The 126,714-nt window shown below is 38.8% G+C and overlaps 4 protein-coding genes and 1 long non-coding RNA gene across 9 annotated transcripts; 1 reads left to right on the top strand and 4 right to left on the bottom strand.

The window, feature by feature from the left end:
- Positions 1-7,751: 7,751 nt before the first annotated feature.
- On the bottom strand, positions 7,752-89,623 carry plekhg5b (pleckstrin homology domain containing, family G (with RhoGef domain) member 5b). Of its 3 annotated transcripts, none has more exons than XM_008414543.3 (21): positions 88,781-89,623; positions 66,288-66,364; positions 35,777-35,918; positions 33,715-33,814; positions 33,453-33,513; positions 33,165-33,256; positions 32,943-33,079; positions 32,417-32,580; positions 17,920-18,111; positions 16,099-16,266; positions 13,642-13,737; positions 13,245-13,445; positions 12,525-12,635; positions 12,272-12,421; positions 12,047-12,184; positions 11,818-11,937; positions 11,598-11,730; positions 11,260-11,375; positions 10,987-11,141; positions 9,128-10,147; positions 7,752-9,033 (listed from the first exon to the last, which is right to left on the bottom strand). In XM_008414543.3, the coding sequence occupies exons 1-21, from the start codon at positions 88,860-88,862 to the stop codon at positions 9,024-9,026; spliced, it is 3,465 nt and encodes a 1,154-aa protein (XP_008412765.2). In that variant the 5' UTR covers positions 88,863-89,623; the 3' UTR covers positions 7,752-9,023. The 3 variants fall into 3 exon arrangements, with proteins under 3 accessions (XP_008412765.2, XP_008412764.2, XP_008412766.2); XM_008414542.3 differs by lacking the exon at positions 88,781-89,623 and adding an exon at positions 76,411-77,202; XM_008414544.3 differs by lacking the exons at positions 66,288-66,364; positions 88,781-89,623 and adding an exon at positions 52,770-53,047.
- A 1,692-nt stretch (positions 89,624-91,315) lies between these two features.
- nol9 (nucleolar protein 9) lies at positions 91,316-98,251 on the bottom strand. The gene is made up of 13 exons (XM_008414541.3): positions 97,808-98,251; positions 96,326-96,842; positions 96,036-96,246; positions 95,302-95,432; positions 95,057-95,192; positions 94,534-94,630; positions 94,325-94,422; positions 93,015-93,182; positions 92,682-92,934; positions 92,487-92,601; positions 92,104-92,278; positions 91,853-91,986; positions 91,316-91,764 (listed from the first exon to the last, which is right to left on the bottom strand). The coding sequence occupies exons 2-13, from the start codon at positions 96,785-96,787 to the stop codon at positions 91,645-91,647; spliced, it is 2,100 nt and encodes a 699-aa protein (XP_008412763.2). The 5' UTR covers positions 96,788-96,842; positions 97,808-98,251; the 3' UTR covers positions 91,316-91,644.
- Positions 98,252-98,300: 49 nt separating this feature from the next.
- zbtb48 (zinc finger and BTB domain containing 48) lies at positions 98,301-105,129 on the top strand. The gene is made up of 11 exons (XM_008414540.3): positions 98,301-98,439; positions 99,856-100,549; positions 101,513-101,832; positions 101,905-102,010; positions 102,085-102,177; positions 102,249-102,335; positions 102,615-102,769; positions 102,861-102,997; positions 103,302-103,466; positions 103,563-103,651; positions 104,440-105,129. Exons 2-11 carry the CDS (start codon positions 99,869-99,871, stop codon positions 104,791-104,793), a joined length of 2,187 nt encoding a protein of 728 aa, XP_008412762.1. The 5' UTR covers positions 98,301-98,439; positions 99,856-99,868; the 3' UTR covers positions 104,794-105,129.
- A 456-nt stretch (positions 105,130-105,585) lies between these two features.
- On the bottom strand, positions 105,586-119,018 carry klhl21 (kelch-like family member 21). 2 transcript variants are annotated; one of them, XM_008414539.3, is made up of 5 exons: positions 118,860-119,018; positions 112,568-113,646; positions 109,484-109,889; positions 108,555-108,627; positions 105,586-108,292 (listed from the first exon to the last, which is right to left on the bottom strand). In XM_008414539.3, exons 2-5 carry the CDS (start codon positions 113,592-113,594, stop codon positions 107,963-107,965), a joined length of 1,836 nt encoding a protein of 611 aa, XP_008412761.1. In that variant the 5' UTR covers positions 113,595-113,646; positions 118,860-119,018; the 3' UTR covers positions 105,586-107,962. The 2 variants fall into 2 exon arrangements, with proteins under 2 accessions (XP_008412761.1, XP_008412760.1); XM_008414538.3 differs by lacking the exon at positions 118,860-119,018 and adding an exon at positions 114,615-115,013.
- A 4,503-nt stretch (positions 119,019-123,521) lies between these two features.
- Positions 123,522-125,138, bottom strand: LOC145552287 (uncharacterized). Of its 2 annotated transcripts, none has more exons than XR_014088288.1 (3): positions 124,441-125,138; positions 123,834-123,948; positions 123,522-123,736 (listed from the first exon to the last, which is right to left on the bottom strand). It is a non-coding gene; the product is annotated as an uncharacterized LOC145552287 (long non-coding RNA). The 2 variants fall into 2 exon arrangements; XR_014088287.1 differs by having other exon boundaries at positions 123,522-123,739; positions 124,441-125,137.
- Positions 125,139-126,714: the final 1,576 nt, after the last annotated feature.

Below are 126,714 nucleotides of genomic sequence, written 5' to 3'. Positions count from 1 at the left end.
ATTTCTAAAAAAAAAAAAAAAAACATTTCTGACTCTTGAAATAGAATTTAGTCTGTCATATGTTTTATGTGAGTTGTGTTTTGACTATAATAGATATTTTAAATTACTTTTATATTGTACTTATTTTACCTATGAGCTACCACATGAGGTCAATAGCCCAGAATAAAAGCGTATTTTTAGCTGTCATCACAAATAATACCCTTGGTTCATATTGATTAATGATGTCTCTCACCTTTCTCATAGCTATGACTTAATGGTTCTCCTTTAGATTTAGATCAGAAAGGTCACTGGCCATTAAATCAGTGATCTTGTGGAAGCTGCCACAATATGATTATTAAACAATCTGTCAGTACATATGGAAGTTTATGAGGGTCTGGTGGAAAATTAAATCAACATCTCCATAAACTTTGTGAAGGGTTTTGCTAGTGCCCCTTTTTCCCTACCAAATTTTTCTTTCCACTCAACTTTCTTTTAACATGCTTGAATGGAACACACTGTGAATAATCACTTTCTTTTTGTGTTTTAACTTCCTTGTCAAAAATCTTTAATAATAATAAACACATTTTCCTAAATTTTAGTCTAAATATTCTTTATCAAATGCAAAGACAGTCCAGCCTCTAACATACCCTGTGCTTTCACAGTCAGGTCTTCGAAATACTTAAAGGAAATGATTTTGTATTGGCTTATTTAAAAAAACTACATGTATATGTTCAGCCATTTTGCATGTGTTTGATTTAATTTCCTGTATTTTGATCCCCTCTGGCCCTTCATTGAAGTCGACCATCCTTCCAGGTTTGCGCACACTGGAATTCACTTCCTTTTAAAAAGGAAATAATTTTGTTGCTGAGATGACTGGGAGCTGAATAGAAGGGAAAATGAAGATGGACTCAGATGATAAAATGTGCATGACTAAATTTGAATAATTTTTTAAATATAATTTACTGGTACTGTTCAGCACCAAGTCTTGCACCTTTTTCACATTTTGTCTCGTTACAACCACAAATTTTCATGTATTCATTTCGGATTAGGGGTGTAAAGTAGTTCAATGTTGTTAAGTTGAGAGGAAATTAATTAATACACGCACATTCCCACTTTTTATATTTGGTTACTTCAGATACAACTGGTGGCATCTGGATTTTCATCGATGGGTATCAGAGAAAAGAGAAACAATAAATAAGCATACCACATTTATTTTAATAAAACTAAACCCAAACCATTGTTTTCTCTGATTATACTGCAGGTATGTTGCATTTGGGTCACTGTTTTGAAACCACTGGCTACCCCCTCCACTGTGCACACCACTGATAAATCAGGACATCCACTCAACTCAGGTATTAAGCACAGAACACATTGTCAGATTAATTGAGCGATTGCAGTGTAAATATTAAATGTACCGGACTTACACGTTAATCCCTCTGTCCTCCTCTTGTATTACTCCTCTTCCAATGAGGCTCCATTTAATTTAGAAAAGACAGATTTATGTTTCATGTTCCAGACTGCTGCCCTAAAAATACAATATTGTAATTACAGTAAGCTTCTTATACACTAATACAATTACTGAGGTGAGGAGTTTACACTGTTGTGTGAAGGTAAGGCCTTATGCTCTTTTGATTTTCAGAAACACAAGTTTTCTAGGGATAAAGACAATTGATCCTCAAGCATATGTCACATCTTTGAGGGATGAATTCATGTTTCCAGCAGCAGCTGGTAATACATTCATCAGCTTGGTGCTGTTGGGGGACTGTGGGGTCAACACTGAAGCACTGAAAATCCTTTATTTTAACAACACCCTAATGTAAAATATTGATCAAAAGTAAAACTCTTGCACTGTTAAACAGAAACTACACCCAAAGCATCAAAAAGGAAGTTGCTGCTTTCGCAAATGTAGGAATTTAATTTTGAAATGACTAAACTACATACAAAAACGACATAATTAAAGCATCTTGATAGATTGAAATTGAATTGTAGACCCAATTGGGCTTGATGTTCAGCTTTAATGTGCAGTGTTTAATGTACAATAGTAAAAGAAAAAAAAACTAAGCCTCACAATAACAAGCATCCCTTTAACAAGGCTGCAGACAAACTGGGTTTGCCTTATTTAGACAGTTAGATGAGCTGCCATGTTTAGTTAAACCCAAAACACTTTCATATTGAATACATTTGAATATTTGTTGCAATAAGGCTTGTTTGTCAGATTACAAGTACATTTTTAGGATAACAGCCTTCAAGAAGGCATTCAAATTCTGTTTATCAAGTCTCTACACTTATGTATGTTTTTTCATTGGTCTGATGCAATATTCTAGTCTTAAAAGTCATATTTTCATCATCTGAAAGCAGAAAATCATTATAATTAAGAGAAATAAATGCTTCAGTTTGTATGCTACTTAGCTGTTTTACTGAGTGAATAGATTTACTTTTAAATGAACAACTCATTCATATTCTAAGCTAGTGGAGATAAAACAGGTGGTGGTGGAGAATTGACCTCACTCAGCGTTCTTTACCTCTGCAACTTGTACGGACAGAAAAGCATCTATGTACTCTAAATGCCTTTTCTTCCCTCATCTCTCTCCAGCTTCATCTTTACCCAGCAGGGCCAGACATGGTACTGAGGAAGAAGCTTTGGCTGCAGCCACGAGCTGCAGTCAGAGTTGCATTAAAAAAGGATGTTTCAGCAGTGTTATCAGACTTGGTCATTAACAAAATCCTAAATCAAACTTTATTATCCAAATAGCCATTTTTTGCACTCAATCCAACTAATTAAAACCTAAAGCTACAAATGTAGCATAATTTTCTGAAGTAAGACTGTTTATTATTTTTGACTATCTGCTAAAGAACATTTGTCAGAATGTTTAAAGAACCACAATTTTATTTCTATGTTTAGGCTTTAAAATAAGTAAGTAATACTAATTATTATTTTTATTACTGGTACTCTTAATGCCATTATAATGTAGAAATTCATTGACTAAAAAATAGTGATAGTAATATGTAATACATGCAAAACAAATGTAGGTTCTAGAAGATTTTCAGGGATTTTTTTTCAAAGAATTTCTACAACAGAAGTAATAATTTCTAGCTCATTTTCAGTTTTATATCATTTTAATTTAGGGAGATCTTTATTATTATTATTTTTTATGTTGTAGATGGTCGAAGGAGCAACTTGTACCTCAGGTTGCAGATCCCTGGCCTGGAATAAAACTTTGAAAATATGGTCTCAACAGTAAAACTCGGTTACCACAACACTACCTGCTAGTGTAGGTAGGAGAATCTGTTGACAGGGAAACTGTAAGTTATGCACTGAAAATCTGGTTTTTAAGGTACAGAGCAAAAAAGGGCATTTATTGGAAAAAAAAACACCCATATTTAAACTTTTTGGTTAACATAAAATGCTATCAGAGACAGGAAAAAAAGTGCACAGTATACCTTAAGCAGACTTTCCCTACACCGAAACATGGTGGTGGCAGCAACATGCTGTGGGAATCCTTTATCTCCAAGTACAACAGGAAGCTGGTCTTAACTGCAAAAACCTCTAAATTATGTTCCAAAGAAAAACCGACACAAGTCTAATTTTCTATATGTGCAAAGCTGTTGCTGTTGCATCACAAAAGATTAGAAGTTGTAACTACAGCAAAATATGGTTCCACGAAATCTTCAAACATTCGCACAAAAGGTTTTTGTTTGTGTAAAGAACTTAAAAATTGAAAACTGTGACTGTAATGAGAAAACTCTGCATGGGGAAATTAAACACAACCATACAAGTTCTGTGGTGCAGGTGATAAATGAGTTCCAAAAATAATCAGACTTGATTACATCAATCAGTGTTGTCCCACTGCTTCCTTGCAACGTGTTTAAAGACTTCATCCTGACATCACTGTTGCCATTTGCCTGCTTAATGTGGTCTATGAGAAGGAAAGGAGCCAGATGTTCCCATGGTCCATGTGAAGGTCACCAGTCTGATGGTTGTGATCGACGGCAGATGTTCCCAGAGTTAGCCACACCATATGGCTTCCACTCATCCACAGGCCTTTTCACAGCACAGCCCTTGTAAACACGATTCAGTGTGCTCTTCCCTTTTTTTTTTTGCCCCTGTAGAACATGTCCTAAATCCAATCATATAGTCCCTTTAAAGGGGATGAGGTTGATGAATGGGAATGTGTAGTGGTAGTAGTGACCCATAAGCCTCTGCTGAGATTACAGGCAGCCAGTCAGCCTGGCCTCGTCGAGCACCAGGAAACAGCTACAGCTTAAAGAGGGATTGTTTAGAAAGACAATAGTGTCTACCTGGTTTTAATCCCTTGCTCTAAAACAGTCCAGGGGATTGACAGAGTTTAATAAATGAAAGTGCTCCTTTAATCAGGATTTGACAAAGTGCCCCTTTGTGTTAATCGGACATTTTTTACAGCATGGTTTTTGACATCTGCCGCAGTGAGTGGTGTTAACCCTCCGCTGCCCTGGCTGCACTGAGCAAACATTTCCACCGTCTCATGCAGCAATAAAAGGGAAGAAACATGGATTGCAAACCCTTGTTGCTCGCAACAATATCTCTCGTTGGGTTGAATCATCAGCGTAATCTGAAATATAGGTGTTATTACTGAAAAACATAAAGGTAGCATCAACAGCCTGTTTTAGAGTTAACTAAATAATAAGACACATTGTCATCTGCAGAAAAGTGCACTTTAGATGGCTTTCACAATGTCATTCAAAACCAAATGAAAAATAAACAATAAAATGAAGCCTTGAGGGACTCCTTTTAAAACCTGCATGAAACTGGACTTACACAACCATCTGCAGAAACATTTCTCCAGCCAAAAGTTTCTAAAGCAGACTTTAATTGCTCAAAATGAACACAAATAAAAGTATGTGATGACTATCATAACCGCAAAGGACTGCTTGGATGCAATATTGGGTAAGATTAATTTACAGTAGAATGAATGCAAATTCTGCATGAGAGTAAGACGTTTGCCCTGTTGGACAGACTTGTCCTTCCTGTGTATTTTCAGTGGACAAGATGCTTAAGAACAGAGTAGTGGGGACACTTTGAAAAAAAAAATCTAAAATAGTCAAAATGTAGGTTGATGCTGAGTGAAACATGCTTTCATGTTTTCCTGCTATCTTGCAGCTCATATTTTAAGCATCAATCCAAGATTTGTTTTTCAGCAATAAAGGAATGAAAGCTATCACTTTTAACAGTTTTGAGGGGTTTAATATATAGTTCAAAAGTCTAAAGATAAACCTAAGAAATTTATTTTTTTGTTTCCTGCATGCAAAGCAGCTGACTGTCATTACATCTGGCAGCATTTATCTGCAACTAATCTATAGAGGCAGCTGGCCCAGGGCCATATTGGGGGGACAACCTCATTACTTACTTAGCAGAAGCTAATCGAACAAGAATGTGTAATTACATCAAAACTAAAATGAAAATCTGCATTTTAATAATTAAAGTCCAGCGTATCAGCAGTGAAGCATGATAAAATAGTTTCAAAAACCATGGATTACAACTGTAAATCCAAGCAGGCCAGATGTGAGAGCAGGAGGGGCCACATGCTTTCCGAGGCCAGATTAAGGCAAAAATCCCACAGCAGCGCTCCGTCTTTTTTCCACCCCAGCTTAGAGGCTTGTGTCGACTCAACATGCTGTAATCCACCGATTAGCTGATATAATCACCTGTAAATACACCTTGGCGTTGACGTTATCAGGGGCCAGCAAGCTCGGCTCCGACAACCTGAATGCGTGCTGAAAGCAGAGATGAGTCGGATGAACTTTGTGGGGAGCAGACGGCGGTCCCAGACAGACAGCTGTACTCGATATGTGATCCCTGATTTCCCAGAAACTCAGATGAATTATCTCCAGCTCTAAAATGCTCCCAATGAATTGACTAAGTGCTTTGACAGAGCTAAAGTAATGTTTTACCTCTTCTCCCACAGATCAGCTTTTAATAAAGATTTAGAACACATTACATTGTTGTTTTAGCAGATGTGTGGACACAACAATGAATACATTCACAATGCTTAGCAAGATTAACTAGACCCTTTAAACATTTTCACATTTTTCCAGTAATAGCATAAAATAAGACAACTTACAAGTAACTTTTCAGCAAGAAATAGGAACTTAAGTCAAAAAAGGGCTAAAAAGTATTTGTGCCACTGCCAGATTATTTAACTTATACAAGGCATTTTTCCTAAGTGAAATAATCTGCAAATGGATTTAATACTTTATCAATATTAAGGAATAATTGACTCAAAACAAGCATATTATTTCAAGTTACTTGCAAGTTAGTTTTGTTTTATTTCTAGTGTGCTGATATATGACCAGTATCTGGAAAGATTGTATGCTTTTGCAGTGTGCATCTTGCTGGTATCAGTGAAAACACGTTTTTGGCTACCATGTAACAAATTGTGGAAAAAAAAACTGCACAGAGCCGAAACCAGAAGTTTACATACACTGAATAAAAATACAAATGTTCCTGACTGAAGTGGCATCAGACCCAAACTCTTGTCTTTAAGGCAGAAATACCTAAATTATTTCCATTGCTATATTCCACAACAATGAACATGTCAGATTTAATTATTAATGTCTTTGAATTCAGAAGTTTAGCATATTTTTCACAATGAAGAAAAGCCCAAATGATGTTATGGCTTTGGAAACATCTGACAGGTTAACAGACACATCTGAATTAATTGGAGTCTCACATGTGGATGTATTTTAAAGGAACACCTGGAACATTCTGCTTTGTTTGATACAATTAGGAAATCTGAAAAAAAAAAAAAAAATCACCCAAGAAATCAGGAAGAGAATTTGGAGCTGCACCAGTCTAGTTTATCCATGGGAACAATTTCTACTTGCTTGGAGGCACTGCTTTCCATCTGTTCAAATAATTATACCAGTATAGATAAGATGGAAATGTCCAGTCATCAAGTGCTCAGGAAGGAGACAGTTCTGCATCCCAGAGATGAAAGGGTTTGGTCCAAAATGTGCAAATAGACTCCATTAAAAAAAGCGGAGGAAGTTGTTCCTTCAAAACAAACATTAAAAATGCCAGAACACAGTTTGCAAGCGAACACAGGAACAAAGATCTTCATTTTTGGAGACGTGTCTTATGGTCTGATGAAAGTAAAGTCCAACTGTTTTGCCAATACAACTATATCTACTTTTGAAGGAAAAACCAAAAGTAGCAAACTGCTCCCAACTGTGAATTTTGGTGGTGGCAGTATTATGTCGTGGGGCTGTTTATGCTGCAGTAGTAACTGGTACACGTTATGAAAGAAATTCCATCAGAGAAAAGAACATTTTGTGGAAATATTCATCAGTCAGGAAGTTGAAGTTTGGGTGCAAATTGATCTTCCACATGGAGGACAACACTTTGGCTTTATGTCAAAGTGTTTACAAAATGGCTTGAGGACAAGAAAGTTCTCATGGAAGAAACGACCAGAACTTCAGCAAACATATGAAGATTTTGAAGGGTAATCAAATCTGGCATTCTCTCATTACTGTGGCATTTAGTAAATATAAATTACTTTGGTAATTACAATTAAAAAGGAAGGTTTGGACTGATTTAACTGCAAATAGTGAAAAAAGAGGTGTGTGTGTGTGTGTGTATTTAAACTTCTGGTTTCTACTGCATCTCTTCTACCCCAGAACATGTTAGTTTCCCCACTTACAACCGGTCTACGGTAAGCAATCCAAAACAGACGTGTGGATTGATACAATTCTGTCTATGTCAATATAAACACAATGACTGTATTGAAAACAAACAGTTTAAGGTATTTTGTAGGTTTTTTTTATTATTTCATAAGACACTTTGTAGTCATTCCTGAAAGAAAAGACATGATTTTGGTTCTTAGCATGTTAATGCCTGACATGACAAAAAAACCAAAATATCAACAAAAAAACATTTACAAATCATGAAAGCAAACATAAACAAAATCTTATATATAAAACATAGCAGGGGTAATAAATATTACACACAGACAAAAAAACAGAAGTAAACAATTTCATTTACCTATTTGGTTTGGGCATATAAAAAAGTTACTGATCTGAAAAGCTTTTTTTTTTTAATCTCCTGGAGAAAGTTGTTCAGCTAAAGCTCTGCAGAATAATCACCATAAACCTCTTTCTTCAACCTGCTAACATTACTAAGAAAGAAGCACGCGCTAGTGAGACTTTCCTTTCTTCTTGTGAATCCATTTTCATTTTTTGTGTGCGCCTCAAGTCGGAACATGTATAGTGCAGAAAAAAAAATACCAAAATGGCTTCAGTCACCCATTTTTAGTCATTAGTTCAGCAAAAAACGCGAACAGTAAACACTAAGTTGAAATTAAGCTGAAATGCAATTGGCTTATTTGGACTGTTTTTTTTTGTGGTTGTTTTTGTTAGTAGTTTTTACACAGGCCTCCCATCTTTGGGTGGGTTTGCATAATCAAAGGAGACTGATCAGTTTCGGTTCAGTCAAGAAACGTAAACGCATCATACGCAAGCGACTCATTACATGGCTGAAAATTTCACTCCTTTGTTTTGTACTTAAAACTGTGCAATAATTTCCTTTGTTGAAGCAAATCAGGAGCAATAACAAGTGTCCAGGCAATTTTTTTTTTTGTCGTTTTTGTTTTTTCTTGCCAACACACAAGCGTATTCAAGATTTGGTGTCTCTTTCTTCAACTCGTGAGTGAGAGGAAGGGAAGAGTTCCACGTCTCCTGTGTGGAGTGCAGGGACGAGGCTGTCGGACCTCCGCCTGGACGTCTCCTCGCTGCAGGTTCCAACCCTCCAGTGCTACTTCTCTTGCAAAGTGCAGGCAGTTGATGTCCCCTCCCTTTTTGTTTGAGGAATCCAAAAACCAATGAAACATAATAAAAAAAACTTTAAAAAACTAAGTGATTGTTGATGTATAAATAAAAATGTCCAGAATACCAACTGCAAGGGAGAGGGCAGTGTGACAAAGAGTGCATCTGTGTCTATAGAAAATCAGTCCATCCAAACAAAACAAGCGCAAACCCTTGTGATGTTGATGCCGCTCTGCCGTTTGAAAAAGTTATACCTCCCTGGAAAGAGAGAAATAAAGATCAATAGGAATGTTGCTACAGATGTAAAATTATCTAAAATCTGCAGTTTGAAATTTCAAAAGCAGGAACTTACGATGCCGTCAGTGTGGAGTTTAGAACAAGAGTGGTGCGTATCTTGTAAAGCTGAGCTAACGTTAGCTTCTTGTGCTGGGCTGGAGATTTCCTCTTTTTGTTTTTGGGTGTATCCGTGTCCTCTGTCGTCGTCGTTGTCGTCGACGTCGTCTCGCATTTCCTATCTGCTCTGCTAGACGGCGCCGTCTCCCCATCCGGCTCTTCTTGCGTCTTACGGCTGAGCATGGCCTCGGCCCGGCTCAGACTGGCCTGCAGCTTGTCGGAGGGCATGCTGGAGCTCAGGCAGTCTTCGGAGCGGTTGAAGCCATTCCGCCGCAGCTCCGACAGGCTCTGGCTGTGAGCCAGAGAGGACGGGTCTATGTCCGTGCAGTCCAGTTCCTGGGACTCAGAGTTGAAAGAGTGCGTGTGGGACACGGGGTTTTCCTCGCCGTGGACTCGCTGCAGGAGGTTGTCCTCCGAGCGGGAGAAGGTCAGAGAGGTCAGCCTCTGCATGCATTGAACCTTGGACTGCACAGGAGGCCGCCGGCGAGGTTTGGTTGACTGCACCACAGACAGCTGGGACCCTACAGATGCATTCTCTTCCTCCTCCTCCTCCTCTTCTTCTTCTCCTTCTTCTTCCTCCACCTCCTCTTGTTCTTCCACTTTCCCATTTTTGCCAAACTCGACCTCCTGGTCTTGCACTTCCTCCGCCTCCTCTCCCTCATTTTGGATGGGCTGCGGCCTCAGCTCCTGCTGAAACGACTCAGGAGAGAGGGTACCATACGCACTGTCCATAGAGAGCGACCGCCGCTGCGGGTCCAGCTCCTCGTTCTCCTCCTGAATCTGTCCGATGTAAATGATGGGATGCACTCGGTAGGTGGGCTGCTGGAGCTCGGACCTGTCTGACAGGAGAACCAGGTCGGGCTCCGAGTCTCTGCCGGAGCATTCCTCGAAGTTTGTGCTGGAGGCAGGGGATTGTTGGTGCTCAGTCGGCTCATCCACATCCATCACAGACAGGGTCTCGGTCGAACCGTCTGATTGGCTGAAAAGACAGGATTTTGATCTTTAATAAAAGTGATAAAAAAACAGTGAAATATATATTTTTTAAATATATATTTTTTATATTTCTTTTCTTTGCAGACTGTAGCAGGGCATCCACCTGAAATGTTCTTGAATAGTATAGTAAAAGAGCTGAAAATAAACTATAATAAAATTATATTCATGTTGTTCTTTAAACCTGCTGTAGTTCTTAACATTGGCTGAAAATGTTAAAGAAATTTAACAATGTTTAAGAAAAGTAAAGGCAATTAAAAAGTACCAGTTTAAGAAGTTTTTCTTAGTTTTATTAATAAAATATATGCATAATTATTGCACAAAGGAAAATCCTTTTTCACCAAGTAATTTTTTTTGGTTGTGCACTAAGTGCTTTGTGGTGTGATTTTCTGTACAAAATGATTTAAAATGCATTAGACCTAAAAGCAAAACTAAGTTTATTGTTCTTTAAAAAACACTAAACTAATTTCCTATAGGTATTTAAAAAAAATAAAAAAATATTTTGTTTTGAAGAGTCATGTTCCAGTTTAAAAAGAAAAGTGCTCAGCTGAACCGAAGGCAAAAAGGCTTTTAGGGTTGTAAAAGTTATCAATCCCTGACTTGGGCAGAAAACTTTTTTCATAAATTGTCATAATAAGCTGATCGCAGTACTTATCAAGTAGGGTTAAATTTGAAAGGATGCAACTGACTTTGAATCTGCAAGCATTATTACATTGAACTGACTCTGTATTTAAGTGCATTGAGACAAAATAGTTAAATTAAACTAACTAAACTGTGCTGAACAGAATTGGTTGAAGAATGAGGCCAATAAGCGGAACATCACAGTACCTGGAGTTCTGCTCTTCCTTGTGCCGAAGGATCGGGGAGCTGGTAGCGGAGTTGCTGCTCTCATCTTCCTCTTCCTCCTCATCCTCGGCTGTGCATTTCTTCTGAATGTCCTGCTGCCGGAGGACTTCCTGACTGCGGAGCCTCTGCAGCTGGTTCTAAAAGAAATCGCATAACGTTTAAAATAATAATAATAATAATAATAATAATAATAATCACACCATCATATAAGGACTGCAAATCTGTCAGCTGAAATGGGAGAACCATTTTACCAACCTGGACATTGCAAATTGCATCAATCCAGCTTCGCCCCTGGGAGGCGCTGTTGGCTTGGAAAGTGTAAGCTGCTACTGCACTCTTGAACTCATTGAGGTAGATAAGGGTAAAAGAACCTAAGAACACAAAGAAATGCATAATGTCAGTGCCACAGAGAGAAAAAGATAAACACTTAATATTTTTATTTTACTGCTCATATTTTGGCATTTTATGCAGAACATTGTTACAGTTCCACCATGTTGCGGATTTCCTTCTTTCCTCCAATTCACATTTCCAGACAAAACAAAACATTTGCATTCTAAATACTAGAATCTGGCCAAAAAAAACCTAGCGCTCACCAGGATCTTTGAGCTCCTTACAAACGACGTTGTGAATGAGGAGAGGCTGTCTGATAATTTTAACCTTTTCAACTCGTTTCACCGGTTTGGTAACTAGCAGCAGGTCGGTGAACAGGAAACAGTAGACCTCCATCTGCGGGGCAAAAGCCAGAAACCAGGTGTGACTTCAAAGGGCAGAGCGTGTCGTGCGTTTACAAGCGGTCGTGTGACTCAGTCTTACCCTGCTGTCCTTGCCCTCTTTCATCCTCAGAGCTCCCTCCAGGTGCAGCTGTCGAGTCTCCTCCGGTGACGTTTCTCTCATCGGAGACATTAGATCGAAGCGGTTGTACTCTTTGAGGATCTGAAGAGGAGAAGACCCAAAAAAAAAAAAAAAAGAGAAAGCGTGAAGCAAGAGCTTACATAAAGCCTCATCACTGACAGCTCTGTGGTGTCATAAATTAGCTTCTTGCCTTCTCCACTTCTTCACTGCTGCCCTCCACGGCCTCGTAGGTCTCTATGCGGGCGGAGATGGTGGCCAGCTTCTGCTGCTCCTGACGCTGTCGCATCTGCGAGTCCACGCTGTTGATGAAGCTCTCCACTGTGACCAACTGAAACACACAAAAATACTCATGTTCAAACCCGATGCAGGGTGAATAAATCCCAGTAGGAACAGTAACGGTTACCGGGATCCTCACCATGCTGTTAACGATGTCGCGGGCCGACGGCTCGTCAGTTTTCTTCAGTATGCTCTTCAGCAGGAGGGGATACTTGGTCAGTCTCTGATGAGGCTTTGCCAACATGTCAGCCAGCTTCAGACGGTTACACTGCTTATGGGTCTCTGCCCACTAAAGACAAAGGCAGGAAGTCAAGCGTCAAAAAGGATGAGCGTGTCCGATCAGGGCATGCTGAGGGGATGGAGAATCAGGTTTATGGGTGAGGAGTACTAACCGTAACGTATGTCCTGAAGGGCTCGTTGTCCCTGAGAAGCGTGCGCATGTACTCCATGCAGCTCTCCTCCTCCATGCAGTAATGAATGTATGGCTGAAACCTGGACCCAAACTGAAAACATAAAGGCATAAAACAGATATTACTACATCGGCAAGGGGGGACTCCTTATTGCTTCTTTAGAGCACATCTTCCAGCTCCGTTTTGTCGCTTGTTGTAGCCATAGGATGAGTCGGGTGCAAATCATCTGGGATGTGTGATTGATGGGAGCAGAGTAGGGCAGAGCTGCCTGCGCATTTAGCTGTGGAGGACACTGCACTAGTTACAGGCTAAACTTATGCACCTTACTTTGTTTCTTTGCTCAACAAGGTAAACTACGTACTCCCCTATTTAGATTATACATAGATAAACACAAAGGCCTCCTTCTTTGTTTTCTCTGTTCTGTATGTACTAACTATACTCTTGCTAAATGCGCCACTTCAATGTTTTGAATGCAAATTTGATGCTTAATGCTGGATTAGCTTCAGGTATATGAAACACCTGAAATGACGCCGCCGTCATGTTTTTCCGTAACTGTATGTGATAAACCTGGTAAATTCTCAAAAACTGAACTCATTTGTATTGTTTTTTTTTTTGTTTTTTTTTTTTTTACTTTCTCTGTCTTTTGGCCATTTGTTGCAAATAGAATACACACTTTCCCAGTATAGTTTAACCACTACTGACCGTCCTGAAGCCATCATGGAGGTGAGTCGGGTCGAGCAGGGCCCGGGCCTCCCTGGCCTTCTTCAGAACGGGCAGCATGACCTGGTTCCACAGTGAGATGTGGAGCCGGACTATCTCCTGGATGTTGCTGAACAGTTTGGTGGGTTCCACATCCGTCAGCAGGCCGCTCTCCTGCAGGTTCAGCAGCCCACACTGGAACAGCTGGAGAAAATGGCATTCAAGTTTAAGGTTTACTGTAGAGACGGAAGTACATTTTATTACTTCAAAATCCCAACGAGGAAGTGTTTGTGTAACTCATCTACCAAAATACAGACGCGTCTTGTTGCACAACACCCTGTAGCACTATGTGGACTTTACATGTGCGGCGGCAGATTACAAAAGCTTCCTTTGTACTTACATCAGTGATGACTCTGAGTTTCTTTATGTAGGTGGCTTCAGTATTCAGCAGCTCCCATATCGCCTCCTGCTGGTGGAACTGTCGCTTCGTCAGCGTCTACATGAAAACACAGGTTTTCTTGATGAGTATGACACATTGGCCCACACCTTTGTCTCCGGAGTACAAGTGACTAGTGAAATGAGTTTCAGCTAAGTTCCAATGAATTTCACGGTAAAAGAAAAGAAAATAAGTAGAATAAACATGTTAAGTATTAAGCAAAGATTAAGGAATCATTTTATTTTTCATTCTTATAAAGAGATGAGAAAATGTTTGAGCATTTAGATGATGTTTTCTAGGTCCGTGTTAAAAATTGTCAGCAACTTCTCCATTTAAAAGTTAATTAAAGATTAGAATAAAGGATAGAATTCTAATTTAATAGCTTTACATTTGACTTGTTCGTAAAGACCAACTTCTCTTGCTTTAAAGGATATACAACAGAAAAATAAAGAATTTATTTTGCGTCTGAGAAAAGCTCAGTGACAATACTAGATATGCATGAAAACTGTGTTAAGTTTTTCCACACGTGAATTATCCAGTGGCTTTATTTTCATCTCCATTAAGCTTTAATTTAAAATCTTGCTGCCTTCCATGTAACACGGAAGCAGGATGTCAATACTCACTTCTTCTGGCTTGCAGGTGAAAAGCCATTACTCAGTGGTTATGTATGCAGAGTATTCATAATTAAACGCTAACATGATTCTCTGTACCAAGCTAAAGTAAAATTCTAAACAAAAACATCTTCATTTTTATCCCAGCAGTGAAGTGGAAACATTAAATTCCAAATGTTTCCACCTTTATAAGCAAAACTGCAAACAGCAATTGAATTCAGCCTATAGAGGTGTGGTCCGGTGGCCATCTGGAGCCCTTTGAATGATTTTTCAAAATCTTTCCATCATCCCATATTGGAGTTGACCTGAATTCTATGTCCAAATAAATGCAAGGTGTAGAACATGATGGCAGACGCTGGGTGCGCTGACATCACTCTGAACTACGGAAACCCAAAGAGCGCATAGATATTCCAAAAATTAAATCTTCTTAAACAGAAAGTTTGATTTATTGTCCAACTTTACTGATGGTTGATTCATCCTTTGACCTACAGACCGCACCAGGATGGCAACTACTTTCTTGCCCCCGAAAAATGCAAGTCTTAAATGCATCTTCCACTGTCCCCCCCCCCCCCAAAAAAAAACATTTTTTCCCCCCCTTTCTGAATGAATCATCTAAAAGTGATGTCCTGTTGCGATTTGGAGCTGATTTTATTTTATTTTTTTAACCCAAAACATTAAATAGGGTAAATCTTCTCTGCAACATGACAGGGGGGCTAAAAAGGCACAACCAAAGAAAGTAAAGCTAAAAGTAAAAGTGTATCACTCAATCCGATAAGCCAAAATAATATTCTATTTTCCAGTGTTTTCACTGAGCAGCACTATGACTATGACTGAGTTATGCAGCTTATATAACCAGGCGTCAGCAGTAAATCTCCCATAGGAGGGAAAATACAGCAGCCTGGCAACAATCTGATTAGCCATATACACATTAACAGGTGAAAGCAAATGACAGAGTAAGATGGATGTTATCGTTTCCAAAGGCATTTACAGCTCTAACTGCAATATGCTTTGTAAGCTTTATTGCTGGAATACAGGTAAGAGGGGAACAGACAAGGATGGATGATAAGGAGGACACCATTTGATCAGCACCATTGTTTGGTTGAACCACACGATGGAAAATGTTGCTCAGAGGTAGAGGTCGACATTTATTATATCTTTTATCACTTAGGGAACGTTTTCTTATAGGAATTTTGATTTGTTGTTGTACATTTCAGTTAGTGATGGTAAATAAAAGAAACTGACAGAATCATCAGTAATTTTATTTTTGCCGTTTTGAAACTGAAAAGCAAAAAACTATCAGTAAATTCAAAAATATGATTAAATCTAGCTATTGTGTGCAGCGTAGTGATATAAATCACACTTTGTAAGTGAAACAGTGTGAAGAAGCCTGTTTTAAATGGGATTTATTTCAGGAAAGGTATTTAGGTTTGCGGCGTTATGCAGCCTGTCAGACATACAATTACATAAAAAATAAATAAAATGTAGTTTTTAAATCATAGTTACAATAGCATAATTGAGTATAAAATAAAATTACGAGATTGTATGAGAAAAAAAGTCACATTATATAAAGTTATAACGCTACAACTTTATTCTCGCGTTATTTCAACTTTATTTTCGTAATTTTATGACCATTTTTTATTGGTATGGCTCCAATACTCAGTCTTACAATAGAAGTTTATCTTAATATTTTATGGTACTAAGTCCATATTGCCCACCCCCACACAGAGGGAGTATATCACCACACATGGGAACAAATAAGGAGAAAATATTTTGCTTACAGTTATTCTAGACCTGAACAAAGTGTTCGTACCTCAGGATCGTCCAGCAGCGTCTTCCAGCTGTCCTCCATGACCAGGTTGGCCTCCTCCTCTCCCTCCCAGGAGTCGTGGTGGAAGGAGAGCTGCCGCGGCACCTTGGGGAGTCCAAATAACGAGTAGGAGTGGAGTTTGCTCTGGAGCTGCTCGAGACGGTCCAACTCCTGCAGCAGGAAAAGCTTCAGATCAGGGCCAAGATTGCATGCTAAACTCAGTGTTTTTATGCGCCTTTAATGGCGCCTTGATATTTAAATCCAAACGTAGCTGCCGCTCAGCTCTTTGTTCAAGCTGGCAGCCTTTACACAGTTATGAAAATGAGCTCTGTGCATTGAGACCACTTTAACAATAGACGACAAGGGAGTGGGGGGTGAAGGCTACAGTTGGGCAAAGAAGCTAATTATAAAAGAGTCTGCAGTGAATTTAGAGAGAACATGATTAGATCTGAGCTTATTTGTCTGGTTTTGAGACAGAATGACTGACAGCTGCTGAACCCTGCAGGACAGAGGATGACAGAGGTCCAGGTTCTGGTCCTGAGAGAGCTGAAGGGGGCAAATCAGCTAAAACAGAGATGAGTCTGGAACTGACAAATGACTGATTGTGTCTCTGAATGACGTCTGCAGATGTGCCGGATGCGACCGCAGGGTTGGGTTGGACATTTTTAGACGTTGGCACAATGCTCTTCATTTGAGTCAAAGTGGATTAGAAATGTAGATAAAATGAGACAGAGGTCTGAGCAACCATTGAGCTTTAAACCAGAATTTATCCTCAATGGTTTCATTTAGATAAAAAATAAAAATAAAAATATGACCTGGATAACTGCAAATAATTTTAAGTTTGATTTAGGGCTGAAACGATTCATTAGATTAATTGTAATGAATCAATTATTGAAATAATTGTCAATTATTGACTGTGTGTTCTATGACTTTGTATTTTTGTTTTTTTTTCTGGAAAGCACATTGAACAGTATTGTTGCTGAAATGTGCTATGCAAATAGACTTAATTGATTAAACCAATAATCGATTAATCAAAAAGACAAAAGAGGCCATTTGCTGAAAGAACAGTGATTAAGCCAAAACTCTGAAATATTTACATTTGGCATAGTTTTAGCTTCACTGGGGTCAAAACCTGTAAAATAATCTATTAAGCACCTTTGGCTTTTTAATCATCAATAAGTTAATCAACAAATAAATAGTATACTGATGTTAAGCAGAGCAGACAGGGTTCACATTAGAAAAACCTTTTAACTGTAGATGTATCGTTTGCTACAAATAAAGCTTTCACTAAAGAAATGCTTTTATTGCATTTTAGGCAATAAAATGTTTATTTTCATTAGTGAAAAAGGAACCTATAAAATAAGCTTAAGTGCTTAAATAAAAAATCTACAGCAAGTGCAATTTTTTTTATCTGATTAATAGTCAGAAAAATCTGTTACCAAAATAATCAGTTGCATATCTAGTTGGATTTCTTTCAAAATCTGAGAATCCTTTGGATAAAACTTAGTGAGCAAAGGCTTTCCCATCCACCTACGCATTTCCATAGCAGCTGCGAGGAAAGTAAGTAAGCCGACAAGTCAAGAGACTCTGAAGGGAAATGATTTCACCAGGGCTGGCGGGATGTGGCCTTCTGACCTCCTCCCACTCCAGCCGGCTACCGTTTTGTTTGCTTCTGAACGCTTTCCTAATGCGAAGCACGTCTGGGCAGCAGACGTGTTCCCCACAGCTTTTAACAACTCAGTTGTGGGGTAAGAGAAAGCGTGCCGCTTTGATCGAACCAGCAGGCGCACCTTCTTGGGTTTCACACTCTGGGCTCAGTCTTACCTTGCCAAAGGGCCCCGCTCCGGCGTTGGAGCCGAACAGGCCGCTGAAGCGGCTGGCGGCGCGGTTCTTCCAGCTGTCCGGCCCCGCCCCGACGGCGGGCAGCGAGCCGCCCAGCTGTCCCAGAGCATCCTGGGTCGGAATGTTGGTCTCCCCCAGGAACTCCGTCATGTTCTTCCTCCGTCGAGCCTGACCCTGACAGGAGACACACACAGATAAAACTTACAAGATGTACAGTAACAAAACAGAAAATGAAACAAACAGACCACTTATCAGCAATTGTGTCATTTCAAGGGAAAAAAAAAAAAGATTCCAGTCAGGGAGTTGGAAAGAACGGAATGAGAAAAATATACAAAGACAGGATAAGCAGGAAATCGGAGGGGATTTTCAGGGCTAAGGATGACATCAACTGGCTCGTTAAGGCCATCCTCATGTTGGGACACAAACAGGAGAGGGAAGAACCGACACTTCCTCCCAGCCAACGCTCATGACATCACAAGGAGCAGGCAGGAGGTTGTTCCAGAGGAACAGACGATCCGAGTTTGGCCATTGTTCCCCCGTCCATTGTTACCCTGTCAGCAGGTCCCGCCGCGCGGCGCGCTCCGACAAACTCCGTCCACTTTACGAGCCGCAGCAAAGCAAATAAACAAGGGGTCGCCTCAGTATCGGAGGAAGCAGTTGTTTTTGTCATTGGAGTGTCAGTGCTGAGGAATCTGCTGTTGGTGGCGGTGTGTGTGTGTGTGCGTGTGTGCCTGACGGGGAGAGTCGATGACCTTCACCTCATTAAACAAGGGATGATGGGGAAACTTTACATTCCAGGACACTGACACCGTTGCTGAAACTGGCCGGCCGTTCCGACAAAATTCTTTAACTGATCACCCCCCCTCGACTAAACAGAAACGAACAAACACACACTGTGCAGTCAAAACATTGAAAACACCTCCCCCACCTCCACTACACACACACACCACCACCTCCACTACACACACACAAATACTTTTGTTTTCAGCACCTTGGTCAGACTCAATAAAAAATGTTTGTTGTTTTTTGAATCATGACTGAGCTGCACATCTGAAGTTACATTTGACTTGGATGAAGCTGAAAGTGCACTGATTTGTTTATGTTAATCAATCAATCCACATTTTCGTTTTTCTTTTAAAAATTAGACATGTTAATGTAACCAGTATGTGCTGTAAACTCCTTGATAGAGGTATCAGTATTGACTGACATAAAATTACAGGATTATCCCAATTCCAGCATGAAAGCGTGACTCTTAACTTTTACTGAGCTCCAAGCAAAGTGGAGCAATGAACTTGCAGTGATGATGCATTTACTGAGAGAAGTAGGTGTTTTCAGCAAGAATTGATGAAGAAAGTTTAAACTATTTGTTTAATACGTTTTTCACCATATACAGCCAAAACTCCAGCATAAAAAAAAAACACTAAAGAAAAGCTATTGTGTTCTGAGTTACTGGACAGAACACGATACAATCAACCATGTTTTCATATATAGTAATCTCTGAACGAAGCAATTCTTTTCTTTCTCAATAACAATCAAAGCTACAGCCCCATCCCTAGTTATCCGTTTTGATGCATTTCAGATACATAAATCAGATTTTTAGTCAGTATTTTATCTGTCACTGGTCAGAGATGCTTAGGGATGCATAGAGATGTTTGATTTTCAGCATTCATTTTGATTTTCTGATTACTGACCAACCACTCAGAAACGCCAAAATCTGATTTCATTTTGTTCAGTGAACAAATCAGCCAAGATACAGTAATAGGTACATCCTTGCTGTTGATGTCGTTGGTGAGACTTAAAGTCGATTCCAGAATCAATAAAAGTGTTTAAAATGAAGTCGGTATAGAAAAGATATAAGAAGCTATTTAAACAAAAACTGCTTTTTAAGACATGTTCAGGTTGTCCGAGGATCATTAATGCTGGAAGATAGCAAGAGAGAGCAAGAGATGCAGCAGATAACAGGAAGCCTAATCACAGAAGGAGAAAAGGGCTTCTTTAATCTGGTGGAACAGATTAAATCTGGTGGAACAGATTAAATCTGGTGGAGCAGATTAAATCTGGTGGAGCAGATTAAATCTGGTGGAACAGATTAAATCTGGTGGAGCAGATTAAATCTGGTGGAGCAGATTAAATCTGGTGGAACAGATTAAATCTAGTGGAACAGATTAAATCTGGTCGAACAGATTAAATCTAGTGGAACAGATTAAATCTAGTGGAAGAGATTAAATCTAGTGGAAGAGATTAAATCTGGTTGAACAGATTAAATCTAGTGGAACAGATTCAATCTGCTAGAACAGATTAAATCTGCTAGAACAGATTAAATCTGGTGGACCAGATTCAATGTGCTAGAACAGATTAAACCTGGTGGACCAGATTAAACCTGGTGGAACAGATTAAACCTGGTGGAACAGATTAAATCTGGTTGAACAGATTAAATCTGGTCGAACAGATTAAACATGTTCAACTAGTTGGATCGTCCTGGATCACGCTGAAGTTGGAAATGTTAGGAGTCTTTTGAAAATCCAGCAGTTAATGTAAAGGACAACACTCTTTTGGAAATGCAACATTATGATGGTGGTAGCTGCTCTAATCGCTACAATAAGATGGGGAAACCAGTGGGTAATCCTTCCGACTTTCTTATAAGAAGAACACAGCTCTCGATCATACAGTGTGAAGCTTAATCTGCTCCAGATGTAAATAAACACCACCAGTAAGGGCGGGGGTGCTAGAGAAGGTACTTTGAATGCTGCTATCTTCTTGTAAAACAATAAAACAACATGCAAAAAGACGGCCAGCACAGAAATTAGTGATCAACACAATAACCTGGATGGTGTATCTCAAACACACTTAAATCAATGGTACTACGAAACAACCTTATGTTTTATCTGTCAGAACATTTTTCCAAAGTAGATTAGCAATGTAACTAAAAAGAGACCATCTGTCTTTCAGAAAGAAAGTACTGGAAACAGGAAAGTTTGCATTCATTTCAGTGAAAAGGAAACCAAAATCGAGCCATTTTGGGTTTCTTTTAACAAGTGGAAGAGGACGCAGGTGTCAGGAAGTCCACATGGTCAGAAAGAAAAAACCTGGACCATTTCCCAGTTCGAGCACAGCACTTAAATCCTCACTCAGTACAGAAAGCAGACATGAGAAAGTTTTGAGCTAATCTGATCCAACATCAAGATAACAAATTTTCTTCCTGAGCACTTTCGGCAAAACAAAATGTTTCCACAGACTAAACCAAAGTCTGAAAGTTGCAATTAAACAGAGGATAAAAGCCATCAACAGTTTCCCACCATAGCAATGGAGCTTACCATTGAAGCCAGAGGCATGTCAAAAGTAACAAAAACCATTCTAATCCTTCAGAGGGGTTCATGGACCGCAGCCCATCCTCATGCCAGCTGCTGCCCTCACTCAACTTCTCGCCTCCTCCTTTTCCACTTCCACTGGTGGGACTCTTGTGTATCCACTCCTTCACCCGGACAGTTCTTATGAAGATGACAAACCGCTAATATTTCCCTAAAAGCACTTCAGAAAGGCTCCAGCTTACAAGATCCAGTGCCTCCTGGTGTAATCTGAGTCCTGTCAAGTTATCCGACCGGTCAGTTTGCGGACCTTCTTCTGACGAGTCCAGCCTGCTTACATTTCACCCGAACACTGGTCTGAAGTCATAGCAACCAGGAGTCTCCTGCCTCATTGTGCTGGCTCTTGGGGAGGCTGATCTGAGTATCTAGAGGTGGAGTCAGAGTGTGACAGCTTGCAGGGAGGGAGCTCCTCGGTCGAAACAGCCGTGCCGGTGCTTCTGACGATGACAAATGCTCTGTTTGGAACTTTCTTCAAGCAGCCACGCCGCAAACACTTGCAAAACACACCCGTTTCCATTTTTTCAAGATGAGTATTTGTTCATAAGGAAGAAGCTTACTAAAAAACCTGAGGCTTTCAGAAAGGGGCGAGTGTGTCATTTTCACGACACGTCCGCCCCCGAGGCACAGTCTTTGTTCTCAAAAAGCGCCTGTTTTTCTTAGAGACCTTTGAACAATGCCAGGCTACATGGTAAAAACAAGGAAAGAAATTTCCAAAGAAATAGCCAAACAGGAAATCCCCTTTGTTTACTTGTTTCAGCACATTTAATCGGCTGCTGTAGCACAATAGATAAGCACATTGAGCTACCCGCCTTTCCATCAGCAGCAAAAAAAATTTGAACGCCTTCCAGAGCCGAGAAGTATACCTCAAATATAAACAGAGATATTCTGTAATTTATTGAAGATATTACTTCAGGTCAGTGTGCTGCCAAGTGGCCCATGAGCCCCTCTTGAACTAACATTAAGCAGCTGTATTCATGTCTGCCTGAATAATTGTGTTTACGGGGTCTTTGTTGAGTCTACTATGTAAACTTGTCCATGTAGAGGGAAGCAAAAATACTGAGGCGTTCTCCATTTAAGTCCAGTGGTTCTCAAAAGACCATAACACCAAGTTGACTGACATTTTTACACAATAGTTCAACACGATATGGACTTTATTGCTATCTTATGTCATACAAACAAATAGTGAAAAAGAAAAAAATAACTCTGTCCATGAGCACGGAAGATTGCATGAAAGATGAGATTTAATTACGCATTACATTTTTACTAACAGAAATGTTCCCTGAAGTCGTAATTCTGAGGGGAAATGCAGGTGGTTTCTTACCAACATTGACTCCAAAATTCAACACGGTCCCCATGCAAGTAAAACTTGGTGATGACTGCAGATAAATCATTTCCTTCTTTTTAAAATTCATCACACTGGATGTTTAACAGTATTATGCAATCTTCAGTGAATGTGTTGGATGTAATGCTTGAAGGCACTACATGCAGAGATTTACATCACATTTAGCTTTCATTGCTAATAGTAGTTAGCCCACTATGCATAATAGTTTCAAAATTCTCATTGTAATTAGCTCATACTGCTAACAGTAGTTAGCGTGGCCCGTCAAACTGTAACTTAACAGAATTGACTGGCTTGGTTCTCATCCACTGATGCTTAATCTTTGTATGCAAAATTCAAAATTTTCTATTGAGCCTAAATAAAAATCTTTTAAAAGTATACAGTATAACTACATTAGTCATTCATATTGCGTTTTAATATATGTAAACATAGGAAGCATGCTCTTTTTAGCTTGTTAGCTAATAGCTAATAGTTGTTAGCATGCTTGAGTACAACAATTTCTCAATCTCAGCAGATTTACAAATTGCATCTAGAGAAATGTTTACTTTACGTGATGTTTTTGATTAGCTTTCATTTAAAGCAGAGATAGGTGTGAACGACTCAATTTTTGCCTTGCTTATGCTAATTTGCTTCATTTCACAAGTTGGTTAGCTTTTTGTTTACAATGCCAATTGCCAATCCCAACACTTTTGAAAACCTCTAAAGGAAGTTAGCAAAATGCTGAGTTTAACTGGAATACTTTAAGTTTTGATTTTATATCATTTCAAGATCCAAGTTTTAACTTCAAAGGTAAAACTTGAAGTTACCTTTGAAGTAACTTCAAGTTTCTCTTCATCTGGCAATCTCTTCATCTTGCCAGATGAAGAGATTGCCGGCAAATCACGTTATCTTGCAAATAATTGTGTCAGGTTTTCATTATGATACCACAAAAGAAGTCCTAGTATCACTATAACTGTTTGGGAGCCATTGTTCTAGGTTAATGAAATCAAACTGAGCTTAGAGTTTTATCTCATCTACCGCAGCTTGTGGCATTAACCTCACCCTGGGAAAAGCAAAAATCTTTAATCAACCTGATTGAATTAAAACAAGTGGTGAAAAGAAATCTGCTTCAACCCCCACCTTCACTCTCTACTCTCCTGCTGTGATGGCCCCCTCCCCGATGGTAGTCAACTGATAGCAGCTGGCTTTGATCATGTGGGGGGTGATTAACGATCAGAAAACGGCGTGACACAGACTTTCCTGAGAACTCAAACCCAAATCGATCCAGTCAAATATAAATAAAACGCACGCATCAACAGAGGATAACCAGGAAACAAGAGCCATAAAAGGCCTCGGTGGTCTGGATGTGCACAAAACAAGCAGAGCAGCACATTTAAATAAAGCAACAAAGCAAAACATAATCTCAACCAAACAAATGTCACAAGCTTCTAGTTGCATTCATATGAAAAACAAAAATACCATTCGTCAGTCATGAGTATAGAGGCCTCTACAAATTGGCTTTGGGACAATTGAACTTTACTACTTAATTTGCTCATTGAACTTAGAACCCATGTAATTAATTAAGCCAATGGTCGTCAGTTTCATTTCTTTGTAAGGATTGGGTTTCATGAATTATGATAAGTAGCTTGAAAATAGTCACATTTTAAGCGTAAGCTAATAGTACATTTATCAAAACCTTTGTTTGCGCTTTATTTTTATTCTGATCAACTCAGATTATGACCCCTAATCAAAATAAGTCATCAGAAAATAAGCAGATTCAAGAAAATTATTTTAAGTCATCTGTGGCGAAAGTGGGTAAAAATTAAAGAACGATTGGGACAAAATATCCGGCGGCAAACGGGTACTTTCCACATCAACAAACTAAGGTACGAATTGACCAAAACTGCAATGAAATGAAATTGCCAAGAGGTGAAATAACCCACATCTCTCCAAGTCTCTCACCTGAGTGAAATTTGCCGGTTGTGTTGTGTCGGGAGGCGGCGACTCGGGGATCTCTGGGTCCAGGTGCAGCAGGTCCCAGCTGTGCCAGGATGTCAAGCGACTAAAACGAACCATTTTCCACAGAAAATATGGGAAATCCCACCAATACCAAGGTTTAAATGTAGCACTATCTTCTGAGGGATCAGGAGTAGATCAACCTCCACAAGTCAGGGTAGTCCCATGTGTCCAAGTGAATAGATGGGAGAGCTCTGTGAAGCATTGCCGTTTCTTCCTTTGTGTGGCTGCTGGCCGACCGGAGCCTGCAGATAAGGTGTGCTGCAGGCCAACGGTCACACAAACAACAATCATAAAGGTGTGTTTAAGTCTTGCAGTAATCTCCACCTTCAGGCATGAAGGGAAAGTCTTTGTCTTCCAGGCTCTTTCTCTTCAACACACACAATATTTATCTCCACCTAAATACACCATATGAGGAAAATACAGCTTTCTGCTAAATGCTAATATAATTATTAGGTGCTAGCACACTGAGGTAGTTTCATGCTTTTCTCATTATTAGCGTAATGAAAGAGCAAGTTGCCAAACATGAGTCATTAAACCGTTCCCACGCTAGCAGTGGCTGGACAAACTGGATATTGGAAGCAGAAACTACAGTGAAGGGAATCCAATTTTAGATGCAAACAGAGAAGATGACGATGGGTGATTCACAATGTTTTGGAATGTGAGCGAATTATGATCCATTATTCACAAGAAAGCAAAGATTACAAATGGTAATCCATGTCTAGAACTGACAAAGAACTGTTTAATACCAAAACATGCTGGGTTTAATATGCTACTTAAAAAATGCAGCGGACGGCTGACGCCATGGCCAACAATTATACGTCTTTCACAGATGTTTACCATGTTAAACAGCATCTGCCCATGACAGATTCCTGTTCAGCTTCTGCTTTTTTTGGTCACATAAATTTGACAGATTTTCACCAGATGAAGATGGTTAAAGTTATTTCAAATATCAGTTTTCAAACGATTAGTTCTTGAGGGGAAAAATGGCTTTCCAAGCCAACCTGGCCTTGTGTGAAAAAGTAGTTATGCCCTAATAACTGGTTATGCCATTCATGAGAGCAAAGAACTGCCAGCAAGCATTTTGGATAACTCTCATTCAGTTTTTACATCACTGTGGGGGAATTTTTACCCACTTTTCTCTTCAATTCAGCCACATCGGATAGTGTTTGAGTGTGAAAAGTCTGTTTACGCATGTTGACTGGATTTTTGTCCAAACCAAACTTATTATTTTACCCAACACACAATCTGATATTTTTTTCTTCTTCATGACTTTCTGATAGAGAGCAGCATGGCTATATCAATTTAGTCTTGCAGAACCAAAGAACTCAAGACCATCACCTTATTAACACCTAGTTTAGTTTGGAAAGCTTTTTTTGCACTAAATTAACTGCTTTTGTATTTACCCTGATCATTTTTGTCTGATACTGATAGAGTTTGATGATCTATATGCAAAAGGGCACATACTTCAGTTTCACACTACATCTTCGTTAAATTGTAGATGCAGCTCAAAAAATTAAATCAAAAAGTGGATGCATCTCAGATCTCCAAGTGAAACTACAATATTTATTCATAAAAATATTATGAATTTAGGTGTTTAATGATGAGCTGCAAGCCAAAATCATTACAATTAGCCTACGTATTGTGGTATTCAAGCATATCAACAGAAAATTTGGTGGAAGAAAAAAGTGTGGTCGAAAAAGGTGCAAAAGCAGACAGAACAACATCTCACTGTTCAATTATATTCTAAAATATTGTGATGAAACTGCATGTTATATTTTCACTCCATAGAGAGTGTCTTAGTGAAAATCTTCATAACTGCAACAACATTCGCCAGTCTGTCTGATGCTGATTAAGCAAATGTCATTTGAATCTATAATAATGTCGATAAGACATGTTTTTAGGTCAGAGTCACATTGCTGACCCATATGGTGTAATGTATAGAGTGAAAAGATTCTGCATTATCAAGTAACAGCAAGCAATTAATAAATGACAAAAGCCATGACAAGCATCTTCTGCCAGGCAAACGACTAAACGTGACAAAAACTGAGGCTGCTGTCAAAACCCGAGTACAACAAGTCATTAAAACAACACAACCATAGTCTGTCACCTGCTGAAGGCTTTTGGGCTTTTTGACTCATTGTAGATTTACATCCCTGAAGGCTTCTAGGTGCTTCTGTGACAACTGACAAATTTCCCCAGAACTGAGTCATTTAAAGAAACAGTATCCATCTTTCCTGTCTGTTACACAGCAAACTCACCCAGCCCTGAGGCAGATCCAGGAGTATCAGTGTCTTTTAGTATGAGGAGGTAACTCTTAACATTACTAACCACCAACTACTGTTGACCTTTTATATTATGTCTAAAAATGTGATCGATAAAAACTGTTTTATAGGAACAACAAACATTTTAGTACCTTTCTCACTTTCTCGGATGTTTCACTGTCTAACTTAATACAAACATTGTTTATTTTGAAAAGTTAGTCATGGAAGAAAGAAAGCTTTTGACTCTTGGTGTAGTCATTTTGAGTAAACAGTGGATGGCTCCACATGATTTAAGAGACGAAACACAAATCTGATTGTTTGCTACTTTGGGCCCTACAAGTAAATTAGCATAAAGTGAAAGAAAACCCATCAGAAATGGCCTTAGAGAAGCAAGAGCTATTCGTCATTTCAAAATTATTTTAAAACACTCCACAGGGATGGATCTCCCAGTGGGTCAGACGATGCAGGAAACAGGAAAACAAATCAAAACCAAAAGGTCTTTCTAAAACAAGTTTGGCTTGTTTAAAAAGGCTGCCTAGAGAAAACTGTGTTCCCAAACATGATTATGATCCACTTAAGTCTGTTTCTCAGTTGATTACAAGACAAGTAGAACAAACTGTCAGGGAAAAAAGGAGGTCATACTATATTTTGGACACAAAGCATGGTGGTGGAGGGTTGATGCACCTTGTATCCATCGAGCGGTCCATTAACATTTCTGTTTGTCAAAGTATTCCAGAAAGAAATTAGGCCAAGAACTGGGTAATTAACATCTTAAAGCACTGAATTGCCACTATTAGCTAATAAAAAAAAGCAAAGAATCAAGCTATTGCAATGGCCCAGTCAAAGTCCACATCTCCACTTTCCTGAAATGATGTACCAGGACTTAAATAAAGCTGGGCATAAACGAAGGCCTGTTATCCCCAATGATCGGATGAGGAATGTGGGAAAAAAAATTCCTCCACTGGAACTAAAACTGATGGAGACATGCAGGAAAAGAGCTACGGCTCATAATGAATCATGACGTTTCCGTTTTTCCCCCAAAGACTCCATTAACTGTCTGGATGGGAGTTTAGATGTTACTGAACAAAACTACAGAGATTCAACCGGCACCAAAATGTATTAAAGCTGTAAAGAGCCTGCAGTACATTCTGCAGTGTGTGTGAGTGTGTGTGTTTGTGAGACTGGTGATTTATTGTGGGTCTGAACCTTGACACACACATGGAGGATCCATTAAATGACAGATCCACTCCTGGGAAAGCCAACAGCCTCCATCTGAACCCGTAATGCGAGTCTAATCACAGTGATTTGTATCTCTGGATCAAATAATGTCGCCGTGGGTTTACAGACACCACCCTGCAAGATGCCTGATTCGCATAAGTCAATCATGTTTTTGCTAACTGCTCCATGGCAACAGATAGATGGGAGGTTTTATGACCCGGCCAACTGACAGCGAGCAAGGATCAATGTACTGCACACGCTTATACACCAGCCCTGGGCTCCAGACGACAGAGCTATCTTTATGACGACTATAAACCGATCGCGGTTTCAGTTTGTTGAAACGAGCACAATGAAGCAGCAGCACCCTCCACAATTACTGGTATAGGCAATAAATATAAGTAAATATGTCGTAATTTTAATCTGACATGGAGCAATTTTGAAAAATCCAACCTTTGATTTATTTAGGATGAAGAGAGTCATATTGAGAAATAATTAGTGGCACTCTTCTTGGCTCCAACTATTCCTATAAAATTTATAAATGTGGGCAGCAGTTATTTCTGCCTGCATTGTAACTTTTTCTATTACACTTTTTCCTTCCACCTAATTTTCTATTAATATGCTTGAATACCACAATCTGTAGGCTTATCTTGATTATTGCATACAGAAAATGAAATATTGACTAATACCTAAATTTATCAGTTTTTGTGTTATGAGTCTGTCAAACTTTAGCTTTAGGACTTGACGACCTGCAATATCCATTTTTTTGATTGACATCTTAATTTGAGATGTCATTTAGTCCTCAAGTTGGTCATAGTGTCAAACTTGCAGTTATTTTATTCTTGTTTAACTTGATTCTTATCACAGAATTCATCACCTGAGATGAAGCTTAGGCTTTTCACCAACAAATCATCCATAAATTTAGCTTAAATTGGTTGAATTTGAGTGAAAACGTCTGCTTGAAAATGTTAAGCACGGTGGATGATATGTGATGCTGTGGGCCTGCTTTGCTTTCAAACGCCTGCAAAGTGTCATAACATAGCTTTCTTTCTGCATGATAATGATCCAACATTATTAAATGTGTAAAGCAAAAGTGTTTTAAGGGTTAAAGACTTCACTTTAGCAGATGTGTTACATCTCCTGCTCCGTGTCTGGAGAGCTGGGTCTCCACTTCTCCGTTTGGCAAAACTATGCAACCATAGCCAGTCGCATTAACCCCTTTGCCTAATGAATGTGGCGGACGTTAGTAGAAATTCCTGTTGGGTCTTCACTGTGACCTCAGATTCCACAGAGTGAAGCTGTAAAAGTTCAGGTCTGAATTTATTTTATGTGTGGATTAAAAAATGATCTGCTGCAGCACAAACACTGCAGAAGGATGGAATATTTAACAATGGAGGGACAAAGGGTCAGCAGCACTTCATGAGGTCAGTCAGCAGGAGAGGAATGCATCTTTGACCGATCAGAGGACTTGGCTCAGTGGCTGTTATAAAATAATTTGAATCAACAGAGCTCTCAGCAGCCAATCACAACACTGCCAGAGACAGTAAACTGTAATATTAATACAATAAAAACCTTGAAATTCGAATTTCGAACAAAAGAATATCTCAAAGTCGGCACATGTTGAGTTCCTGCTAAGGAAAATCCTTTAAGGATGCTGAGGGACTGGTGAGGAAAATCTGCACAAAAATACAAACTCAGAACAAGATTTGATCCGTTTTGGTTTTATGAACTAATCAAAATAACCAGGGAATCATTTGAACAAACAGCGACCTCTGCTGGCCAAAAAAGTAAAAGCAACTTAGAAGTTTGTTGAGCTTTTCCTGCTCCAGTGATTCCCAGTGAAGGCATTTGTTTACCGTCATGTCTGGCTGACATTTTGTCTGAGATTTTAAAGAATTGATTTTTTCTCACAAGATTGCTTAATTTTATTTTATTAAAACCTGACAGCAAATTATGTAAAGTGCTGGTAAATGTTAGGAATGTGTAAAAAAAAATTTTTGTTTCTTCTATTTTAAGAAACAAAATATTAGTTTAATCTTGATTAAAAAGTCAAAATGAGATAAGATGAAAGCTGTAACACCACATGGATGATCCATAGTACAGTTTTTATGTATGCAAATAAATTTACACACTCACCGGCCACTTTATTAGGTACAACTGTTCATCTGATAGAAACAACTCAATGCCTTTAGGAATCTTGATAAGATGAAGGCGATTCGGTGAAGTTTAAAGCATCAGAATGGAGAGAAAAGGAGAATGTAACTGATTTTGAACAGGAAATGCTGCCAGAGTATTTCAGACAGCCCTACACTGGCAGCTTTTTACACTTTGAACAAGACATTTTTCCTGTAAGTGAAAAAACCTGTCAGTGGAACTAGTACCTTTTCTGATTACTGACTTAAAATGTTACCATCTAGGTAGCTGTGTATTAGTTCAAATGTTCTGATATACTTGCACTAGAAGCTAGATGAAAATTCTTAAGGTTTTGTGCTTTTGCAGAGCTGAACAATGAAAATTAGTTCGCTGTACTCCGATAAATCACCACAGTGACCAGATCTCAAGCCAACAGAGCACTTTTAGGAGATTTATATCATGAATCTCCATTCAAACAAAAATGCAGCAACTTTGTGATGTTGTACTACCAATATGGACCAAAGTCTGAGGACTGTTTCAGACAACATGCTGAATTTATGGTAAAAAGAACAGAATGGGGGAAAAAAAATCCATTGATGTGTCTTTTTGTAATATTATGCACCACAAACCAGAGCTAAACATTTTTGCTCTTGATAGCTTTTAAATTACAACCTTGCACAATATTTTAGTAGTTCAAGTTATGTCATATTTTTACTGTGAAAAGCAAAAAAAAAAACGCACAAAATCTACATTCTTGAAATCAATTTTCTAGTTTTGAGTTGTATTTATTTGAAATTAGAGGGCAGAAATCTTTGCCATGGTCTTATTTCTGTTGTTTTAGTTGCAAAATAGCACATTTACACACATTGAATAAAAATGGATTCATAATTTTATCCTTGCCATCACCACTTGATTTGTCTGCTCATATTTTTTAATGTATTTTAATGCCACCAACAATCCAACAGAGGTAACAATTTTCTGTTAGATCACAGCCAACCTATGCAAGAAGAGCGCTACTGCCACCCTGAGGAATAAACTGGGATTACCTCCGGTTTAAACCCCACACTCATCGTCAGTGAAGCTGACGAGTCCTTACAAGAACATCAGGTAGACACACTGACATTCTCCGTCTCATCAAGGAACATGTAGTGATTTTGGGCAAATTAACAAATGAGACACATGATGACTAAAACTAAAATTTCCTTGGCAACATCCAATCTTTGTCTCAGCCTTTATGACTAACCTTGAACATTTAGCTCCACAGATGGCAGGAAAGTGCTTTGACCGAGCCCCCACCTGTTCGCCCAGAGCAACAGACATCTGGTTTACAGCTTGCACACGTAAATGCAAAATCCAGCTCACCTGTGGATAGGTGGCTCTTGACTTTTGAGAAAGGTGATTAACAACTTTGTTTTAAGCACTTAAAAGGTCAGATGACAGCCCTGATTAGCCTGAACCTGAGCCAAACATGAGAGAAGTTTGCCGCAGTAATGGATCACATAGGAAGAAACCGAGAGGATTTGGGTTGAGATTTCTACAACAACAGGTGGGGGAAAAAAATGATGTGATTGACGTAAAGTGCATTTTTCCCCTCTACAGGGTAAATTTAAACAAACCTCTTTGAAACAGAAGTTTATTTTTGTGACTTTGACACCAACGCCTGGTGTTGCTTCTAAAAGGCTTAAAACAGGTCAGGATTTAGGAATCACAACTCAAGTCCTGGTGTCCCTATTTGCCACAGCCTGAACCTGCTGGCAGGCGGCCTCATTTCCAACCTTTATGTTCTGCAGCCAAGTAGATCAAGAGGCCTCAGTTAGCCTCTTAGCATCTCTCATCAGTTACAAAACAGCCGCTTCCTGTGGCTGCAGGAAGCGTAGAAGTACCAGTGAGCGTTTCAGGGTCCACTAATCACAACAGCAGGCGATGATGACAAAAAAAATAAAAAATCGTCCAGCATGCTCCTCCATGAAGGTGAGGAAGGAAGAGGTTTTATGGGATGGAAGAAACAAAAGGGAAGCTATGGAAAATCGGGAAAAGGTGTGGTAGAACCAAACAGTCTGTGGGAGTGTCTGCGTTTGTGTTCAAAGTGTGTTTTTGAGAGCTGGGAAAGTTAAAAATAAGGAGGTGTGGCGAGCTGCAGCATGGCAGGAAATAAAACATGAACTGACCAGCAGATCAATGCTTTCACGGCGTCCCAGAGACTCGTGTGCCACCTTCTCTCTCGGGGTGAGGATGTATGGGCTCTGGCCATCAGGAGGCTTCATGATGGGCAGGCTATGCGACCGAAAGTCCTTCACACCCTGCGCCACCTTCACCTCGTCACCGGGACGTGCTGCACAGACAAAAATGAGGAAAAGCCGTCTCAATTTGTGCAAATTAAAAATATATCATGTATGTACCAAAAGAAGCTCCATCTGCCATAGGTTTCTGTAAGAAAATTCTACATTGCATAGTAGCAACATTTTCCACTTCAGACAATGAGCTGGAATTAAGCCCAAGTTTCAAACATAAGTGAATGTTTATGAATGTAAAAAGTCCTCGAGATTTTTTTTTTCTTAGAAATGGCAATTATACGTTGCACTGTCGTCTTTCCTTGATTAGCCAGTTATTTGTTATGACCTGTGAATGGACAAAAGTCCAGTGAGTTGGGCAGAAGATGGGTTGTTAATGAAAGGTAAGGTTGACAGTTTTTACCTTTAACTTTGAGGTAGTGTCCTCCTAAACGATAGGCCTCGAAGTGCAGGGACAGCGGCGTATTGGACTGATCAAGGAACAGGTCGACCCGCGACAGCTCGATGCCATTCCTCTCAAACACTGGACCTAAAACCTCTCTGACAACACAAGACACAAAGGCATTTTGAAAAAGCACTTTTAACACAATTCATTTCGCTCCTGCCATCATCTGACTGGTCTAACCTCAGTGTTTTCTTTTTCATAGCCGGTACAATCTCTGTGTTGATGTCTACGTTGAGGTCAAACTTGAGGCTGAAACACTCTTTGCTGGGGTCCTGCAGAGAGCAGATGGACTGTTAGGCCACAGCGGTGTCTGTTCCCGGCTCATCCACAGGGGGGCTCCTTCTTTTTGAGCCGTCTGACTCGCTCAGGTGAAGGACAGTCGTGTGGAACCAGAATGAATATTTTCTAAACTCCCATTAAAAGAAAACTGCTATCCCGTAAAAACAAACAAACAGGAGAGTTACTTACATCAGTGTGTCGTCTCCTTGGCTTCTTCTTTCCCAACTTCATCCCCACCGTTTTACGCTCACTGCAAAGCAGTTGCAAAGATGAATCATTATAAAAATCAAGCGCTAGCTCTTCAAAACAAAAGAAACTGCGACGCTTAAAACACGACGCTTAAAAACACAAGACACTCTTCTCATGGCTGTAAATGATCCTCCAGTAAGAGCCTGAGAGGCAGGAGGAGTGCAAAAAAACACTAGCAGGACACGGGAGGAAGGTTACCGACCCGCGGTCGTTGCTCCCTTCATCCTCTTCCTCCAGATCGGAGGGGGGGCTGGTGCGTGGGGGGCAGGAGCGCGTGGACACGTTCCGAGCCAGGATGGAAGCTGGAGGTTAAGAAAACACAGAAGTCACTCCCTGTGTTGGATCACAACTCATTTTACCTCAAACGCTGGACTCCACAGAGCTGACACAAATTACTAAAACACACACAAAAACAAACCATGTTAACCCTCAAGATTAGCACTCTGTGGTGCTAGAGACAGCCTGCTGTGACTTAAAATACAAGCATGGATCCCAATACAAACAATACAGCCTCATTTAATAATATAGTTTATGTGGACGCTGGAGCTGACATCAACAATCATTTTTGTAATCAATTACGACAAATTAAAGAAATTGGCACATTCTGTAAATGTTTCATTTAAGCCTTTTGTACAATATTAGAAATGCAAACATGCAAACAATTCAATTCTGTTTTAAATTAAGAAAAACATTTTATTACCCAAAGTGCAACAACAAAGTATTTACTTAGTGCATGCTTGACCATTTGTAGCAAAGGATGCATCTGAAGGCCTTTCTGATTCACTTATCAATACAGTGTAGAGCTAATCTGTTAACTATTTAAGAAAAAAGAAAAAAAATCATTGGCTTGCAAATGGTGCATAGTTTCAAACTACATCACTTGAAGAGTTCTTAGTTGAACAAAATTGATATATTTTTGGTACAGTTTTGGCTTAATTACTGCCGAGTCTGTTCTTTGAGCAAATATCTGTAGTTAATATCAATCGATTCATCCTGATTAATCCAATAAGCTGTTTCAGCCCTAATTTTGTGTATTAGTTAAACATACTAAATCTAACCTCATGAGTTCAAAACATTTTGTAACATAATTTATTCAACAAATATGAACTTACAGGAAAAAGTTCACAGTGGTAACCTAATCAGATAGCACAGGATTTAAGTGAGAAAGTGGCAACGACGTGCGGCTCATGGTGAGCATATTTATTAACTCATCAGGAAATGTGATCATCTCTATAAAAGGAGGAGTTCTGTCTGTTTGATGCTCCAGGGCACACAGGTGTGTGTTAATACAATGCCGAAAAGGAAAGACAACAGCAATGTTCTTAGAGAAACAATAGTTGCTGCTAATCTATCTGGGGAAGGTTAAAAGGTCATTTTCAGACATATAGAAAAAAGAAAACATTGTTCACAAGAAAGAATATATTACTGCCTGTAATCTTTCCTGAGCTAACTGACCGCTTACATCCTGGACTCAGTCTTAAGATTAGAGTAAGGATTATTATGACAATTATCTGAGGAGAGTTCAAAGTAAAGCCACTGCTTCTCCGCAATGAAAGGAGCAAGTTGAGGTGGTTTGAACGTCTTATTGGGATCATCCCCGGGTGGAACATCCCGATAATTTCTGGGGAAATATTTTGGGAAAGATGGCCGAATTAAAAAATGGGGAAGAAACGTGTTTTTATCTGGAGGAAAAACTGCGAAACTAGACGCATCAAATTTAAATTCCCAGAACTAGAAGTAGTTTTGTCCAAACAGCAATAAGATGAAAGCAGAAATGTCCTAAATATGTCAACACCTGGAGGTGGAAAAAAATGAAACGCCCTCCGTGGCTAGTTTGCACAAGCCCCGGATCCTCAGATTACAGCCCACTCCCCGCTGCTCAGAGGTTTAGATGGGAAACCGGGGTTGTCTTTGTTAAAGATTAGTCAGGGTTTGAAAGTCACCAACCAATCAGAGCTTTGTGTGAGTGAGCCAACAGTGCCATGCGTCAGGTTTGAAGTCAGGTTTCTGTGGTTTCACCTGAACATTTACTGCATTTGCTGCTTCTTGCCAATCAGAATGTCTTTAAAGTGAGTGATCAGAGGGCTTAGGCACAAAAAGGGAAAATGATTGACATCACCTGCCTTATATAGACAACAATAAAGACCTGGCATGCGTGATATTTACACAGTGAAGGTCCTGTCATGAGGTAATGAGGGATGACTTCATCCCCCTACCAGGCAGAGGGGGAGGGGAACGGAGTACCAAATAAAGAAATCATCTACCTTGAGGTTGCAGGTCGAATCGGGGGTGTCGGTCAAAGTGCATGTTGTCGGCGCTCTCTGGATGGCATCGTGAGTCACATGAATCACACAGATGAAGGGGGCTTTTGCTGTTCAGGTCCTGGCAGTCTGGGTGGTGGCAAACCTGCACACAGAGCAATGCACAAAGTCTTTACATCGAAACAGAGACGCGTTCAAAATAAAATAAAAAAAAATAAAAAAAGAAGGGCTGGGCTGGAGTGAAAATGCCATCATGGTCACACACTTTTAGAATAAACAGCTCCCTGCTCCACCATTGTTTCTGCTACAATTAAACGACCGCAGAGGCCGCCACAGGCAGCCCTGAGGTTTGGCGACTCCCACCATCTGTGCCCCTCTAAAGTCACCTCATGTGCTGGTCTGGGACCCGCTTACCCTGACATAATCCAAAACTGTACCCCCTACACTCAATCCACAAATCTGAGTAGAGGTCAGCAACTGGGAGATGCTGTGGGTCCAAATTAGGAAGCCTGAGAGCTGCAGGATTAAGAATCCGTCTGTCTCTGTTCCAGACATATCAAACCACACCCTCCAGCTTTACCCACCACCTTCAGGACCAGTAGACTCTTCAGTGTGTCGCAGCACCGACAGCCGGCTCAGGAAGCAAGGGACGTATGGGGAGATACAATGGAGGTCCTGCTAATGTACTTCCTGACATTGTTTCCTTGTGCTCGGGAGGAGTAGTGTGTGTCTGTGCAAACTGTGTGTGCGTGCCTATGAACAGCAAATTTTGGAGCATTAAACAGGGAGTGTAGCCCTCATGAAAGCAAAAAGAGGTAGATGCTAATCATACAAGCATTACTCACTTGTCTCAAGAGAAATATGCTGACATTGAAAGACTGTGTGCATCACATCAGGTTATTGGCTGCTTTAAATGCATCACCAGGTCAGTTGGGGAGGAAAAATCACCAAGTAATGAAGAAAACTTAACCTCGTGAAAGATGAGGTTAAGTTTGGGTGAGTCCAAGTTGAAGACAGTCTAAGTGTGTTTTCACACCTGATAGTCTAGTAAACTCTGATTGGGAACCAAAATTGCAACATTAGTGATTGTGATGCAACATTTTCAGCTGGTGTGGTTCGCTTTCACAGCACTGTGTGAAATGAAATAACCCTTTAAAAAAACATTTCCATCCCCCGCCCCATCATCTGTGGTGACACTGCACAAGAATCACTGAAGACATGAGAGCAACTTCCTTTTTCACAGAATTTTGTCAAAAACGAAGTGGCAGATTTTACTGGTTGCAGGATTTCTCTTTTTTCCTTGGTAAAAGACTTACTTCTTCCACAAACTAGCAGGTTTGTTCTGGTTATATTTACCCAGAATTCCCTGCTCTATGGTCTACTTCCTGCTTTGGAGCAGTCTACGGTCCACTTGCATCCACAGTTTTAGATGGACCAGAGTTCATTTTGTTTTGGTCCACATCAATGTTTGATTACACATTCACACCTCCCAAACAAACTGGACTTTCTAGGCAAACGAGCTGATGTTATAAACGAGGCTAAATGGGGTTAGTGTGAATCCACCCTCAAAAAAAGACCAGAGGAAGTACAAATCCCCTAGCTCAATCGAGCAACCTAATTGGGGCCTGCACACTGTCAAAGCCTTCTGACGGTCCAGCAGAGATTAAAGTCCCGCTCCGAGTTGCACGAGCCAGAGTCTTTTCCTGCAGCACAGACTCCTCACTTCCTCCCCTACACCCAAGGTCGCTGCACCCAGGTCGAGCCACTGTCAAGCTTTAAAGCAAGAATAGATCACACTCTGAGAAGAAGTCCTGACTCAGACTAAAACTAAGGAGAGGTCAACATGAAACCATGCAGGATTCCCGTTTGTGCTCACTTATTCATTCCCAGATTTTTTTTGTCCATCATCACCATCAGTTCTGAAAATGCTACATATTAAGTACTAACTACGTCCGGCTCATTATTTTTTTTTACTAAACTACTGCAGCAAATTGCAGGTAAAAATGACTTGGGCGTCTCTCCTTCCACTGACTCACTGATGTCAGACCATCTCCCAAGGATCAAAACGCAGACGTCTGTTACAACATCTCCTGATGTTTCATCAAAACCGCGATTCTTTTAGCGAGTTTCCCCAGACAGAGGTAGAAGGGCAGAGAAAGGTGAGCGAATCAAATCTAAAAAGAGTGTGCACAGATAGGTGAGCTCTCCATAGCACCGCACTGAGGGGTTCACATTCCTGCCATGACTCAAGCAGCTGAGGAAAAAGAAGATTTTAGCCAAATTCAAGAGTTCAAAGCAGGAAAAAGACTTACTAAAAACTCTGAAAGATTCTTCTGTCAGTGCTGGGTTTTAGTGTTTCAAATACTGAACATTCCTATCCTTTTAAAACTGTGCATATGCAGATCCATGGTTTAAATCCCTGGAAAGGGTTATGTTATTTTGGGAATTCTAAAAAAAGGAGGGAATCAAAAGTTCCCAAGAATTAAACCACTGGTAAGGTCCATTAAGCCAGGATTGTCATAGAGATCAGACAGCCGAGCTTGACGATTGGATGCAGGTCATGTATAAAAACCTTTTATGCAACCAGGGTTAGAAAAATTGTATGATGGGAAAAAAAGTTAAGAGCAGAGTGGCCTTTGTCCTAATAGTGAGCCTGGCCCACTGAGGGGGTTATGGGAACTTTGTTTAGTGGTCTACATGTGTTTTCCAGATCAGCAGGAGGCTTTATGTCCACGTCTCTCTTGGTATTTTGAGGATGGGGTGTTGTAGGAGTATGGGGCAGCTGGCTTATTTCTTAAGAGTGGTCTGGTTCTTGGTACTACCAAAGCAAGTCATCATGAACTAGATTGGTTCACAGTCTTGTATTGACATGGCAGAGCCGACAGTCAGCTCCTTCAAGCCTGGGGTCATGATTTTCTGCCAAAAAAAGGTCAACTACTCCCTCTGGAAACGTTGTGAGTCTCTGTCTCAAGTAGAAAAGTTCAGGTATCTCTAACTCGCATGTGATGTCAGGATGGTGGAGGAGACGATAGACAATTACATGGAACATGACATATTGATTATGTCTAGATAGGTGGTTCTTAACCTGGGTTCGATCGAACCCAGGTTAAGAACCTGGGTATAGGGGTTCGATGAGTCGGTCTCAGGGGTTCGGCGGAGCCTCTGCCGCAGAGGTAAAGTCACACTTGTGTAAAATCGTGATGACGCCCCACTTTGCCATCACTTGCTGCAGAGGATCACGTTACATTGCTTAGCCAATCAGTGCTGCGGAGGAGCCCTGATTGAAGGAGCTCCTCTCTCAGCAGGGATTTGAACTTGTGTCTTTATTTACTTCAGCAAAGCTCGCAGTTTTTACCAAATTCTGTAGCTTTCGGTGTACTTCTAAATCTGCTCCTTAGTCGCATCTTTTCGGGGTTGGTACTGCCTCTAGTGGCGCGGGGGTGGTAACACAACTAATATAATTTTAAATACCTTTGGTCGTTCCTGGACAGTCGGCTCAACTTTGCTGAAAACACTGATTATATTTTGAAGAACTGTTCTCAGAGACTCTACCTTTTAAGAAGACTTTGTGATCATGGGGTGACCCAACTAGAGTCTAGTATATATAATCATATATTATTTATCACTACAGAAGGGTTCAGTGAATGTGCATATAAAACTGGTGGGTTCGGTACCTCAAAAAAGGTTAAGAACCACTGGTCTAAAGGAACAAGATTCTGGAAACAAGCAGCTGAGATGATCAGAACAGGACCTGCAGGGATCGCCTTGAATGACCTGGAGACCTGGGTTTCCTTGCTGATCCTGTAATTTGTGGAGTATGTGCAAATAATATAATTTGAATCTTTTTAATAAAACATTTTACTTAATATCACATCTTCTTCTTGGACAAACGACTGTCAACTGTTCACCGTAGACCTCTGATTCATATCTACTATAAAGAAATCTGGCTAAATTGGTAAAGATAGGATCCCAAACTGGACACAAAAACACAAAATTATACCAACTACTTTTGTCTAGTCTCCAGTGTAAATATCTTGGTATACTTGAAATAGGACAAAACTAACTTACAGGTAACTTTTTTTAGTCAGTAATTCTTGAATACTGATAAAAGGTACTACTTCCACTGGGAAATTTCTTCCACTTACAAGGTGGACAAAATTTTATCTTACAAGTTAAATGTGCCAGTGAAACAGGCACTTTTTATCAATATTAATGAGTTATTGACTTAAAACAAGCTCCTATAACTTGTTAAAAAGTTGCCTGTAAGTTAGTTTTGTCTCACAGGTAACTTGTGAGACAAAACTTGACCAAAAATACTTGGTAAGATGTTGAGGGTTTTACAGAGTTACGGTGAGAGACGTGCAGGACAGCTGGCACTGTGAGGGGCTGAGTGTGCACGAAACAAACACACGTCATGTGATTGTGTAGTCTGTGTATCCCTTTTGTGTGCCAGCTCTTGGATCTCCCTGGATTAGTGGACACACACATACATCCTCTCTCAAAACAGCTGAGAACACACGGACACACACACAAGTGGTGCCACCATAGCTCTCATCTTGGCTTAGCACGTCCACCGCCACGTGGCACCTGTCTTATGAACCCCCGTTCCAACACATCCTACAGGCATGCCCATTTAACACACAGACACACACACAGACGAGAACAGACAGAATGGCTGCATCACCATGAAGCAGTGGATGTGTTTGAAAGGAGATGAGTCTATTGTGGTGAATCAAAATTATTACTCAATCAAAACTAATCTTTCCATAAGCACACCAAGGAGAGAGGCAATTCAGTCATTCTGCTCAGAGTTTGGTCTCCTGATGGTGCAAACTAATGGATGCTTACACCCGCACCAGTTGAGATTCAAAGAATCACTTAGACTCATGACCACTGATGGTTTAGAAATCAGCCAAGCGGTGAAATTTGGCAGCAGTTTCCTCACAGCCATCAGATCTTTGGCTAAAGAGGACAATTTGAGGCAAGTTTGTGCAGGTTGTCACATCCTCACAAGCTTTTAAGTCCGTTGCCAGGAAGTCTTCTGATCTACAGACGGGCTACTTATGAATTTAAACTTTCACCGATATAATATCAGATGATGAGATTTAAAGAGAATGTGCTCCGTCATGCTCTTACCGACCTTTTTTTCCAGAAAAAGCACTCTAGTTTTCTGTTTGTCTGTGGTTTGACTGAACTTCCTCTGAGCTCAGTCAGGCTTCTCTGGAACAGCACGTCCTGCCAGAGTTCACCTAGCACTTATGTAATAGCACACACAACAGAATGAGTGTGCATCATGACACAAGAAGGTATGAGACTCGCTGGGGTTGATTTCTTAAGGAATGCATCTTCTCGGAGATAAGAAAAAAATAACTGACTCCTTTCTTCCGATTTCTTTCCCTGCAAAAAGTCCATAAATCTGAGGTGCACCGACATCTTTTATGGCTGATTTAAAAGACTCACTTCCCCCAAAGCAGGAGAGTTCGCTGATATAAAAGCAAAATACTCAATTCGTCATTAGAGAGAATGTCTAATGAACACTTTAGAAAACATTACAGACTTTTAGAAGAGTTATAAACCACCCAACCCATGAAGTTGGGTGGTTTTTATGTGTTCACATGTCATGAGGGGTCAAGTCAGTCAAGACAGGCCACACCAACGATGAAGAAAGTCAGAAAATCAGCCTACCCAGATGTTTTCATGGTGTAGATTTAAAATATTCGAAAGAAAATGCATTAAGGTGCTTTTGATGTTTCAATGATTAAAATAGGTAGTTATGGGGATTTTTAGAGGGGGTCTCAAGTATTTGCAGATTTTACATATTCACGGCTGTCCCTAGACCCAGTAGGTTTACTGCATACATACATATTTGCACAATAGAGAATTAAATACAAGATGCACCGATGTGAAAATTTGAGTTTATAACAATATTCTGTTATTGACAACAATCAATATTTACCAATACTATATAGATATATAAATTTTCCTACCTTAGACATATAAACATACAAATAAGCATTAGGAAATTAGTTTGGGATACAAATCACATACATACATTTCTGAGTGGGTTTATTGCCACCGCTTGTGAGATGCCACCCTGGACAGAGTCGCATCACCTGCTACCCAGACACCTGTACAGCACTGTAAGGGGCAACACTACCTGTGTGCACTTCAATCATTTATTCATGCAATATCTGTAAGTCTGTGCAAAAGCAAAAAGAAACAACAAAAAAAAAACATTTTGCCATTTAGACCCAAAATTCAACAACTACTAAAGCATGTCAAGAATGAGTTATTGTATTTTAAGACGCCTCCTTGATGGCCGCAGATCTTTCACTTCTATTACTGCTTTATTACACTTCACGCTGTCACTTATTCTTAAGGGGTGATCTAAAGTGCAACAAAACCATGACTTGATAAAAGCTACATTTATTAGTAAATGTTATTTTTAGAAATCTACAATTTGTTTCCAGCAACGTATCAAGTCATGAGGTTCTATTTCTGAAATTAGCTTGACGAGCTTGATGACAAGCTTATTGTGAAATTGCTTTCTCAGCTGTTTTTTTTTTCCACTTCTTTTTTGAGCAAATTCTGTGGGAAACAGATAACACTGTCCAGATCTAGTAAAAGGAGAGTGATGTTCCCTGGTAGATAATCCAAAAATAAATAAATAAATAAATAAATAAGCGATATTCAGGTTTATTCACATTTGGACTTGCGAGTACAGTTTTTTCGGTAACACTTTATTTGAAGGGGGGTGAATAAGACTGTCATCACAGTGTCATAAACATGACATAACATGTGATGAACATGAATAAGTCTTCATGAATACTTATGACTCGTCATAAAGCGTCATTCGGTAAATTATGACACTTTTAATACAAAGTTGACATTATTCAAAATGTCTTTGTTATGACAACTTGACATTAACCAAGAAATCATTACTGTTTAAACTTTACCTTTAATAACATAAAGCTACCCAATTTTTAAAGTGCAATCAGTAATACTTTTATGACAAATTTATAACAATAATGATTTCTTGGTTAATGTCAAGTTGTCATAAAGACATTTTGAATAATGTCAACTTTGTATTAAAAGTGTCATAATTTACCGAATGACGCTTTATGACAACAGTCATAAATATTCATGAAGGCTTATTCATGTTCATCAAATGTGTTATGTCATGTTTATGACAGGTGTTATGACATGTCTATGACAGTGTCATGTCAGTCTTATTCACCCCCCTTCAAATAAAGTGTTACCGTTTTTTCTGTATTACTTGTTAAGGGAAGTGCTGCTAACAACAATGATTAACTTTTAAAGTTAATCCTTACACAGTTGTCCATAAATTGCTGTTAAAATATTTGCAAATGACTCATTTATGAATGAAAAAAGCTTTTTGAACCACTCTGGCCCCACGTAAAAATATAAATATCCAACTTGGTAAATCATGAATAAAGTGTGATTAAATGCAGTATCTTGATCTTGCACCCGGTCTGATTTCTATCAGATCTGCACACCTACACAGAACCTGTTTGACAGCAAACCTGTTTAACGTTTGGTAAGTTAAAGATACCAAAAGCCAATACTTCATACAGCAATCTAACTAAATTCAAGGGCAGATGAGAAACAAAGTTTCTAGACTATAATAAACAACAGACAGTGAAATAGTTATACATTTATAGATATTTTAGATGTGATAAAATTAGAATATATTTAAAATATCACTATGACTAAGCTCCACTAGACTGATATTATATCCAAAAGTGAATTAAAGCTGTATATCCATGTGTTCTTAAAAATAGGCTTTACTTTAAGTAGGTCAAAACTTTTAAGCATAAGATTTGATTGGGTAAACATGTGCTTAACTACATCCCACATTACCTGACTGTTGGAAATTATATGGAGTACAGAAAGCTTAAAGTATTTAGTAAACATTTCTGTTATGGTCTTTTTTTTTATTACAATGTTTAGTCATTGTTTATTAAAATCACCTCTTCTCTCTTGGAGAAGAGGTGATTTTGTAGAGAGTAGCAGAACCAGGCAGAAAAACATGGAGCAAAAGATAAAAAATAAAAAAAACCTTATCTGTGGAAACATGACCTGCCATGCATTACACCTCTGCTTCAAAACACACATGCTGCCCACACCCACAGAGCAAAGTCATATCTCTGTCATTGTTTTAAGCAACCATCTCCAAGCTCACGTCCACATAGACGCATAAACATGGGGCCTAATCTCTGAAAGCTCTCACTGCAGACACAATCCACGCAGTGTGTTTAATTACATGGGCCAACATTAATGCTGCTCATCAACACATTGAGTCAAAAAAAAAAAAAAAGATGATTTCAGTTCCTGTCCCAACATGCGAGTCGTCACCTATTTGACGGTCGTTGCTAGTTATTACACCGTGAACTTCTCGGCTCATCAGACATGAAGAGCTGATGGAATGAGCTCCTCTATCATTTTTTCCTTATTACAAGCTTCCGCTCTTTTTACCCCCGCCCCCCACTCAGTTCATGCAAACAAGGTTAGAAAACACTCCAATGAATTCCAATAAAACACACACCCACACACCCGCAAACGATTGGTTAGCGTTAGAGCAGCAAGAGTCATGCACGGTCTTGTTTAAACAGTGACTTGCGGGTAAGTCGGTGCAACATCCAGACAGACTTTGGTCAGACCAGCTCACGCAGTCTGAAAGTCAAACTAATCAGAAAAGCCTAAACTCAGACGCACCGCCACCTCATCAGCGGTTCATAGTCTACAGGAGACAACTGCTGTCTGCTTTTCATGGTCGAATACACTGATGCAGTGACCTTTGTCTAAACCTAGGTCACACAAATACAATTCAGAAAACATGAACAACACTTTAAGCATTTTGAATTCTCATGGAGAACAGAGAGCCCTCCAGATGCATGCGCGTCGTTAACCATCATACCTCGTGCTTTTTAAATCTTCGAAAGCCGATACTTCAATTATCCAATGTCAAAAAGCAAAGTATGAATGAAAATAAGTTTTAGCACTTGCTTAATCTTTTTTTTCCCATAAATCAAGTCAAAGTTTTCCAACATCACTGTACCATTAAAACCAGATGGACTTGAGCTAAATGCAACGTTACACGTTTAATGCCTCACAAATATAATCAGATGTGTCATGCAATAACGAGTTAAGAAATGTTGCTTAAACCTCGTTGTTTCACACGCTGCACTTTCAGGTAAGTAGGTTATTTTTATGTGAAACCCATACTTAAAATGAGATATCGTACCATTAAGGGTGCGGTGTGCAGAACCTGGATGAAAAAATTATAGCCAATTTAAAGGTTCAACGTTTTATCACATTAAAACCACATATTTCATAGGATTTTATGTGATATACCAACAAAGGGTAAGTTCAAGTGGAAGGAAAATTATGCTTTTCTTCAATTAAATAAAACCCAGATAAATAAAAACCATGCATCTGCATTTTAAACTAATGTGTACATGAATTTGTGTGCGTTGCACCAAGGATTATAGAGCCTTAATACCATCCAAGCAGAGATGGTGGGCTCATTACAACACAGTGTGGCAAGACACACTTTATGCTGGTACCTCACGTACTTACTGCTGCTATGATACCTCTATGCCAAACCTACTAGCCAATAGCATGAAATGAACACCAGGATGCATGCAACAAAGAGATTTTACAAAATTGAGAACCTTTGCTGCACCTCCTCCCCACATACAAGCAGATTTGGGGAAGAAAAAAAAAAGAAAAGTTTTAAAAACACATTGTCCACTTTGTGCATGACACAGTAGTGTTTTTAAAGAAGAAAATATGACAACAAGAGAGTCATTTTTATATTTTTCCTGTGTCTGGCTCACTTTCTCACTCTGTTACCAGTAAACTTCAAAAAGAGGGAAAATGTACATCTTTGAAATAGCCAGATTAGTGAAGACCAGATCTCAGTCAAGTGCTGAAGTCTCTTCTGATGCCTGGATTTATGCTTTCTGCAAATCAAATCACTTAAATACCAATCTTTATACTGCATGTACCACTTATCTTCTGGTTTCTTCACTTTGTCAGTCTGTGCATTTATTATTCAAACTCGTATAATGTCTTTTAGTAAAGTCTGACTCGTTTGAGATTTCAGTTTTTGCCCAGCTGATGCATCTGGCAATGGCACTGAGCAGCTTTTCTGTGGTCTGGATGGTTTTTTGGGTCAGATCCTTTGTACGGACAACTTGCAAACACCAACCAATGAAGATTTGCAGGTGTTAGAACTGAAAAAATAAACAGCAATCAGCTCACATCATTATCTCATCCTCACATACGGCCTTTGTTTTCACAAAGTTTTTTGCTGAACAATTCAAGTCAAAAAGTTGTGCTGAGTTCAAGTTGTGTTTTAAAAGATCATTAAAAAAAATTGTATGGAAAAAATGTTTTCCAAAATTTTCAATAACATCATACTTGATAAAATACAATAAAAAACAAGTTTTGCTGAAATCCCTTAATTAAAAATAATTAAATTGATTTTGACCATCTGGAGTAAAAGTTTTATTAACCGTATAGTGCCTGAGGTTTACTTAGCAAATCATAAGTCTGCTTGAGCTTTTGATAGATGCTTCATCCAATGACCTATTTGGTATTTCTTTGAAGGCGTTTGCCTCTTTCCAGATGGTTTCTGTAAAGAAGATTCCAGCAACTAATCAAATTCCTGATTTACCTGCCAGAGATCAGTCAAACGATTTTAGAAAACAGCATCTCTAAACAGGTAATATAGATGAATGAGTCCACACTTTTCCCAGCAGAGGCATGTTGCCTGTCCTTAAAATCCACCGTCCAAAATGCAGCTTTTCCTTCAGGCTCTTAATTGCTAACTAAATATACAACATCAGCTTCCGTATTAAACGTGATGGATTGCCAGAGGAAAAAAAGAAGGGAGGGAAATGCTTGTAAGGGGAGTCTGCTTCAAGTCCTGGAGAAGGACTCTTATGCTGCCTTTTTCCAACAAACTACTCTTCATTGTCCTCTTGGGAGAAGAGCACACGACCCCCATGGCGCCTCCCCCATGTATGCTGGACGGAGCCCACTTTCCTAAACTTTACAAAGAGCTACCATTAGCTGTTGCCTGGTAGGTGGGATCGAAAACAGTGCAGAGGAAGACTGCAGGAGATTAAAGTGAGGGGACACGCCTTGTCCATGTCTGATTTATTTTTTCAATAAATAAACAATGCATCTGTTGAAGAGCCCACTCGCCTGCTTTCTTCTCCTGCCATGTGTCCTCTGGCTGAGCGGGGAGGCAGGAGGAAGAGAGCCAGGCCCCGAGTTTTACTGCAGACCTTATGCAACTGCACTGCCTTCCCGTCTGTAGGTCTGTTCTAGATTAACAGACTCGCCCCCTCTGCTCTACAGTACAGTACATATGGCTTCACTCAAACAGAGGCACTTGTTGTGGTTCATACCTCCTGGAAAAGTGTGTGTGTGTGTGTGTGTGTGTGTGTGTGTGTGCATTTCTGAGACATATGTTAGGCACAACTGTAAAGAGAAAGTGGCAAAAATTTCCTGAGAGTAATCACTTGAAAGCAAACATCAAATAGAAACAGTGGTCTTCAGTGACTCTGGGTCAATCTGTGCCTTTTGTAAAAGTATGTCAATGTACTCAAGTCTATTTTTTTCTTTAATTCACAAATTCTGGAGATAAATGGTTTTCACTTGTGATTTTATTGATTTATACATTGTTCTGTGAATTTGTTTAACACGATACTTCCATTTATTTTGGCTCCAATTCATGTTTGATCTTTCTGCCTCTTAAGATCGATTATGGCCTGTAAAAAAGCAAAAATAACCATTTATAACCTCCTTTAGGTAGATATAATTTATACAATTAATCAGAAAGTGGACCCCCAGGATTTACAGAGGTTAGAGACCACAGCTTTAACAAATAGATTAAATCCACAAATACTTTAGATTCTTCTAAAACAACTATAAATGCCTATTTTAGTCATTCGACCTCCAAATATACGTTAATATGCATTATGATGAAAACTGTGGCCAACATCCAGTTATCATCTCCAACTTGGGGAAACAGCCAATCAGAGCCAAGGAAATGAATGTTGACCCATGATTGGTTAGTGGTAGCCAATAGTATGTCGAGAAGAATCAAGTCCAAGTAGTTTCGCTTCCCAAGCTGCAATTTCTTTCCTTTATCATCGAATCTTACATATGCCCAAAAGAAATGGGCATATGTGTGAATGTGTGAATAATTTGGAGCCATGTTTCATAGATTTGGGAAATTAGAACCAAAACTACAAAAGTGTAAAACAGCCAAGAGGTGAAATGACCAGCACCAATCCCAAATGGAGGATGACTTATTTTCAAGTATTAATTCAACAAAACTTGCAGTGCAGCTTGGCTGAGTCACTGTCTAATTGAGGAAGTTATTCCAGGTGACCCGCAAACTCTGGAGTGCCTGGATTTAAAGATCTGGAATTCGATAAGCTCGCTCTGTTCGTGTGGAGCAAAGCCAAGTAATGACTTTTTATATCTGGTAAAATCTGAGCATTCAGTGAGTCAATTGAACAAGGTTGGATTGTGCAATACTTTTATTGAAGCCTCGAGGAAATTAACATCTGTGAATGTGACAGACGGAGCTTCTTAGCATGAAACAGAGTAGAAGTAGATTCATTATCAATATAAATACAAATTGCACCAGACTGGGTTAATGCTGAAGAGTGAAGAAGGCAGGTGTGGACTGAGTGTGCATCCGCATTTGCCACTGGCTCGGAATTGAAGGGTAATATTAGAGAAGTAGTTCATTACATTTATTTTATGGCATTACACTGCCTCGAGGATGCTTATTCATATGCAAAATATCTGTTTTTTCTCATGATTAGGTTGAGTCAACTGCGTTTTGATGAAACTGCTTTAAAAAAAAATCATAGTACTTTCTAGGGAACATAAAGATAAATTCACGTTAAACTGATCCTTACTGCAGTGAAATAGTCTCACACTGACACATCTGATGCAGTTGTAAAGTAGAGATTGTTTTAGGTTTCTTCTCATCCTCCTGATCTTATGAGCTGGTAAGATGAATTAGGTCTTTGCCCAGTCTTGACTCACGGTTGCAGCCGTTTTAAGCCTTGCTATGACCACAGATGCGCAGCAATTTTCGTGAAACCATTTCCAGGCTTGTTAAAACAGCAGTCTTCCATACCTGAATGATTCATTCGCTTGAAAATTTTGTTTCAAGGGAAATAGGTCTCCGTAATCAAACACTCACCCCAAGCAACTATATAGTCAAATATCATATAACTGTTTCACTTGCATTTTACAGTGGACTCCCTATATTTATGGAAGTTATGGAGCACAAACGTAAATACTTGAGTCCCCACTAAAAATGTCTATAAATCTATTTTAATAGTTCAAGCACAAAATATACCTTAATACGTGTTATTAAGCACAATGGAAACAGGCCTTCATCTCACTTTTGGGGGAACAGCCAGTCAGCGGAAAGTAAAAAATGGTGCACCTGGATTGGTTGGTTTGAAAACGTCAGTCATGAAGTGTGTCAAGTATCACTGAGCCTAGGTATGTTAGCTCCTCAGCTATTTTTTCAATTATTTTACATGCTATACAAAGAAATTTGTGAATAGGCAACTTTTCCGAAAATGATTTTGAGTTACATTCCATGAAAAATCTGGAACTGGGTGCATGAAACATTTAATATTTATTTTTTGTTTAGAGTGAGATAACTACAATAAAAAAATAAGTTGTACACAATTTTGTCCTCGAATGAGATCAAGTGGTAGGGCTGTATTGATTTTCAAACAATGTTATTCAAATTGCCATATGTAAGGCCTCTTCCACTTTTTCTCAAAGCAGAAACCAGTAAGCAGAGGTGGTGGAGATGATTTCACTAAGATCATAAGCATTATTAAGACAAAAAAAACCTGGTTAATTGATGTTTAATCAGTTTTAAACCTAAAACCTGATACTTCTCCACGATGTGCATTATTTCTAACCGCGCAGGATGACATTTGCAGCTATCACTAAAAAAGATAACAGATCTTATCAGCCTCTGGCATTTGTCGTTTAGAGAACTGCTTTTATCACATCTCCATAAGATATTGTTGATCCTAGAAACGGTTGCCAAGTTGTAGACAACCGCTGTTCAGAGGTATGAGGTTTATGGAACGGTCAATCAGCAGTTTGAACCGTTTATCAAAGCCACTTGAGATAAAACCAAAAGCCATAATGGTCACAATCTGCTGGAGAAACACCGACTGCGTCCACAGATAAGGAAGCTACAACAGATCCAGGTTACGGCAGGAAGTCTGCATGTAAACTCTGCTGGATGTTTACAGCGAAGGTCGATTATGGGTTTAGAGTTCTCCCTTCGGCAAAGTTTGCGTAACCAACTGACCTTTTGGGGATTTTTAGAACGCGTTTCTGGAAACAACAGGCAACAAATAAAACGTTCACAGAGCCAAATAAACTCCACAAGTGTCTGACAGACCCAGGCCAATGTTTCTGACTCACTCAGTGTCCAGATCAGACTGCCTGACTCACTCGTTGTTTTATAGGATTTGGACACCAGACAGATTACAGTAACTGTAAACAATATTTCATAACATCATCCTCCTCTGCTCAGTGACACACATTTGAAGGGGGAAGTTATTTCCCAGATTACATGCAGGCATTTTGCAGAAGTGGGTCAATTTACTATTAGAACATTCTTAAAGTTACTGTGTAAGCAAAGGTTCTTCAACTTTTGCACATTTGTCACATTACAGCCACAAGCAACCATATATCTATTGGAAATTCAATGCATACAATGTACAAAATGGTGATAAATTGCTTCAAACATTTCCAAATAAACATGTGAAGAGTGTATGTATTTATGTTCTACACCTTTTTTCTGAAACACTAAAATAAAATCAAGTGCACAAAAGTTACCTATAACTTTCCAACTTTCTGTAAGCATTTATGTTGAATGACACCAAAAATAAATATCTGTCATATGTCAAAATGACTTTTCTGGACACGGATTTTTAAAGATTTTCCTCTTGGTAACTATTTTGGCTTTTTTTTTTTAAGTATAAATTACTGGAATAGTACAAATAAATTGAAAAAAAAAACTGAGTAGCTATATGGTTAGAATAAACTTCAACAGCTTTTCACATCACTGAAGAGAATGCCAAAAACATTCTCTTCAGATCATCATCTAATTACATCGTCTAGTAATTTGAAATCTATTGTGAATTTGCATTCTGACATTTTTAGGAGAATTTGACATTTTGATTTTCCAGTCATGTTTATACCATCATAATTATACATAAAGTTTTGTCACATAGCTTGAAGCAAAGAAAAAGTACATTTACAAGCAGACTTGACTTCTTTTTTTAGTAAATTATTAATTAAAAAGCTTTGTGTTTACAAATGATTAAGAACTGAATTCAGGGCTGAAATTTCACAAAACAGACCATCACCGTAGGGAGACACGGTGGTGGGAGCATCATGTAAGGGGACAGAAGCCGATTAAGGTTGATCCATGGAACTAAACACAGGGAAAGCCTGAAACAAGCTGCAAAACACTAACAGTTTTGCCTAAAGTTAAATAATAAACTTTACCTACTTCAAAAACTGATAAGGTTTAGGCGACAGCTCCCCAGAAACCAACTTTAAAGACACATTTTGACATGTGGCCTTACCAGTTTCCAAGATACACCAGAGGCAGCAAAGCATTGCAAATCTCTATTTCCTATTTTTCCCAGTGTAGCAAAGCGGTAAGCTAAGACTCCATCCCCATTAACCTTTCATTCTTTTGCTCTTATCACAGAAAAGTAGACTCAACCTGCAGTGAAGAGCACGAGTCGGGTGAGTCTTTTATGTAATGTAACTATGCATTCCAATAAGAAAGGTATGTTTCAACATGCAGCAAAGTTTGCCAAAGAAAAATATTGCCTCCCCAGCATCTTTCACAATTCATTTTACAATGCAAAAAAAAAAAAGAACCTCGCCTCCTTTTCCAGTGAACTCTAAGTCAAAAAGAAAACTTTGTGTCGTCACAGATTGAACAAGTTCGAAAGAAAGTCGCTGCGAAGGACTTGAATGTTCAAATTGCTTTTTAGAAAAATGCTGACCCAAGTAAGGCCGTCTAATACTTATATGGCGCCTACCTATAGGACACAGTCACAATATCGCCAAGAAAGCAGCAAATTCCCATAAATCAAAATAAAAATCTGGTTCGTTTAAAGGTTATTAACAACTATGCAAGGAAGTACAATATCTGCTTTTTTCTTTCGCTCCCTCTACTTCTACAATGTCAAGTGTTTCAATGGCTGTCTGGCTGGACTGTGACGCAACCTGCCTTCCTATCCATAGCTTCAGGGCAGAAGAAGGAGGGATAGGCAGGAAAAAGGCCAAAAAAGGAGGAAGTGAAAGAAATACACACATAAGTGTGTATTCCAAGTCAAATTAGACCTTACAACTGAAGTCGATTTGTTCCCAGTGTTAGCTGGAAATTGATTATTTGGAAACCTACTTCCAATTTGCTCCAAAGAATATGGAAAGGGAGAAAAAGAGGGAGAGAGAAAAGAAGTGGTGGCGGGTGCCACAATGGTCTGTTGATACAAGAAGCAGATGTGAAATATCCAGACGCAGAAAAGAGGGAAGGAGAAAAAAAGTGTAAAAGTGCCGGTCTGCACAGTTGTAGATGTGTGTTCCCTTTAGAGTCTCAGACAGCCAGACTGGAAACCATAACAATCTGTGAGAGGCTGTATACTATGATAATGAATTATTCATCTAAATAAATCAGAGTTGCCATTTATTTCTGAGAAGGGGAAAAAAAAAGCTGGACATTTACAGATTCCCCAAATGTTCAGTGTTTCACCACAATGAGTTTTGGGCAAATTGAGTATGTTACAAATATAACTGATTAAGTCAAGTCGGTAGTGTAATATAGAGCCTTGGATAAAGATAAAACGTCAACATGTAGTAGTTTAGTTCCATTACTTACCATAGAAAATAGCGTCCCAGGATTGGAGACCTCTCTGACTTTCAGGGCAAAGAACCAATCAGTGTCTCCAGGGTCAAACAGGCAGCAGGTGCTGAAGCTTTCTTAGTCCCAGGCTGAATCAAACTTAACTCTTTAATTTCTGAATCTCAGCTTTAAGTAATCCTGAGCTTCTGAGTGAGAACACCAGAGGCAGTCAACGAGGCAGGCTGTTGGATAGAAAGACGTTCACTGTGTTTACCACAGCGATCTACTGATGAGGTACACTCAGAAGCGAACAGAAATAATGGACCCCGCCTCCGTGCTCAACCCTACAGGCTCACACACAGCGCGGCTGACTCATGCAACGCGCAACAGAAACGGATCCTTTTTTTTTTTTCCCCTTCCCTCCTCCTGAAGAATGTTTGAGGTTGTCCACCAACTTCTAAACAGCTTAATCAAGCTGCAACTCTGTTTCACTGGGCAAACGAGAAATGGCTTCCTCTGTAAATCTGAGTTCAGCCTGTGACTGATTCAGTGCTTCATCTGAACTTTAACCCTGCTGGGAGGTAAGGTCGGATGAACCATTACCGACTGGGGAAACAGTGATGGAATAAATCTGTCAACGTTGCCTTTCACAGGATAATGACACTACATTTATAGCGCCTTCTGTTCAGTCTGAACCAGATCTTAAATAGTGTCTTGCACTGCAAAACTAAAATTGTCTATTTTTTTTATGTATTAGTTTTTGAAGGGATCATCCAAAAAAAGTAATTAATTGAATTGGAGATTCAAGATTTTCAAGCAAAAACAAAAAAAATATCAGATCTCTCAACTCAAAAATGCATCCCCTCAGTTATATACTGAGCATATTCAACACTATGTTGAGGGAGCGAGGGTAAGGAAATGGCACTAAATAGAAAAAAAGATCAACAAAAAAAAAAAAAACATGGCGACTTTGGGTCAATACAGCTATTTAGAACAAACACATTTCCATTCATTTCCTTCCTGCTTTTACTTTCCATCTGTAAATTGCAAGTTTGTTTATTCATCTTGGTAGTTGAACCTTTGTCGCACCATTTCCCATCTTCCCATTTATGGTAGCGCATTGAAAAGTGCAAGTTAGACGCGTCTAACAGTGAGGAAACGAAAGGGGTTTTGTGCAACATCAAGTTCTTTTTCTACCCAGACAATAGACGATCACATTTCCCCCCTCGCCCCGCTTTGACCAGACACAAGAAGGTCACAGTTGTAACTGCAGACTTTTTAAGCTCCAACTCGAGCAACAACCTTAGCTTAACTGAGCTGGCTACCAGCTTACAGCAATATGTGGTAAACTGAGAGCTCATCCAAACAGATTGCTTCTTAGCTGATGGCTCACAATAAAGTTGCATCTAAAGAAACCAATTAGAGTTCTTTTAACAAACGTCGCAAAACCACAGTATTTAGCTACAAAGCAGACCACTTAAAAGTTGTGAAAGCTGGATTTAATGTGAAAACCAAGACTGCTTTCAATATAGCCTAGCAAGACGACAGCAGCTGAAACAGAAAATTTACGTTTTATTGACCAGAGATGCTTAATTTAAAGAAAATCAACTTTTATTTGTTTACACTAAATCCTGCCAGCTGAATCTTCCATAAAAGAAAGGGGGCTATAATGATAAAATCTTCATGCAATGAAATGTGGAGATGTTGCCACGTCAGAAGTTTGTGAATTTTAATTTCAAAGTCAAGACAAGCGAGAAGGAATTATAATTGTATTTTACACTGAGAAATTATCCTTTTTGTCTACTGCAAAGTAACCTCAACCTGTGGGGAAACGATGAAGAAGAGCAGAGTGCCTCCACCGATTGGTTATTTGGTCACCATGGAGACTGAACATGGACTTGTGGACAAGCATCGTTACACAGATGTCTTGGGCTCACCTCACCGTCTGTGGTCCTCTACAAAGAAACTCGATTTCCTACTTCGAAGTCAGCAATAACCTCTAGACATTGCTGACTTGTAACCGTTTCATTGCAAATTTTGAAAGAGAGATTAAAGTTAGGTGCTTATTGTTAGTACTTTTTGTCTTTTGCACAACACATGCACAAACTGAACGAACCATTTCAGTGACATTTCTGTAATGTAATGGAAAGTTGACACAAACATCTTAAATTTAGAGATGGCATCATAACCGTTGATGTATAAAAAGCCACGCCAACTTCCTGAGTCTACTTGAATAACTTTAGGCCAAGTTCTAAATAACTTTAGTTTTTTAGATATCACACCAACTTTAGCTCTGTGAAGTCATTGTCAGTAAAAACTCACATCTTTGCATGATATGGCCAGCTTCACCAGAGATGCATGAACATCTAGAGAATGTATCCACACAAAAAAAAAAGCTCCTAAAGACTCACTGCTTAAGATTACATCAACATGGATCAAAACGACAGAGAAGTATTTTTATTACAACAGCAGAAAAATGACTAGAATACCGAAAGATTTACACCACCTCTCCAAATCTGATTAAAATCCCTTCAGACTGTGCCAGACCAGATCACTCTGATTAGACATGTTTGGCTTGATCTTTTTTTTTTTTTTGATTAGAGTATTAATCTGATTATAAGAGACCCACAAGAATCCATCTGGTGACGTCATCATTCATAAACAGTTTACGTGTTGTACTGACAGTTTTTGTAGAGTCACCACTTTGGACTCTGCTGGAATTTTTCAGGCATATTCATGATCTAAAAATAGTCAAGTGATGTTACGGTTTGTGGGTTTGATATCAGACCTCAGACTACAACTCTGTTCTTTAGTCATTCAGGTTAATCCAAGATGAGCCATCTTTAAATCCTCCACAATTAGCTAGCTAAAGAAAAACTATTCAGAGTCCCGAGGTAAAGGACTGAAGAACAGGGGGTTGTCAATGCTCAAAAGCCACCAACGCAGCCTGTTTAATCCCCGTCTGCCCCGCCACCCCCCACCGCCAAAATTAATTAGGGGAGGCCATATATAAAAAGGGTGGACATCAGTGGAGCTTTTACCCTGAAAGATTCAATGAAAACGGGGCTGCCATTGTTAAATCAAAGATAACGGGGACTAAAGACGTAAAAGACGAATAAACTGAGTGACCCTCCCTGCCTGAACTTAGCATTAACTCCTAGAGAATGATAAGCTCAAACTCCTCGAGGGTGTGTTTTAAATAAAGGTGAGAAACAAAGGGAAACAATAGGACTTAAGATCAAATAAAAACTGAAGGCTTAGAAGTGTGACAAAAATAAAGAGTTACAACTAGAATGTACTAGAGACGTAGTTTGAAGTCCTGTACATCCTGAACAATCAAAACGATTAGGATAAGTTCCAACAGCTTCTCCAAGAGATTAGATGGCTAGATGCTGGGATTTCCCATGACAGGACTCTGGATGTAGAGAAGTGAAACATAAATGAAAGTGGAAAGAGTGGAGGTCTCTTCTTGACTCATTGAAATCCACTCAGAGCAGCTGAAATATAGCCGTTCCCTCTGCAGTGTCAGTAAGGTGCCCCCTTCCTGTTATTCTGCTGTCTGCCGCTTCCTGACTGAAACGCTCCCGGGGGTTCGGCCTGCCATCACCGCCTCATCCCCCTTCAATGTTTACATTTCCTGATGAGAAACTGTATGAATTTAAAATAAAAATAAAAATGTAAAGCTGGGACAAGCTTGTTTGTTATTTCTGAATGACCCAAAACAAATTTCTTTCCACTGTATTTGATGGACAGATGCATCCTATACACATTTCAGCCTCATTTAATGAGTACTGTGTTCACTTTATGGTTTTAGAGCTTCATTTTAGTCTGTGAAAGGTAATTTTAATAAAATTTGGAATAAGAAATCCTGGAATATTTTGTAAATGTTTTAAGAGTAAAATATAATTTGAAATAAAAAGCAAACCAGCCCAACCTGATCTGCTGATACAAGTTTAAGAACTATATAAAAAAAAAGATTTTTCTACTTTCTCAACGACTTAAAAATTAAACTGACTTTGATTTTGCTATAAAGTTTAACATAAGTAAAATCTTCTGAAAAGGATGAGTATATTTACACCTGCATGAAAGGTCCATAACATCAGGGAAAGCTTTGGTCCGGTTAAAACATGTTATGGCATGTTATGGCAACATGTTTTGAAGGAAGGATCAGGGTTCTTTCTAATGAAGAACAAAAAAAATTTAAAAGTGGATTGGAAAATATGGTAGTACTTGAATATCTAACTGAAGCTTCATTTCTTAGTTTGGAGACAAGTTGATCTGAATAATATTCTTCATAGACATGTATATCCTTGATTAGGAGCTTGGAATAGTTGAACATCTTTGAGCCTCTTGTATTGCTAATATTTAAACAGACAGCATTAGCTTATAGTATTTCTGCAGCTAGCATTTAATATTTTCCTCAGTTTCTTCTATCCACCTGCCACATGGGGAAAGTAGCTCCAAACAGCAATCTTGAGTTAACCAGGTATTGATTATGAATACATTAGCTAAAACCAATTATGGATAAATGAAACTTGTTATACATAAATTAGCTAAAACTAATGGGAAAAGGCACAATCTGGTCACTCAAGCTAGAACACACTAAGACAGGATTGTTGTATTGTAGAAAAGCAATTACAGGACATTCTGACATATAAACCTGCCATCTGGAAAAAAAACCCCAGACATGAAATATGGCTGAATTTCCAACTCTTGCTCAGATCCGACCAAGACGCATAACTCCAAAAATGGTTTTCAGGTGTTGTTCAGCTATCTTACAGTACTCTTACAGTTGAAGCACGAGATGATGAAAGAGATTTTCCCAAATTACATAACATGTCATGGCTCACCCTGTGATTTGGAACCCAGTTTGCATACTGGCTTGGCCCCCTTCACGGTTTCGTGACAGTAGGCTGATATAAAATGAATCACTGGGTGAAAGTAATCAGTTTCTCTTTTTGGCATGTCATGTTCATGTTAGCAGTGGAAAAAAAAAAAAGAGATCCAGGAAGAAGACCTCCCAGTTTTACCACACCAGATCAGATCCTTGTGTGTGTGTCTATACAAGAATGAGCTGCTGTAGCCTGTAGCAGTGGCAGGGATCCACATCTGCACTGGAGAAAAATGTTCAGATAAACATTTTTAGAATCAGTAAAACCTAAGGAAGAAATGTTTAGCTTTCATAGGAATAAATCTGACTTAGAAGAGTTTATATACAAGTGAGTAACAAGTGGGATACAGGAACACATTAAATACGCCGAAGCTGCGATTCTGGTTGAATCCATGCGTTGATCTTTTCATGGTGGTTAAAAGAGGGCAGCCAAAAAAGTTGGTCTGAAATTTCTCAACCAACCAACAGTGGTACACTTACAGTAAAGCTCGAAAGCATTAATATTAAAGCAACTGAACTATTTTTATGAGAAAACAGCCTTTAACATGTTTCCAATATTATTTTGATGAGGACCTCCAAGTCCCTGAGGTTGGAAGGTCTAATTGCCATCATCCTAATCTTTAGCTTTCCACAGATTCCCCATCAGATTCAAAGCAGCACTCTGGCTGGACCATTTCAAACCATCAATATTACTTTGTCTCAGCAGAAACCTGTTGGTAAAATTAAATGATTACTTTAAACTTGGCAAGGTTATAAATAATTTGGGTCACAGCTGTTACCTTAATCAGCAGACTGTGATTACCAAAAGATCTGAACTATTTTTATACTATTTGACCTTTGCAACCCTACAGGCGACGCACATTCGAATCAAGATTAACAAAAAGGTTATTTCCATAATAATCCTTAGAAACGTTTAATAGCCACCAGATTCTCCCACTGAGGGCTAACTGGGCAGTCATTTTTCTTTCAAATGTCACTTGCTCTCATTTCCCAGTATCATAATTGTGAAAAAAACAAACACATAAATGTATAAAAATTCGGAAATATCGCAACTACTTCCTTTCATTCCCTGCAGGAAGTCATACCATAAACCATCTACTTAAATATTCAGTGTTTTCACATTCAGACAAGTTAACTCTGCAGTTTAAGGAGTTCAGTTTTGTTTTTAATGTAAGGGAGTACAGGAATTAAACTAGATTTAAAATTGCTTAAAAACAAAGGCAAATGTACCCTAGTAGATTTTGGTCTCATGAACAGTTTTATGTTACAGGACTAACAGAATCCATGTTGGGCTGAAGCACAACTTGTCATTTCATCTGCACATTCTGTAAACAAGCCTGATTCCCAGTCAACATGCATTAGTTGGACCCAGATGGATTTTAATCCAACTAGATTTGTCCAAAATGGACGGAGGCTCACATTGGCTTATAATTTAGGTCTCATCTGTGTTGACTAAATACAACCTGTATTACTCTATCCTACTGCTAATTAAAGGCAACTCTGTTTATGTTGACTGTCCCATACTCTTAAGCTGACAAAACATCAATATTAAAGCACCACAGTCCAATTATAGAAACAGAGGGTGAGGTGTATAAGGAAAAATACAACATCATGGTCGACTCCACAGGGCAGTAGATCTAAAAGGTCTGTATGTTCATTCTTAATCTCACAGCTAGATGAAGAAATGTTGAAAAACGTCATGCAGACTTATCTTTTCCTCAATGAAAAGATAAGTCTTTTCATTATAGGATGGATGTTAAATTAACATCCATCCTATAACCTATACAAGCTTCTTGGGTTTACAGCTGTTCCTCAGAATAACCTAAAAAAAATCATAATAAAATAAAATCCACACAACTATCCATAAATGACATTAAAAACAATTGAAAATAATGCGATGAAATTGTTTTAGCTTCCTATTTTGACAGTGAAGATCAGTAAGATAAAGTGACATATGTAATCTCTAAATAAATGCAAAGTTTCCAGATTTCAATGTTCATCAGTTGTTTCCATTATTGTAAAAAGGCACAGAATTTTCCATTAAGTTCACAATATTCTCTGAACAGATTTGTAAAAATCTGTTAATGGATTTTGTTCCAAAATCCATTAACAGACCCAGTAGAAGTCACTAAAATGAAAAGATGCATGTTGAATTGCTAAAAGCCGCCAAGTTAAATAAAAAAAAAAAATGAACAAAGGTTTTTCACAAGGTGGTTAAGACTTGAGAGAGCAAAACACATCAAGCAATGATAATGATTTTGAATCCTCTCAAAAAATGTTTGAGTGGATTTTGTTTATCAGCAGGACTGATGAGACTCCTCTCTCTGCATTCAGAATATTGCTGAATGAGAAGAATAGGACATGCAGACAATCAGAAAAAAACAAGATGTGAAGCACCAAAATCTCCCAGTATAGTTGCTCTTGGGGATTAGCTGTTGTATTTGCACTTAAGTCATTGGTTACTTTGCAGACATTAAGTACGTGGACAGGTCATCTCTTCAAAGAGGTCAGGAGCAACTGAATCTCACTAAACTGTTTGGCACCTAAAACAATCCATCTCTACCAGGATACAGCAACCAACACACTAAATTCCTGAGCCTCTGACAAATACAGAAAGAGGAGCATCATGTTTACTTTGCAGCTTCAGCATGTCCCCGTCAGTTTTAGCAAGGCAGACTTGTCAAATGAAAATATCTGGAACAGACACTGGAAGAGCCTTAGGGCAGACATGGTTGCATAGTGTGTGGAGGTTGTCTAATAAAATGGAAAGCTCTGAACCACCACCGTGTTAAAAGAGAGGGAAATTAAAATCTATCTCTAGCATTATTAATAGTTTTGTTGAAAAAAAATCCATGATGATAACTGAGGCGCCAACAGTATCCAATTAGCACAGCCTGGTTTAAAACTGCAAGTTGCAAGTCAGTTTATGTTAAACAACTGACTGCTGTCCAAGCAGAAAGCCTGAGTAAAAAGCTAATATCTTGGTATATTTTATTTTTATTTTTCCCTGAAAAATAAAAGAAATGCCCCACTTTTCCAGACTTCAAGTCTGCATAGGGAAGGGACGATGTTAAAAATTGGAAGAAGAAAATAATCAGACATTAAATAAAATATTTATACATTTGCAATGTAATTCGGTTATTTTGGTCTAGATGTATTTCCATAGCCTTCTCAGTGTTTCTGTAACTCAACATAACCTTTTCAAGATAAATATAAATCTTTCTTGGAATCCTCCATTGATTTTTCGGCAGAAACTGCACTGAAATGCACTGATGACGATCAGAGAGCTAAACAGCTGACTGACACATTTCCTCATCCTTCCCATCTTCACGACATCCCTTTGCCTCCAGCTGTTTGGAATAAGGAGGGGCCCATTGCCATAGTGACCCACGCCTTTTTTCGGGTTATCCTGTCTGGTCCTGTTAAAGCTGTGGCTTTCAGATCCAGTGAGTAAAGCCAGGAGGTAATGAGCTCCACTATGTGTGAGTCTTGAATCAGAAAACAAGCCCAAGCCTGCCCTGAACGACAACCAGTGTAATCTGAAATCATTCCCAACGCAAATCAGGACTAAGCTTCATTTTTCTGACACCCGATTTGAAGGATGTCACCGTTGGGCCTTCTGAAAAAGTGTTAGTCACTTCCAAGCGCTGGGTTGTGATATGGAGGAAGACACCTGGGAAGATTTCACTAAAGTATGATGCAGGTGAACTCATCAAGGTTAGAGCCAGTCATGCTGTGACTAGAAGACACAGAGTGCTGTTGGGAGCTGATATATGGTCTGAAGAGACTCCAGGCAGGCCTGTCTGGAAACAAAAGGGTTTAAATGGAGTGCAGGACTGGCCTGAGAGTCTGCGTCTGCCTGTGTGCAGCTGCCAAGGCGCCGACATTTCAAAGGGAGCTTTTGGAAAACTTAAAAAACTAAAAAGAAGAATATAAAAGTTTGTTTTTTTCCCCTTTTCAGTTTTTGAGTAAAAATTCTTCCATGTGTTTAAATCTCTTCAGCGGGTGGAGTGGGTGAAAGTCGAGGGATATTTATGTCCTTTACTCGAGTCAAGCCAAGGTTGACTAAGGGAGTTCATGAAAAGAGTAAACAGCAAAGTGCGTCCTGTGGGTCAGGATTGTCACGACATCGCCCCCTGCTGTTTAAAGCTCGATACAGACAGCACACGTGAAAGTTGGTATCTAAAAACTTGCACCATTGCAGAACGGAAATGATTTTTCATCAAGTGGAAAACAAAAGTAATCTGACTCAACCTTACTACACCTTATCAAAGTAACAGAATCTCAAACATTTTATGAAGTTGTGACATAATGTAATATCCCTTAGATGAGACCACTATGGGGTCACCCTGTTGAATGCAGGTGTAAAACAGGAAAAACTCAGATCCATCAAGATAAATGATTTTTTTTAAAAGTGTTGTTTTACTCAGGGTTTTCCCTTCTGCTTTTATAGCTTACGACAGAGGAATGTCATTGGTCCTAACAAGTCTGCCGTCTTAACATTTCAACACTCCAGCTTGTCAATAACATTAATCAAATATGTAAAAAAATATCTACAACTTTAAACAATGTTAATAGATTTTTTTTATCCACGTTTTTAGGGATAACCGTCACATTATAGAAAAACAAAAAACTGCTCTGTAAAAGTTTTGTCTCGCCACTGATGTTGATGCTAACCTGACAAGAACAATACTGATAGTTTACTGAATATGACAATATCTTATTATTGAAAAGTTCACGTATTTACCAACTGAAAAACATTTCACAGTGTTTTAAGTCTTACATCTAAAGAAAACATTTAAGATCAGAATTTGACTAAAAATTACATTTCTAATACGGAACATGGTTTTAATGAAAAACAGGTTCGCTACCTGACAAACGTATACATAACGTAAACATATTTTCCAATTTTTTGAAGATGACTACAGCTCATTTTCTAAACATTTGTTTTGCCTTTATTTACTTTAGAGACCTACACAGGATTTAATTGGTGAATAATGCATTACTTTTCTGTGTTTTGTTCACCATTTATTAAAGGGAGGGTATAGAAAATAAAATCTGGGGTTTATATCATGTTATAACATCATCAAAAACATACTTCGAGTGTAACTTGGACTCAATCTTGAATACTGATCTTGTAATCTTTGAATCTCCCATGGCAACCAATAGCCAATGTTTTTACCAAGCTTTTCAGGCACTTTTACATCATCTTACTCTACTGTGCTTCCTGCAATAACTTAAGTTGGAGGGTCTTCGCGGTGTCAATCAACTTTATGGACGTGATGCTGAATGTGCCAATGGCAGAGAAATAGCTCACCGTTACAGGAAAACAGTTTATCTGCAGTCATCGGTGTCTGTGCTAAGCAGCCTTAGAATTCATGACGGATTCTGCAGAAAGAAGATGCATTGTAGCAAGGAGGTGAGCGCCACGCATACAGGCATGATTGACAGCACTTAGGCCTTTCTCCTGGCTCTGATTGGTTGTTTAGCACTGGATTGTCTCATACTATGTTGTCACTACAGAGTGACAATTTTAACAAATATGTAGAAAACTATTTTTTATAAAAGTTACATAATGTAGGCCAGAAAGCCAAAATAGTCGGCGGCTAATCTTAAAATAAAAATATGCACATCTGTCCCTCTGTGCTGGTCTACCTGGTTTTTTCTTTTACATAATTCTCGCTCTTTTCTTAAATCTCTAAAGTTGGTATGTGCTGTAATCTTGTGAAAGCAAAGTAAAATTCCTTGCTTGTTTGCACAAACTCTGCCAAAAAAAATTATTTTAATAGTTTCATACTGGCCATGGTCTGAACAAGAAAACAAATCTTTTCCAAGCACAAAGTAGACTGGAAAGCTATTGAAAATTATTGTTTTGAGGACCCAAATCTAGTTATAATTGGATGATAATTGCCAACAAGAAAAATGGTCTCCACCATCTACCAGCAGATAGAAGCATTATCGCAAATCACATCGCATGAGGTACTTTTTTTTTTTTTAATCAAGTGTCTCATTAAATAGTTTATGCCCAGATAAGAAAAGAAAAATGAGATAAATAGAGCAGAAGGATGAGACGCCAGGAGTCCTGGAGGGAGGAGAAGTAGGGGAGTCCAACTGCCATCATACCGACTGATGAGATGCAGCGTTCACTGTTGGTCCCCTTCCCTCCGTCTGCAGTCAACACAGGGAAATGTCTTTCCTTAATCTCCTTACATAATAACATCCACCCTGACCCAGACCAAGGAGAACGTCCTGCATCTTATTCACAACCCTCCAAACAAATTTTAAAAAACAGGAGGGAATCTGTCAAAAGGGGAGGCTGGAGAGTCTGAGGTGATTTCATCTTTCAGGAAAACTAGATTTTAATGTCTCAGTAATGTGGAGAACAGAGAAACAGGCGGTTCAGACTGAGCACTTTGGGTTTTTTTTTCCTCCCCTTTTTATTATTCTTAGTTTCCATGGAGAGAATATATATATAACCAGCTCCCTTTCTCTCCCAATAGGCTGTCTTAGTTAAAAAATCTTTTCTTTGTCATCTTCCCTTCCCATTGTTCCCGCAAAGATGACAGCAGGAGACAACATCTCGATTCAATGAGAAAATCCTCCCAATGCCCGGTCGTAATGGCAGGAGGAGGGGGGACGTCCAGGCGGAGCAGACAAACCAAAACAACCCAGACTGACGGACAAACCAGACACTACGGCGGTTTCCCCTGGCCTTCTGGCCCGTCTCCCGTTTTCAGAAACCAGTGGCTTCAAAGGAATAATTCATTTCACAGTCTGGTGGCCAGACACACAGCCCCAAGACTTTCACCCCTTCAAACACCTGAAAGAACAAAAGCAGCGTTGGGACTCTGCTTCACCTTTTTCACTGCTGATACAACACACAGCAAAGAGGCCAAATCACATCTGCCTACATCCATCTTTTCCTATCCGAACCCCTAATCAGTGTCCGATCCAAACCAAAACAAGTTTTGCCATTACAGTCTGGTTCAGTGCAGACTTGAATGGAGTCATGGAAAAGTTATGGTATGATTTTAAAAAGCTGGTCATTACTTTGTCAATTTTTAATCAAGGAAACCACTAATTATAAAAGCAGTGTGCTACAATTACAGAAAATATGCAACAATTACCGACATCTAGTGGCAAAGTGGGAGATTGCCATCATCTAAACTTACATTCATCAACTACGCAGAGTAGACAGAACTTATCAGTAGACAGATGTGAAGTTACACTAACTAAATGTGTGCATAAGCTGTTTCTGCAGCCAAAAGCTTTACTCGACAACAATGAAGGAATATGTGCAGTTAATCTTAATAAAAGAGATTAAAATTTACTAAAACTTTTTCCCCTTCATTTGTCATGTAGCTATTGCAATTTATTTTTGTCAGGCGACTCCTTCAGATTATTCTTTGTATTGTATTTCCAGCCGTGAAAACATCTTCAAATATTTGCCTCCCTGCCCCTTCAAAGATTTATTCCACGTTTGCTTTTTTTTGGCACACTTAAACATCTCTAACACTGCAAAAACACAAAATCTCACCAAGATTGGTCTTTTTGAGGTAAGGCAAAAACTAATTTTACAAGCATCTCTTTAGAAATATGTAGGGTCTTGTTTAAAGTCAATAATCCTTTTATAGTTATGAAAAAGTACTTGTTCCATTGGCAGATTATTTCACTTATGGGAAAAATATATCGTTATTGTGAAACAATATGCTAATGGAAGAAGTACTTTTTCATCAATATTAAATAATTATTGACTTAAAACACAGATTTCAAATAGTAAAAGCAAGCACCATCAGTTTAGTGATTATTTTGAAGGATTATTTGTGCTACTTCTAATGTATTCATGTAACATGGTTGGTCACTTTAGGAAGCAAGTAGCCATGTTGATGTTTACTTGCATTATAATGGCCAGTAATGGTAGCAAAAGGTGTTTTCACTTTGAAACGAAAAATTGACCAAAAATTTGTTTTTGGTCAAGGCCCGAAAACCTGGGATGTCATGGACTGATTAATGCATAAAGAATTTAACTGTTAATTTTTATTTCTTAAACACAACATATACATGTCTCATCTGCCGTTAGCAGCACTGCTTAACCTTTTTCTCAGTTTCCATTGTGTTAAAGAACTAGTCAACAGATTTGGTTCATTTACAAGTGTCACAACTTCAAACCGTAGCTAAATTGCAAACCAGTTCCTCAGTAATTACAGAACACACTATTAGTCATCAAATTAAATCTCTAAACTTACTTCTGCTGCCCAGAATCTGCCCAGCATCAACACAAACAGGTGTGTTGCCTCAGTTAAGTTTGAGGCCATAGTGTTAGATTAGCATAACGCCGATAAAAAAAAAAAATAAATAAAAAAATACTTTTAAACTGTCCAAACTGCAACTGATTCAATCCCCTGAAGACAGCCGCTGGCTCCAGACTTCTTCATTAAGACATTCTCTTACATTGACAAAGTGCTGCAGTTTGTCTGTGTTTGAAGAGAGACGGACCAAAGATACAGTCTACATTACATACATCAAAGTCAACAAATTTCCCACCATCTCAAATCTTGAAGCCAAAAATGCCACAACATCCAAGTGAAAGGTTTATGGCAAACTTCTCACTGCCATGCAAATATGTTTGGTAGATTTATGTAGTTGAATTTTAATAATCTTACCTTAGAGGCCCTTCGGTGGTCAGGACACTCAGGGTGCTGACAAACCACCCAGTCTTCCTCCTGGACTGGTTTATCATCTGAAAGAGAACACATGGGTCACTCTGACATTTCTTTATGAATAAATACACATTAAATCAGCCACCCAGCAGCCTTAACTTCCACCAACACACCATTCTTGGTACGGATGTAAGAATACATTGCTAAGTTTAAGACTAAAAGTGTGTGTGTTTATTCGACGGTGAAGTGAGTAGAGAAAAACGGAGAGCGGTTGCTAGCACAAGAAAGTCATCGGTTAGTCGGACAGGCCGTGTGTATAAAAGCAGAAGAAATTGGCTAAAGAGATTTCTTGATGGAAAGGTAAACAGAAGGAAAAAGGATGGGATGTTTTTTTGGAAGAACATCAAAGAGAAATAATGACTAAAGAGACAGGAAGCAAAAAGAGTAAATGAGAGGAAGGCCGGTCTGCTTATTGTAGGAAAGTGCCCTCATCATGGGGGAGCCTGCTGCTTTCAACTGCACGACAACAAATCACCATTGTCAAATAAACCCCCAACATCGATTTGACTGGCTGCATTGAGGCCACGATAAAAGGCAGTGTTTACATCTGCGCCTTCGACACATACACAAAAGATAACAATGTCATAACAGAAACCCTGAGTGCACCGGTATTTATTGGTCTGCCAAATGAGCAAGACATAACCGGGGGAAAGGAGAAAGTAAGAGCAGGAAAGTGAAGTAGAGATTGGCATGGGACTGGCAGTAAAGGTGCCATTTGCAAAAGTTCTCAAATTTCCAAAAATTACGACAAAAACCCTTCCGGTGCGCCAAGACGGCTGGTCATTGCAATATGAGTGGTGGAATAGCAGTAGATCTTCTGTAATGGAGATGGAACGCTATGAGAAAATCAAGTCACTTTGTGGCTGTTCTTTAAGGCCAAGAACAACAATAATGCATCAGCAAGAAGGAAATGGTCAAAAATCTGTGCTGCTGCAAACGGAAAATGTCACCTTTAGTCATGCAGTCAGATTTAACAGCCCTGGTAGGTCAGAGGAAAATGGAAAAACGCTGTAATTGGTGCATACCTTTCAATCCTTGACCTCCCCACAGGAACGGGTCAGCCGGCCTACATGTTAACATGCTAAATAACAGTAAAAGCAAGACTCAGTAATAATGACTGATGTGGAAATACAGCGTACGAGTTAACTTCTAATACAAATCCACTGAAACTTTTTTGTTCACTCTTCAAGTCCAACCATTATCCCATTCTCAGCGCTCACTTTCACAAAACAAAAATGTTATTTTGTTACCACAAAAGTCAGTATAATTTATTTAGATTTTATATGATTATGTGTAGTGTGACATGTTTTTTTTTTTTGACAAATTTTGCTGAGTATGGCAGTGAGATTAGATGAAATACATCTGAAAACAGTTTTACGTATTTCAAGACTCTCAGCAATGATAGTTCGAGTTACGCATTTGTAATATTTTCTCCATTCTGACTTTCCTTTAATAAGAAAAAGGATAGATGGAGAATAAAATGACACTTCTTTTTTTAAACAGACTAGAGTGAAACAACGAATGCTTTAGTAATGAGGCATATGCCCTGACCGTTGGACAAATACTTTTACTTGCACTGTTATACTAATATGGTAATGTTCAGACACTATTCAGTAAATTGAACTAAAACATCCTTAAAGAAGATGAATAGTGACAGGGAAGTTGTGCCCAGTAACCGTCATGTATCCAAGAGGATTCGTCCTCATTTGACATTAGAGTCTGAACATCAGCCCATTAGACAATCACTGCAATCATGCAACCTCGACCTAAACAGCAAGTCGGCCAAGCAGCAGATCTGGTCTCAGGTCCCTGCCAGTATATGAGCTAAAAGCTTTCTTTGAACACCTTTCAGTAATCCAGCTGAAGCAGAGTCTATTTTGTCTGACTTCAACCACCTTCCGGGAAGAGGTGAGGTGGGGGAAATGTCTCTCCTGTGTCTCCACTCTGCTGGAAAAAGGCCGAAATGCACTCTCAGTCATGACTACGGCCACTGCCAGAAGGCTTCAGGGATAATGGTTCCCTGTGGGTTTACAAAAGCAGCCGACTGCAGAAGGAGCCTCCAGCTTTTATGAAGTGTTTCCCAAAGATCTAGACCCTTCAGCATCACAGCCAAACTTCACAGCTATGCACAAAGCAAATGCCATTTGGCCTGACTGGTGACATATCAGATCACAGCGATCTGGAAAAGTTATCACCCTGACAGTGAAGTGTAAATGTTCAGAGGCCATGCTATGTTTCAGATCAACTCAAAACCTAACCATGGCTGGACGCAGCGGTTTCTCCTTTAATCTGAAATTTATGAACCACAAGTGCAAAAAATAAAATAAAATCAGCTTGAGTGAAATTCTAAGAATTTACCAACTGGAAGCTTTTTAGTTTTCCAATATTATGTTAACATTGTAGAAATAAGAGCTGCATAAGATTTAAACTCACAACTAATATGTGCAATAATGCTTGGATGCCATATTTGGAATTGTTTTAATATTTCAGGTGCCATGCATTCAACTTTTACTTGATATTTTGGTGTCTTATGTTTTACACCAGTAACTAGTGACCCGTAGGGTGCCATTTGTAAAGCTACAGTCAAACATTAAGAATAATTTGTGTTTATTCTGTAATAAGAGAAAGAAAATGGAGGCTTCATATTTTCATCCTGTTCATTTACTAAATATTTATTTTAGATGTAAATAATTGGCAGTTAGACTGAATATTTATATGGCTAATTAAATATTTAGTTTGAAACTGGTATTAATTCATCACGGTGAATTAATACCATGATGAAAATATCATAGTTCAAAACAAAAAAAAAAAAAAAAGAACCCTCATTGTTTTCCATAATAGCCTAAATAAATTCAAGGTTTAATAATGTCATGCAGTTGTAACAGAGCTCCACCATTGCATTGCTCTGACAAGCAGCATCAGCCTCGAGTAAAGACAAATCTTGTCCAAAAGCATTTTAGAAAAAAATTACATAATTATTTAGTGCAGGGAAGACACTAATTACATGCTCTATGCAATCCCACTTTTTAAAAAATTAACATCCACGACTTTGGAGATACACATCATAACATTGTTTATACATTTTTTACTTAATTTGAGCTATTATGAAGATCTACGTTAAAACAACAGGAGCCTTTTCATCCAAGCTTTGTCAAAAAATAAATAAATAAAATGAATATACGACACCTACGAACAGATAAAGTCAGAATCAAACTTCGTTTTGTAGCCTAAATTTAAAAAATATACATTTTAGACTAAAGGTTTTTGCAACATGAGTTGTTGGGGAAAAAAATAAATATGAAATGCTGGATTTTTAAAGACAGCAATATAGTTAAAGTAACATTTTAAATATCTCAGAATACATTTTAATGAGTACGTTAGTGAACGTTTTCAATACTGTTGTAAGAAAGCAATCCCCACAACCAAGCTCTGCTTTTGATGTAAAAAAAAAAATATAAATTCAATTTCTTGATAATTCAACTTCTAATTTAATAGAAGACAGAGTCCAATGCAGTTTATTTTATAATAACCAGAGTTGTAAATGATATCCCTAAATAAGCTTCCCACCCTAAGTGCTAACCTTCCCTCAACCCTCTCCTGATTACTGGTTTCATTGTAAAACACAGCTCTATCTGCTGAACCTCCATCTTCTCTCTTACTTGTTCATATCTTGCTGACTCTCCGACTTTCTCTCTCTGATGAACTGGAATCCATGAACTCAGCACTGCTGATTAAGCCAAAAAAGCAAACACAAGCACACACAGCGCACGAACACACGTGACGGCGGACAATGAGTCTGCACACTAAAGAGACGGTTGTGTGTCGCGTCCGCACAGCCCCTGCGCTGGCCTGCTTCAGCTCGACGAGACACTGCCTGGGGGAAAGATCCTTTAGGTACCCATAAATAAGCCAGAGCAGTCAAGGCCAGCTTAAATCAACCGCGTTGAGAGTATCGGTTTCCATTTCCATTCTTTGCATTCTCTTAATTCGAAATCCTTCCTTCAATTTAGGGATTAGATTGTATCCTACAAAGGCAAATCATAAGTTAAAATGTTCAGTGAGATCTGAAATTTTAATAACCAATGTTCTACTGCTACAAGCAAAAACATCTTGTATAAAAATCATATTTAGAAATATTGAAATAAATATCCTTGGGCTGCAGGAAATGAGACATTTTACAGTAAATCCTAAATAATAAAAGCTTATTAATTAGGGAAAAGACTAAGCAATGAGGCAAGAGAAAGTCAAGAAAAGTCATTAAAGTCATCCCTAAAGCATGTTCTTTCTGGTTTTACTGTGATATCCTACATGAAGTATGTCTGGAGTCCAGGGTTTGCTGCTTCATTGCTTTTTAAACATCACATTTGCCAACTGCACTGCCTAAAATCTGTTATTACTGTGACTCACTCAGGAAAACTGAGCCCACAGCAGTTCCTGTGCTGCACTGTGGAGCCTGTTAGCTCCTGTGATGAGAATATGAGAAGAAACACTGAAGTTTTACGTTTCATCTCAAGATCTTTTTCAACTGCTCTGCTTAAATTTGTATGCAAATTTTGTGGAGAAAAAAAAAAAAACTTTGAAGATGAGAAATTGATGAATCTGACAACTAAAGACAATTAAATCAAGGGTGGAGTGAACGAGAAAAGAACTACGAAGCTTTACAAAGTGCACACAGTTGTCTGTAAACTCATTAGTCATGTTGGAAGATGTTCACTTTGATAATTCACATTTCATTTTCCTGAGAATGTCCTGCAGAACTGCATAACAAGCAGTACACACTATTTTGTTTACCCAATGAATCTGGGTTTTCCCCTACAGTAAGTACTTTTCACCCTTTAATGGTTTTTACTGTGAGGGAACGACTGTATTGGACGTTGCCGCTTTTTGTATACCAGTTGCACTTTGCTCCATGCCAAAACAGCTGTCAATGTCTGTTGAGATTCATACAAGTCCTTTTTCCAAGTCAACTCAATCATTTGTTGGGTAAAAATATCAGAGCCAATGACTTAAATAGGCTAAGCGGCCTGTTAAAGAAGGCTGGTTCTGTTCCTATTGACTGTTCTGGATCATCTGTAGATTATTGTGCAAAGATATATACTTCAGAAAACTCAAAAAAAATCAGACAACCCTGAGCATCTTCTTATCGAGATCATTAAACGACGGGGAGTTTTCAGCCTAAAGCTTCATCAGAATTAATGCAGCACACCGCTACAGTAGATTTTCTTTCTGCCTATGGACAATTTGAGCGCAACGTCATGCTCATCTGAAAGTGGCCCACTAAAACAACCTCTGTGTGCCAACTCCTGTGAAGGTTATCCAAAAAACAGACAGTAGGGAACATAATACCACTCTTACTTAGATGATTTCACTGAAAAAAAGGTCATATGGTGCTGCATGGTCGTCTACACAAAAACTCAGAATTTTATCTGCATCATTTTGATGAGGAAAGAAGTCCTCATTTATAAGGACCGACAAGTCCTTACATCAATTCAGGATGAATACTCTGAAAATCCACAGCGAACACTTTTTACAAGGCAAGAAAATAAACATATACTTTGTAAGTAATATCAGTAAGATTATGGAAAACAGATAAGTCTAAAAATTAGCAGCGAAGGAAAGAAAATGCCCCCAACATTGTGTAACATTTCATACATGAGAAAACAATGTGATCCAGTGACATATTGGTAGTTGTAGTAGAAGAAAGTTGTGTGAGTTACATCAACCTTTTTCTTTTCCCCGTTATGATTAATAAATTTGAGTACCCTTTCAAAAATATGGCAAAACAAATAACTCAAATGAATAAGATTTTCACTAAGTGTTACACTTTATGGTAAAAAGGGGGGACGACTACTAAAGGCAATAAGCTACTTATCAATAGCGGATTACATTAGGGTAGAGGAACAGACTGCGTAATCCAATCAGATTGGCTTTTATTTGGGATTTTAAGATACCCCCCACAAGCTTTGCTGGCACTGAACGTCATTCCTGTTCGCCTTCATCAGCAAGGTGGTTACTAGTATACAGTATTACAAGTCATACGTAGGTTAATAAACTGCACACTTTTGGATTAAGACATCGTCCGAATTTTGCCAAAGCTAAACCTCTCCCTCATTCCCTGAACTCTTAACTTCATAACTCCATGTTAATGAGAAGAGGCTGAACTGAACATATTTAGATTTAAGCCTTTTTTTTTCATAGGAATGTTAAGAATGCGAGGCTCTGACTTTAGTTAAGTGAGGTCTCGTCATGGCACACGGAGAAGAGCAGAGCTTATGAGTGCCTTTGTTAGGGCTTAACTCCTCTCATTTTCACATAGTGTTTCTATTAGTCGAACACCGTCTCCCCACCCCCAATCCTCAACAAAAAGTAACATACACCTCCCTGCAATGGGATAGTAGGGAAAAGGCTGGTGCAGATGGGAGGCAGGTGGATGGCATGCAGTCAAGGAGTGCTGGCATAGAAACAGACACATCAGCACAAAGAGGCGAGAAAAGCTGTGAAGTAAGAAAGCAAGATGGCAAAGAAGAAGGCAAATGCATGAAAACACTTCATATACTTAGTTTCAAAACTGTTCTCTACACACATTTCTTTTCCAAATCAAGTTGTTTTAAGTAATTCAAAATATTCTTGAAGCTGATCTTGTTCAAAATTCAGTAATTCTGCATTAAATGTCTTGAGTTAATCTAAAGACCATGTAATGTTTCAATGTTTGTGACCTCTGTGCTTTGTGATTACATGTTGCCTATGTTTCGATTTTCTTATAATATGACCAATATGGAATACATGGTTTTCCCCAGAAAACTTGCTAAGCCCGTGACTGGTCACTTAATTCGCTGAAGTTGTTAGCAGGTAGATTGGCAATGTTTACAAAGTTCAAGTGAATAAAAAGAAGAAAAAAAAAACCCTGACCTCAGCCTCCCTGTGTGTGCACAGACTGACCATACTGTGTTGTCGTTGCACTTCCAATCATGTCAAAGAGACTCTAGCCTGACTTTGCCATCACTGTTACAGGTGTATAAAAAAAACCCTAACGCTTAGCCTGGTGGGGATGCAAGAAAAGACTTGCAGCCCGCCAGGCTTAAACACGTGGCGATAATGTGGAATAGTCTTTACAGACAACTAGACTTTTTGCACTTTTTTTAGGATGATGAAGTCATTTAGTGTGAAGACAGAACCCTGGAACAGGTTTCCTCTCCAGTACAGGTGGAGGAATCAAGCTGAACACAGCTGTTTTTAATGCTGAGTATTCAGTGGCAGCGGGGGCAGCACCCTCCCATTTAGCCAAATGTTGTTGGTGAAAACACACATGTGCATCACCCACTCTCCTACTCATTCCTTCCATCCTTCTCCCTCGTCCACCACATCTGAGCAAACCTGGGGTCGCCACGTTTAAAACTGAAAACCACAGAACAAGTGCAGACGCTTCCAAAGGGTGGAGGAGCACTCAACGATTTACGGTTTACAAGACTGACTGCAAGACAAATTTCTGAATAAGACCAGACTCATTTAAAATTTGTTTAATGACAATGTGAAAACGTAAGATTCTTCCACCTCTCTGTAAATATGCAAGAACAGTGACTCCTACACTGAGGTCAAGTATTAGCAAAGACCTTAACAGCCCCTCTGCATGTTTAAAACGCGTCACGAGGAGCTTAATGCATTGCTTAATTTTCTGAGGTATTCATGTCAGAAAGTACAGTGGCTGGTTTAATACATTATTTGATGCAAGGCCTTTGGAGACCATAGTTTAGTCTTTTTATAGGTATCATGAGCAACAAACCTCAAGGAAAATTGAGATATGCAAGCATGTGCTTTTAACTTGGTTATAACCAAGTTATAACCAACTTGGTTGCTAACATAGCAGGGTGCAGAAAGGAAGATGAGCAAAACTGTGTAAAAAAAATTAATTGTCTCACCAAGTTCCAAATGATATCCTTAAAACACAGATTTCATCATAAGCTATAGTTGTTGATACTTCTACTACACAATAAAACAGTCTCATAGCAGTAAAAAACACATAAGACTAGTAAAAAAGAAAAAGCAAAAAAAAGTATATTGCACCACCCGGAATAATGAAGCTCACCAATCTAAAGGAAACATAAAAGCATAAATAAGTATTTCACAGTCAAAGAAAAAATGAGGTTGTAACTAAAAAAAAGGGTTAGTTTTAACAACTGAACAGATTTTCTAAGTTAATTTAAGGGAGATATGAAAAACTATACCAAGATTTTAAGAAAGGGCAGCCGTAGGCAGCCGTAGGCCTCCTTCAAAAGGCCATGGGGAGAGTCTAATGTTTAAATGACAACTTCTGCTTTATCACTGTCAAAATACCTATATTTTTAATTTATCTATATATAGGGAGTTGTTTCTTTTTCATTGTGTGAGTATAGACATTTGAATGTTATTTGCAAGGCAGTCGGAGAAAAACTATTTATATATAACCGCCCTACCCCCCAAAAAAATAATCATAAAGACAACAAATATAATGAGAATAGGACAGGACTAAGTGCGGAACCCTGAGGGACTCCACATGCAAATGGTGGAAAATTTGTTTATTCCAAAATAAGACCTGGCATACAGGAAAGAAGAGCATTTCAGAACTCATCATCTGGATCCAGAACCTATCAAATAAATCCAAATCCAAATTTGGCTCCAAATGATCACAAAAATATATTTAATACAGAAGTTGTTGTTGTTGCTGCTGCATATCACAACCACATTAAAAGATGTTTTTATTAAGTTGATAAAAATAGTAAAAGATGAGGTTTGACAGCTTACAGTTTAATATGTGGCATTCCTCTTGTTGATTTCATCTAAACAGTAGCTAGAACACCAAAAGACCAGCTGGCAGAAAAGAACAGGATGAAGGACATTCCTGTCTAACTTTTTTTAAAGTAATTTCCCTTTTTCCTAATGGCATGAACTGGGCAGCACAGCGGGAAGTGAGTGCCCCTGTACCACATCAAAAACGTCTGAGACGAGACGAGGAAGCCTTTTAGCTTCAGCCATGCACTTCTTCACCGGTAAATATTTCATGTGTGTCGAATCTCACTCCAAATTTCCTTCGTATGTCTATGACCTTATAGTCCTGCCACTTTAGTGAGTTCACTCTACTAAAGAGTAAAGCAATGAGGAAATATAACTACTTTACATAAGGTGATACTGTACTTGGGGTGTGAAGTACCATGGAGCCATGTCCGTTTCTGTTTTTAGGAATAAAACACCAAGTTATTCATGGAAATTCCACCTAGTCACAGATTTTTAAACGGAACATATCTAAAATATTTGAAAGAAAATGTAGCGTGGGAAGCTGGAATAGTTATTTGTAATGCTACTTTACACAATATTGGCTGGCATTTGCAATCCAGGAGTTGCATTTATTTTCCTCAGTGCTGATTGGCTAATACCTGACATGAGCAGATAGTTTGTACAGCAGTGAAAACAGTTTCTACTGAGTGTATTAATGCCATTAAGGTATTTTTGGCTATTAAAACAGGCAGCCATAAGTGTTTTGAGATGGAGTCTCGAGTATTTGTGGATTTTAATTATTGACGTGTTGACCTGAGACAGACTGGCGACCTGTCCAGGGTGTACCTCGCCTCTCACCCGAAACGCTTGCTGGAGATAGGCACCAGCACCCCTCCTGTGCAGGGTGTGCAGAAAATGGATGGATGAATTTTTTATTTTTTTTTGCATTACAAGTTTGGTTTTTTTCCAAAATGGATTCTCCTTTTACCTTTTGAGAGGTTGTGGACCCAATTTATTTTATAATTATTTTTAAAGACTTCCTGGTTAAATTTTTTTCGACTTAATTACATTGCAGAAAAGCAAGAAGTGTACAAACTCTGGAAAATCTCAAAACAATTTTAACTTCATGTTTGTCCTGATATATAACTCTGACATTTAACATTAGCCCCGTCAAAAAAAACCAAACAAATCCTTTCAATAACTACATATGTACCGTCTGACTGAATCCACATGATCATGCTGCATCCATTATACAGCTTCCTGTTCCCAGATACACAAAGTCTGAGGAGTTGATCTTCCCATTTAGAGATGAGCTTACCAGACAGATCATGGATGACGTCCAGTGATGACGACCATGAGTAGCGCTCCATTGTCATTTGTGTGATGGGAGGCATCAACGCCTCCAGCTCATATTCTCCTCGCTTCTTCCAGTACAGAAACATCTTCAAGGAGTGGCTTCTTTATACAGTAATGAATATCAGGTGTGTGTTTAAAACATTACCTCAAAACTGAGCTTCACCTGTACTAAACAATAATTATAAACCACCATCTTCACTTAAACCAAATGTCTTGCATTAAATACTTCCAATGTATTAAAAAAAAAAATCAAACCTGGCAACCGATTTAACTGCCGTCTGCATGTTCTGCATCTTTACTCTTCTGGCACGCACTTTCTAAAACTTGCTTTAAACTTTTTGAATCTGACCCGTCATAAATGTGTAATTAAGAGAGCAAACCAATTCAATCCATTACATCTCCAAGGTTCTGAGCCTGGAACCACCTTCTCCAGTGCCACCAACAAAGCAACCAACATCCATCTATGGCCCTTCTGTTTCAGAACCTCTTCCTGTTGATCCTATGGACCTTTTTAAGTTTTCCACTAATCAGTCACTGAAAAGCCACCCACTGGGCGCTGTCAAGCACCAACTGCTGTCCTCTTTTAATCCATTTAAGCGGGCTATTCCTGACTAAAATTACAGACGTCCAGCTGCTAAAAGGTGTCGCAATCTTATCTCCAGGGGTAAGTAACGGTTCCTTTCCTGCGGCTGCCTTTGAGCCTTGATGTCATCCATGGTAAAGTTTCCTCAAACTGCACACAACTCTTGTGAGAGCCAAGCAGCTCATGTGTAGGATCTCCTGGCAATGACGGGGGGGCTTTCTGCCCACTCCATCGGACAAGTGTTGTATTCATGCTGAGGTGAGTTGCATGCTGGGATGGGCAATCTAGGCCAATGGCTTTTGGACCGGGTGACACAAAGATCTCTTTTTGAGCACCCTCCTACATCCAGAGGGGATTTTCTTTATGTTTTGCTCAAACTGTAAACGGCTGACATTTTTCTGCATTGATTAGTGCCCTCGCCCTTTATGGGTCTTGAAAGATTTATTTCCTTCCATGAAAGCACCAGCTCTGTGCAGAGGGAGCTCAGTCATTTCTGTGGAGGTACAATGAACACATTGGTCCTCTTGGATGCGAGAATGGGCCACAGAAAGCCTAGTTACAAAACACTCAGCTGAGACAATGCACTCCACTAACTCGATATCTTTGAAGGGCAGCTGAAGGGGTTGAAGCAACATGCAGAGACGTTTCCCGTCAAGCATAATATTTTCCGCCAGTGTTGCTGAAATGTTCAAGCACTGCTATTATGCGTCTAAAACTGGAGAAGAAATACTGTGAGAACGTACTGCACCGGCCGGGGGAAGGGAGGGACGTTGTCACACATAGCGACCCACATGTCCAATTTTGGGATAAGAAATTAGAGGGTAGGATGAGAGCTGGTTTGCTGCTCAGCTCCGGGCCTTGCAGACATATGGTAATAATCTGAAGCAGCTTTGAGCGCGCTGCTTCCCTTTTAATGAAGAGAGCAGTCGTGCAGGATGAGAACGCGGCTGCAAACACAAGGGCCAATTTCCACCTACTACAGAAACAAAGCGGGAAGCCGAAGGGGAGTGAAAGGGGGGCAGAAAAATCGGACGGCCTGCCTTTTATCTTCCTTCTTAAGATCAGTTTTTAATAAAGGGGCCCTTTTGTAAGCAATCCGAAGAGCAGAAAATACCAAGTCTGTTGTGTCAGTAGTACCTACATTGAAAAACATTTTAATCAGTTCTTCCTTAAACAATATGTAGACCATTATAAAACGCGTCACAGTTACGTCAGTTGAATAAAGACTTCATATGAGGAAAAACATTCTTAGCAGAAGGTTAGACTCTGAGCAGGAACATTGTCCAATTTCCTTCCCATCACCCCTTCGCAAAACTCCATGTCTTATGGTCGATTAGGTTTGTATTCAAAACCTCCAAGTCATACTGAACCTTCTCAACACACAAAAAAAGAAAAAAATATGCCCTTGGTTAAAAAAAAATCTCAGCTGATGTTTTGCCTTCACCACAGCCTCTATTGCATTCCTCCTAATGAGGCTTCCAGTATATTTTACTAAAAACTAACTAAATTCTGATGACATAGTCTTTTCTTATGCCATTTGTGTCATCTTTCTGTAATACGTTTCTGTGTAAAACTAACACTGATTGTTTTTAATGCTGAAACGTAAAGCTTGTCGAATAAGTAAAGCTAGAGTGTAAAACGAATGTGATAAAGATGGAGTTTGTGTGTTGTCTCATAAAAAAATAAATAAAAAGACCAACCATAAAAGTAGCCACATGGGCAACAGTGATTAATACCTCTACATATCATCCATCCCAGTAATCAGCAACCTTTACAACTTTAAGAGCCATTTTTGATTTTTAACCAACTTAACAAAAACTACATGATTATTCACACACACATATTATACATATATATGTATTTTACAATATACTGTAGGACATTTTCTTTGATTTTAAATGACAGAAAACCAATCTTATTTTTGGGGTTCAAAATAAAGAAAATCAAATAAAATGAATACATGTTTGTCATTGGAATTTTCAGATGACAAAAACATAGTTTCCAACCTAAAGACAAAAAAATACTTCACAAAAATATTTACACTATTAGTGTAAAATGCTGCTAAGGCTAGCATTTTATTTATTACCTTTACATTTTAAGATGTTGTTCAATTCTTTATTATTGTTGGCCAAAGACCAAGAGCCACAGGTTGCTGACCTCTGGGTCTAATCAAGCCTGTACTTCCTTCATTAGATTCATTAAAAAGTACAGATGTAAAAGATGCCTAATCCCACTCGGTACTCCAATGCATGCAATCAGGAAGTGGCATTTTGTAGGATAGAATATTGTAATTGTCATGAATTCCAATTCTGCATGTCAGAAAACGTTGGCTGTGATCGACTTTAGCCATTCATAACTTGGATGTTAAAGCTGACAAAAGGTGGGGACATCATTAAGGAGAAATTGATATAAAAGAGGAAAATATATGAGTGAATAATCATTTATCTAGTCACTGAAATATTTAGTAATATTATTGCAACTGCATGTGCTCCAAATAAAATGCAACCCTCCTTCAAAGAGTTTTTGGTTTGATAATAATAATAATTTTGGGGGGAAATTTAACCAACGTAGATAATCAGGGATTTTATATTTTCCAAAATCCTGCAACATTTCCTGACCTCGATCAGTCTGTACACCCTTAGTAAATAGTAAGGCAAAATTTAGCCAAGTCTGGATATGAAGTTCCTGAGAAAAACGTCAATTTGTCTAGACTCTAGACCATCCTGAGGCCCAGACGTAGGAAGAATACAGTAGACAGTTTTCACATGTGGCCAACAAATTCCTGCAGCTTCTTTAGTGTTGCCCAAGGCCTCCTGGCAGCTTCCCGGACCAGCCTTATGAATTCTGGAGTGACGCCCTGTAGTACCTCGCTGCCTTTGTACACCATACTTGATTACAATTGGACTGCTGTACAAAACATGTCTTATAAATGTCTTGTAACTCTCCTCTGATTGGCTAAAAACAAAAGCCAACTAGTTTCATACTGCTTGCTGGTGGTTCATGAATACAAAGGCTAAATCTAGAAAACTCTAAAATAAAAAAATATTGTAAAATTATTCTGATTCCACTTGTAAAGACTGTGGTGTTAAAGAAAACTGTTGCCTTCTTTTCCACATCAAAACAATGTACAACTTTAACAAGACTGTGGAGCCTTTTTATAGAGACTGTAAAACAAACAAGTTGTGGTTTTATTTAGTCTACTGGCTGCCTGAAGACATCTCAGTGACAGTAAGACTCAAAGAACTGCACACCCATCCAATTCTCAACACTGACGTTTTCTTTAGTTATCTGGTGGATTTTAAAAATGAGAATAAGCTGATTTGTGTTTTTGTTTTTTTCTCTCAACATTGCTCCTCGTAGAAGAGGCAGGTATTGATTTTCTAATAAAGCATTGAGATTTTTTTGAAAGCCAAACAAATGTCTTTGAAAATAGGCAACTAAGGTGCCTCTAAATTATTACAGTTAGACAAAAACAAGAAGACAAAACTGTTTTCTGTGTGTCAATCATCAATGAACTGGATCCCCAGTAATTCCCACTCACTGAAGTATCAATGGTGCGCTGAGGAGAAGTGCGTGTGAGAATGACAGGACTGTAAACGAGGCCTTTTGGAGAAGCCGAGTGTCATCATACATGGTGTAGTTAAAGGCTTCAGCGTGGCCATGTGAGTGAAGGTTGGAGGTTATATTTAGCAAAAGCAGCCCAACAGAGGCTGAAGTTAACCCTTTACCAGAAAATCAGGAATCAGATCCTGAGACTAATAAACGTGTAGCTGATTTATGTCATTTCAATGTTCTAATTATGCAATTGTGCCACAAATGGTGGAGCAGCAAATTTAGGTGTTCAGTTTTCTGTTACTTTGGTCGCAGCTAAAAGCATTAGCGTCAGCCTAAAATCCCCTTCTTGTCTTTTTTTTTTCCAATAAGTTTTCCAGAGGTAATCTGATAAGGCTGAACTTAGTAGCCTACAGAGTCCCATCAAGTGACACGAACACAAACACAGTGAAGAAAGTTCACCTTGATTAAGATGTTCCAAGGAACAGCATTATCAACCAAACAGTGCTGTCCAAACTTTCTTACACCACAGCTTTTCTACAGTGTTAGCTGCAGCACCAAATGAACCCCCACCCCAATCACACGTAAAGTTTTATCTAAAATATTTCAGATTGAGTTTTTAACTCTACTATAACTTTGGTCAACTGTATTATGCTTCTTTTTGAGTAGCAAAAACTGGACTTCAAGAAAAAAAATAAAAAATTAACCTGCTTTGAATTGAACATGTGTTGTAAAAAAAGGGAAAAAACTGTAGCCAATATTTCCAAACTCCATAAATGAGCTATTACTTGTGCTTATTAAACTTTTTACAGCCTTTTTCCCCTCATAAGACCACTAAATGTCATGTTGACATTTCAAAAGTGCAAAAAAATTGGACATTAAAAAGTAAACACTTTTTTCCAAGATGACAAAGACAATTTGCCTTTTCCAAGGCACACATGTAAACAAATTGTTTTGAATCTAACATGCTTTGCTTATTTTTTTTTATGGTGATATTTCAAAATATGATTTAAAAAAGTATTTGAATTCCCAGCAGAAGCTGACATGGTTCAGTTCTCTGAAGGAGGAATGGGCCAAAATTCCAGAAAACTATTGTGTGAAGCTTGTGAAAGAATTTGACCCAGTTTCTACAGTCTAAAAATTGAAAATTTATGGATGGAAATGTAGCTAGTGTGGTTAGTCCAAAAAAAAAAAAAAACTGAAAAGTTACCCAAAAAATATCAAACCCCCAAGTGAGATCGCTTTAAAAATGCATTTAAAGTATTGCAATGTACTCCCAAAAGGTACATTTTGTTTAGTTTGCAATGCAAAGAGACAACACATGAACCATCTGAGTAAAAGGGACTATCCTTTCTGACAGAAATCTCCATAAAGCACTGTATAATTTAACAGTCCATCCCTGAACCAGTAGCTCAGAGGTACCAACAACCACTCCTCAACTTGTTGACAGAAATAATCCCATAATTGGAAAAATCTGGCTGAAATTGCAGTGGAGGTTCTACCTTTGAGAGACCGATAACAGAGTCAATGGGAATCAAAAACACTTATTCGCTGAAAGTACAGTTATTGTCAGGTGGAAGGCTGCAATGTTCATAAACAGTCATTTAGCCAGGGTGGAGGTTAGAAGTGTGGAAGGACACATTCAGAGATAAATGGTTGCAGTTCTGTTTTCCCCTCAGAGAAGGTGTGTGTAAGTGTGTGTGTTTGACCTTAACGTAGTCCCTTTAATTATCTACTGCTTACTTTAAAGAAAAGCAGCTCACCATTGGCCTTTTAACACAATGAGACGCTGGAAGGCTCTTTGATCAACTGAAGTCGTTTCAGGTTTACTGCCTGACGTCTTTCTTGATTTTAAAAAGCAAAAGTGGATTAAAGTTGTGCATTAAAAACAGCTCAGTTAAACAAGTCCTTCTTCAGCACAATCAAATAAGGCCTAGAGAACACACAGTTTTAAAGGCATGTCCCTTCAGATGACGACAATTTGTTTGTTTAAGGGTAAGCGGAGTCAAAGTTAAGGCACAAGGAACAGTTTGGGCTTCTGTTCTCCGACAGCCAAGAGTTCTGGGAGTGCGTAAGAGAGACGGATGGTAGGAAAACATGCGTGAGGAAAGACTGAAGAAAAATAAGCCTCCAGCTGTGGGACGTTTATGCGAATGACTTCATCCCTGACTGCAAACTGGCTGAAACTGCAGTCACGTGTGGAAATCCCGCAACACCTGTTTCTGTGTAATATGATATTCACCTTTGCTGAGCAGGGAGAGCCTCGTCGAAAGACGAACCTTTAGATTTGCATATTTTCTTGTAAACAGTGACGACCTTCGTTTTGTCTGGTGTGCCTTAAGAAGATCTCTTAAAAGAATTTATAATTTTTCTGCTTTTAGGAACAAAGAATTTATTTCCTTCAAAATAAAAGCTATGAAAAACACACACCACCGTCAGTCTTGCATTAAAAAGCTCACCTGTTCATCACGGCTCAACAGTTAAAGAGACGAAGAATACTTCCTATAATAGCAAGTTCAGTTGGGTTATATTCTGTAAAGCTTCTTAGCTCAAGTATCTGGCTGGACAGAACTATCCATCAGACTCACCGTCGGAAAAACAAAGGCTTATGAGCTTTAGCCAAACAGAAATTGCTAATGCAGAATTTGGTTGAATGCCGACTACTCCTGATCTACTCAAAGAAAGTCATCCCAGTGTTGTCCAGCAGAAAATCCCTCTGGTTTCATCAGTGCTATACAAAACTACAATATGTGCAAAAAACCGCTCAGTTATATTTGGAACAGTATAATAGTTCAAAACCTTTGTTTGCCTATATATTTTTCCAATCTGTCCAGGAAACAAACTTTCACTTGCTGCATTTCTATTGACCTAATAATTGCACAATTTAAGAATTTGAAAAATAAATTCACTTCATGGAAACGTCAATTTCGAAGTTTTTTTGATAAAAAGTGTTGGCACTATTATGTGGTGGTTTTTTGACTGTATCACAATGGATTTATTTCACAAAACCACAATGGAAGTCAGATCAACAACCGGATGTTGGCACTGGCGCAAATCACAAAGAAGACGACAACAGGAAGTTGTTGATTGATCATGACAGCATGTTTTTAATAACTTGTCATGTGAACAAACTTATTCACCTAAGATTTTATAATGTTTCTTATTTAATGGAAACACTGCAATTGCAAAATTGTGTTTTGTAAACATTACTGGAATATTGGCAAAGTTTTGCACACATTTGTTGTTCAAGTGCAAAACTGAAATAGATCTTTGTGACCAAGACGCCAGAACTCAGGGAAAGTGCTGGGATTACGGCAATTATGGAAAAACAATATCAATCAATGAAAATGTGGGTAAATTAAAATAAATAGCCTTACAATATTCAACACTATCATTAATATGAACAGATTTCCTTCAGTTCATATTAATGAACATTCCCAATGGAACGTTGGTAACATTCCAGTCGCCAATGTTAACCAAACAACAGCCTAAATTTGATGTAAATATCTAAACTCAGTTTCTGTTCAAAGTTTTAAGTTAAGGGGATGGAGTTATTAGGAGATTAATTACTTTAACACGACAGCTTTCAAAAATAAGACAGAGGAATCAAAATGACAAGACCGAAGGGATTCAATGGGGAATTCCCATTTTAAAAGAAATGCGACCCTAGAAGATTTTCAAAAATCAAAACAAGTTTACACTCCCTAATTTCACCAAAAGGGATATTTTTTTCTTGACAAACATCTCTAAATACAATATCAAGCTCTGTTAGAGTAAAATTCACATGCAGCAGTACCACAATACTGAAATCCATGAAAATAAGCATGTTTTCTGTTGGACACAATAGAGAGGATTACTGTGTAAGTGCATGAATAAACTTAATTATAGACTGTAACACGCTTTACACTTAACCGAGAGGTGGAGACCAACACTACTGAGTCAGTTTTGACCAGTTCTGACTGTGGAGAAATGCAGAGCACTCTACTGGATGATTTTAAATAAGAAATTTAAAAAAGAAAACGTCTCCAGGGTCACTGGTGTTAATGAGATTGAGGGCAGATCAAGGCTTTCACAGAACAATTGTGTTCGTGCAAATTGTTCATGCTATGCCGCAGCATAGCATGAGACTGAGAATTTTACTTATGAAAGCTGAAGGGAAAAAGAAAAAAAAAACTGTGACCTGGGATGGCATCAGGAAGAGAAATGCAAAGAGGGGAAAGAGAAAGGAAATCACAATGAAACAATGGAGAAACAGTCCAAATAAGGAAGTTTAGAACGCCAACAGACCTTGTGCCAGGCTAAAAATCACTAACATATATACAAACACACACACTACGGCACACACGCCCACGTTACACCAGTCTCCAGCAGAGAGACTGAACCCTTCTCCATATGTTCCCTCAGCACTGACGAGCCTATAAAGATTAAGTCCCACGCAACTCCACTTAGAGAATAATCTCACAGTGTCCATCTCACAGCAGTCCTCCACCTTATTGTCATTATTATAGCTGGCCCAGTCTCTACTTCTATTTTGGTTCTTCACAAGCCAGATAAAGATTGAGATATGAAATGCAATAAACGCTCCGCCGATGGCTGTTTCCGAGTATAGAACTGACCTCATCTTTAGAGTTAACTCGGTAAGGTCATCCTTATACGGCACAAAGAGAGAAGACTTTCAGGAAACCGACTTCCCAGTGACCGGGTAAACCTGCAATGCTTTGCAAAAGCGATTATAGTTCTTGATCTTTTTCAGTTTGTCACATTATAGCTGTAATCTTGTATGCATTTTATGTGAATTCAAAGATTCAACTCCATAGAAGGCCTTGCTGTATGTTTTAGGGTTGTCGTCCCGTTGGAAGGTGAATCTCATCCCATGTCGTAAGGATTCTGCAGCCTCTAACAGGTGTCCATCCAGAACTGTCGTGGATTTAGCTCCAACCATCGTTTCTGACCAATTTCCTATCTCCATAGCATGACGGTGCCACCACCATGTTCCACAGCAGTGATATGTTCAGGGTGAATGGCATTTTGCATCTAGGCTTAAAAAGTTACATTTTTTTTCTTCAAGGCTTTCTTTTGACTTTTCACTTTTGCTCAAATACTAAATCTGAATCACCAAGAAACATCCTGTCAACAGATTCTCCCACCTGAGCAGAGGATCTCGTTATCCCTAAAATAAACTCAACAGAAAGGCTAGCTCTATGCTAGGATGTCCCCTCGACCCAATGGAGGCGATGAAAGACAGAAGACGCCTGGCAAAAATAACATCCTAATGTCTCCGTTGGACAATGTCTTCCATCACATGTATCAAGCAGTTTTTGAACTGCAAAGCTCCTATTGTGAAGCACTGCTGCATCTTACGTGCACAAAGGGGCATCAACATAGATCCTTCCTTCCAGCAGCTGCAAGACTTAAGAATCAAACTCAGTGTTAACATAACTGCTGCCCAGTTTCTAATTTCGAAACATTTCTGCTGTCATTTGCATAGTTATTTAATTTCTTATTTAAATACTTACGATCCACCAAGTCTTCTGGTTCAAGGAGGAACATATTGAGGTATACATCAAATAAACATTAGTATGTACGTATATTTGATGTTTAGTTGCTTGATGATGGCATTTGACAAAATGTAATGTTTATTGCCAATTGTTTTATCAAGTAAAGCACTTTGAATTGCATTGTTGCAGAAATGTTTGCACTTTAAAGACTTTTTTCTCTTTAAAAATCTTACTCAGCTGCACATAACCCAAGTAGCTATGTTTAGAAACAGCACAGTATAATTTATCTTATGTTGTAAATTTGCCCTTACTCTACAGTCTTGTCCTCATTTGTATAAATTTGCTTACCTTTGTGTGAATCTCAAACTTACTGCTGTTGCACCCGATTTTCCCCCACGGTGAGATATTAAAGGACATTCCTATTTCTATGTTGTTTTGTTTTAATCTAACCCTGCTTTAAACTTCCTCACAACTTTATCCCTGACCTGTCAGCTGTGTTCTTTACTCTTCATGGTGATGTTTGTTCACTAATAATCTCAACAAACCTCTGATGTCTTCAAAGGAGCAGCTCCTTTTATCCTGAGATTAAATTTTATGAAGGCGGCTGCACTTGATTTTGTTCAGGTGCGTCAGAATAAAAAAAAAGGGGGGGGGGATGAAAACAAACACTCTTCACAGTTAAGGACTAGTTTGGGCTGATCCATCATATAAAGTCCAAATAAAATGGAGGTAAGTTAGCAATGTGAAAAGTTTAAGGGATGTGAATACTTTGGCAAGGCTCTAATGAAGAAGTTGGTCTAAGAAGTCAAGGTAAGGAGGTTTGGCTGAAATAATTTGGACATAGGAAACTGCATTTTAACATATTGAAAATTGTAACTTTTTCTACATATATGTATAATGTTTTGAGATGAAGGTTACACTACAAACAGCAAATTTGTTGGCATACTTCTTTAAAGATCTGCAGTAACTTAAACCTTTGTAACTTTCTCATTCCCTTTGTAACTTTCTCATTCCCAACAGTTCAAACTGTTCACACAGTTTGAACTGTTGGAGCATCATTCATAAAGCAAAAAGGTTTAATTGTCCCGAGAGCAAATCACAGCAGACAGAGCTGAGATTTCTGGCCTGGGCTCCTTGTTTTTCAGAGGAGAACAGAGACCAGACAAGACATCTGGTCCCAGATTAGACCTGTGTGTTTAAGACAAGCTTAAGACTCCGGTGGCCTGGAACACTGAGGGGTTCCAGACTCAACCAATTAAGACCGCTAAACTTTAAACTCTGTGCTTACTTTACTTACTGCGTGAACCCATGAACTGCCAGCACTGCGTGCATCACGCATGAACATGCACCATCAGGCAGATAGAGCAAAGCACTTTGAAGACGAGATAAAGAAAATCTTTGTCTCTTATCCTTTTGTAGATTCTAAACTTTGAGTTATGAGTTCTTGTGCTTCGCTGTTTAGAACTACTGTACTTTGGCTACCTGTGCCATGTATTTTGCTTTCTACCTGAATATGTAAAACAGAAGCAGTCAGGGGAAGTCTGGATAAATCTAAACTATAGCTGTGAGAGAAGAGAGGAGTAGAAAAAAACAGTGCAGTCAATGGGATTGGGCTTGAGAGTGGAGATCCATCATCTGAATGTTGTCCCAGGGCAGGACTTCAGATCAGCCCGTTTCCTTCCTACTCTGACTTTACACAAGACTGGATGACTGCTTAAGGTTGCCAGATCCAGCCATTAGCTTTGATGCTTCAGAATTCCTGAGCAAAGTTCATGGAAAAGTTTGGAATTACTATTTAACATTTTCCAGATCCGGGCAAGTACAGAAAGAAAAAGAGGGGAAAAAAACCATTCCCAGACTTAATATCCCATCACACTGTCAAGAAATCGATGTGAGATCCACCTTGCCGTTTGTCCATCATCCATCTGTTTGTTGGCTGCCAACTATCATCCCAAAATCTGTCCACCAATCCAACATCCATCACCTTGTCCCATCCACCAATTTCAAAGTCCACCCTTTTCTGTGCTCATCCATCCATCCATCCATCTCCTTGCTCATCCATCCATCCATCCATCTCCTTGCTCATCCATCCATCCATCCATCCATCTCCTTGCTCATCCATCCATCCATCCATCCATCTCCTTGCTCATCCATCCATCCATCTCCTTGCTCATCCATCCATCCATCTCCTTGCTCATCCATCCATCCATCCCCTTGCTCATCCATCCATCCATCCATCTCCTTGCTCATCCATCCATCCATCTCCTTGCTCACCCATCTATCCAGCCAGCCATCCCCTTCCTCATGCATCCAGCCATTTCCTTGCTCATCCACCCATCCATCCACCCATTTCCTCAACCGTCCATCTTACAAATTGTCCAGCAAGGTTTGTATTCTCATCCTTGACCTTGACAGAATTCCTGCTGTAGACTGTGTCAACTCCTGCGTTTACAGGAGAAATGTCTAAAACTGGATTGAAAACTTTGTAGTCAGTCTGGTAAACTCTTGGTCTCGAAAACGTGTAAGAACCCTGATGCCCAGAGGAACCCCGGCCACACAGAACTGGTGGATCCCAGCCTGGATCCTGGAGAATTGTCCTGTTCCAAGTAACTTAAGTAAGCTTGACTTTAACACGCTGACCTGTCCACTGTGTCCCACTGGTACACTAACACATTCAACAAACACGCATTGCTACTCACTCAGTCTTAACCGGAGCCCCAGCCAGCTCCTTGGAGGCGATTTGTGCAGAACCGAATTCATGCTCCACTTGTTCGGAACCATCAATCCCTCCTTGCAGAACCCTCCTCCTCCGCCGAACAACCAGGTACTTCTCGGGTCTTTGTCGGCGTTTCGAAGCTCCACACGGATCGGACTCTACTGTTTGTTCGGCTGTCTCATTGTTGGGGCCATTTTCATTTCGCTCCTGCTACCACACTAGACGGATCGGTGGGCTCGGGTTGCGTGGTTCAGATCAGCTCGGCTCGGTGTGGAGCACAATGCTGCATGCAGCTCAGATCGCAAAGAAAAGCATCGCTCTCCGCACACAGCAGCAGAAAGTTACCTGAACTGACCAGCGCTGGGGATTAGGGCTGCAGGCTGGACGCGGCGCTCAGCGGTAAATAACCTGTTGCAGAAAAACAAGCAGAGAGAGCTCCACGACGTTGGTAGGAGGGGTGGGTGGGGGGGAAACAATAAAGCTCAACTGGTGAAGCTCGGTCTGTGTGGGAATGATGGGATGTAGAGGACGGAAATCTTGTCCGGTGGCTTTTAAACCCGCAGCTCTGAGGAATGATTTCCTTACAGCAACTTTACGCAACGCGCACAGCTGAGGGTTGAAGCCTAGTTTGCTCTCTGGAGTCTCCGATCGACCATCCGGCTCTCCTCCATTCATTCACACTGACTGGACTCTCAAAAATGACTCGCTGTGCTTTGTCGCTCTAGTGGCCAAGAGCGGAGGTTCATTCAGGTTATACACTTCTACCCACTGAACGTTCAGTTATATTTTATTCCCTGCACGCACTATTTCTTATGAAATATAAAAAGGGGGAAATGGTGAACCTTTGAACTGCACTGTCATGCCAAAATCACCACACATTTAAAATCAATTAAAACCCCTTTGGGCCGTATGAGGATGGATAATTGGAGCAGCCAAATGACCTACAGATTGTGAACAGGTGATGACGATCCTCTCTGGTTGGCTGGAAGTCCTAGTGACCAATTTGAAAGACATAGTAGAAGGTACACCTATAGGCTAACAACAGGTATCCCACTGTAAATATTTGACTGATTTACAAAATAAAAATAGTCATATTTTTCTCATGTTTTCATTTAAATAATCTTACTTTTTATGTTTTCATTTAGATCTTATTTAATTTGCCTGTAAACTTTTTTTTTTTTACTTGTATATTTAGCCATTTGTAGTTTATCTTTAGTTTTTAACAACATTGCAGAAAAGAAAGTGGAGGTCAGCACAAAAAAAACATAAAACAAAGCAATGATGGAACGACGAGATTAATCTTTGGGCGTTGCAGTTCATAATTTAAAAACATACCACAGAAGCTGGGGGTTGTTATCTACGGATTGTCCATCAACTTCTCAATGCTAGAACCATCTTTTTTCTGTTAAAATAAAATAAATTTAACCCAGAAAAACAAAAGCTTCAAATGCATCATTAAAAGGGTAAATATGACTGAATGTATGAAACTCTGTCAGTAGAATTTTACTGTTTCTCTTGTTAATTTTAATTCAATCATAACATCTGCAGTTGACTCACAATAACAAATTGTAATTCCTGACATAATAGTTGCTAGAATTTAAAATCATCCTTATTTTGAATATGGAGTACTCCAAGCAATAATCAGTCTGTGCTTGGAAATTGAACACATGGATATTTGTCATAACTATTCATTTATTTTTAATGACACCCCTGCAGCTGGATTTTCAATCTGCTTTGCATAAAATCTTTGTGGAAAATATGAGACTGACAAAGCCAAAACAAAGGCTCCTCCAAAATGTATTTGTGCTCGCCCATCCTCAATAAAGGAGCGGTGAATAGTAAACAAAGAGAAGCGAGGGGGCAGATGGGGCTGTTCAAACAGTCCACTTATATTAGCAATTCTGTGCCGAGTGCTTGTTTCATCAGTTATTTTCAAAACAAAAGTCTCAGCTTCCTTCTAAAAAGGACCATGCAGGACTATTCTACATGAATATTTCAGAGTGGCGTCTCAACTCCTTTTCTTGTGGCTTTCCTGCCCTTCAGGCCTAGTTTGAGTCAGTTAACGTATGCTGCAGTTTCAAAGCAACAAAACAAAACCAAAATATCTGCTGCCCCCTTCAGGAAGAAGTGAAAATAACTGCGTCTCGCTTGAGAGTTCCCACACATTTTTCATGTCGAAATTCAGTGATTTCAAATCTTGCAAGACTTAAAACGCCTCCCCAACTGTGAAATATGGAGGTGGCAGCATCATGTTGTGGGGCAGATGCACTGCAGGAGGGACTGGTGCACTTCGAAAAATAGATGGCATCAATAAGAAAGAACCTCTGATCATTCTGGTATCTAACCAGTTTGGTAATCCTATTTGACTTACAGTAGGAAATACTTTGTTTGATATGAGAGAGAAAATGTGTGTTTTTATACACTGTACAGAAATATCTGGTTTTAACTATAAAATATGATCACTTCTAACAAGTTGGATGACTGATCCAAAAAACAGGGACGAAGTCTCAGCAGAAAGTGTTTTTTGTTGTTGTTGTTTATTATGTGGCAGGTTTTTAAGATTAGGAATGTGACAAACAAAAACTCAAAGAAGGTATCATGTTATACATAAGTGTCCATGAGATACACAGCAGCTTATAACTCCTTTCCAGAGGTACAGTAGACAACTGTAAGTCTGTTATCCAAGCACCTGAATTTGCCAGAGATAATGTTCACTATAAGAGACTGCAGTGAACGCCTCCTGCAGGGCAACTCAACTTCAGTTCTGCACATTCACAGCTCAGCGACGACCAGTCTGATTCAAGACAAGTCAAGAAATGTAAAGCCTGATAAACTGATTCTGTCAGGTCACTTCACTCCCATCAGACTGGGCCTCATCAGGCCCTTGAAGACTCGTATCTTCCCTGCACCGGTCAGATCGAAGCTGTAGTCTGCAGTGACATATGGCATCTCGCCCTCAAAGCCGGGCTGAAATTGAGAAACACGCATCAGTTAAAACAAATACAGACACGCATGCATTACTTTGATAAGTACGCTGAATGAACCGGCAGCAGACCTGTTCAGTTAGGATGCACGAAGGCAAAGAAATCGCCCCCAAGAGGAGGCAGTTGACCTTTCTGAGGACGGAGGGATCTACAGGAGTCAGCAAGAAGTACAGACCTCGTGCCGTGTCAATACCTCGAAGAACACCTGGAGGATATGACACAGACATTCAACGCACAACCTAAGCCTTCAACTTCTATTGATTTGTCAAAAACGGAAGGGCCAAATGACATCGAATGTAAAAAGTCAAGATAGAAAACATACCGAACCCCACACATGGGCAAAGCGTCGCCTGGGACAGGATGACGGGCCCTCCTTTGCTTGTTACTTTCTCTGCCAAGCAGCAGAGTCCCACCAGACTGGCGTTGATGGCGTAAAACATGTGAGAGGGCGCCACCTCACAGTGGATAACACCCAAAGCCACCGCTGTGTTAGGTACCTGCAGGAGAGTCAACAACTGTGTTTAGCATCTACAAACAAAAAATGGTAAAAAAGAAATAAAACCTTTCATTGTTATTGTGACGAGTAAGACAAACTGATCTGATCTTTATGACATTGTAAAATACTGTAAATTTAACTCATGTGTCCAAAATCAGACAGATCAACACTGCTATTAAAGGACTAGTGCATCTCTAATAATTATTTACCTGGTATGGGGTGAGGGTGTGTAGGGGTCTAACTGGTCCAGGGTCATCAGACTGCAGCTGACTCAGGTAACCCAGCAACAACAACTCTCTGTGCTCATTCGACCTCTGGTGTGTTCTGTAAAATACATCGAGAGGTTACTGAGCCGCCTCGACATGTCCCCCAGTCGCTCCATGTAGGAGTGATATTGTACTTACGCCGTCCCTTGGCGCGCCACGCCTTCAAACCCTGACTGTACGTGGAGGTGTGTGTACGTTTTGGGGGGGCAGTGGCTCTCCGTGAACTCGTCCAGGGCGGTCTGAGTGGTCGGGTGCGTCTGATAACCCTGTGCCGTCCTCAGAAAGTCCGGCGTGAGGGAAGAACACTGGGTGGAGACTCCATGGCTGAGCTGGACGACGTGAGTGACGGGCAGGAAGCGGATCAGGTCCACCAGCAGTTGGAAACCAAACCCTGCAAACACACGTGGTTTTAATGTGGCTAGAGAACTTAACGGTGTTTCGTTGTCATTATGGTGAGGAGCCTGAACTGACCTTTGACCCAGCCCATGGTGTTAATGATGACAGGTATTTCTCTGCTCTGTGGACGCCTGCGCCATAAGGACTTCAGAGACTCGAGGTATCCGTCTAAGTCCGTCTCGCATGAAGACTGACCGTAGTAGGTCATGTGGTCTGGGGTGACTTGGTGTGTGAATGGAGGACCTGGAAAGCAGCAGCAGGTGAGTTCACAAGTCCCTCCTTCATTATCAGCCCTGGACGGACATTTTGTATTCATATTGGAAACGGTTTAATTCGCACACGTACTGGTTTTCATTTCTCAGTTGGCTACAGCATTGGTGGCTTTTTTGTAAGACTTTTTAAAGTACAAATAAGACAAAAAAATATATATTTAAAACCTCGGTAGTCTGGGTCCTAATGAACCAGACTAAATGTTCATTGGGTTTGATTAACTTCCAGTTTTTGGCAGGAGTAGCAAGTGTGTGGCAAGTTTTTAAACATTTAATAAATTAATTAATAAAAAAATAATAATAAATTCATCTGAGTCAATAAAGGAGGTAAATAAAAGATTATGATTATGAGTACAATTACACCAAAATAAATAAATAAATAAATATTTCTCCTAGTTACAAAATACAACTTGGATATTCTCTAATGGGAAAAAGTCAACATTTCTATGAAGAATGGGTAAATTTACCATATTTATTGTAAGATAATCCCTGAAATTGTAAAATCAGCCATTTAAAAAAAAAAAAGAAAAATTCTGATTATAAAGTCAAACATTCATCCCAAAAAGTGACAGAAGTCCTCTAAGGTTTAAGTGGTAAATTTAGGAGATAAGCAGCTGGATGTGGTAGAACTGGGCTCTACTCTAAAATCAAAGCAACATTTCCCAGGTCTAGACTTGTCATGAATGTCTAAAACGGGATCCAAACTACATGTCCCGAAAGAACGAGGAAGATGCTTCAACATGGCTGCCTCAACACTGGACCCAGGAAATGTTCTGGTACAGGAAAAGAGCCTGGATCTTCCATTTACACGGGAAAATATCCAGATATACATATCTTAAATTTTCTGCACTTTTCGTGGAGGCATGTTGGCTGTTCACTGAAGCTCTTACTTTGGACTTGAGCAGAATTTAGGAAGCCAAATGCATCATAGCCAGAGTGCTCAAATTTACATTATTGGAAATAGCTTTATTGCTAGGTGCTTTGGTCCTTGAGTTAGGAGATGATTTTTATGGCTAAATTACATTGTTTAATGCTGAAAATCAATAAAGAGGAACCCAAAGAATAATCAAAAATGAAATCAAGCAAAAAGAGATAGTGGAGAAAAGAAAATCTTACCCAGAAGTGGCTCTTTGACAGTCGACAAACACAGACAACCAGGAGGGGTGAACTCTGTTTGACCAAGATCTCCTTCCAAATAGTCCACATTGGAAGTACTGTAATTAACATGACACGGTTATCTTCTGATTTCAATGTTATAAACACAGTAAACCTTTAAATAGAAATTATCAGACGTAAAAAGTTTAGCATGAGTTGTGTAAACTCACTGATTCAGTAACGTATTGATGAGGATCCGGATAAATGTTGACTTGCCCACATTCTTGACGCCATACACAAGAATAACAGCACAACCGTCTATGTCTCCTTAACAACAAACCAAAAGAAAAAGAAGACATGATCATAATGAAGCTCTGTATTCATTACATAAATACACATAATCACATTAAAATTACAACTTTTACTGTCAAAATCTAAATGTGTGTATTAACTCAACACCTGTGAAGTTCTTGCATCTAAAGAGATGCAGTTAGAGGCAAAATGCATAAACAAAGAGAATACAGTGGAAAATTGAGCAAAAACTCAACATTTTCTCAAGAAAAGTAGGAATCTGAACAAAATGCATCTCCAAGGTGAGAAAAATGATTGTTTTAAATGAGTGCGAAGAGTTTTTCAAACAAATTTAACCTTCAGCTGCAACAAAATTTAACAGATTTCTCAGAGAGCATTTGTGTTGTGTCTGAAAATCCAAGAACCAGGTCAGACACAGAGCCAACACATGTAGATGCTCACCTTTGCAAGCATTGATAACTGTGCTGAGAGCATCTCTGCAGCTCCTGGATATTTTCAGTCCCTCAATGTTGCTGGCAAGTGGAATCACGCCCAGATCGTTCAGTGGGGTGTCAAGAACAGCCGACATTAGTTCACTCTACAAACCCACAGGAAAGAGAATCATTAGTTATATCAAACTTTTTCTAACATGGCCAAAAGTCTACACGATCTCATAAAATAAGAAATAAAAATATCCACCAGCTTACCATAGGGGGACTGAACAGTTCACTAAGGTGTGTAAAGCTCGACAGAAAGCGTGTCAGAGGAGTCTCTAAAGGATCCAGGAGGATGATGGATGATGTTGGCGTTACCTTTTTTACCAATTTCTTCCGTGATGCTGCAAAAAAAAAAAAAAAAAAAAAAAAAGCTGCTCAAATGGTTTAGGGCATAATCATGAAAGGTACTTTGAATTTTCCTCTTGCTGAAAATGTGCTATATAAATAAACCTGCCTTGCCTACGGAGAAACAGCTTTAAATGGCCTAACCGTTTCAGGAAAATAAACACAGCGCTGAATCTCATGATGAAAATCCCCACTTTCCATCTACTTTTGACCAGAATCAGCAGATTTTGAGACTGACCAGCGACTGACAAGTCAGAAGCTCAAAAATCCAACTGTGTTTCTGTCAACGAACAGAAACACAGTTCTACTATGAGCTGAAAACAATACTGTTTGATCTGGATGCTGTTAATAAGACAAAAAGACTCCAAGTTAGCTATTTTTATTATTTATTAAAGCTGAAACTTTAATAGATTTAAAAAAAATAAAACAATATTGTTATATCTTCTTCTTTTGTAATTCCAAAAGAGAAATCAAAATTGGTTCAAACCAGAGATTGGAAATTCTGACGGATTCATCTTTCGTTTTTCTAAAACCTTACGATTACACTAGCTTCTTCTCACAGGACACTAGCTTCTTCTCACAGGAGACCTGCAGTTTACCTGCTGAAAGATAATCTTCAAGGATGTTGGAAGCCTCTGTTCTGTCATCTCTGACGTAATCAGTGTGTCCCAGTGCTCTGAGGGTGAGTGGGCAGTGTGAAGCTGGGGAAAACAGGGGGTACGACTTCTGACCCTCATCAATAGTAAATCCCATCACTTCAACACGACCGTACAAACAGGTCACAATGCATTTCCCACGGAAGCACAGCGTCTGCAAGAAGGTCAACAGGATGCTTAAATACAAAAGTTGTACCTGTTAATTAATTAGGGATTTTTTTGATGAAGCATACCTGATTTTTCTGCATGACCAACACTGCACGGTTTTGCTGGATGCCTCTTTGTGCACAGTGATGAAGAGCCTCCCCCTCCAGTCTGCTCCCTGGGACTTCCTCTGACTCTTCTGACGTTTCCATGCCATTTATATGAATCGACTCAGAACCCTCCGTAAAGTCTGGAAGGTCTTCTATCTCGTCATCCAAGGCAAATGTTGAGCACCCATTAGCTTGAAACTCATGTTTCTTAAATCCAGATGGAAAGTTTTTCTTCTTTTCACGGACAGTTTTTGGTTTATTTTTTAGCCTCTTTACAGAGGGTTTTTTCTTCGTAGACTCCTGGTGCTCCTTTACCATCTTGACCATGACAGCACTAGAATTAAGATCTGAGGATTTGACGGAGGATCTGCACCGTTTGCTCCTCACATCTTTCCATTTTTGAGGTTTACCTTTGACCTGGTTGTTTTTGTTCACCTTCATGATCTTGTAATACACATGCAGTAATGTCTTACAGAGGCAAATCAAAGCGGGGAACCTGAAAGTACAGAGATAGAGAAGCTATTTAGTGAAAAATCATATTTTAATAAACAGTCGTCACACTAATTCTTCTGGAGTGAGTCACAATTTATTTTTCCAGCATTACCAATTCTGCTTATAGAAATCTCACTCTTTATAAAGCATTCAAGAAAAAATATTTTGCATACTGCTGTTGGACATGTTGGACAGTAGCAATCTTTGTTTTACTTTTTTTATTTATAAAATCAAACATAAATAGATTGAGCACAAGACTATTTAGAATATAAGGCTCAACATTTTAAAATCATTATTTAAGTTGATGTTTTGTAATTATGGTGGTAATAAAAAGAGAAATATATATTAAATAAGAATAGTAAATGGAGGGCAATAAGTTACTCCAGAATATAAGTTTCCATAACACTTAATCAGTTTTAAGTGATTGTTTTATCATACAACCTTTCTAAAGTTGTTTTAAAAAATAAAGAAAATATAGACAAAGATGACGGGCGGCTAAAACCGGTTTTCATGAGTTTCTGAATCTGTGTAGAGTTTGTGAATCTTTCAGCCACTTTAAACGTGACAACTTTTGTGCCATGTATTATTCTCAGAGGTGCTCCTATTCTGACTTAGTTTTATCTAACATGTTCTTTTTAAATAACTGATCCCAGGAAGAGCCCAAAGTTACTGCAAATGATAAAGTTGTCAACCTTGTTACAAATCTTACCATCAGAGCAAGTTAGCCTCAGCTAGCTTCAAGTTGCAAAACATTTGAGGAGGCAAGATGATCACACTTAACCGTAATTGAGCTAGTTTTTAACATAAAAATGCTCAAATAAAAGAGCTATGCATCCATTAAACGTCTTATATTTTAAATTTGCTGCGAATTAATAGTTACTAACATTAACGGAGCACAACCGGTGCACAGTAGCATTAGCCTGAAGCTAAAGATTTCCAGATAAAATAAAAAATAAAAAATTTACTTACCACCCACTACGGTGAAAACGATGCCAAGCTATGACAAAAACACCTCTCACTTCTGCTAAATAGACAAAGTTTATAAAACATAAACGTAAATAAACTAATTGACAGGAGTTCTGCTATTTAGCCGCCGCTAGCTGGCTAACTTGCGTGTGTGAATGTCCCACACTGGATCAACGCGCTGTTGTGATTGGTTGTCAGGCAACGAAACGATTAACGTCGGAATATGGCCGTCAAAAACTTTCTAGGAGTGTTTTCATTTGAAAATAAAAAGTGATAAACGGAAAAATAGATTAATTGCGTGTTCTCAAGAGCTAAAATGAGCATTTCTATAGAAGCATGAATCGCAATCAACGCCTTTTGGATGAGGTTTATTTTTATAATATGTAATCTAAGCAACAAAAAACTTTCCCGGAGTTAAACGGCGTCACATCCTCTTCCTTTTTCATTTAGGGGCCTGCGAGTGTAGAAAAGAAGGTTAATGTAGCTACGTTTTTCTGTTTCGCTTAGCTGTCCGCAATATATATGCCGCATAACAGAGGCTTCTGACTAAAACTGGCTAAAAATGTCGTCCTGCAGATGCAGGCGTCCGGTTCTCGCAGTTTGAGGCGTTACGCGCTAAGGGAGCGTCTTTAAAGGTATGTGCTAGAAATAAACGTGGAGGTGCGCAGTTTGGGAAGGGTGTCTATTTATTCCTAAGCAACTCCACTGCTGAATACTAGCCAATTGACAGACTAAATGAGTGCTTTGACGTGTAGGATACTATATAGTTATTAGTAATTCATATGTAATGTTAAATCACAACAATAATTTTCAATGTGCATTTTTACAAATCTATTAATTTGGAAATGTATGCAGTGGGTTCAAAAATGTATTAGCAATACAGAAAGCACAGTGCCCAAAAATGTTCATGGCTCCTGAACTTTTCCACATTTTCTCACATTATTACCACAAATTTTTACGTATTTTGTTGGGATTTTATGTGATACGTAAACACAGACTGGTGACTTGCTGTGTTGAAAGAAAAATAAACATGGTTTATATTATTTATGTAGTTAAAAATGCAAAAAGTGTTTGTGTATTCAGTTTTCTTTACATTGGTGCATTTAAATAAATCCAAGAGAGACATGGTAAATCTGTATGTACCGTACAATTAAATGTATTTGCAGAGAATCTGTGGACATTATAATTCATAGTAGTAGTACACTCCACAAATCTATAGCCATAACAAGCATCATGAGTCTTTTTCCACAAGCAATGCAATAATACAAGCATGTGGAAGAAAGCTCTCTAGTCAGACCAGTATTGGAACCTTTTGACCTGCATGTACAATAAAATTAGATTTGTAAAGCAAAATTCACCTATAGCACAGGTGTCAAACTCCAGTCCTGGAGGGCCACTGCCCTGCAACTTTTAGATGTGCCTCTGCTGCACCACACCTGAATAGAATAATTAGATCATTAGCAAGGCAAGAACTGATCTACACAAGGAGGAGGCGATTAAGCCATTTCATTCCAGTGTTTTGTACCTGTGACACATCTAAAAACTGCAGGACAGCAGAGGACTGGAGTTTGACACCCGTGACTATAGCATGCTGTTCTTCTCACAGTGGAACTACAAGTAGTTTATGTTTGTTTATCACATGCAACTGCAATAGGACAATTTAAAAGTTTCAGGTTTTTAAATGAGAAAAAATGGCAAAAATGTATTGCTTACGAATATTTGCACAAGGCACTGTAGGTGTAATATTCTCAAAAATGTAATTTCCCTGCCATTTGTTTACATTGTAAATTGAAAAGTTAAGAAACAAGTTATTGCAAATGTTTTACTTGCAGTATGATACGGAAAAAGATTTTTTTTAAGGAATAACAAAAATGGTATTGTTTCAGAAATTATTTAATGTAGAAAATGACCAAATTGATGGATTAAATTTCTTGATTTATTTGATGCTTTATAAAATCCCATATCAGTTCAAGTAAAGAACTGTAGCATTGGGTTGCTTATGCAGTAATGATGATACCACGTGTTAAACGTTTATCCTCTTGCTGTTGCAGCGAAGCAGAGAGGATGCCTGGTGCCGAAACCAGTCATGCTCATCGCGTCCTTTCCTCCCTGAACCAGCAGAGGGCAGCAGGAAGATTCTGTGATGCTGTCCTTAACTTGGGAGATGGGGTGCTTTACCAGGCTCACTGCAACGTCCTCGCCTGCTTCAGTGATCTGTTTGAAGTGTCCATCTCAAACCCCACTCAACACACAGAGTTTGACCTGCAGGGTTGCCCCAGCGACGGCCTGGAGCTGCTTCTGAGCTTTGTCTACAGTGGAGAGCTGAAGCTGGAAGTAGACAACCTGCAGAAGGTCCAGCAAGCAGCAACCAGCCTATGTGTGCCTGAAGCCCTCGCCCTCTGTCAGCAGTTCCAAGTAAACTCCGGAAACCCCGTCCCGTTGAAGCGGAAAAGAGGTCGACCCAAAAAAGGTCAGTCAGATGCTGTCAAGGAGGAGAACTCTCTGATGGTCCTGGCAGAAGAGTCCAGTTCTGCAGGCAGTTTTAGCTTAGTGGATGCTGCTGCTGCTCCCACAACCACCACCACCACACGCTCTGGTCGAGTAGTGAAGGGCCCTAAAAGGCTGGTGACCGCTGATGCCAGCCCCACGTTGGATCCCAAAGCTGTTCTCACTCCTGTGGAGAAGGAGACGTCTGAAGATGTTGTTGAAAATGTAAAATCAGATCAACCAGCTGCTGAGTCTGAGGTACAGTACATAGACATACACATGACTCTGAAGTGGAAGGAAAAGGATACATTGGTTACATTTTTTTTTTTTTTGCACAAAAAACATTTTTAAAGTGAGCCTTCTGTTTGTATTCGTCCCTCTTTAGTCAAAACTTTGCAGCAGAACCAGCTGCAGCGCTTAAATGTGTCTATCAGTTTTGGGCATCTATAAACTTTAATATCTGCTCATAATTCTTTGCTACATTGTTCTATATCAGTGAGGTTAAATCTGTAAACCTCCACTGGATACACGTCCGGACTTTGACTTGGCCATTCCAATGCCTGAATATACTTTGATCTAAACGGTTCCATTGTTGCTCTTGCTGTGTGTTTAGGTACAGCTTGGTAATTATTTTATAGATTAGTCAAATTTTCTGTTTTTGAACATTACATTGGATTTTTCTTTCCAACAACACAATCCTTTGGGTTCCATAATTGAGAGAGATGTTAGCCCACTCAAGAACTACCTTTTTTTATTTACAAGCATGTTTTATAGCTTCAATTTATTTTGACTCTGAATTCAGGTCAACTCACAGAAGGAATGATTGAAACAAAAGCCAATTTTTAAAATATATTTTCATTTGTATTTTTTAAGGAAAAAGTGTTTAAAATTAGAAATTGAATATAGAGTCATAAAAATTGGAGATTTTATCTGTAAGCCATATTTCCCAGCCATAGTTTAGGATCATTTTTACTGCTTTAACAGGCTCTCTATTAGGATTGCTAAATATTTAGCTCTACTCATTTCCCCTAAGTGTCTTACCTGGTCCAGGCTGCACAATTCACGTTTTTATTTTCAAACAAAGTTGAAAACCACGGATCATTTCCTTTTTCATTTGCTGCATCACATAATATCCCAGTTAAATACATTGAATACATCTGTAATGCCACAAACTCTATAAAAGTATCCATCACATGCATGCATTTGTTGATTTGATTGCAGGTAGTAGAGCTAAAAATTGACACAGATCCTGGCAGTGATGGCCAGGAAGCAGATGAAACTGCAGCCGAGGAGGCAGGAGATGATGACGGGGGTGAACTGGAAGGTATCGTTGACGACACAGATGAGGAGTATTTACCTCCGGCTGAGTCCGGCTCAGCAGCGCCGCCTGCATCTGCAGCGCAGAAACAGAAACTCCAGAGTAAAACAAACAACAGCAAGAGCAATGATGGCGTAGAGGAGAAATCCATCAAAGGCTCAGCTCACTGCCCTGTCTGCCTGAAATCCTTTAAAAGCAAATATTACCTCAAAGTCCACAACAGGTACAAAGTGAATAAGTTTATTCTCCAGGGTGTGCTGTCGAGAGAATAGCCTCTTACTTTTGTTTCCTGCAGGAGGCATACAGGGGAGAAACCCTTTGCTTGTTCTAAGTGTGGAAAGAGATACTTCAGGAAGGAGAATCTGTCCGTGCACGAGAGCAGAGGCTGCGCTAGAGTGTCAGTGAGTGAACACAGAGCCTTTTCAGGGCGGTTCTGGTCGTATTTGTGTCACCATTTGTGATTCTGTCATTTCAGACATACATCTGCTCCACATGCTCCGTGAGCTTCAACACGAAGGAAGAGCTGCGAGTGCATGTCGTCTCCCACACAGGAGAGATGCCACACAAGGTGCTGTTTACGTATACAGGTTGCATAATAAAACAGGATTTATATTACAGTGTTTTTTTTGTTTTTTTAAGTGTTCGACATGTAACGAACAGTTCATGTACAAGAAGAACTTGACGATGCACCTGATGAAGGTCCATGGACATCCCAAACCACATGCAGTGAGTATAGACCTTGTGATATGTCACCTTAAACCAGTAAACTGGTAAACTTTGTATTTGATTAGAACGGTAAAACGTGGTATTTGGAATGGAGTGATGAAGCTTCTGTAATCCGAACTATACAACTTTAATTTAAAAGTGACATAATTAACTAAATAACAGCAGCTACAAGCTTTCCTAAGATCTCTTTTCTTAATCATACTATCATCTGCATGTTGTCTAGAAAATTGTCCAGTGAATAGAAGCAGCACACCAACAGTCTACAAACGATGTGTTTAGTGTCCACAGTGCCCCAAAACCTTCCTAACTCGGACCGAGCTGCGCGTCCACGAAGCGGCCAAGCATCGAGGCGAAAAGCCATTTGTGTGTGAGGAGTGCGGTCATCGAGCTTCCAGCCGAAACGGCCTGCAGATGCACATCAAAGCCATTCACAGGTAGAAACGCTGCAGCTTTTACCAGCCATCCATTTTTTTTACCAGACACCAAAACTTCTCCGTTCATCGTCGTCCTGGTTCTGCTTCACAGGAACGAGCGTCCCTTTGTGTGTAGCATATGTGGCCACGCCTTCTCCCAGAAGAACAACCTCAACATGCATCTCCGTGTGCACAGCGGCGAGAGGCCTTACCAGTGTCACCTCTGTGGGAAAACTTTCAGGACGCAAGGTTAGGGCTGCACAGCCGCCATCTTTACTGAAAGATGCAGTGAGAAGTGACAGGAATGACTAAGCAGTCGCTGTTCTTCCTGTCTTTAAAGTCAGAAATTAGCTCAGAGATACGATACATCTACAGAGTTCTACTTGTGAATCTCTGATACAATCTTTGGAGGGAGTTAAAGATTAGGGTGATGACAAGGAGGGCTTCCAGTTGCTCCATAAAACAAAAGCTTTAGATGAATTTAGACATGGTGAAACTGGCAAATTCCTTCATAAGTAAAGCCTGAGTGATAATGTGTGTGTTTTAACACCAGCGAGTCTGGATAAGCACCACCGTACCCACACCGGCGAGCGACCCTACGGCTGCGACGTCTGCGATTGGCGCTTCACCGAGAAAGGCGCTTTGCTCCGCCACAAGGCCAGCAAGCACGAGGAGGGCCGGCCGCACTGCTGTTACATGTGCAACAAAACATTCAAAGGTAAGAGAACACATCCTCATCAATCTGCTGCTCTTCATGAAATGAGTATCATTAAAGAAAGTGGAAACTGTTGTGTTTCCTCTCACTCTATTTCAGCCCTGGAGCAGCTACGTGTCCACCTGCAGCGCCACAGAGGCATGAGGAAGTTTGAGTGCACCGACTGCGGCTACAAGTTCACCCGACAGGTCGGCTTGTAGATTAACCTCAGAGAGACACGGCTGTTTGGTGGACATAATAACACAGATGGGAGGTTTACATTTAAAAGTAACAAAGAAAACTACAGTGGTGAGCTGTGGAGGAGAGAAATGGATTAACAGAACATACTTAGAGGAAATGTTTTCTTAGTTGTTTAGTTGAGAATAAAAACTAATGTAGCATTCAGTAACTTTAGAGTTCCTACAGTCTGCACTAAATGTGGGAAAATAGTTTTACTTCCAGATTTTCTTCCATTTAGCAACATCAAATGATTTCTTTTTCCTTCTTCTTTTTTCCTTCCTCCTTTCCTTACTATGAATATGAATGACTGCAAATTTGAGTCTGAAAGAGTCTGATATTTTAACATAGAAAATTTTAACAGAATTAAAATGAGATCTACACTCAAAAAATGTATTTCTTCTCAAAATAACAAACCTGAAAATCGAATGATAGTCATTAATCGAATGAATTAATGATTACTTGTAAACATTCAGATTATTATTTACTGATCAGACGTCTAACTTTAGCAAAAGATTTATCAAGATCTCTTCTCTGCGATGTAAAAAGCAAAATTTCACACTGAATGTGGATTTTAAATACTTGACGAGGGTCTAAATAAAGACTTGAGAGGAAAAATCTAAATTGGAAATGCCTGGCAGGCTCTGAAGCCAGAAAACACTCCATTACATCCAGATAAAGAAACACCTTACTTCTAGCCTGCTTTTTCAACATAATAAAGTTCTCCTGAACCAATTGTTCAACATCTCCCATCCTGCAGGCACATCTACGACGACATGTTCAGATCCATAAACGCACAGAGAACTACAATCCCAGGCAGAGGAAGCTGAGAAATCTCATCGTGCAGGAAGTCAACGAAAATCCTGATGAGAGCGAAGCCACTCAATCTACCAAGGCTCAGAGCGCCGAGTGCAGCCCAGGGCCGGCCGCCAGCCAGCAAGCCGCCAACGACAACTCGTCTCCAGGCGTCGGAACCTCTCAGGACTCCGTGACGGAGGAGGCGACGTCCAATGAGGAGAAGGAGTGCAGTGAACAGGGGGAGACTTTCACTGAGCTGCACCAAACTCAGCTAGTCAGCGAGACGTTCGAGTCCACAATGGACATGGAGGAATAGCTCTGCTAACACACTCAGCCAGACTGAGTGTTGTAAAGGTTTAAATATAATGAAAGGGGATATGAGCCTTAAACCAGATTCTGTTCAGTAAAATCAAAGAACTGCATGAATAACCAGGTTTTCCAAGCCTACATTATTTCAGCATCATGACTTCAGTTACAATGGATGTAAATCATCATGGATGAACCGCTGAGCAGACATGTTTTTTTTTTAAGTATTATTTGTACATCATCAAAACAATTAAATTCCACATGAAAGAAATTTAATATAGTTTAAATGTATCATGGACTTGTGTGAAAACAACTTTTCTAATAATAAAACCCGAGATTATTGTAACAGCAAGCAGGTGGTTTTTCTTACTCGCACGGTTTCAGTATTTAACTATTCGGTAGAATCCTCAATGTTTTTTGCTTATGAACACGTGTTTTCCATCTAAAGGAAAAATACATACAACTCATTTTATTGCATTGATTCAATTTCAATATTATTGTGTGATAGCTCAATGCAAAGAGAAACATAATTGTGACGGGGAAGGAAGATGATTTAAGGTATTTTTTTTTCAAAATAAAATTAAAAGTGTGTTTGTGTACAGCTCCCTTTACTCTGATACCCCTTAAAAATCCACAACAAACTTCCTTAGTAGGCCACCTAAAGAGTAAATAATCTACATGTGAGAAATTCTCTGTATAAATCCAACTGGTCCGTTAAAACCCAAGAGGTTTCTACAGAACAGAACAGATATTTATCGTAATGTAAATTAGAATTTTACGAGTAATCAAAACACACACAATATATCTTTAAAATATGCTTTATTTACAACACTGGTTCAACTTCACAAAACTGTATGAGAACTAAGAAAAAACTGCTTTTACAACACTAAAACACTTCAAAAACTACATACTTTAAAGCAAAAACATTTTTTCAAGCTGAGATTTTTTTGCACTTCCAGTCAATGTTGCTGGAAACATTACAAGCCAGCACAACATAGCTAGATGCATAAATACGCACAGAAACAAGAGAATTATAAATATATATATTTGGTTTAGGAAAGTTCTTCATGCACATTTCAACTGGATCATTGAACGACTGATGTGCAACTAAGAAACTAGAGTCAGACCAACTAAATAAAAACTCAACACTGCAAGCTGGAGTCCTTCAGACCAGAACTCAACTCTTCATTTCTCACACTAAACAGAAGAAATGCAAGTCTGTTGTGAAACTTGAGAAGTTAGGGAATGTAAACATTTAACAGTAAATTTATGACCTAACTTTAACTTGCATGTAGAAATATACTGCTAATTTAGAACTGCATTTAAAACAAAACTGAATCAGCAGCAATCCTCAAAATCCTGCATCAACCACAATACAGCCCCACCCACAAAGTCCCCAGATCTTTCTAACAACACGAGTTCAAGCTTTTGAGCTGTAAATGGAAATGCATCTGAATGTAAAAGAAAAAACAATCAATCCTAAAATGCACATGGATGTGTTGGAGCATGAGATGTCCAGGACAGGCCAGACTTGTGCATCGTGATGCTTCAGTTGGCCACAGATCAAAATTAGCACATTTTTACTTGAAATTTCTCAAGAAAAATGATGCATAATAAGTTTTTCTTATGCATCAAAATTGAAAGCAACTTCTTTCAGTACATTTGGATTTTAATAAAATCTGATTGATGCATCAATGGAGATATTCTTGCAAGTCCTTCATTTTCTGTTGAGGTAAAAACTACAATCAGACTTAACAGGAAACAACTTGCAATATTTGAGAACCGATATTTTCCTCACGTCCATGTCTTGTTGCTATAATCTCATTTGCCCAAACTTCTGCTTCACACTGCAGACATAACCATCAGTTAAAAAACACCAAATATCACATAGGGCATTGCTTTCATGTGACTCTATGCAGTTGTGATCTTGAATGCTTGGGAACTGCAGTGAAAACGTATCTGCAGGTCAAAGTAAAAAATAAAAGAAAATAAAAGAAAATAAAAAGTCCAATCTGTATCTTTACTAGTGTTTCACCCTTTCATCAAGGCATACAAACAGCTATCTTGTTATCTAAAACCCAAAGTTGTCTATCAATATACAGAAGAGTAAAAAATATTAGATGGCAAAAACAAATTCTGTCTGTGACCCCATGTAGTGACCAGGAAAGTCCACAAGAGGGCCGAAAATCTCCAGAAACCCCATGCATCAACAGAAATGAAGTTGTTTTGAACAATGGGTAAAACTAAATCTAGGTTGGATGTTGCCCAAACATTTCAAACCTTTTCTGTACATCAAATGACACTAATGCTGTAAATCTCGATCTATTTCCCTAGCAGATGCACACTGTTATGACCATATGTAAATTAAAAAACAAGGAAAATAATATGGATTATGATGCATTTAAACTATATGCAGTCTTCTCTCATGCAAGAGTCAACAACAAAGGAAAGAAAAATCCAGGTACCTCAGAGTGTGATAGTACACACACCATGGTCTTTCAGCACTTTCACAACAAAAATGTTCAAAATTATTTGGAGCTTATTGTGAATGATTGTTAAAAGTTAAAGTGCTTTTAACCGTTTTCACCGCCATCCTTCTGCTGTTGCAGTTCATATCCCTTCATTCTCTCTGAGCCAAGATGTAGCAGGGTTCAAAATCTACTTTAAAGCAAATAAATCTATAGAGCAGCAGCATATCATACCTCATCAATACCAAACCATTACATCATTCCCAATTGAGATTTCCCACCAATTCTTGCAGCAATGAGGTAAACTGAACACCGCAAAAGCAAAATCTTACGAAACATCTTTTTAGTTTCGTTTTCAGTGCAAATACCTTAGTATACTTAAAATTAGACTAAACTAACTTGGAAGTAACTTTTCAGCAAGATATAAAGAATTTTGAATTTATACGAGTTACATTTATTTCCCTTTGGGATTATTAAAGTATAATCTAATTTGAATAAGAGCTAAATCAACAATTCTTTAATATGGATGAAAACATACTATTATTTCTCTCATCAATACTAAGAAATTAACTTAAAAGTCATATCTTGCTGAAAGGCTACTTGTAACTTAGTTTTGTTTTATTATATTTGCACTAGAAACTAAACTCAAAATACTTGGTAAGATTTAGTATTTTTGCAAAGAGAGAACACGGCAGGCATGTATGACCCGCGTCAATGCGCTGGGTTTACATCCTGGTTCTGGTTCAGATTGTTGTTGAGGTTGTGGAGCGCTTGATGGCGCTGGTGCCGGTGGAGGTGTATGGCGTTGGACTCGGGTGTGTCGGTGGGTTCAAACGAGCTGGCCACCAGCGGCATGAACTGGCGGAAGATGCTGACGCTGCCGTGCCAGAAGGTCCGCTGGGGGAGCCGTCCGGCCGCCGTCCAGGAGCGGTTCGTCGGGTCGTACGCCTCCACGACGTCCGACAGCTCGAACGTGTTGTCGTAACCGCCGGATACGAACAGCTTACCGCCCAGGACTGCCACGCTGCCTCCGACGTGGACCTGAAAAATTCGGGGATCTTTATTTTTGTGTACCGATGTGTTGGAAAGTTTGCTTTTCTTCAGTGTTTCTACAACTTCTGCTGCGTTTGGACAATAAATCCATTGGAGACAAACTGCAGCACAGGGAGCATCAATTCCTGCTTGTTTATATTGATCTTGTCCTGTTCTGTGTCTCCAACCTGTTTACTGTACAACACTGGAGGTCACAGAAGACTATTATTAAAGCAGGGCAGCACACAAGCATCTGATGTGAAATACAAACCTGGTTCATGGGGCTAATTTTGTCCCACTCGTTCTTTTGTGGATTGTAAACATCAACCTCCGCCGAGTCATCCCTGCAAATAGAGACGGGCTGTTACTGGCCAAATACCTGCTGCGTCATCTGTATCAGAAGCTCTGATGACTGTTTCATCCTGGTAAATCCTTCTAGTTATTAATATTCAGCCATTCTGAACGTAAACACGTCACCACCCAAATTATGTGGAAATATTAGAGGGAAATTTGAGGTTTTTTCTGTTAGATTAAGCCAGAATGAACAAAAAATGTCACATTCTTTAAATTTTGACAACAAATTAGTACGTTAAGGTAGTTTTCTTCATGTTTTGAACAATAAACATTCTGTTGCCTAAAATGCACTAGCATACTATGTTAACATCAATACACTGTAAGGATGATCTGTTGACAATTATGGGATTAAAAAAGCAAAAAGTTAAGGGATATTTTTTACAGAATTTGAAACAGGTGAAGCTAAAACTGCCACTTGTGAACAGATTTACAGGTAAAGTTTTTTTTTTATGTTTTTAATGCAAAAAAACAAAAAAAAAATTTGTACAGTTGTGACTTAATTACTCTGACTGCATTGCTCTTTCGGTAAATGACATGTTTTAGTCTGAATACTACAGTTAATGATTATTCCATGACTAAATTAGTTGACAATTACTTCAATAATCGATTCATCATGATTAACGATTTTATCCATACTAGTGATGAGATGTTCAAAAAGCAAATTAGTTAAAGTCACAGAAGAGCAAGTTGCCATTTTATAATAATCTTTAAAAATAGCTAGAGCTGTTTATTTACACTTAAAAAAACATAAAACAAAAGCCATTTGTGAGTGAAATAATTTAACTAAAGGCTAGCCTGTCTAAATTGTTACCTTAGTAACAAAATATACAGTAAGAGATCCCTCACCTAACAAAGTAAATGAGGCCATTGAGGGTCACTGTTTTGGGAGTGAAGGACCAGGGAGGCAGCTGTCCACAGTTGACCATGGTCCAGCGGTTGGTTTCGGCGTCGTAGCTCTGGACGGCCATGGTGTCCTCACCGGTCAGAGAGCCTATGGCGTACAGGCGGCCGTTGCACGCCGTCGTGGAGCAGTTGTCCATGGGGTGCAGCATGCCTGGCAAGGCCTCCCAGCAGTCCAGAGCCTGGTCGTAGCGCTCGGTGCTGTCCGACGCCACCACGTACAGCTGGCCTTTCAGCACGCACGAGCTGTGGTACTCGCGGGCCTTCAGCATGGGCGACACCTCCGTCCACTCGTTCACACTGGACTTGTAGCGCCACACGCCGTCGTACAGGCGGGAGCCGTCAGAACCTCCTGGAGAAACACGGAGAAGCAGCTTTCAGCTTCCATGCACCAAAAATCTGGAACAAACTTCCAGAAAACTGCAAAAATGCTGAAACACAGACTTCCTTTAAATCAAGGTTAAAAAGCGACTTGTAAGTAAACGGAACATTGATCAACATATTTTACAGAGCAAGTATCCAAAGTAAAACAATTACCAAAAACAATAAACCATAAATATAATGGATTATGATGTCTCTGAAAACAAAATTGCTCTTCAAAAAATATTAACCATCAGAATGGAAATTATTGACCTTATTTTAATTTATCATGCGACTAATTAATTGCTTATTGCAGGCTTAGTGTAAATTACTTTTGAACTAAATTGTGCTATGCAAATAAACTCTACAAGAATATGAGCTGAATTATGATTTATCTAAATAAATAATGCAATAAGAGTTATATTAATAGTGTTGGGAACTCAGAGAGTAAATAACATCCAGACATTAAGAAGACTTCAGTTTGCAGACACCCGTCTACATGTATGGGGTCTTTAACAAGTATAACATCATAAACTTAGAGACATTGCAAAGAACAAACTAAAACAAACCAAAATGTAAACGCATAATCTCTCCTTGAACAAATGAGATCGACAGACATCTGTTCAACGCCCCACTCTCCCACATTCACAAGTCTAAACATAGACTCCACTAACTTAATGCAGCAAAGCCACAATAGTCAGCTGCTACTGAAACTGTTCTACAGATGGACTTTATTGTGTTTCTCTACAAAGGCAATAAATTCTTCATCAACCTTATTTCAAAATGTGCTTAAGACATAATAATATACATATGCAGATGTTCAATTTGTTAAGTTTGTAAATCACTCATCTGGTCCACCTCTGTACAGTTGAAATCATTTTCTCTTCTAAAAGACTTTTTTTTCCACAGCGTCTTCTTTTCCGTTAGGATTTACTAAAATTATCCCTACTTCCTTAATGCCAGAATAATAAAATGGATTTTCTTCAAATTCAGAAGAAAGTATATATTTCCTTAAAATGCCACAGTAACTGCATGTTGTGTATCAGACATTAATACACAATATAGATATATCTTTAATCTTTTTTCCATACTTTTCTGAACATTAAAAACATTTTCAACCAGTTCAGCAGCAGCTATTTATTATTGCCACCTTCAAAAATCTCAGTTTTATTCTGACAGTCAGTGAGTATGTTTGACTGGCCATTTAAACCAGTTCAGATGACCAGTTAGTTACATTTATGAGCTGTATTTAAGTGACTGATGTGGCGAGGTTGAATAGATTCATTGAGTGTAATTATATGTATATAAAACAGACAAAAATGTGTTGTAAAAATACAATGTGACAGAAAATAAGTCATCAAATAATTTGGAAATGTAATGGCTTTAAATAGTAATATCAGTACTTGGTAATGACAAATAACTGCTATCAGAATAATCATATTCAGTCAGCTAAATATGATTATTTCTGATTCTCTGCAGCAGATGGTAGGTGTATACCCAAGAAGATCTGAAATTTAAAAAAAGAGCCTGAAGAAAGTACATTTACATTTAATAAATTGGTTTTTCACTCTGATTCCACAGAATCCACATAAAATTAAGTCTGGGAAATAATTTGTAATTGTTTTAGCTCACAAAAACAGAAGAGTGTTAAATTTTGAGCACCACTGTACATCACAATCATGTGTTGCTGTTATTTCTATAAATGATGTTATTAGCTAATGCTGCTAAATCAGTGCACCATCATAAGTCCTCTTCAGGAGCCAGGAGTACAATATCTAACACCACATCTTGAATATCCAGTTAACTTCTCTGTGTCGCATCAGACATACGACACAGAGAACACCATTCCAGTGCTAATAACAACGATGACAAGGATAGCACAGCTGTCCTGGTAGCATCTGCATTGCCTCATTTGCCCTCCTCAGGCACAGAGAATATTAAAAGAGGATGTAGATTATTTATATTCTTTCTCTAGAGGCCTTTTGAAAAAATGAAGGAGCAGAAATAGAAATCACCTGACAGTCTGGTTCAACTGGGGACCAAAATTGCAACATTTGTTATATTTTCAATGCACTGTCTCAAAAGAAGCAAAACTTTTTAGAAACGTGTTCCCCAACTTCTCTTGTGGTGGCGCTGCACCAAAAATTGTTAAAGGAAAAGACAAAAAAACCTATAAAGAAGACAATGAACGCAACTTCCTTCTTCACCAAATATAAACAAAAATGGAGAGGAGTCAGATTTGAGTGGTTGTAGGATTCTCTTTTGTCTTTGGTAAAAGACCACGATCCATTTCTCCCATTAATGCTTTTGGTTGTATTTACCCAGAATGCCCTGCGCTATTCCGCTTCCTGCTTTTGGAGCAATCTCTGGTCCGCTCTGCATTTACATTCCAATCGAAATCAGACAGGTTTTTAGGCGAACCAGAATTTGCATTTTTGCGTGAAACAATCTCTGGAAACAAACTTGAGTTTGACTGAAGCAGACTAACCATGGCTGGTGTGAATGCACACCAAAATACATGAATCTATCAAATATCAAATGTGGGATATTGGATTCAACTGAGAACTGAAATATCTGCTTAATTTACCCAGTTAAGAAAATTAGCCGTTAACATAACACAACCAGAGCTAGATCAGAGCTGTCTGCTGAAGATTTGTTTGGGTTTCTTACCTGTGACATACATATCATTTCCGAGGGCTGCTATGCTGTAACCTCCTCCGAGGTGGTCAGGGAATTCAGCCAGGTAGCGCCACTGTCCGGTCTGAGGGTTGTAACAGTCCACAGTGACCAGTTCGTCGCAGTCCTGGTCACAGCCTCCGACCACCACCAGGATTTCCGCCAATCCCGTAGAGGGCCGAGGCCGCATGCGGTGGCACGGCCTGTCGTGACGATCGTATTCACAGGACTGGAAGCTGCGGGCTTCGTTCACCATGCGGAGGCAGGTGGGTGACAGGTAGACAAGCGGGTCACTCTCCACGTGGGCCAGGAGGAAGAACCGCCTGACGAACGGGAGGCGGACCTGCTGGAGGAGTTCGGGCCAGTAGTGCAGCCGTCGCTGCAGATCAGCCTTTACCCACCGCACTGCGATTTGGTAGACCGTCTCCTCCTTATCCACGCAAAGCTCGTCGTCGGACACGAACTCTAGTAGGCGCTTCCATGGCAACCGCTCAAAGTCTGTCCCTTTCGCCAGCTCCATTATGTTTTTGAGGACGAAGCGGCGTGCGCTAGTCGCCAACTCCCTGCAAGCGTAAGCCTCTGCAAAGTCTTGTATCTCTAAACAGTTGGAGACATCCAGACGCTGCTCCAGAAACGCACAGCAGGCCTCTTTGACCGAGGGGAACTGGAACAAATCAGCCGTCTTCAGCAGGAGGTCCACGTTGTCCTGAGTGACCGTGACCCGACCCGTGTAGCAGAAGTCCACCAGTAAGCCTAAAAGCTCGGCAGACACCTCGTGTAGAACCACTCTGTCCATTACGCTCTCCCTCAACGTCCCGGTGAACATGGCACGGAAGTAGGTGCTGGCAGCAGCCAACACCGTGCGGTGGCAGTGGAACTCCCGCCCCTCGGCACATAAAGTCACGTCGAAAAACTTCCGCTCAGCTCGTAGCTCATGGATTCCTCTCAGGAGGTTGAAGGCGTGCGAAGAGTCAAAAAAAGGTAAGGTGGACGGCTGCGTCTGGAGAACTGGTTTCTCCATCTTTCCTCTCACCGTGTCTCACTGGTGGTTGAGTTCAGAAGGAGGATTTCATCTGGAATAGACATCAAAAATACTTGTTAAGCATCAACTGAGTTTATCAGTAATCCTGCTACAAATTCCTACCTCATTATCAGCTAAGTTCCAGAATGTTTCCTTATCTAACAACTAAACCATAAAAACAAGATTCCAAACAAAATTACCAGACCAAAAAGGATTTTAACAGTTGCTTTCAAATTACAACAAAAAGTTTCAAACTGCAGATCAAATCAAAGATGAGTGGTGGTTGAAGGGCTTTTATTTTTACAGTCTTGGTTTACATACACTTGTCACTAGTAAAAGTATTAACTGTACTTTTAATGAAGCATTTTGCTTAATTTTGTATTTTTAGTGAGGAATGATTACAGCTCTAGAGGTAAGGAAAGCAGCAGCTAACATTTCCATAGCCCCCTCACATCCTAGACACAATTAACACCTTACCATCAGCGTACTCAGCTACTCAACTGTGAAACAAAATAAGTTTATTTGCACTTTCCAACCTGTATGTTTTTTAAGCTACATTTCAAAATACAATCTTATCTTTCAAGGACATATATTATTTAAATTGCAGTTAGTGCTTTAGCAATAGCAATTTACTTTTGGTGTTTAGCGTTAGCAAAAGTAATGTTTATGATTAATATTTTAGGGTTAGCGAAACCTTGTCCACCACTGCACCCCTTCATTATTAAAAGCCAAAAATTAAAAGCGATGCATGTCACTTTTAACATTAATGGAAGGATCATTATTGCAGTCATTTCTTCATAGATTGTGTCAAACATTTCTCATCAAATGATATTACATTTAAAATTATTCATTAAGAAATGTATGAATTCTTACAAAGAGAAAAAAAAAGATTTTTACAAAACAAAAATGACTTTGGTAAAGCATTTTTAATTGTCTTGATGTAATGGCAAAAGAACATAAAGTATGAAAGCCGTAGTGACAGTAACAATAGTTAAAAGCTTTTGCAGTTTGTTCTCCTACCTGATAAGCCCCTCCAGGCTGGTTACAAAAAGTAAAACAGTCAAGAGAACACAACAGTGAAGCTCAGTTCGACTCTGACGAATGCAACCAGCTCCCTCGACGTGTTTAAGAAAGAGCTCGCTTGTGGTCTGCAGCTATAAATACGCCCACAGTATCCATTTCCAGACGGGAGTGGGGGTTGGATTTTAGGGAGAACACCTAACAGGCAAGGGAACTGACGCTAACAGTCAGACACCCCCCACCACAACCTCTGGTATGTCTCTGCGGTCACTCAGAGTGAGTAAGGAGTCTTCATGGGAATTGCCAGCAGAGCCTTGGCCTCCTCACCACCTGTAGGGTTGCTTCCTGTTTGAATTTCCACCAATCTCTTGGCAAAACATACATCTGCTCTGAACTTACAGGTAAGGCAACACGATCACCTGCTTCAGTTTTATATGAAAACAAAACCTACAACCAGGTTCTTCTAGGAATAACAGCATCGCTCCAGAATTAATTTGACAATCATGAAATTCAATCTATCAGCCTTATGAGAAACACATTTTATTTTCACATTCACATTTCAGCTTAGTCGAATCACTTGGACAAAACCACTGATGACGACCTTCTCCGAGTCATCTTAGGAGAAGATAACTTCTTAAAATACACAAGTGTCTGCTTACAGAGATTTGTTGTAAAGCCCACCGTACCTCTGGCTGAAAGACAGTACACATTCCACACCAGGGTTCAACAATGCACCAGTCCAAAGATCTGTGCAGGGATCATTCTTCTCTCCTGAGGGCAAACAGAGCCCCGTAACCCAGAGAGGAGGTACAAATAAATGGAAAAACCCAAATATTAATATTCTTCAAAAGGATAAAAGGTAATATCTACTCAGAGGACAATGTTATGAAGGCTTCTGCCAAAAACTAGGAAGATAAAGGACATCACCCCAGGTTCAAAGACCTTACACTGGCTCCCTGTAGCTCAGCGAATAGACTTTAAAACATTTATTCTAGTTTATAAATCACTGAATGGCTTAGCACCAAAATACATTAAAGATCTCCTGCTGTTGTATCAACCTTCCAGACCACTCAGGTTTTCTGGTTCTGGTCCATTTTGAATCCCCAGAACCAGAACCAAACGTGTAAAAGCAGCATTCAGTTTTTATGCTCCAGTAATCTGGAACAAACATCCAAAACACTGAATTCCTTTAAATCAAGGTTAACTGTTTATAAAGTTATCCTTGATTCATAATAACTGGAACATTGATCAACATATTCAATATACACTGCTCAAAAAAATAAAGGGAACACTTAAACAACACAATATAACTCCAAGTAAATCAAACTTCAGTGAAATCAAACTGTCCACTTAGGAAGCAACACTGATTGACAACGGGGACCCTCGTCGGGTCAATCAGTGTTGCTTCCTAAGTGGACAGTTTGATTTCACAGAAGTTTGATTTACTTGGAGTTATATTGTGTTGTTTAAGTGTTCCCTTTATTTTTTTGAGCAGTATATATTTGGTTGATGATCTAACAAAATGTAATTTTTTTGGCGTTTCATAATTGGTTAGTAAATTATATTTTTATAATGTAAAGAACTTTGAATTGCCTTGTAGCTGAAATGTGCCGTACAAATAAACTTGACTGACAATTTCTCCAGGAACAACTTAAAAACATCACCAACTACAATCTGAATGTGGTAAAATTACTATTTTACTTCAGTCTGTCAGGGTGTGATGTTGTACAACATTAAGTACACAACACATCTAAATCAGCTCTGAAACTTGTACACAAAACAATCCCATCAATCCCTGCCACATCGCCCTTTCTAGAAAATGTAAATAAGAAGCACAATGCTTCCTAGAACTTTGTGTCCTTCAGGAGTCTGATTCATCGGAGAGGTGGGAGGGTGTGTGGAGTGTTTACATGGAAGCTGCTGTGTGGATGGATGTGTGCACAGTAAATCAAAAACAGACTCAGTGTATGTGAGGGTTTATGCACCATGTCTTCCCCCTGCTGGCATAACTTTGCAACTACAACCAAATATATTTTCGTCTGGTCTAGAAATATTTGGAAGAGACCGTTTTTTCCCCAATGTGGGTAACTATGTTGTTTTGTTTTGTTTTAATTGTGTAAAATACTGACAAACAAGTGATGTGACCATTCTTCTTTTATCCACAGTTTCCTCTTGAAGTGCTGTACTTATTTTCTCCCTTCACTCCACAAAATAGGTTTTTTATTTTTATTTATTTTTTAAGCAGTGAAGAGGCACAAAAGCAAAACCTGAAACTATTGATGCACCCGTTGCACAACAGGTTGTTAGGAAACCAAAGAGCGAGTGAGTTAGTAGATGCCACCCACATTACTTAGCTGGGTGGCATTTTTACAGTTCAATATTGCAACCGTATAAAATTACATGGATGCAATATTTGGTTGGATACATTTCTGCAAGCCAATTTAATTGGCCAGATGGATGGACAAGCCGCTCACCATATGTCGATTTTTAGTGGCTGTGATGCTGAAGCTGAAGATTGTAAAATTGCAATGATCCAATTGCAAAAAATTGCAAAAAAAAAGAAAAAAAGAAAAAAAAAAGAAGAATCAGGACAATGTAGGATAGCTGATATAATCATCAGAATATTCAGTAATGATGTCACTATAACATGTTTCCCGTTCAGGTCCAGCCCTAATATTAACATTTCATTTTTATAACTACTATTTAGAACTCGAAGTAAAAGAGTACATTGTTTTCACCAATTCTCTTATTTTGGACTTGGACACTCCTGACCTAAACAGAAACTAGTGCAAACATCTTCCTTAGGAAGTGTTCAGATTCCACTACAACCCTACACCCAACCTCCCTCCTGTCTGGAAAAAAGGAGCTGCAAAGCAATCAACTCATTCTGCATCACTGCTTCTTGATTCAGGATTGAGAGTGAAGACAGCTGCCGAGTCCAACGTAACCATCCAAGTGGAGACACATGAACCTACAGCCCTCCCCAGCTGAGCCTCTCCTGCCCTTAAAAAGGCAATCCAACACACTCACCTCATCCCATCTCTCATCTGTGGAAGGCCAACACAAACCTAACAGATGTAACAGTAAGATAAGACGACAGCAGGCCAGATGTGTTCTTGATATTTTGTTGCAGTCATGATTGCCCATCTAAATAGCGTGGTTTAATTTGAACCGATTATATTACGCAGTCATGTAATGGATCCCTTGGTAATGTGTTTTTTCTAGTTATTTAATTCTGGGACTTTTCAATTGCTTTGAAGAGTTTTATGGAATCTTCTTAATGGTTACAAAAAGATAAAAGCTACAAGGAGGCATTTTGTATTGACATATCAAATCGCATTGCAGCTGCAGAAGCGCTACAAATCTTTCAGTGGGATCCACGCAAATAGAGTTGCACAATATATCAAGTCACAATAATAACCCGAATGACAGGAATGGCAAAAGCAAATGAGATGGATTAGCTGACGGTGTTATCTAAAACATGTTTCTGAGGAATATTATCTCCACTGCCCGGGTATTGAGCTGTTAGCATGTTATGTCAGTCATGAAACTTTCATACAGAAACAGTGTCTGTAGTCAGAGGCCTCTTCAGATTTGTTGCAAGACTGACTGCTACTGGATATTCTTCCTGCCCACAGAATCACCTTCCACAATAACTCTTACTTGGAAGATGCGAGTTGTGACAATGTTTGATCTCCGTTTGTGAATTTTTCAGTTAAGCTGATTTTTACCAACCACCGGCACTGGAAGAATACTGAAAAATATCAGTTTGCTCCAATAATAAGAGGAGGAATCAGAAGGAACCAAATAAGTCTTCTAATATTCAGCATGGATTGGTGTGAGCAACGGACAGAGCAATAAGCCATGTAAAGTCTGGGACAATATTCAAATGTGAAACATCCGATTAAACTGCACTGTGTACAGCTCCGAGTTAGGAACTATCTGCAGATGTGTCCAAGAAAAGCTAACAAACAAAATAAGTTACACGAAAGCTAAACCTGTGGCACTCTGCTTTAATCTGTTGATTCTTATTTTTATCAGAGTTTTGTTATTTTAATACGCGTACATGTAAAGCTGTTTATCAACCAAGTGAAATCCCGCACTTCACCAGTTCAACACCAACAGGCAGCAGAAAAGTATTTTAGCTAAATTACGCGGACCTTTTGGTTAGACACAACGTTCAAGCTAAAATCAAACAGTCCGCAGAATGACTAAACGGGGCAGTCATGTTGTTGGGTAACTCACCAAAGTGCGCACTCGTCGGGGAATGAAGATTTTAGAGAGTAAATATAAGAGCTGATATTCCAAATCGAGCCTAAATTAAAGTTTGACGCCGCAGAAGTGCTCGGCCTCGTCAGCGCCATGACAGCCGTGCTGGAGAAAGTGATGCCTTCAGGTACCGTTGTAAATGTTAATATTAAACTGAAGCAAAGCAGTATTATAACACTTTAGTCGTTGAAATCATATTATTTATGAACCAAATTTACCTACTTCATGCTAAAAAAATACCGGTTTGTAAATCTAATTGTATTTATTTATTTTTTAACATTTTCTGCTTCTGATATTTAGCGTAACCGAAAACCATACTTTATGTTTCGTCTTTACATTTATATTTTACTTGATGTTTTTTTTTTTGCCTTGCCACCATTTAATAGAATTTAAGGCAGCTATTAAAACGAAAGTGCGTAAATAGAAACAAGGTTAGAGCATTTATTTCTTTTTGGGAAAAAAATCTAAACTTTCAGAATGAGTGTAAACGCATCTCAAACCTGGATCATTGCATAAAAAAGGCCTGTCTGCATTACATGCACTCTGATGTTTTGTCTGCCCCTTTGCTCTGTTGATATTGCAACTGCCATTTGCCTTTTGTTAGCCCTCCCATCACGTAAAAGTCCCAGTTTGACTGATTTAATTGTAAGCACAGTCAGAAATATTTCCAGTCAAACCTTTTAACGATGTCGGTATGCAAAAAATATTATTGGATGCTGTAAATAAAATATAGTTTCTATTTCTTCTGACTCTTTTTCTAAACAACTTTATCACTTCACTAGAATTTTAGAACCTAATGCATACTAAGGTATTTTGGGTTTTTGGACGTCTAACATAGGCAGTTATAAGCATTTCCAAAACTGGGCAGTTGTGATCCCAAACCCCTGCAAATACCTGCAGTCCACTTCCATCCATCCATCCATTCTCTTACACCCTTGTCCCTTAATGGGGTCGGAAGGGTTGCTGGTGCCCATCTCCAGCTAGCGTACCGGGCAAGAGGCGGGGTACACCCTGGAGAGGTCGCCAGTCTGTCGCAGGGCAACACAGAGACACACAGGACACACAACCATGCACACACACACTCACACCTAGGGACAATTTGGAGAGGCCAACTAACCTGACAGTCATGTTTTTGGACTGTGGGAGGAAACCGGAGTACCCGGAGAAAACCCACGCATGCACAGGGAGAACATGCAAACTCCATGCAGAAAGACCGGGGCCGGGAATCGAACCCAGAACCTTCTTGCTGCAAGGCAACAGCTCTACCAACTGCGCAGCCCCAGTCCACTTCCTTTTAGTAAAAAAAATAAAAACAAATAAACATATATTGTATAGCAGCGGGTGATTCTGTATTTTTCAGAGTGATAAAAGCTATTATTCTTCTGAACCACAACACCTTTAGTCACTTCAAATGAGAATCTCACATAATCTAAAGGACATTGGCAAGGAGAGTTCATGATGGAGAGAAATAGAGTCAAAAATCCAATAGTTGATGCACCAAGACATTCTGTCAGGGAGCTTAATGTACAATGTGATATGTGCACAGCAGAGACAATGAGGTGAGCAATGACAGTGACTGTAATAGTTGGAAACAGGGCAAGTGAAGAGCTAGTGAATGGACTCCAGGGCGAAGTTTAAACTGAGAATACAAGAGTTGTCAAAGAGGCAAAAAGTGCAAACCAGGTCTGAGGTCTCAATAAAACAGTTCACCCCTTCTCTTCTGCTGTATAACAGATTATCAATGCCTTGGTGATTTGAAATAATGAGAATTCAAAGGAGTTCTTACATGCATTACTGATTTCTATTGACTGTGGACATTTCATTACAGCTTTAGCCGATTTGTAGTCAAATACTCATAAATCTCTTTCCTATTGTATTCATTCTTCTAGGAATTTGGTGAAATTCAACTCAAAATGACATTGTGGTTTAATTAGTTTTGCTGTAAATTGCATTTCGACTTTAAACCACTGTTTAAGCGGTCTTTGGAATAGCGCTGTGTTTGCAAATACACTCGCTGCATCCGTGAGACAAGCTCATATTTCAAACTGAGGGCTTGAAATGAGAAAAGTCCCACAAGTCTTCCATCATTCTACACAGAGTTGTAATAAAAAATATACACCTAAACCCAGGCATCATCAACACCGCACTTCTCTCACCTCCTGTACACTTAAAAATTGTTTTTGTTCAAAATTGCATCATGGAAGAAACAATAAGCGCTCTGTTTCAGTTCATGCCATCTAAATGCATAATGGTCAGCCTAAACAAACAATACTAAAAAGATTTGAAGTGGTATCAACATAGTGTGATACCTTTGGAAATGTTTTAAGTCTACTTCATGATGTCAGGTTATTTTAGGTTTTACAGATCTGGTAATAATCAGGTGCGAGTGTGACTGTCGACATTGAACTCAGCTTTCAAAAACCCAATTAATTATTGGTTTGCAATACTTTTTTCACAAGAGTGGGGTTGAATATCTTCATTTTTCACTTAAAAAATTTAATATTTAGCAATCACAAATTATATTTTCTCATTTTTACTTTTTATGATAATCTGAAATGTTAAAGCAGCAAAGAAAGAGACATCTGTAAATACTGTCTCATATTATTCTATATGCCTGTTCCACCTAGATGGAGACAAAGAGTGAAACATCTTTTGCTGCGCAATTAGGAGGTGACCTGCCGTTGAACCGATATTTGTCCTTACTGCTTCCCTCAGGTGGTGAAAGTGGGAGAATTGCCCAAGGAGCGATGGGGTGAGAGTTCTGCTAAATTAGGTGCTTGGAGAGTTTTCCAAGAAATCATTTTGGCATTTAACAGCTACTTTACTCAGAGTCAGAGATTAAATTTGTCTGTGACATTTGGTTATTTTCCTCGCAGGGAAAATAAATGTTTTCAAAGCTTTTATGTTTATAGACACAGCCAGGGTGTTTCACAATAGAGAATAAACCCAACTTACTCATTAACCTGTAAAGCTATGTGATCAACATGTTTTATTTGCAAATGTAGCTCAGTAAGGTATAGAGTAACGTTTCCTCTGGGAAATATCTCTGCATTCTGTGCAATATTTTATAGCGTGTGATTATGAGCAGATAGAGTGATGCAGCACAGAAAGGAGTTCAGTGATTTCTCTCTGGCGATAGATGCACATTTCTACCACACTTTCCAGACACAAATAGTGGGAAATCTTTGAAAAAATAGGTGACTGTCACCCTGAGATGTGACTATTCTTATGCACAACTTTTATACTGTTCGTGCATCCTAATGAGAGGTGAAAACAAGGTTTATTAAAAACGAGAAGAAAATGTTTTTAATGTGTCCGACCACTAGATGGAGACATTTTATAACTTGTCGTACATCTGCCGTCTTTTTCTTTTCTTGAAAAACAGCAAAGCACATGTTGCTTTATTTTAGCCCAGGTTTAAATGCAGCAGATAAACCTCGGCGGCACACTGGGATTTAAAATACAGTTTTTAACTGCTCTGGAAGTTCAGTAAGGCATATTTGTGTAGGAAATAGTCTGTTTTAAATGTATTTCATCTTGATGCAAAAAATGCCATTCATTCCTGTCAAACTCCTGTAAATGTGTTGATTTTCTGTTTTACTAAAATACAGTTAACACCTTCAAAATATATTTCTACACTGCAAAAAGTCCCCTTTCAAAAACAAGAAAAAAAAGTACAAAAATAGGGTATAATTTTCTTAAAATAAGAAAAATTATCTGCCAACAGAACAAGAAAATTTATCTTGTCAAGATTTTCTAAAACAAGAAAAAATATCTTACCAAGATAAACCTACAATATCTTAAAATTAGTGTATTTTTACTTAAAACAAGCCAATTTTACTTATACGAGTAAGATATATTATCTTATTTTAAGAAAAATTATCTCAAGTAAAGAAAATGTTACTTGACACTGAATTTCTTAAAATAGCGTAAAATTTTCTTATTTTAAGAAAAATGTTCTATGTATTAAGAAAATAAATCTCATATATTCTATTTGTATTAGTAAAATTGGCTTGTTTTAAGTACAAATACACTAATTTTAAGATATTTGTAGGTTTATCTTGGTTAGATATTTTTTCTTGTTTTGGAAAATCTTGACAAGATAAATTTTCTTGTTCTGTTGGCAGATAATTTTTCTTATTTTAAGAAAATTATACCCTATTTTTGTACTTTTTTTTCTTGTTTTTGAAAGGGGACTTTTGCAGTGATATACCTAAATCTAGTTTATTTTTATTGTTGCATAGGATTAAAATATATATTTTATCATAGCCTTACTCAAGGTTCTTATGCTAAGACAAAAATCCAAAAATTGATCCTGTGAATACTGGAACAAGATATGTTATTGGCTTGCTGAAATGAAGACATAAGTTCAATTACTTTTAACATCTTTATTACGTTTAAGTTTCACATAAACACAATAAAACATGACTACTGGTCAGAATTTAAAGTCTGGATGGGCATCTGATTCTGAAACAATCCTGTAAAATGACAGAACAATGACGATCTGACACATCTGCTGCACTAAGAGTCAAGCAAACCAAATTGTCCAAAGCAAAAAAAAATCTTGGGATTAGATGTCAACAATAGGAGCTTCCCCGCAATGAACTTCTTCCAATAAGCCATAGACTTATATGCGGAAGTCTTGCCTCAGTTACGGACGGTGTTCTCAAGACGTCTGTCAGCAGCACAGAGAGGAGTGGCCCCAGACACACGGATGCTGAAAGGTGTAGTAGCTATGATGTCCTCCTTTCAGAAGATCAGGGCAGGCAGCATGGTTCCAATGGCCAGTAGAAAGTTAGTTTCACGATCACCACAGAGCTGAAAAGTGGTCTTGTTTGAAGTTGTTGGGTCATCTGCTAATTGGAGCACAGACAGAAAAACAATCACAAAACAAACCACGTTTTAGGGTCTAATCAGTGTAATGATGAATCAGTATCATAAATTTCTTACCTCAAGAATGTGAAGGATGCCGTCACTTGCAATTCCCAAAGTTTCTTGTAGATGGTGCAATACGTGATTGACGATGTGTCTGGCATAGGCTTCACCATGGCAACAGTTTGGTTTACTTGAAAAATAAAACAAGTCTTATTTTAGTTCATGTGCTCAATTACAATATTACATGAATTCAAGATGGCAAGAAAGTTATTTTAATTAAATCAAACTAGGACTACTTAAATTCACAAATCAAAAATAGTGTTTAAAATATCCTGGTAACAGTGTGGAATATCTAACCTAGGCTTTAGTCTCATTGCATTTAAGTTTTTAAATTACAGCACATAAAACACCCTCAAAGTTAGTGAAATACTAGGCGGAATTGCTCTTTAACCATTTCCCGAATCATAAGCTACGAATGAGAAGCCACCTTAGCTATGTTAAAAAACGGAAGCTACCAAGAACTCGTGTCGATATTTTAAGCCACAGCTATTGTGGTTAATAACTGTTCAAAGCTCATATTCACAAGAGCGGCTCTTTAACCGCGGATGAAAATTGGCATATCACGACATGCTAACTAGCTTCAGTTAGCTTATCTTAGAAAGACAGACAACTTTAAACTTACCTCTCAGTACAGCAGCTGTAGGGTCTATACACGTAAAAAAGTCCTCCATCTTCATTCATGTCCAACCGAGATTAGAGAATTTGCCAAAAGAAAATCTTATAAAAGTACAGTAGATAAAAGCTTAGTTAGGCTGTTACAACTGAATTAACGGTTAATCAGGGCAGTTAAATGATCTCTGGCGTTGCCGTTAGTGATGTGCGGATTGATACTGAAATATCGATTCTTCCGATACCAGAACTTAATTCTTTAAAATCTATTGTCAGATCCAAGGATCAATACTTTCAACACTTTAGTAATTTGAGATAATGTAGATTAACAAGAGCAAGTTAGAAAGTAACTAAATTATTGAGATCTTGCCGAAATGAAACGTTGTTAATGGGAACTACTTTTTCTTCCGCCTGGTGAGTATGTAATGTGTAAGGACGTAATGCCCAAGCGCAGCGTGCTGCTGACGCTCACTCACTCAGAAATGGACATGTTGACAGATTATTAAAAAAGTGACATGGAGCCATTTCAGCTGTCATTTTATAGTAGTTTTAATAATTAAACAAGGATGTGTTTAGTAGGGTTATTACTTTACTAATTTTCTTTTTTTAGTTTGCAACTCCATTTTCACATGTTTTGTATATTTCTGCTGAATTAAAATAGTTTATAGTAAACGGGATTGTTGTCTCAATATACTTCTGAGTTTAAAATGAGTGCATCAGAGTACATTGTGTTCTTTTATGAAGCCAAGATATGGATTACATTTATTTTTATTTAATTAAGAAACAAATTAATTGTCTTTTGCACAAAGTATGGGATCTGTATTGCCAATACCACCTTAAATTTTACTCGATTGGATCAGAAAGAAAATCTGTTGTATCGAACATTAATACTATCTCACTGACATTTTGGGCGCTTTCCCATGTGGATTGTATGATGTCATAAAAGGGGTTACAAACATGATGAATAAAATATTGTTCAAACTAATATTAGTAACTTATAAAGTAAGAATTTGAAATATAAACCAAAAGTTAAAATATTTATCATGACATTGAGCTAATCAATATTGTTGATTCTAATCTCATTGTGTGGAATACCAGCCATTTCAAATCACACATCAATAGAAATTTCATGACATGTCAGTAAGAGGTTGCATCAAGAAGATCAAATTAAGAAGGTCCTTAGCAGATGGAAACATGCCAAGAATTATCTTGATATATAAACTGATATTGTTTCTGAAATTGTTGTGTTAAATGTCAATCGTTTAAATATTAAATTATAATTTCCTGTACACTCTGCCAATTTATACAAGAATATAAGTTCATGGTTTTTTTTTTAATTTTTCATTGACAATAACACAAAGGATTCCATTTGGACATAGTCTGTTTTAATTATCTGAATACATTTAATTAAGTATGTGATTTCGCTTTCTGTGCTTGAAATAAGAAATTTTTACTTATATAAAATAAGTTCTAGACTTGAAGTTTGATTGGTAAATATTGATATTCTAGATTCTAGCACATATTTACTCATAATAAGTAATATTTTCTTAACATTAAGCTTTTATATCTTACTGAGATAATTAAGTACAAAAACACTTAAAATAAGAAAAATATTCTTACATAAATCCCTCTTGGTGAGAAAAATTATCTTGACAGAAAGAAAACAAGAAAAATCTCCTTAATTTAAGATATTTAATCTTACTAAGATTTCAGTTTTTGCAGTGTAGAAAAGAAATTAATACATTTACTTCAAGTAATGCAGAATGCTTTAAATTGCAATTGTAGTGCAGTTAGTTGATGGTAATTTAAAAATTTAAGTCCACATCAATGGCGCTTTATACTAGAAGAGTCTGATATACACATACAGAGAGTCTCAAATGGGTGTAATCCCCATTTTAAATTGTCTGGATTTAAAAAAGGTAAAAAAGTAAACAATAACATTTTTAAAATAAGTTTGTTGGGGTTTCCAGATAAGGTTGAGATGGAAATAATTCAACTTCTGTATTGCTGAAACAGCCTTTCTATTCATTATGTCCCCTACAAAAACAACATTTTTCTCTCTAATTTTTAAAATCAAGATTTATCATAAAATTTTGCAAATGTTTTTTTTTTCTTCTGTGGGATGAAAAATTATGTTAAATTAAAAAAACAATATACACAGATTCCAACATAATGACAAGAAAATCATATGTAAAAGTCTATTGCTGGCACTTTTAGTGTCATTCTTTGTATAAATTCAATGCAAATATTGCAAAATCTCTTAAAAATCTGCATTTGTGTCTGTATT

The sequence above is a fragment of the Poecilia reticulata genome, chromosome 7 (assembly GCF_904066995.2).
Source record: "Poecilia reticulata chromosome 7, P_reticulata-male-v2, whole genome shotgun sequence".
Lineage (NCBI taxonomy): Eukaryota > Metazoa > Chordata > Actinopteri > Cyprinodontiformes > Poeciliidae > Poecilia > Poecilia reticulata.
Note: the sequence above shows the minus strand (reverse complement) of the source record. Positions and strands in the feature narration are given on the sequence as shown.

Bases quoted from the DNA above. Each gene is read 5' to 3' on its own strand.
- plekhg5b (XM_008414542.3), bottom strand. From the start codon at position 76,534: ATGTTTCTGTACTGGAAGAAGCGAGGAGAATATGAGCTGGAGGCGTTG. The intron at 13,738-16,098 runs GTACGAACACTT...GTTTTCATGTAG, and splicing joins CGCTGCTGGACGATCCTGAG to ACGCTGACGAAGCGACAGTT. The intron at 12,185-12,271 runs GTGAGGATCCCG...TGTGTGTTTCAG, and splicing joins GCGACATCGTTAACAGCATG to TTGGTCACAGTGGAGAGCTT.
- nol9 (XM_008414541.3), bottom strand. From the start codon at position 96,787: ATGAAGGTGAACAAAAACAACCAGGTCAAAGGTAAACCTCAAAAATGG. The intron at 94,631-95,056 runs GTGAGCATCTAC...TTTGTTGTTAAG, and splicing joins AGTTATCAATGCTTGCAAAG to GAGACATAGACGGTTGTGCT. The intron at 91,987-92,103 runs GTATGTTTTCTA...CATATCCTCCAG, and splicing joins TTGCCCATGTGTGGGGTTCG to GTGTTCTTCGAGGTATTGAC.
- zbtb48 (XM_008414540.3), top strand. From the start codon at position 99,869: ATGCCTGGTGCCGAAACCAGTCATGCTCATCGCGTCCTTTCCTCCCTG. The intron at 102,998-103,301 runs GTTAGGGCTGCA...TTTTAACACCAG, and splicing joins GAAAACTTTCAGGACGCAAG to CGAGTCTGGATAAGCACCAC. The intron at 103,652-104,439 runs GTCGGCTTGTAG...CCCATCCTGCAG, and splicing joins GCTACAAGTTCACCCGACAG to GCACATCTACGACGACATGT.
- klhl21 (XM_008414539.3), bottom strand. From the start codon at position 113,594: ATGGAGAAACCAGTTCTCCAGACGCAGCCGTCCACCTTACCTTTTTTT. The intron at 109,890-112,567 runs GTAAGAAACCCA...GTGTTTCTCCAG, and splicing joins AAATGATATGTATGTCACAG to GAGGTTCTGACGGCTCCCGC. The intron at 108,628-109,483 runs GTGAGGGATCTC...CTCTATTTGCAG, and splicing joins GGCCTCATTTACTTTGTTAG to GGATGACTCGGCGGAGGTTG.